Source organism: Chanodichthys erythropterus, chromosome 22 (genome assembly GCF_024489055.1).
Source record: "Chanodichthys erythropterus isolate Z2021 chromosome 22, ASM2448905v1, whole genome shotgun sequence".
Classification (NCBI taxonomy): Eukaryota; Metazoa; Chordata; class Actinopteri; order Cypriniformes; family Xenocyprididae; genus Chanodichthys; species Chanodichthys erythropterus.
The window spans coordinates 12572368-12716546 of record NC_090242.1 but is presented as its reverse complement, the minus strand read 5'-3'; the positions used below and the strand labels follow the sequence as shown (position 1 = coordinate 12716546).

Sequence of the window (144179 nt, the reverse complement as noted above, 5' to 3'; positions counted from 1 at the left end):
GCTGATGTCAAATTCTAAAACTAATTAAAATTAGTTAGTTAGCACCAAAACTGTATTGATACACTCTAAAAAATGCTGGGTTAAAAACAAACCAAGTTGGGTTGAAAATAGACAAACCCAGCAGTTGAGTTAAATGTTTGCCCAACCTGCTGGGTAGTTTTACTGAACTCAACTATTGTTTAAAAATTACATTATTGCTTACTTAAAATGAACCCAAAATATATTGAAAATTAACATTTATTAATATGTTTAATAAATGAACATTTTAATTTCATTTTAGATTAATTTTAAGTCAGCCATATAGTCATTTTCAAACAATAGTTGGGTTAAATAAAACTACCCAGCAGGTTGGGTTAAAACAACCCAATCACTGGGTTTGTCCATTTTCAACCCAACTTGGATTGTTTTTAACCCAGCATTTTTCAGAGTGTAAATGTTTATCAACTAAAAGTTAAATGTAATCTTTAGCTAATAAATATAAAGATGAATATCTTTTTTTATTCAGCACAGTTATTATTAACTAAAACTGAAACCATTAAAAATCCTCTTTTTTACTTGAAATAAGTCATAGTAAAATGATAACTGAAATGAAATAAAATATTAAACAAATATAATATTAAATATTAATTTCAGATAGTTGCCAAGGAAACATTTCTCATATTATTTTAACTAAAATTATAAAATTTAGCATTTAACATTTTTTGGTTTATTTTTGTATTTATGTAGATTTTGCTAAAAATGTTAGTACATTTTTATATATTTTAGCTGGATATAATGCAACATTGACCCACAGACCTCAAACAAGTTTGATTTTTGGCCCTCTGTAGTAAAATGTTTGGATACCTCTGATTTAAAATGGTTGGTTTGGTTATTAGCCGTGAAAATAATAAACAACTTATTGTCATTTTAACATCATTGTAGCAAATTTTGGATAAGTACACAATTATGATGTTCATTTTATGTTGAACATAAACACACATATTAATGATTCTGTCTCAGCCTTCAACGTCTAAAACTTGTTTGTCATGGACATATGGATAAGAATTTCTCACTCCCTGCTTCCTCCAGCACAGCCGCAGGATGTGACATCATTGGTTGTGATGACAAAAAAGAACTATCTTTTAAAGGGAGCAAGAGATGACAAACAGTAAGATGTTAGCAGAGGTATTGAGCTGTGTGTGTATGTGTGTGTCCTTGCCGAGGGTGAAGGTTATTGGGTCTTCAGGGAAGCAGCCGTGTGAAAAAAGGTGGTATGAGGTCTTTCATGTCAAATGACCAATTAATGGAGCTGAAGTGGCCCTTAAGTGTGTCATGTTTGCACACACCCTCTCTCAAACACACATACACTCTCAAACATCCACACACTGGCTGAAAAGACCCATTTTACGGCTCTCTAACACATCAGCCACTCACACACCTGTTCCCATGTACACTCGCTCACAGACACATAAGCGCAGACACACACTGCTGCTGGCACTAAACCAGAAGCTCTCACGTTAATTGTGTCCTGACTTTCACTCCGACTCTCTCAGGTGCAGTATTGAACCCTCACACACATATACACACAAACATGTGAAAAGAAAAATGTTTTTTTTTTTTTTTTCATTTTAATTTTGCACTTTCAAAAGGACCCAGCTGTGCTCTCCCGCTCTCCCCCGTTTCTCGATTTTCTTTCTTTCCTTGCAAAGATTCCATGTTTACTGGGTTTAGTACACATTCTAAAAGTAATATTGCAAAACTGTACTCTGATTGGACTTCTATTATTTTTATTTATTTATTTATTTATTTTGTTAAATTTGCTTATTCTTATTATATAATAATATCTGTGAAGGCACTGAGAAAGCAAGTTTTTATTATTTATATTTATTTTTTATTTGTATATTTACATTTCGGGAAAATGAATGATTAATATAGGGTATTTTTTTTATATTTTATGGTTTTATTTTATATACTTGATTATTTTTTTGTCCGTTTATTAATTAATTTATTGAAGGTGCACTGCATGAAATAGTTTGGTTTTAATTTTAGGAATATAATATCATTTGCTAATTTTTTAGTCAATGAAAAGTATTTGGACGGCTAAAAATGAAATATTGCATTAGATAACAAAACATCAAACCAAGAGCGATTTATTGAAAAGAAGGAGAGTATAGGCACACTTTTCAAGCAAAACAGAAATTAATATCAATTAGGGCTGTCAAAATAACGCGTTAATTTCGATTAATTAATCTGAAAAAATTCGGATTAATCAAAACTTATCAAAACTCAGATTAATCCATTCCGTATTGACCTTTGAACCTGGAGCCTTTCTCGTGCGCGCGAGCTCTTTCAAAGTAAGCACCGTCTTTGCACTCTCTCTACCTCACACATAATAATCTTAATCAACTTACACAATGCTAAAAGTTTGTAAGACCGAATTCCATGTTTCATGAGGCGCATTCGGAGAATGTTTTTCCTGAATAACCGCTGTTTGTGAATAGTGCTCAAAAGAACGTCACCTCATCTTCTCTGACAGGCGCCCTTCACGTGCAGCTGACATAAACCACACTTTCAGAAAACAAAAAGAAAATCCTATCCAGTGGTGAAGTGTTTTCTGTGTTGACAAATCTTTTGCGATATCCTAATAACAGTCGCGATTCGCACGCAACGCATCAACGTCCGCTAATGTCCGATTCGCGACCTAATGACTCATTTGAACAGATTCATTTTAATGAATCATGACAACAACTGATGATCTGTCAACACGGTCTATAATGAATCATTTATTCGAACAACTCTGAAATGAGAACACAAGTGTGCTTACCCCATTTAGCAAGAGTGGTTAGTAAAATTAGCCTTAATAATCCACAATATTTTCAGGTTATTTAAATGACAATGTGTAAATTAGGCCTACCTATAAAATCAGTTTAGACTGGAGTGAGGTGAAACCAGAACAAAGCAAGTTGTTGTTAGCTAGGTGCATTCAATTGTATATGGTAGAAAATTATATTATTAGTTAATATAACTTCTAAATGCTACTTTTTAATACTTTTCAGGTTTAGCAAAAAAGCATATTCTCTTACAAAGCTATAAAATCACTCTTTTTTTTTTTTTGCAAAGAGGGCAAGAAAGAATTACAGTGAGAGTGTTGGGTACTTTATTGTCAGTATCAGGCTCACAGATTACATGGGTAGGGCACTTTTTACTGTTTGTGTGGATGACCATGTCTGTCACCACCGAAGACCATTTTTGACCCAAGAAAAACCCTGCATTGATTTCATATTGAAATATGTAATACTTTCACAGCAAAAATTATGTATGCGATAAATTTAGATTAATTGATCACAGAGTATGTAATTAATTAGATTAAAATTTTTAATCGATTGACAGCCCTAATATCAATATACAGTCAAACCAAAATTTATTCAGACACCTTGAACATTTCATTCATTATTACAGTTTATTCACTATAGTTAAAAAAAATGCTAATACAAGATCTCAGAGTAGAACTGTGTCCAAAAAAAAAAAAAAAACATCTTAATTATGTCAGATAATACTTAAGCAAAACATGGTCAGGTCAAAGTTTCTGAATAATTTTTGGTCCCAAATTTTTATAAATTTTACCGGTAGTCCACTGTATGAAGAATTTTTGGGTATAATATGACACAGTTTACTTTATTTTGCTGTCCTCACTTACATAAATGAACTATAGTGTCCTGCACCCATAGGAAAAATATATCGAAAATATCAAAAATGTCTGAATAATTTTTGGTTTGACTATATATATATATATATATATATATATATATATATGTGTGTGTGTGTGTGTGTGTGTGTTAGACGAATAACAGAGAAACTAATATCTACAGGTTTAAATAATTTGTATTTATTCATTTGAAACAATACAGTTAAGCACACTCATATCAAATGTTATTAACACAAACATGTTACATGAAAGAGAACTTGACCAATCAGACACTCCACTATACAAAAATGAACCAATCAGAAACATGCTGAGATATCATAATCAGCTTGGCCTAAGCTTGAGAGGGGCGTATTGAGATGTCCTTTCTTAACAGTCACACACACTCTCTCACACACTCACACATTAGAACGCACAGAGACATAAATGCACATCTAATAGTTATTTATGCCGATTTATTCTCTCAGCTTCACAGGATCAACAGTGTTAGTGTTAAGGCAGAATTGCAAATCCTAATTTACCTCCCCTTTTCTCAGCATGTGCACACACACTTAGACGCGCTTTTTAAACATACACACAATCTTCTGGTGTTAGTGTGTGGGTTTGAGCATGCCATCTGCAATGACTGATGAGTACTTGTACAGGCATTAAGAGCTCTGTTCTGAAACCTAGTGAGCTGCCTTGCTGTCTATGAACTGTAATGCATATGTAGGCAGCTGTCTTCTAAGGTAGTGTCCTAATCATGACTAATAATCTACAAAGACAGCATCAGCATCAACGTGGCATAAAATATGACAGTTTTGACTCACAATAGAGTTTAGTGTTCTAGTGTTAGTAGTTATTATACAATGATGTACTCAAATCGGCAAATTATTTTAAATAATTTACATGCCATTTGAAAAGTTGGGGGTCAGAAAGATTTTGTAATGTTTTTGAGCACAAGATGTCTCTTATGCTCACCAAAGCTCGATCAAAAATATATTAAAACTAATTTTGTGAAACAATACAATAACTGTTTTCTATTTGAATATATTCTGAAATGTATTCCTGTGCAAAGCTGAATTTTCAGCATCATTTGCTGCTCAAGGAACATTTCTGAATATTATCAATGATGAAAACAGTTGTGCTGCGTAATATTTTTGTGAAAACCGTGATACATAAAAGTATTAATTTCTTTCCCAGCAGTGTCACATGAAATCATTCTAACATGCTGATTTGCCACTCAAGAAATATTTCTTAATATTTTCAGTCTTGAAATCAGTTGTGCTGCTTATTGTTGAAACCTTGATACATTTTTCCCCCTCACAATTCTTTGATGAATAGAAAGTTCAAAAGAATCTTTTTTGCACATTATAAATGTCTTTACTGTAACTTTAGGATCAGTTTAATGCAACCTTGTGAATAACTGCATTAACTTCTTTAAAAAATAAAAAGCAAACTTACTGCCCCCAACCTTTTGAACTGTATAGTGTACATAATTTCTATTTTTCTATGATTGTATAATTTTTTATTTAATGTCTATGTTGAGCAATTTAATTCATCCTTGCTGAATAATTTAAATATCTTACAGACTCCTAAACGGTATTATATATAAAATACCATTTGTGGTCTGCAAGATTTTTAAATATTATGTATGTACATTATGTATATATCTGTAAATATTCAGTTACACTTTTCAGTACTAGATGAAATGCAAGTCTTGTCTCATCCACCAACTTGGATTCATTTTTATTTTTTTTCTCTGCGTGATTGACTTCAGGTGAGGTTTTGGCCAAACAAACATTCAAAATCTTAGTCTACATTTGGTAAGAAATGTTTATGATGCTGTCCAAGTAGGCAGCTCATAGGTTATATGACAGAGCTCTTATGTGTGTGCAGGAAATGCTTTGTTGACTGGAGCCTTCCCTCTCTTTCTCGCTTTCAATCTTAAAAAGGGAATGTTAATGAAGGTTATTTAGCTCGTTTACTGGCTCCTCTTGAGGAAATCATTAGATTTCACCTGCTTTCTGTTTCATTAGTGCTTTACTTCATTTTGTATTTCTTGAAATATTTCTTTTGACATGACGGTCATGCTGTCGCTCCCTGTCTGGGTGGTTCTTGGCTGTGACTATGCCTCACTTTGTCTTTTGATTCCTGTTTTTTTTTTAAAGAAGAAGTGCTTCTCAATGTGTGTGTGTGTAAAGAGAGGGAAGGCACAATCTGTTGCTTTTTTAAATAGTGTGCTGCAAGAATGATGTATTTTTAAGCCATAACCTGGAATCGAGTTAGCATTTAAGCTTGTCCTGATTGTTTAAATGGGTTTTTGATTAAATGCCTGAAATAAAGTCTGTAGTGAACACAAGCTCAAGATATGTTCACGTTTTATTCTAAAATATAAAATCCATCAATAATACCCCTTTGAGATTTTGGTACACTCTAAAAAATGCTGGGTTAAAAACTACCCAAGTTGGGTTGAAAATGGACAAACCCAGCGGTTGGGTTAAATGTTTGCCCAACATGCTGGGCAGTTTTATTTAAACCACCTATTGTTTAAAAATTACTATTATGGCTGGCTTAAAATGAACCCAAAATAGTTGGGAAATTAAACACCAGATGCAATTAGAGGCAACAATAATACACTCTAAAAAATGCTGGGTTAAAAACAACCCAAGTTGGGTTGAAAATGGACAAACCCAGCAATTGGGTTGTTTTAACCCAGCGGTAGGGTTAAATGTTTGCCCAACCTGCTGGGTAGTTTTATTTAACTCAACTATTGTTTAAAAATTACTGCATTGCTTAATTAAAATTAACCCAAAGTATGTTGGAAATGAACATTTATTAATGTTCAATGAATAATTATTAAACAATAAACATTTATTAAATTTCTTATTAATACATTTATATTAATAAACTATTAAATGTATATTAATAAAATATTAAAGCTTATTAATAAACATTCACCTTTTGTCTATTATTGTTGTCTCTAATTCCATCTGGTTTTTAATTTCCCAACTATTTTGGGTTCATTTTAAGCTAGCCATATAGCAATTTTTAAATAATAGTTGGTTTAAGTAAAACTACCCAGCAGGTTGGGCAAACATTTAACCCTACTGCTGGGTTAAAACAACCCAATCGCTGGGTTTGTCCATTTTCAACCCAACTTGGGTTGTTTTTAACCCAGCATTTTTTAGTGTAGTCAAAAGGTGATCAATTATTAATAAGCAATTTAATAAATGTTTATTGTTTAATAATTATTCATTGAACATTAATAAATGTTCATTTCCAACATACTTTGGGTTAATTTTAATTAAGCAATACAGTAATTTTTAAACAATAGTTGAGTTAAATAAAACTACCCAGTAGGTTGAGCAAACATTTAACCCAACTGCTGGGTTAAAACAACCCAATCGCTGGGTTTGTCCATTTTCAACCCAACTTGGGTTGTTTTTAACCCAGCATTTTTTAGAGTGAAACACTTTACTTAAGATCTTTATATACAATGCATTATAAATGCATTAATTATGCCTTGTAATCCACCTTATAATGCATTGTGTGGTCTCAAGAACAAAGTTATGATATATTAAAAAACTTATTTCAGACAACCAATTTCAGATGTAACAAGGAATCTGCAAATATTATAATAGATTTTAAATGATTAGTTCACTTTAAAATGAAAATTAGCCCAAGCTTTATTCACCCTCAAGCCATCCTAGGTGTATATGACTTTCTTCTTTCTGATAAACACAATCTGATTTATATTAATAAATATCCTGACGCATCCAAGCTTTATAATGGCAGTGAATGGGACCAGCGAGTATGAAGCTCAAGAAAGTGCTTACATCCATTATAAATATACTTTAAAGGAACACTCCACTTTTTTTGAAAATAGGCTCATTTTCCAACTCCCCTAGAGTTAGACAGTTGAGTTTTACCGTTTTCGAATCCATTCAGCCGATCTCCGGTTCTGGCAGTACCACTTTTAGCATAGCTTAGCATAGTTCATTGAATCTGATTAGACCGTTAGCATCGCGCTTAAAAATGACCAACGAGTTTTGATATTTTTCCTATTTAAAACTTGACTCTTCTGTAGTTAAATCGTGTACTAAGATCAACGGAAAATAAAAAGTTGTGATTTTCTAGGCTGATATGGCTAGGAACTATACTCTCATTCAGGTGTAATAATCAAGGATCTTTGCTGCCGTTCCATGGCTGCAGCAGTGCAATGATATTACGCAGCGCCTGTGAGCCCCTGCTTGCACAGGGAACGTGCCTTGCAACCATGGAGATGTTTGTGAGAGACGCTGTGTAATATCATTGCGCCTGCTGCAGCCATGATACAGCAGCAAAGTTCCTTGATTATTACGCCAGAATGAGAGTATAGTTCCTAGCCATATCAGCCTAGAAAATCGCAACTTTTCATTTTCTGTCGGTCTTAGTACACAATTTAACTACAGAAGAGTCAAGTTTTAAATAGGAAAAATATCAAAACTCTTTGGTCATTTTTAAGCGCGATGCTAACGGTCTAATCAGATTCAATGAACTATGCTAAGCTATGCTAAAAGTGGTACCGCCAGAACCGGAGATCGGCTGAATGGATTCGAAAACGGTAAAACTCAACTGTCTAACTCTAGGGGAGTTGGAAAATGAGCCTATTTTCAAAAAAAGTGGAGTGTTCCTTTAATAAAGGCCTTCTGAAGTGAAGCGATGCATTTGTGTGAGAAAAATATCCATAATTATGTTACAAAGTAAAATATCTAGCTTCCGCCAGACCGCCTTAGATATTCAACTTAAGCTGAATTTAAATTTTAAGTTGAATGCGGAAGGTGTAGGACGTAGCATAAGCATTTTGAACTTTGAACTGTCTTTATAAGTTGAATACGGAAGGCGGTCAGGTGGAAGCTAGATATTTTACTTCATAACTTGTTAAATATCGATATTTTTCGTACACAAATGCATCGCTTTGCTTCAGAAGGCCTTTATTAACCTCTCTGGAGCCATGTGGAGTACATTTATAATGGATGGATGCACTTTCCTGAGCTTCATACTCGTTGGTTCACGTTCACTGACATTATAAAGCTTGGATGTGTCAGGATATTTATTCATATATCTCAGATTGTGTTCATCAGAAAGAAGAAAGTCATATACACTTAAGATTGCTTGAGGGCGAGTAAAGCTTGGGGAAATTTTCATTTTAAAGTGAACTAATCCTTAAACTTTGGTTACAATTATTTATAAAAAAAAAGATCTAATGCATTATAACATGTATTATGAATACCTCTATAATGCATTATACAGAAAGGCTTTAAGTAAAGTGTTATGGAGATTAAAAAAAAAAAAAAAAGCTTTTAAAAAAGAAAAGGCGATTGCTCACAAATGGCTAAATCTGAGGTTGTCGGGAACATTAAACATCATCAGCCGAATAGGAAAACTCAGCTTTCACAGCCTTATTGTTTATAATCGCGCTGTTGCAATCTATTCTAACTCAAAGTTTCCCTGAAAGAGTTGTCAGAAGCTTGGTGTGATGTTAAAGTCATGCATCCATTGTGTAGTTCATTTAGCTTTTTACTTCTAGCAATTGTATATAGGCTTGTTTGTTTCTGAAGAGACTATCTTGAACAAAGAGTGTAAGAATCGCTACCTTTTGTCAGTTGAAGAGCTTATTGTGTCTAATAATCCAAAGGCCAATGGGAAAATCCTAATGAGTTTTTGTTGAGGGAACCAGAGTGATGTTAACTTCAGAGTTGTCTTACAAAAATATGTCATTCCTGCAGCGCTTTATACACTCTTAAAAAAAAAGGTTCCATTTTTTTTTTTTTTTTTGCAGCAATGCCATAGAATGCCATTTTTGGTTCCCCAAAGAACCTTTCAGTGAACAGTTCTTAAAGGGATAGTTCACCCAAAAATGAAAATTTGATGTTTATCTGCTTACCCCCAGTGCATCCAAGATGTAGGTGACTTTGTTTTTTGTTTCTTCAGTAGAATGAATGATGATTTTTAACTCCAACTGTTGCAGTCTGTCAGCTGTATAATGGGTGTCAATGGCAACACAATCTATAAGAGTCAAAAAAACATGCACAGACATGCACCTGCGGCTCTTGACGACACATTGATGTCCTAAGACACAAAATGATCAGTTTGTGCGAGAAACCGAACAGTATTTATATAATTTTTTTACCTCTAAAACACCACTATGTCCAACTGAGTTGCGCATCCAGTTAGCGAGGTGTGAACGCGTTCTGACAATGGAAATGATGTCTCGCACTCATTGAAGTATAAGCGCGAGAGATCACTTCCGTCATCAGAACGCGTTTTCAGACCTTACCAACCGGATGCTCAACTCAGTTGGACATAGTGGTGTTTTAGAGGTAAAAATGATATAAATACTGTTCGGTTTCTCACACAAACTGATCGTGCATGTTTTTTTTACTCTTATAGATGGAGTTCCCATTGACACGCATTATACGACTGACAGACTGCAACGGTTGGAGTTAAAAATCATAATTTGTGTTCTACTGAAGAAACAAAGTTAGATGCCCTGGGGGTAAGCAGATAAACATCAAATTTTCATTTTTGGGTGAACTATCCCTTTAAAACAACAATGATTTTCTTAGTGTAACATTTAAAAAATCTCTTATTTTCCACTACAAAGATTTTTTTGTATAACAGAAAGGTTCCATGGGTGTTCTTCATGGAACCATCAATGGCAATAAAGAACCTTTATTTTTAAGACACAGTCATTAAAACTGACATCTCCCCTCTTCCTCTTTCAGAAACACAGTGGCATGGTGATGAGGTTTTCTCTGTGCGAGAGATGACTGCTGCAAAACACGTAGTCGATAACAGCGTCAGTTGCGAAGGAATCAGGCTGTTGTGTGCGAATGCGCGTTTGTGTCAGATGCAGGTTCTCTTGGCATGCAGCATTTCTATGAGGAGGTTGTTGCACGGCACCTCTCCGCTCAGGTGTTTGTAGCACAGGTAGTCTTCGGCTTGCGCGCTCAGCGCTCTGAGCTCGGGAAGGCGCAGCAGAATCTGGCTAAACCTGTCCGGGAATTGCGGATACGCATACAGTGTGTACTCCAACAGCGCGGCGTTCACCTGCTCGTACACGCTCTCGACGTAAGGCTGGTTTTCCAACAGTTTCACATCTGCAGAAGAACCGATAGAGTCTCATTAAAGACGGCATGAGTGGAAAATGGGTTTTCAAGCACTTTCTGAACGCACACAAATACAAACACATGCACACGCACACGGATACACACAGCTCTCAGGCACTCTTATTATGAAAAGCAGCTTTTGTTGCCGTTAAATTGCTCTCACTTAAGGGAACGTGAACAATAAAGGAGCATTTTCTCCCGAAGCTGAGAAAGAGAGGGGCACGGCGGCACGGACCAATATGAGGTCAATCCATTAAACTTCTTTTGAGCCAGAGTCTCGCTATAGATGGCGTGTGTGCGTCTGCGAGTGGATACGGGGTCCGGCTCCCTGCCTTTGTAAACAGGAGCGATTCAGAAGGCTTTCATTTTAATTAAGCCCATTACCCAGTTACCGCACGGCCTGCGCCACACAAAACACGCTGCCACTCACGGTGAAGCAGGGACAAATAGCCTGATACACGTCACGTGCGTCCTCGTTAGCGTGGATCAAAATCAATGCAATATTCATCTTTTGAGAAGTTAATTAGCCTCGGTCAAACCCCAGCGGGGGAAACATAGATACGCTCAATAAGACGCGGAGGACGGGGTGACGGTGCCACCGCGGTGGCTATGAAAATATCTTTTATATTAAACTATTAAAACATCAGCAGCAGCGCTGAACGGAGGAAGAGAGACAGAAAGAAATACAATCTGCCACCTCTTCCTCATTAATACGAAGTCATTTTGGCCTCTGGAATTAGTTAAGAACTAAAACTCATTCAAACACTTGAGCGGAACTTATTAAGGAGAACGTTATTAAAACAAAAATTAAAAGATATCCAACCAAATGTCAACTGATATATGCACATAACTAGAAGATACTGTTGCATCAGCCAATCACGTTAGTGGAATTCATACATTTAAATAGTCTTTTAAGACCAAATCTCAGTCGATTTGACACTAGGTTAATAAAAAGTCTTGAATTAAAAGTCAAATCATGGAAAAAGATTTTTTTTTACATCTTTTGCAATTCTAATAAAAAGCTGCTCAACAGACATACTCTTTTTTTTTACGATGCAAGTCTAACGCCACAACGATTTATGGAAACTAAGCAGCAAAAATCATCCCAGTTATGATGTCACAACCATGAGCACATTAATACACTACTGTTCAAAAGTTTGGGGGTTCTTTTTAAGACATCGATATATTTATTCAGCAAGGATGCATTAAATTGATCAAAAGTGACAGTAAAGACATTTATAATGTTATAAGATTTCTATATCTAATAAATGCTGTTATTTTGAACTTTGTATATTATTCAAAGAATCCTGAAAAAACTATCACAGTTACGCATCACAACTGTTTTCAAAAACTGATAATAATAAGAAATGTTCCTTGAGCATCAAATCAGCATATTAGAATGATTTCTGAAGGATCATGTGACACTGAAGACTGGAGTAATGATGCTGAAAATTCAGCTTTGATGACAGGAATAAATTACATTTTAAAATATATTATTATATTATTTTAAAATGTAGGGTACAACGGGGCTAAAGGCGCCTTTGATTTTATTTTCCTCTAAACCACTAGATGGCACAAAAACTTGCCGCAGCACTTTCCTAAATATCCGCTTTTCAAAATGCACATGCAAATTTGTCTGATCCTTGACGCGATCGCGGGCAGCAGCGCAAAGTTGATTCTGAGGTATTTTGAGCTAATATTTGATATTTTTAAAAATGTTGTTGATTAAAGTAGCAAATAAGAATCCATGGAAATAATGTTTGTATTTCTTAATGATTTTCAGTTTTGTTTAAGGTAATTCAAGCAACAGTTTTTCATTAACGGAAGAATGTGTAAAAGTATGGTATTTGGGGTAAAAAGCGCCACTGATGTTGGGGCAAAAGGCACAATAATTAACATGATAATGAATAGCTGACTGACTTTTACATTTGTTGACATGACATGGTTAGATTCACATAGCAAATATCAAATTGGGTATCCATCTTAGAGATAACAGCCATATTTATAATGAAACAATCATATTTCAAAATATATTAATCATATCATAATAAAATATAATGTATTGTTACTACTGTAAATCTATATTAAATAGGCTATTATGGGATCTCCTTCAATGCTTTCAGAATCGTTACTTTTTAAAATAAATTTGTTTTCTGTATTTCTGTATTTTTAAAATATTAAAATATATCACATTTTAATGACAGCATATTTACTGAAAAAAGAAATGAATTCTTTTATTTATCAAAATAAACAGAAAATAGTACAAACTTTGCTAAAGTTATTCTTTTGAACAAGTATTAACCTAGTCATTATTAAAAACATTTTATTTTAGTTAAAGTATGTGCGTAAATACACTCTAAAAAATGCTGGGTTAAAAACAACCCAAGTTGGGTTGAAAATGGACAAACCCAGCGATTGGGTTGTTTTAACCCAACTGTTGGGTTAAATGTTTGCCCAACCTGCTGAGTAGTTTATTTAACCCAACTATTGTTTGAAAATGACTATATGGCTGACTTAAAATGAATCTAAAATGAAATTAAAATGTTCATTTATTAAACATATTAATAAATGTTAATTTTCAAGATATTTTGGGTTCATTTTAAGTAAGCAATACTGTAATTTTTAAACAATAGTTGAGTTCAGTAAAACTACCCAGCAGGTTGGGCAAACATTTAACCCAACTGCTGGATTAAAACAACCCAATCGCTGGGTTTGTCCATTTTCAACCCAACTTGGGTTGTTTTTAAGCCAGCATTTTTTTAGAGTGTACTGTGCGCCTTTTACCCCATGCTGGGGGGGGGGGGTACATTTATAAGATTTATAAGATTTTTAAACAAAATTAACCACATTTTTTTTTCCCCACACAAAATATGTTGCTCCATCAGTGTCCAGTACAAACATACATAATTTTCCTGCAATCATATACTTTGAGAGTAGTTAAAAGCACAATGTTTCTTAAGGTGTGCCTTTAGTCCCGTTGTACCCTAATATTTTACAATATTACTGTTTTTACTGTATTACTAATCAAATAAATGCAGCATTAGTGAGCATAAATGACTACTTTCAAAAACATATATATATAAAAAAATCCACAAACTTTTGAACAGTATTTTATATGACTCCCCACGCACACATAGCAGTTCAGCAGTTTACATGCAAAGACGTCAGCCAATCACATCAAAGCTAACTGTAATAGCATGTGCTGTCTCACCAGGGTTAAAGAGGATGAGGTATTTAAGACAGGCAGTTTCTCTGCGGTCCAGCTGAAGCTCTTGTAGACGATGCACCAGCTCCTGACCTCTCTGTATCATCCCACTCAGAGTGACCCCTGCCTGGGCCAGCAAAGACGCGAGCTCAACCTGCCCCACACACGCACACAAACGTGCTAAACATCAATTGACTGGATGCAAGGCATATATGTGCATATGTCTATTATGAGTGTGTGCATGTGTGTTACCTCCTGTCCTGTAATGAGAAGCACACTGTCCTCTTTCCCATGATGCAACTGTCTGGCGATGTAATCCAGCACAAGAAGCTCACTCCAGCAATTATGCAGCAACTTCATCTGATCTCCCACCTGTGGAGCAGAGAGAAGGCGAATAAATGGAAAATGGACACAAAATTAACAAATATTTGTGTATGCATTTACATTAGAGATTTTTATTGGTTTATAAATTATTATTAAGTGAAATATAATTGTTCAAAGCTTCATAGCCTCTGCTTCACAGCTCAGAAAACTTAAAGGATTAGTTCACTTTAGAATTAAAATTTACTCACTCCAATGTCATCCAAGATGTTCATGTCTTTCTTTAGTCAGTCAAAAAGAAATGAAGGTTTTTGATGAAAATATTCCAGGATTTTTCTCCATATAGTGGACTTCAAAGGAGCCCAAATGTCAAAATTAAAGTTTACAATGATCCCAGATGAGAAATAAGGGTCTTATCTAGAGAAACCATGGCTCATTTTCTAAAAAAAAAATAAATAAATGTATATATACGTTTTAACCATAAATGCTCATCTTGAACTAGCTCTCTTCTTCTCTATTAGAATTCCTGCAGAGTAGATCTGGGATCTTGACTGGGATCATGTAGAATGTTTTGAAGCTGCACTGAAACTGTAATCTTGACCTTCAACCATTTGGTGCCCATTGAAGTCCACTATAAGGAGAATAATCCTGGAATGTTTGCATCAAAAACTTTAATTTCTTTTCGACTGACTAAAGAAAGACATGAACATCTTGGATGACATGGGGGTGAGTAAATTATCAGGAAAATTTAATTTGAAAGTGAACTAATCCTTTAATGGAGTTATATTTATTGATATGTATTATTATTTAATATTTTTATAATAATATTTACATTCGTTTATATTTATATATCACTTATATTTCATTTAATAAGAACATTATTTGTTTATCTCATATCTATAAATTCCTTAGATAAAAATAAAATAAATACACAAATGAGACAAAGATTTAATAATAATTAAAAAAAAAATAGAGCTGAATAAATATTAAAGGAAAAATATTTTTTGCAACTGATATATTATTATGAAATCTCTCCCCCCCCCCCCCTCCCTCTACTTTTCATACTTTTATATTGAGAAAGTTAAAATACATATTTAATACACACACATACTTGTATATGTGGTTTACGGGGACAGTAAAAACTGTATATTCTATGCCTCTACCCCTAAACGTACCCATCCCAGAAAACTGTCTGCATTTTTTGAATTAAAAAAAAACACCATTTAGTATGTTTTTAAGCCATTTGGTTACGAGGGCACAGGAAGTTGTTTACGTTGTAATACCAAAGTTCCTTTAAGACAAGTCATTTCACTCAGCGGCCATCTTTGAAACGCCTCTCGGGCATTCAAGTGCAGCTCCTATCTCCTTGAATGGGGAAACATCAAATTCTCCAAAGCTGTTTGCCAAGCTTTCGATTAAATTTCATATTTGAAATCACCAATGAAATCTTGTAAATTTTGTTTCTAAACGCTCAAATCATGACAAAAAAAATTATTTTTCAGGCTGAATCAAGCTAATGCGCATGCGCAGTCCTAAATGTGCATCTTTTGTGCCTTATTTCAGAGGCACGCGTCTGACTGTTTCTATAGAAACCGGTGATTCTAACGGCCGCTGAAGTGACGCGATGACTTTACCAGTCAGCGATTGGCTCTTATTTAGAATGCAGGATTTATTCCGCCATATTGCGCGTTACACTTTCTCCCATTCAAAACAATACGAGTGACGCGTCTTGTGTTATTCTATAGTCTTTGTTAATACCCATGTCATTCTACACATTTGTGTCCTCATGAACCATGTATACAAGAACACACACACACACAATATGTGCATAAGTGCAATATAATATAAGTATATTCGTATGTGGTGCAATACAATGTGAATATGTCATTGTACCTTCACGCATACATATTCAGAAACTTAAAAGGGAGCCTCACCCACACAAAATTTCCAGAGAGCTGCAAGTTTTTCACCGCCAACACAATAGCATTCAGTTACTTTATAAAAATGAAACAGAATGGATTGAACCATCATTCAGCTTAGCAGAGCCGAGAATGTGATTCAGTGTTCATTCAAATATCCGCAGTAGCTGGCCACTATTGTGCTTATTCACAGTCCAGTTTAGCAGGTGCAATTGAATTGAAAATAGGCAGTTATGTGGATGATATAATTCAACAGAGACAATTTTCAGCTCACTGTTGCATACGAGATTCGTGACCCCACAGGAGCCCCTCGGGGCGGCACATTTAATTGCAGCAAAAACGCACTCTGCATTTTTTTAAAGCACATAGAATTGGACGCTAGATCCATCGCTCCCTTTATGCCACACTCCTGTTGCCATGACGAGAGATTGTACAGCACATTCGGCACACAGTGAAGGAAGCTGGATTCTTGCATGTGCGTTTTTGTCTATCTATTGCACAGTGTACCTGCATATCAGACAGACAAAAACACACACGCAAGAGCTTTCTATGCAAATGGAGGACAGCAATGAATGCCGAGGTGAATGTTATTAAACACTATTTCACTGTACAGTAAAGAAATCATTTCAAATCTAAGGAATAGTACAATTTCTGTATCAGCTGATTAAAAAAAAAATCTAAAAGAGGTATCATATGTAGTTGAAATTACATGACATGAGGGTGAAATGCATAGTTCCCCCAGACCAGAGCCATTTATGATTTTGTGGGGGATATTCAATAAAAATAAACTATAGAATTCAAATTTTCTCATTTTATTCTATTACTTGAGTGAGTAGGATGAGTAAATTAGGGCTAAATCATTTTTAAATACCATAAAAAACCCATTCTCTCCCAACTCGTGAATCATATCGTGTTACGAGAGATGACTCTCTGAGGCTTATGCTAAATAGCAGGATAACTAAACTAGATGGATATTAATTCATCATTTTTTAAATTAAACCTAAAGGAGAGAGGGCTCTAACTCTGATGCTTCCACTATCAACATCTACGGTATAGGTATAGGCCTAAGATGTGCTTTTGACTCTTTGTATGCACTTATTCATTTTAAATTTTAAATGTAAAAGATATGATACAACTGTATGAAATATAGAGTATAGCCTAGATACACTATATTGTCAAAAGTATTGGGACACCCCTCCAAATCATTGAATTCAGGTGGTCCAATCACTTCCATGGCCATAGGTGTATAAAATCAAGCAGCTAGGCATGCAGACTACTTCTTCAAACATTTGTGAAAGAATGGGTCGCTCTCAGGAGCGCAGAGAGTTCAAGCATGGTACCGTGATAGGTTGCCACCTGTGTAATAATGCCATTCATGAAATTTCCTCACTATTAAATATTAATGTAAAGCACGCCGCCACTGGACTCTAGAGCAGTGGAGACGTGTTCTCTGGAGTGACGAATCATGCTTCTCTGTCTGCCAATCCGATGGACGAGTCTGGGTTTGGCGGTTGCCAGGAGAACGATACTTGCCTGATTGCATTGTGCCTTGTGTAAAGTTTGGTGGAGGGGGATTATGGTGTGTTACTGTTTTTCAGGGGTTGGGCTTGACCCCTTAGTTCCAGTGGAAGGAACTCTTAATGCTTCAGCATACCAAGACATTTTGGACAATTTCATGCTCTCAACTTTGAGGGAACAGTTTGGGGATGGCCCCTTCCTGTTACAACATGACTGCTCACCAGTGCACAAAGAAAGGTCCATAAAGACATGGATGAAAGAGTTTGGTGTGGGAAACTTGACTGGCCTGCACAGAGTCCTGACCTCAACCTGATAGAACACCTTTAGGATGAATTAGAGCGGAGACTGTGAGCCAGGCCTTCTCACTGCCTGACCTCACAAATGCGCTTCTAGAAGAATGGTCAAAAATTCCCATAAACACACTCCTAAAACTTGTGGAAAGCCTTCCCAGAAGAGTTGAAGCTGTTATAGCTGCAAGGGGTGGGCCAACTCCATATTAAACCCTACGGATTAAGAATGGGACGTCATTAAAGTTCATGTGCACGTAAAGGCAGGCGCCCCAAAACTTTGTGAAGTTCCTAAACGTAATTTAGGGAGGAGCGAGCCCATCTAATTTTCCAATCAACAGCCAGAGTATATAAGCAGTTGCTTACCTCTCTTCAGTCTCAGCTGTTTCAGCATCACTCCACCTCCCCAAACTCCACCTTCATTTCAGGTACCTTGCCCTATGTAATCACATCCTATTTATTCACTGGGGGGTGTATCAGAGCTCGAGTTGAAGATGCTTCATCGAGCCCCTCCTCAGTGGACAGCGAGCCAAATTAGTTAACCTAATACCCTAAAGATTATATGGGCAAACGAACTCGTTAATGGCAATATAGTGTATATAGCCACCACAGACATTTAGAGGGACATTTAAAGTCTCCCCAAAAACTAGAAATGTCCAAATTGCCCCTCAATATTTGATATTCTTGATACTGCTCTGCACTCCATTATACCCACAGCTCTGATATTTGTATGACAAAAAGTTTTAAAAGTTTTTAGGTTGCTCTGTCTAACAGCGCTCGTCAATGTTAAAATGAGTGAGATGGCCAGTCAAATCAAAGAAGGCAGGTCTTACTGTTTACAGAAGATGAAGTAAGTAGCAGCTAAACATTAATATTTAATGTTTTACATGAGGAATGCTGAACGACCGACAGTAATATCCAGAGATACAAGCAACTCAATACATGTAATTTCATGTAACTCATAACTGAATTTGCAAGAAACGTTTTGCGTTTTCGACATACCAGTAAGAGTGAACGTGCATATTTTAAAACAAAATATTATTTGCAAATAGTTTCAATTGATTACTTCACAACTGCAGTAGAACTTATTTGACTTATTTTTCCCTTAATCCTTTTAATACTTAATAATTATTTAATTCCTTTAAACTTGAAATACAAGATATTTTCATTTTTAAGCTATCCTTTTTCAAGATCTTGTCATTTGCATACAAATAAATGGAGAAAAAGCAAGTAATGCTAGCTTATTGAAGTGAAGTAGGCTAAAGTTAGTGAATGTTATGACTATAGTTAGAATACAGCGGCTGAAGCACTTTTGAAGCCATTTAATACTTGAAAAGAAAAAGCTTTCTGTATTCCAAGCAGCCTTCATGAATAAACAAAAAAAATCACTTATATTTGACTTGAAATGAAAATATTTTGCAATGCTAGCTAAAGAATCAAATCAATGACAGTATGATTAACAGCAAAGTGTCCACGATTAAAGTAGGAATAAGTTCAGAAATAACATTCAGTCACATTACAACTGCTAAAGTAAAACTAGACAACCAGAAATCTCAAAACAAAGCAGTGAGACATTATAATGATCAATATCATTCCCTTTAAAACTATGCATTTTGAATGCAAATAAATTTATGAATAAATAGAATTGCTATAAAAATTATACAGACAGACAGATAGACAGATAGATAGATAGATAGATAGATAGATAGATAGATAGATAGATAGATAGATAGATAAACATTAATAGTTACACATTTAAAAATCACGTTTAATTCATTGAGCGTTGATTGGCATTCAGTTTTTTGTTTGTTTGTTTTCTTTTTAATTGCATTTTGTGTAAAAATTTGGTCTTTTCTCTAAAGTATTAAAGTGATTGACAAAGAAAAATAGGTTAAAAAAATGATCAAATTGACGAAAAAGAAAATGAAAAACAGACTTCCCTTTTAAATACTGGACTTGCAACTTACTACCATTAGCGTACTAGCATTTTTCAGTTTTGTCCTCGGCGGCATCACCATAAGTGCTGTGTGAGGCCGCTTTTGGAGAGTGTCAAATGCCCTTGGCACCCTAGTGTGGGCTATTATATGGGACAGAGAAAAAGCTTTGCTCTGAAAAGATTATGAGTAAAACAAGACCCTTGTCCATTTCTCAGCAATAGCTGTTGACTCTGAAATCACACACAGACACATACACATTCACGTCCACACTTGAACACAACAACACTTCCCTGTCAGCGCTTTATATATTTTGTAACCCTCATTTATCAGCGATAATACCTGCCCGCTGCCCCAGACTTCCACAACACATCTTTTATTCTTGTAGCTTTTTCTCTCTCCGTTGTATCTTTGTGGAAAAAACCCGCCTCTTTTTGTGTTTTAGGAATTTGGGATTTTGACCTAGGAGGACACAAATATCCAGCGGTGTGAATGAGGAAGTAAAAATCACACCAAAGAGGACAGAAGCTAAATTCAGAATGCAGTTTACTGCTTACTGCTGTATAGTGTTTATAATATTTCAAGTTACGTTTTGCAACCCTTTTCTGTAATGTGTTGTATTTCCAAATGAAAAAAGATTTTTTTTCCCTCATCTATTACTGATTTTATTCTGAAAACTGGGTTTTACATACCAGAATAAGAGAATGTGGGTTTGCTAAAAACAATATCTAAACAGCTATTTGACTATAGTATAAAAGGATACATGCATTAAGAAAATGAATATGCTCAAATTTCATTTCTACTTGGAGCTGTTCACATCCTCGGACTCGGAATGATGTGTTTCTATGGCAACCCTATCAATGCTTAAATTAATCTGTTGTGTTCAAATGGTTCAGCAGTTACATACAAGCCAGAACTCTCAGAAAATTCCCAGTTTACAAGTTGTAATTACGAGTTCTATGAGTTTGAACGCTTTTAGTCAGAATCAGTCAGAATCTCGTAATTGTTGTAATTACCACACCATGTCGTAATTACTAGGATCATGTGACACTGAAGACTGGAGTAATGATGCTGAAAATTCAGCTTAACCATCATAGAAATAAATTATAGTTTAAAACATATTCAAAGAGAAAACAGTCATTTTTAATTTTGTATAATGTTTCACAGTAAATGCAGCATAATAAAAAATCTTTTCAAAAACAAACTATTTTAAAGACCCCAAACTTTTTTCAAAATGTAAGTCATCAGTGTATTGCGGGCATGCAAAGAAAATGTTATATTGCAAATTGCAATATTGCAATATAGAGTGCATGGCTGTAGACTGAGATGCACACAAACCATCCAAAACATCTTTCAAACTGTCACAAACACACACACACACTGAATGAGGACTGCATATATTTGTCTTCAGAGGGTAAATAAACTAACAGTTCACATCCGGCGTGTGTGTGGGTGTGATATGTGTGTATGAAACACACCTGTCCAGTGTGAGGTGGAAACAATCCATCAGCACAGACAGAGGAAGTGATGATGGTATTAGTACTGTAGTGTCCTGTCTCATTGTGTTTAGAGTCAGTGTCATATCACTTACAGAAATTACCATGGTATTATATCTTACATATATATTGTACTTAAGGCCTATATCAAAGTACTATGATATTACAAACGGACACCATGACAGAACCACCACAGCAGTGTTATTTTAGTAGCATTGATTTACTATTAAATTTGCTTTTGTGTTGTATGGTGTCCTTGAGTGATATGAAAGGCACCTATAAATACAAGTTATTATTATTATTAAAGACAATTATATATGTAGTGTTTTTAGTTAATGATAATAACCCTGCACCACAGTACTTTAAAAAAAAAAAGGGAATTAATATTAATTCTGAAATAATGATGCCTCTTTACAACAGCCAAAAATACACCAACAGACTAAAAGATGGAATATTTTGTCCACTGAAAACTGTATTTTGCCTAAAAACGACAGGCAAGAACACTGACAAACAAATATTAAAAGACAATAATTCAATCCTGTTATTTATACTCTGAGCTAGAAACATCATCTCCAGAGTTGGCAGACTAAATCAAATGGACATTTACTGCATTTCTAATAGAGTGGTGCAGGGATGACGTCAAAACCCGGAAGACCTTCGAGATTTTCCTATAGAGTTTTCCTATAATAGTGCTTTTCAATTTATGAGTAAAATAAGGTGTGATAAACATAACCTGACAATACTTGAATGTTTTGTTCTACAATGTAAACTGCACACACTCTTAAAATGAATGTTTGGTCTTTTCATTGGCTACTTTGGAGATTAAAGAGTTATGAAACCCCCCTGTTTTACCCTGGTCGGGTAAAACTACCGTTTTACACTGCGTTCCAAATCATTATGCAAGTGACATATCAGTAAGATTTCAGTAGAATAAACATTTACATTTTAGTTTTTCTAAGAAAATGTGTGTTTGTTTATTTATTCATGTCTTTTTAGATAACTGGTATCAATCTCAGACAAAATAATTTGCCAGGTCTATGGAAACCCTACTTAGAGGTTGTTCCACATTATTAAGCAAGTCACAGTTCTCGTGCAATATGGGGAGGAAGAAAGATCTTTTTGAAGATGAACAGCATGAAATGGTGCAATGATGTGCAAAAGGCATGAAAACAACAAATATTTTGTGAAAACTGAATGGAGATTATCGAATTATCATAAGATTTGTGAGTGATTTAGAGTACAGCAGAACTCGGTCAGATAAAAGTTTATTAATGAAAGTTCCTGTCAAAAAAATGAATTGTATTAAAAGGGCAGCTATAAAAAAGCCAGTGTTGAGCAGCAAACAGTTATTTGAAGCTGCTGGTGTCTCTGGAGTCTCAAGAAGCTCTCCATGCAGGCTGGCAGTTGTGCGTAAAGATGCATTTTAGCCACCACTAACCAAACCTCACAAAGAGAAACAGTGGGTGTTAATAATGAATAGGGATATCCAGATCCGATCAGACTCGATCGGAATCGGACGTTACCTCCCGATCAGGACTCGGATATATATTAGAGGTGCAACGGTTAAAAAAAAATCGAACCGTACGGTTCTCCACTTACGGTTCGGTACGCACTTGCGCCGCGGTCCATCTCGAATGACGACGCATCTATTGGTTAATATGGTTTGTTTAAAATAGCAACGTGGAAAACAGACAGACAGAGTTCAAATAATGTATGTTTCAGTCGATGGATGCGCAAAACGTTACAACAACGATAATCAGAAAGCGTGGACAAAACAGTCACTCTTTGTAAACTGTTCACTGCGAGTGCCGTATGCTCTCATGTCAAGTCATTTACGCCGTCATCACCCGGGTGTTGATACAGGTGAGACCTGAACAGAACACGTTTCTATCTGTGTTTAAACTAACTAATTTAAGCCTTGCTGATTTAAATCAGGAACAAGAGACGAAAGAGAACTCGCACGCGCTGTGAGAAGATTTGTGTGCGCTCATCCGAAGCGCGCACACGCTTATTTCAGTCAGCACGCAAATACTGACTTCTCTTTCAAGTCTTGCACTTCAGCGGGCAAATTCATACAAAAATTATGTCAACATGCCCGTCTTAGCGAGTATCCTAGCAAACATAGTCGGTTATGTCTTAAGTGAGCGTATATTAGTCGAGAAAGACAGCGCATGTGTAACAGTATATGTACTGAATCGTCCATGTCTTATAAGGAAAAAAACTATTCCTGCTGCCTGTTTTAAATCAAACAACAAATAACAAAGAAATCACTCACTGCTCTTGATTGAATAGTTTTTGTAACTTCAATAATGATTAATATTTATTTATTTTATTCAGTAAAGATAATATGCAGTGATATTTTATATTTGATTACTTTATCCATTTTCTGTATGTAAAAACGACTGTTAGATACCTGAAAAACCTGAAAAGCACTGTTCCTGGATCCTGGATCTGTTTTTCATTATAGAAGTATCGGATCGGGACTCGGTATCGGTAGATACTCAAACTCAAATGACTCGGACTCGAGGGCAAAAAAACGTGTTCGGGACATAATATATGGGCACGGAGAAAAATGACAACAAATGTAAAAGAATATTTAAAAGGGCAAATAATAGGCTACTTTGATTACATTTATGAGCACTGCAGTCTTATGATAAACAACACGTAGTTTAACACAGAAAAAATAAAAACATAGTTTATTTTTTGTCCATTCTTCTTTGAATTTTCGATCTAAATCAGTCTTTTGTGTATCAGAATAATCATGCCATCGTGTTCAGACACCACTGTATCAGTGTTCAGTTTGCACATATAATTTATTTGAAGAACTTCTTGATGAAATATGTGTGCATACACCATGCTGGTTCATGTTTGGTGCAGGAGAATATGTGAACTATGTCTATAAAAACTTTAAAAACAGATACTTTATTTTGTATATGAGCTATGATCCACGTGGCTAGTGTTGTTAAACTCATCGCGGAGCTCCACGCTGAAACCGATCATATGCGCGCTCCGCGTGTATATCATAACAATTGTATTTTTGATCGCGGGCAAAATATAAAAATCACTCATGTGCTGCTGTGCTGGGGGAAATATACACACGGCTCGCATGTTCGAACATTTGTGCTGGTAGATTACAGCAAAACAATCCACATGCACCCAAATTTCTGCTCTGGTCGAGTCGTAGGAAAACGCATTTTTGTTTTGTAGCACTGAAACGAGCACCAACGATATGTCTAAGTGATGCTTCCTCATGCATAGTACCGCAGTTATAATCTTATACATACTACAGCGCAGTGATTGGATTGAATGAGCTTTTTGTAATGAATAAATACAGAAACGGTTGACGTCAACATGTTCGACCAGCCCATACTGGAGCCAACCAACACTCCGGATCTTGCCGCTAGTAAACGAGGACGTCAGATTTTGTGGCGTTGCGCCGACTTTGCTTTTCAAACTGGAAGACAGAAATTGCTCTGAAAAATGCAAAAATAACTAATTTCAATTTCAAATTAGTGTTTTCAATGATGTGCAGCTTATACATATCTCTAAAAATGTGTTCTGTGGTTTCATGACCCTTTAAAAAACACATTGATGTCACATTTTATGTTCTTCAGATCAGAGTATTGATTTCTAAAGAACTACGAAATAAAAAAGTCTGTAAAAAGATTTTCTTATGACATCGGAATAAAAAAATACTGTTTCTTGAATCTTTATTTTTAGGATTGAATAATAATCACATGAGTAAAACTATTTTCTGGAGGAATCTGATGAATTAAAATGAGAGAGACTTTGAATAAGAAAAACCTTCACATGCGTAGGCCAGACTGAATACACGGACACATTCACATTCTCCCCTTATCTGGAGTGGAATGCTGTTGCTAACCCCCACACACATAGCACACACACACACACACACATTGGGTTTCCATGTTTTATGGGGACTTTCCACAGACATTTTATCTACGTTTTTAAATTTACAAAAAAATAAAATAAAAAATCACTTAGTATGATTTATTAGCCATTTTCCTCACGGGGACCAAACAATGTCCTCCACAAGAACAAGACTTTGGACATTACCATTTTTGTGCTGGACATTTTGTCCCTATAACATAGGGTTTATCAGGACCACCCGAGGGACTAGAAATCATTGAAAATTGAAAAATGTAATGTAAAAAATCCAATCCTCTCTGATACAGACACTAACAGTTGTTTAAATCAAATTCAGAAGCATTGCGTTTCTTATTTTTGTCTTGATTTTTCATAGAAACTCAAAACTTTTAATGATTCTATGTTGCTATTTCAATGCAATAGTAGCATGTGTTTCTCTTTGCATTTTTTTTTTACATTTTAATAATAATATTTCAGATTTTACTTTGGCCTTCCTATTGTTTTCCAAGCCTCTGTTTCCTACCTCAATTTTATCTGTGTGTGTGTATATGTGTGTTTTGAGAAGTGTGTGTGTGTGTTTTGAGAAGGTTATGCAATTATGTGTGTGTGTGTGTGTGTGTGTGTGTGTGTGTGTGTGTGTGTGTGTGTGTGTGTGTGTGTGTGTGTGCGTGCGTGCGTGCGTGTGTGTGTGTGTGTGTGTGTGTGTGTGATTTCGCAGAGTATGTCCGTGTTTGTGTGTGAGAGAGAATAATGGCCAGTGTTACTATGTATATTGTGTGTGTGATTGAAATGCTGTACTGTATCATTGTGTGCATGCTGCATTCTCAGCAAGGTTTGGAAACACTACAGAGAGCGACAGGAGCTTAGAATGGACAAAAGAAAGGAGTGTATCCTCTATTTCCTCTAAGACAACAAACACTCTAGAGTTTATTTAAAGAGCTCTTCAGGACCACCAAAAATCAAGTGTTTTATTTAAAGACCCCTCAATGCCATGGGTTATAAAGGACACGATATAGCTGGAGCTCTCAAATTTATGACACGATTATTTTCCAGAAAAGTTAACGAACCTGAAGTGAACCCGAAATATAGCATTTTGGACTATCAATAAATCCACATTCACTGCAGTCAAAAACTTCCACACTCATTGCAATTTAAATATGAAAGAAATGACCCCTCTTCAAGTCAGATTATATTAACAGATTAAAGGCACAATATGTAATTTTTCGCCGCTAGAGGTTGCCTATTAAAAACAAAGACATAGCTTGATGATGCCAAGATTGAGCGCGGAATCATGGGAGATGTTGTCTTCACCTCCCAGCCAGGGGAAGAGAATCCGACGGGACTCGGGTAGAAATCATGTTCATGGATGAGATTATTAACATTACTGTAGAATGATGCAGAGCAGGGCTGAGTGCTGTTGGAGCAGGACAAGGCACTGTAGAGATTCCTAATGAGAGACGAGTGCGACACACGACTCGAGAGCAGCGGAAATTTTTTATTATGCCACAGTCGCCACTTCCGCTTCCTCCGTGGGGTAACGCAGCTCAGTTTTATCTGAGTGTGTTGAAAAACATGTTATAACATTACTCTGAGCGTTCGCTCAGCAGCTGCCACAAGACACTTGTTGCACACTGCAGTATCGATATTAGAATATCATATTAATATAATTAAGAAAACGACATTCAAACAATAAGACTAAACTTGTTGAGCTAAATAACAATGATTCATTTTCTGTCTATAAATGTTGTTCCCCTGTCTAATAAAACATGTAATATATTAAAGCGTCTTTGGTGTTTCCATGGTTTCTACAAAATAAAACTGGAAATCGAGGGTAACGCGGGTATGATGACATTGATAGGTGACGCACGGACACGGTCCGTGTCCTGGTTAAAATGGCTTATTTCTCTGGATTTAAACATTCTTGAAAACATCTGGGATAGTGTAAGTACACAAGTCAGCAAAATATATAACACTGATCAAGTGGTTTTTGGATATTTTAATCCAAAAATCTTACATATTGTGCCTTTAATTAAATAAAAGATTTGTGAAAATACTGCTAAATCGCCAGCAAATCAGTCATGTTAAAGGTTTAATAATTTTGTGATGTCAAATAATTGCTATTAAATGAATTTAGTTCAGTATGCAGTATTCTCAAAAAAATAGATATTTTAATTTCTGTGATATCACAATATTTTATTTTGGTAATACACATAACCTCACTATTGTTCAAAAGTTTGGGATAGTAATTTTTTATTTTTTATTTTAAAGAAATTAATACTTCTATTCAGCAAATATGCATTAAGTTGATCCGAACTGACTGTAAAGACATTTATAATGTTACAAATTTCAAGTTAAAGTGGACTATGTAATATTTTCTGTCCACTAGAGGTCGCTAGAGGCCTATTCAAAACTAAGGCGTAGCTCGATGTCGCCAAGTTTGAGCACGGAATCTTGAGACATGTGGTCTCCAACTCAACGGACGGTGGAAAAGAATTGGGATAGGACTCAGGAAGAAATCATGTTCATGGATGCGATTATTAACGTTACTGTAGTATGAAGCAGAGCAGGACCGAGTGTTGTGGGAGCTGAATGAGGCGCTGGAGCGATTGTGCAACACACGCCTCACGAGCAGCGGGACTTTTATTATGCCACAGTCGCCGGCGCCGCTTCCGCTTTTCTGGTCATGAGTATGAGGTAACGCAGCTCTGTTTATCATATTAGATACATTTGAGTATGTTGAAAATGATGTTATAACGTTACTCTGTATGTTCACTCGGCGGCTGCTGTGAGACACTGTTACACACTGCAGTAAACTAGATCGATTTTAGAATATCATATTAAATGCTGGATGGCTTGTGTTGATAAATGGCATGCAATTAATTTTAAAACGTATTGTATGATGGAGAAAATGCTGTATTACTGTCACTAAAAATAAAGCTGCATCTGATTATGCTATGTTAGCTACTTCACAAAATAGTGTTTTTCTCTGAGGCATGGTAAAGCTTGGTACTCGCAAAAAATCAAGAAAATTAGATTTAAACTATAAGACTAAACGTGTTGAGCTATATAACAACAATTCGTTTTCTGTCTATAAATATATATCAAAACCGTTGTTCCCTTGCCTATTAAAACATGTAAATATTAAAGTGTCTTTGGTGTCTCCATGGTTTCTACAAAATAAATTGTGGGTAACGCGGGTATGATGCAATTGACATCCCAGAGCCTTGGTTAAAACTGTAATTTTCTCATGATTTACAAATAGTTGGAAACATTTGGGATATTGTAAGTACTCAAGTGAACAAAATATATAACACTGGCCTAGTGGTTTTACAGCAAAATTCTTACATATTGCACCTTTAATGCTGTTCTTTCTATTCATCAAAGAATCCTGCAAAAAGTATCACGGTTTCCAGAAAAATATTGTGCAGCACAACTGTTTACACATGATGATAATAATAAATATTTCTTGAGCAGCAAATCAGCACATCAGAATGATTTCTAAAGGATCAAGTGACACTGAAGACTGATGTAGAAAATTCTGCTTTGATTTGATTTTTAAATTAAAAACATTCAAATAGCAAACATTTATTTTAAAATGTAATAATATTTCACTATAATACGGTATAATTCTTGATCAAATAAATCCAGCCTTGGTGGACTTCTTTCAAAAACATTTAAAAAATCTTACAGACCCCAAACATTTGAACACTAGTGTACATAAATGTGCCCACAACATGCACAATAGTGATTATATTTATTCAGTCTTTGCCATCAACAGCAGCTCAAACCATCATTACAATCCAATGTTTCCTGTTAATTATGTCACAAAACCACATACGGCCTTTTTAAAACAAGAACAACCAGAATAATTTCCTCGAATACTTTCCTGTTGATTGAATCACATCAGACATCACTGCCATTATAAATGTGACAGCGAGCCAGAGCAAACACAGCAGGCCATGACTGTTTATCTGGAAACACACACACACACACACACATACACACATTCATCCATGTCAGCATCATCTCATCATGCTGACTGCATCCGCTCTGTTCATGCAAACACTATTGTGGGTGTGTGTAGTGATGAGGTGTGCATTACTTTCAATCCTCTGCAATTCGGTTTCTAATTCAGTTTCGCCTGTGTTCACACTCACCTTGAGCTCCTTAAAGAAGATGCAGCTACGTGCCCATTCCACGATGGAGAAGAGCGTCTGATCGGCCATGTGGCACATCAGGCCGAAGGTGCTGAGTCGTTCCTGTTTGGCTGCGAGGCGTGCGTTCTGTTCCTGATTGGCCGCCGCACTCCGAGAATTCTGTTCCTGCTGCAGGTGGGCCAGGTGAGCGCTTATCTTGCTTTGCACCTGCAGCTCATCTTGCTCACAGCGAACAAACTCCAGAATCAACGGCGGTACCGTCAAGCCCGGCAGGGCCACAGCTGGGCTGGTCGACACTCGCGTCTGGTCGATGTACGTGTAGCCTGGAACCGATTCTGGGGAGCTGGTGCTGGTGTAGTGCTCTGAGCTCGCGTAGTGGTCGGGATACTCAGACTTGATGGCACGGCTGGGTAGGTTTGGATACGGGTACTGTGCTGGCAGAGGGGTGTGGGCCGGGATGGGGACAGATAAGCTCAAGGAACTGGATGCGTACAGGCTGCGTTCATAATCGGTAGGGGCCACCGGGGTGCCGATGTTCGGGTGGGTGTTTTTTTGAGCTGGAACCGAGAGAGCAGTGCTGAAGCTGTAGTCAGACTGCGGTGATGACAGCAAAGGGGGCGTGGCTTCCATCTTTACGCCACTCGCCCGGATGAGAGCTTTCTTCTGCTGCTTTAACGCCCGGTCTCGTTTGTACATGGGGCCGAATTTATTGCGCCCTCCTCGCATCCTGTCAGCACGGACAGCTGTGAGCACAAATTGAACTTCATAATTAATGTTCGTTTATATTACAATATTCATTTTTAATAAAAGTATTGATGTTATAAATAAAAATTAATATAAGTAAAAAAATATATAAGTAAAAGCTTTATATAAAAACAATATAATAACATAAATACAGTAAGAAACATGCTCTGTATTAAATTTATGTGTAATAATTTATAAAAATATTAAATAAATTATATATATATATATATACACTCTAAAAAATGCTGGGTTGTTTCAACCCAAGTTTGGGTCAAAAATGGACAAACCCAACCATTAAGTTAAATTTTTAAATGCATTTTTTAACCCAACGGTTGGGTTTGTCCATATTTGACCCAAATTTGTGTTAAAACAACCCAGAGTGTATCATTTGTTGATTTGAAGTTTTTCAGATCAGTGTACTGGTTTCTGCTGCTGGTTAAAGTAACTAGTTGTTTTCTAATAAATACATAATTAAATAAAATAGTAGTAATAATAATGTATTTGATGAACTTTACAATATTTTTCTATGACATAAAAATGTAAAACCGTGTTTAATTCTAATTGGAAGTGAAGGATCAGGTTCTACAATGTTTCTTCTTGTCCGTTTCTATAAAATTCATCCTTCTATTAACTCACGAACTAGTTAAAAATATCTCTATAGCCTGACTGATTAAAATAGAGCCGTGCTTAAATTAATACTTAACCTTGATCCAGTAGCAACGCGCGCGCAGCCGGCAACGCAAAGGTGCCTGCAGATAACAGCGACCTTGCAAGAAACACTGCAATTTCTTTGTTTTTTTTTTTTTTTTTTTTTCTTTTTCTTTTTTTTTTTTCACACTGTTGATTTTTTGTGTGTCTTTTTTCTAATTCTACATCTGAAAACTAATCAACCGGCTGCGATGCAATTTAAATTCTAATTCGCTTTTTTAAATCAGACCTTTTTTCAGATCGTTTTTTTAGTAATTTTTTTGTATAAGGAAATATGTGGATCTTGTCACATGTGGGTTTATAATACATACATTTTAATAATAAATAAGATAATAAAAAATAATAAGAAGATAGTACGCAATTTAATAAAAACAAACAGCTCTAAGAATAAAAAATATGGATGAACAATATTTTACGAAAATATTTACAAATGTAATCATTTAAATAACTATTATTTGACCTCGAAATATCCTTTCTGAATTTCAGATGCAGTTCATAAAGAAATGAATTAGAGATTAAACAGGCTGTTCCGCTCACCTTCCAGCCGCATCCCGACGTTCAGACATTTCTGGAAGCGGCAGAACGGACACCGTTTTCTCTGGGTTTTATCAATCTTACAGTCTTGACTCTCTGCACATGTGTACCGTTTGTTATTCTGTACGGTCCTCTTAAAGAAACCCTTTAAAATGAAGGGGGGGGGGATACTGTTACGATTCGTCAAAGGTAAAGAAAAAAAACAACAACAACAATAAATAATATCTTTTTAAAAAAATGCAATTCCTATATATAAATTGCCATGGTAGCTGGAACTAATGATTCATTTGTTCGCAGTGACGGAAACATCGAAAAAATAATCTAGACCTATCAACAACAACTAAATTTATCATTTGATACAATGTAAAAAAAAAATACAACTGCATTCTAATTCATAAAAATACTTTCCTAATGCGGCCAGGTTGATTCTATCATATGAATTTAGTAAATACAAATGCAGTATATTAGACTAAATATTTAGCTTAAACAAATGATTCTTACTTGAATAAAACAAATGTCAGCACATTTTTAGGTTACCTGAAACATTTTACAGTAGGTTTAAACTGTCTGTTTAGGCCAATTTAATACCTTGCAGCTCTCGCAGGTTAATAAACCATAATGATAGCCAGAAACTTTATCGCCACACACCGGACACAACTCTTCCAGGTCCGTATCATAACTGTAGTCCATCCCGCCCCGCCGAGCGCCTGCGCACACACACACACACGCACACACACATAAACACACACTGCTAAAATAGAGGTTCTTCAGTGGTTCAGCAAAGAACCTTCTTCTCATCAAAAACGTTGTGGTTTTTGTAAATTAAACATGTTCTATCAGTTAGTTGCATTGGTTCTAATTGTAATGTTAAGTGTGAAGGGATAGGAATGGCATAATAAGGCCTTGAAATGATTGCATTCAACAAGCCTATATCTAATACCCGATTTAGTCAAACAAAAAGCAGGCATTTAATTTCCTTTCATTCTAAGTGCATTTTAAGATTTCATTATAGTTGTCATTTGTGGTGCTTCAAACTGATTTTTAACAGTAAATGATTATAGAATCACACCACATTAAATAAGAGAAAATATTACATCGGTATCGTTTAATACCTAAATTTAATTCAATAATAATAATAATAATAATAAAGCCATGTGCCTCTTTGCATTATTTCGTTACATATCAACATATTAGCCGCTACAGGTGTCATAAACATGATTATGCGATCAAAAAAAATATCAGTTTACCAATAAAATAATCAATCTTTCAAGCTGTTTGGCTGGAATGCAAACGGGTCCAAATCAACGAAACGAAAGCATGTGATGTAGAAGTGAAAGAACTCTTACCTGTCAGTGACTCTCTGCTCCTCTGCGGTGCTTCAGTGCTGCTGATCTCTGCGCGAGGAATTTAATCACTAGAGCCGCGACACCCGCGCGATCCTGCCGGTTCACTTTGTGCGTGTTTCCCGGGTAAAAAACCTGTGTGATGTCTGCGAGGACGGCGCGAGGGCAGCAGCTCTTTATTAGTGTTTGGCCTCGTGCGTTCACACAGTAGACGTGCCCTCATATTCACGCACACGCGCGCGCACGCACACACATACAAAAAGGAGTAAATGAGCGACAGGAAGAAGCGCCTATCTGCAACAGGTACTGAGGATGGGGAGGAGACATGAAAACATTTTAGTTCAGATAAACTCTCTGAATAATTTCTGATAATGAAGTTAACTCTGAGCCTATATGAAGCCATGGCTAGAAGAGGTTCCTCAAAGAACTGTTCTTAAAAGAACCATTTTATTAGTGTGAAGAACGTTTTAAAAATCTAAAGAAGGCCTAATTGATAGGTTCCATGGATGGTAAAGGTTCTTCGTGCCAGTAAAGAACTATTATTATTAAGAGTGAAAGATCAATATCCACGTGACATTTAAATTGAATATCTACTAGCATACCAATGACAGACTGTGATTTGATATGCTGTCATGCTTTTTAGTTCAACTCTTAAAATCAAAAGTTGTCCATTATTAATTTCCTTTGATTTACATGACCCGAAATCGTTGCAGACTTGCAATAAATAAACAAATAAACCTATATTTTCTGATGAACCATGTGTATTGTTTTTGTTGTTATTGCTGTACATCATAACAGTTGATTAAAATGCTACTGACATTTTTACTATTTACATTTTTTTTTTTTTTTCTGGGACATATTCATCACAGTCATATTCGACTAATAAATCCCAATAAATGTTTCCTTCTCAGGAACGATCCACAGACGATCTCTTATAATTACCATTTGATTTAAACAATAAAATATGAATAGCTACAAATAAAACGAAAAAAGAGAGATACCCATTTCAAAGACGGTAATTATTATGACGTAAGGATATAGGCCTACCTTTTTATTTAACAATTAAAACATTTCGATTTAAATTTTCTTATGAAATAATAAAATAGTAGTAGAGAATGCCTCTTATTTCTCGATATTTTATCTAGCCTACATATCTATTTAATAATCAAAAGAGAAAATTGTGTGCCTTGAATCAAATGGCTATCTGTGTACACAGACCGCTATTTATTTGAATGTTTTCACACTGAATCAAACTGTTCTGCACGATTGCTATTAACAGCCTCAATTAATACATATTTTAAGTAGGCTATTTATTTTAATGAAGCAATCGGCACTTGTTTTTCTAACCGCACACACACGAGGAAAAAAAAAAAAAAAAAAAAAAAAAAAGGTGACTCCTGCACACGAGTGTCTCCATATGGCGTGATTCCCATCAGTCATTGTGCTACTTAATCAATAACGAACTCTAAAGACAACGTGCTGAGGTGCTGAAGACATCTCTCTCTCTCATTCTCCATCAAAGACACGCGGAACATGTGTTTGTGCACAATAGCTGACGGCACACTTTAATTTCTCATTAGCATATTAATTAATACACTTCAGGAAACATTTAAGTAACACAGATCAGAGGGTGAGTGCCAGAACAACATACGGACTATAACATAGGGTGAATTCAGGGTGATTGGGACACGTTTTGCCATTGAGATGAGGTCATGTGTCACCATTTGACACAAATAATCACATGAATCTGCATGACTGCCGGACTAATTGTTTCAATTAGGCGCTTTGTTTCCCTGTTCTTGACTTCCTTCTTCTAAAATATACCCCCTCCCCACAGATAAAAAAAAAAATATAACTCAGAATAAATGAAAATCACCATTGTGAAAATTACAACTGTGAATGCTGAAGCTGGTGTATCCTTTCATTTATAAATGAATAAATAAATAGCAAATTAAACAAGTAGGCTATTAGAATAAAATATTATATTTGTTGATCATTTAATTTATATTGTATAGGCTATATTATAAATTTTTTATTTGATAAATTATTTATTAAAGCATACAATTATTACAATTTTATTTATTTATATTTATATTATCGGCATGCATCACTGTTATCATACATCCAAACATTTGGTAGGTTTAAACATCATTATTGTGTTTGGCACATTATTATAATTCGGTATATTAGCCACACCCAAACACTGGATACACAGAAGCAAAAATGCTTTGGCATAGTTTACTTCACTATAGCGTTTAGTGCACAAGAATTTAATTTTAAAAATCTTATTTTTTGTTATAACATAATATAACATTAAACTATCAATATTATCATACTGGGCATTTATCATCACAAAAAGGATCTATTTAAGACACCACCTCCTATAAAGCAGTGACAGTCTAAGAAATATTAATAAAAAGCCTAAAAGAACGGTTATTGTCATGCACGACACATGGTTCCCATTCACTGATGTGATGGATGTTCACCTCAGACAGATATTTTTATATACAGTATAGTCTGTCCATCAAAATATTGTAAAGAAAAAAATAAATAAAAAAAAGAGAGAGAGAGACTTTGTGTGCCCCAACAAAAGAACTCTGGCAAGGTCGAAACCCCGAACGTCCAATGGAGTTGTCACTTCTAGCTCAAATAAGATCCGAACATCGCACCTGATTTTATTTTTAAAAGAGGGGAGAAAGAAAGAAAGGGAATAAAGAGAGATTCAAAAGAGTCTTTGTAGTCTTTGACCTTCGTAACCTTTACACCGACTATAGTTGAATTAAAATGATATTCCAGGATAAAAGATGAATAGATGAAGAAAAGAAAAAGAAGAAGAAATAAGAAGAAAATAGTCCCTAAAAAGTATTTGCTTTCATACTGGCCACACTTAAATGCACTTTGTGAGATTAGGTATAGAAATTATTCCTATACTTGTATTTATGTGTCTATATAGTCAACACTCTTGTGTGTTTGTGTTGTAGTGTACGAGGGTGTGTACAGGTTTAACCTCCATTGTGCATGGGGACCAAATGTCCCCACAAGGATAATAAAACCTGAGATTACCTACATTTGGGGAAACGGATTAATAAACATACTAAATGATGCTTATTTGAAAATGGGGGACAGAATATACAGTTTGTACAGAATAAAAATCATGTCTATAGAAAGTCTCCATGAACACAGCACAAACTGTGTGTGTGTGTGTGTGTGTGTGTGTGTGTGACCATGGTGGTCTCTAATCTTATCTGTCCTTCACCCGCAACAAACTCTCTCTACACCACACTTCTGAAGATTGCTTCTCAAATACACACAATTACACATGTCAAGTGTGTTAAGTATGTAGGTCTATAACAGCAGGATCTTGTCACTCCATCATGTATGTGTCACATAAATTGAAAGCATGTAGCTTTCTTTTTATGCTCACAGAATGGTAAACTGGCCTTTGTTTAAGTTAAAGCTGAAAACATTCAGAACCTTTAAAAATTACTCGGTTTTGTTGATGTAAGGTTAATTCACACACTGTAATTTGAATAAAGCTCATTTAGAGATTTACACACACAAAGTTTTGATGTTAACGACAGTAGTTTTAATCAAGAGTCTGTGATTTTTTTTTGTACGGGATCCATGGAGGGTTTGAAATTTAAAATACATATTCAGAGTGTCTATTCACACCAAGTGTAAATAGCCCGCCTTGTTGGCAGAAGCTATTCACACTAACTCCATCCACCACTCCATAAAGTGTAAGTTAATATGGGATTGGGAATAAAGTGTTTTCGGGTATAGGGGAGGTATTGTCAAGTACAAGTAATGTCCCAATAAAGAGCAGCATCCATTTATAATTTTAATAAATATAATCATATGAACTGAATATGTTGTCATTATTGTATACTGTTTTATAATATACTCAAATATACTGTGGTGCAAATAGTATTTGCCACTGTTTGTAATAAGATTAAATAGCATTTAACAACTATTTACACAAAATATTGCTATTTTCACTTAGTGTAAATGGCTGCTGCCATATAAATTATATATATAATATATTATATATATATATAAATATATATAGGCTATATATATATATTTATATATATAAATATAAAAAACGATAGATAGATGATAGATAGATAGATAGATAGATAGATAGATAGATAGATAGATAGATAGATAGATAGATAGATAGATAGATAGATAGATAGATAGATAGATAGATAGATAGATAGATAGATAGATACTGTAGAGATGTGGTAACGTGAGTGTGTGAGTGTGTGAGTGTGGCATTAGGCCAATCGGCCCTGAGATCTGTGCTGCAATGACGTAAAATGTTTCACCTCAAGACCCTCAAAACCTTGAGTCTGTTACACAGATTATTTCAAATGTTCTAATTCATGTACAAACACACACACACACACACACACACACACACACACACACACACACACACACACACACACACACACACACACACACACACACACACACACACACACACACACTCAGCCATATAACTAACTATGACCACTGTCCTTAAGCCACGTGTGCCTATGTCAGAATCAGGAGTGTTTAATGTGTGAAGGTCTCTGTGTGTTTTAGTTTCTTATCTGAGTCATCAGGAGTATTTTGAACGTTCAGCTCAGATAAGATTACTCATGTCAGAGTGAAAGTTGCAGATGACCTGACCAAAATCGTGAGTGAAAAAGAGAGATTTGTACATTTTACAAGAGATGTGTAAGTAATAGCCAATGAGATCCTGTACAGAAAACTAAGGCAACAATTCTATGTGTAGTAAAAATCACTGCAACTCATGGACAGATTGGCCTATTGCCACAAAAAAAGGGGTGGGGGGGGGGGGGGTGCGCAATATGATTCAATAAATAGTTTTATTATTAATTAGAGGAAGAATTTTTCATTTTGATAAGATATATATTTCAACTGCCCATGCAGCTAAAGGAATATAATCTTTTTTTCTGTTGAAATCAACAACATAGTGTATTAAATATGAGCTCTGTCAGGATCACTATCGTCAAAGATTATTGACATAGCATACAGTTTGGATTGGTGGTATGGTTCTGTTCATGGCAATAACTCCCTATGCATCCATGCAGCCTAGCATGGATAAGAGCAGGAAGAGGAGATTCCATTAAATGTATTGCCATTAATGTAATGTCCAATAATTGAATGTATACACAAGAAATCAGTCTGATTCAAAGGGGAATCAGAAGGCCAAATCATGACTGAGGAGGAGCTGGGGATGGAGGAGGGTAATTAGCTCCTGAGCAACACAATAGCTGCTGATTACTGAATGGACAATGCTGTGATAGGCGTCATATTCCTATAGGTAGACGTAGATCAGCCGAGAGTCAGCTGATGTGATTTCATATTAAACTCTTATTTAACTCCATTTAGCTCATAACTCTTATTTAACTCTATTTAGGCTCATAGTGTACTTGTAGCTTCTATTATTTTAATAATACCGGACATGAAAAACAGTAATCATGGAAACACCCATTGTTCAGGAAAAAGGCGGATAATATGACATAATGCCACTAAAAAAAATAAGTTGCAGGAAGTGAGCAGTGACTGTAGAGGAAACAATCAGTTGGTAAAGTCATTTCTAAAGCATATCAGTGACTTTTATATTCAATGTTGGAAGAACTGTAGCATTTTCATTCATAAATTAGTAAGTAGTATATATTAATCAAACAACAGGCAATTGAAAACAATAAAAGAGATGCACTCAGTCTTGGCTAGATAACTGTATATTTTATAATCTAAAATTGAACGTTTTAACACAACACAAAAGAAACTGAACTATCTGAAACTGCTTTAATTTTACAGATGTGCTTCTCAACCAAACATGTGACTTTGAAACAACTGATAAACAAAATGCTTTTAATATTTGTCCTTGTACCTGTCAATGTCGTCGTTACTGCTGTGAGCGAGCGGCTCTCACAAACCGCGGGAACACGACCTGAGGCGTTGTTTTCTTTCACTGCTCCAGTTTGTGAAAACGCGAATTTGCACGCATGCGCAAGTGAAGTCAAATTCAAAAGAAGCAACACGGCCAATGCAGGGATCGATCGACCAGTGAATTTGAACATTTTGCATTTGCACGATGAAAGAAACACACAATGTATGTTTGTTCCTTGAAAATTTGATTTTTGTTAAAAAGTGATGGCATGCCCCTTTTTTGGAGGGTCGGGTTGTATTAATAGGTGTGTAGCTACATGAGAGATTAAGCTATGAGAGATATTTTTTTAAACTAGCCTGTCTTCTGAGCACAATATTTGTAACTGCACAATTACAGGGACTCAATCTGTCAATCACATTTTCCTTAAAGGGATAGTTCACCCAAAAATGAAAATGTAATATTTATCTGCTCACCCCCAGGGCATCCAAGATGTAGGTGACTTTGTTTCTTCAGTAGAAACATAAATGATGATTTTTAACTCCAACCGTTGCCGTCTGTCAGTCGTATAATGCGTGTCAATGGGAACTCCATCTATAAGAGTAAAAAAAACATGCACAGACAAATCCAAATTAAACCCTGCGGCTCGCAAACGAGCCGATCAAACGATCCGTTTGTGCGAGAAACCGAACAGTATTTATATCATTTTTACCTCTAAAACACCACTATGTCCAACTGCGTTCAGCATCCGGTTAGTGAGGTCAAAAAACGTGCTGTGGAGGGCAGTTGGATATAGTGGTGTTTTAGAGGTAAAAATTTATTTAACCCTTAAATGCATGACTGTTTCGCCAATCATTCGAGTACATATTTATATTCGAGTCTTTATCGACCCGGATCAATATCTAACACGGAAGGATCTCTACCAGTCACGATAATATAAAAGTCCTCTGATATTAGAGTAACAATTACAGAAAAATAAAATAAAGCATATTTTGTTACCTTTTGGAGCTTGAAAGGGCTCCGTTTGAGCAGATGTTTAATGCCATCGTCATTGTCCTTGTCAGAGCTCATTTCCCCGTAAATTCAGCAAATAATGGGCTATTTTTATGTTTGAGGTCACAGATATGAGCCCATTCGCGATCTCAAACGTATTCTCAAAACTATATAATTTTCAACATCTTCAAAATCAATATTTTGATCGCTAACAGCTTCACCAGATCAATCCAGTAACAGTTACAGTCATATTTGATTGCATTTAAATTTGAATTTCATGTTTTTCTTATTATTTCGTTTTCTGTCTGAATGAGTCGTCACTTCAGCATTGTGTATCAGACATTGCCACCTTGTGGAATAAAGGTGAATTGCACTTATTCCGTAATCTAAGATTCAATTATTGTTGTGCAGAAAAAAATATATGTACACTCATACACACCTCGGGTCGTTTGCGACCCTATACAATTTTTACAAAAAATGAATACAAAAATAGGCATTATTTTATAATTTTATGATTTTTTCTTGTTATATTCTTTATAACGAATTGATTGAGAAATACCAATAAGGTTGATGTCTAACTTTAAAAAATGAACGAGGAGGAGGGTAGTGAATGACGTCCCGGGGCACTAAAGACCCGAGGTATGCATTTAAGGGTTAAATACTGTTCGGTTTCTTGCACAAATCGATCGTTTCGTGTCTTAGGACATCAATGTGTCTTCACGAGCCGCAGGGTTTAATTTGGATTTGTCTGTGCGTGTTTTTTTTATAGATGGAGTTCCCATTGACACGCATTATATGACTGACAGATGGCAACGGTTGGAGTTAAAAATCATCATTTGTGTTCTACTGAAGAAACAAAGTCACCTACATCTTGGATGCCCTGGGGGTGAGCAGATAAATATCAAAATTTCATTTCTGGGTGAACTATTCCTTTTAAGGCTTTTTGAGCATTTTATTGATAGGCTATTTGTTATAGCCTACAGATGAGCTAGTAATTTCCTGATAGGCTATTCATAATGTAGCCTATATTTTAAAAGATATAAAGCTGCATCTAGGCTATATAGTTGAGGAGAGGGGTAAGAGATGTTTGTTTGTGTGTTTTTATAAGAATTAGTCACCAAAGAATATGAGAGGATGGATATGTTTTCTTTTTAAGAATGGAGTGGGAGAATCAGACTAAGGAAGAGAAGTAGAAAAGGCTGTGCTAAAAACAGTCACGATTTCTGTAGGCTAGCTACTCCCCGCAGGAAGGGGCGGAGCCTGACACAGGAAACAGGATCTTCGCTTAGAACTTCCATAACTCTATTATGATGATTCAGGATATCTGACTCTCTAAGTTTGCTAAATATGTTGTATTGTTCGGTTTATCCAAACTACTCCATCATAACAGATTTTGATGGAGAAAAGGAGAGAGGGAGAAAGAGAGGGAGGAAAGAAAACTGAAGAGTGAACAAGGTCATGGGCATCTATATTAGTTCAAGTGGACACTCAAAAATTGTGCTCACAAGTCAAAAAGAGACAAAGACATGCTTCTATATTCAGCACTTAAAGGCAACTCTGCAAGTTTTGACAGCTGAGATTTATACAGTTTACACATTAATAACGTTTTTCTCTCTCTCAATGGCCAAAGTCTTCCTGTAATTTTCCTTAGGCTTCATTCTCAATTCATGAAGAGAATATGGACAAATAAATCAGACCTAGTTCTAAGGAACTACACAGAGTTATCAAAGGCCAGTCAGTTTGTGCATTTTGATCAGTCGGAGTGCTATCCAGTTGGGTATTTAGCCTCCTAGCCTTCACTTCTGTGATAATGCTAATGGAATGGAACTGTGTCCACTTTTAAGTCTTGGTTCTGGGAATATTTTACCCATTCATTTTTCCCATAGTTTTTTTTTTTTTTTTTAAGTCTTTGTTTAAGCCTCAAAACAAACCAGCAGCTACAAGGTGAATCACATTACAAACATTGATTTGAAGCAAAAAGTATTTGAAAATCTGACAAAAAGACAAAGGTACAAAACTGTATACATAACGGTTTTAATGAGGCATTGTGAAAAACTATTTATTGCAAAATATGCATAAGGAGTACTTTTGGCACGGTTTGCTTTTTGTTGCAGAATCATGTTTAATGTAGTTTTTCACTTTGAATTCTTCTGTTAAATGTGATTATTTTCAGTTGAAATAATGCTAGCCAATTGTTTCAACAAAAGCACATACCAGTGGTTAACAACTTCTTAGCTCACAGTAGGTCTGTTTTTAAAGGTGCCCTCGAATGAAAAATTGAATTTATATTGGCATAGTCAAATAACAAGAGTTCAGTACATGGAAATGACATACAGTGAGTCTCAAACTCCATTGTTTCCTCCTTCTTATATAAATCTCATTTGTTAAAAAGACCTCCTAGGAACAGGCGAATCTCAACATAACACCGACTGTTACGTAACAGTCAGGGTGTACGCCCCAATATTTGCATATGCCAGCCCATGTTCCCAACATTATGAAAGGCATTAGACAAGGGCAGCCAGTAACATTTGGATCTGCACAGGTGAATCAACAGACTAGGTAAGCAAGGACAATAGCAAAAAATGGCAGATGGAGCAATAATAACTGACATGATCCATGATATCATGATATTTTTAGTGATATTTGTAAATTGTCTTTCTAAATGTTTCGTTAGCATGTTGCTAATGTACTGTTAAATGTGGTTAAAGTTACCATCGTTTCTTACTGTATTCACGGAGACAAGAGCCGTCGCTATTTTCATTATTAAACACTTGCAGTCTGTATAATTCATAAACACAACTTCATTCTTTATAAATCTCTCCAACAGCGTGTAATGTTAGCTTTAGCCACGGAGCACAGCCTCAAACTCATTCAGAATCAAATGTAAACAATATAACAGTATACAATACTCACATAATCCAACGCATGCATGCTGCTTGCATGATGAACACTTTGTAAAGATCTATTTGAGGGTTATATTAGCGGTGTAAACTTTGTTTATGCACTGTTCAAAGCAAGCGTGAGCTCCGTGGGCATGGAGCACGAGAATTAAAGGGCCAGTAGCCCTGAATCGGCTCATTTATAATTATGCCCCAAAATAGGCAGTTTAAAAAAATGAATTAAAAAAAACCTATGGGGTATTTTGAGCTGAAACTTCACAGACACATTCAGGGGACACCTTAGACTTATATTACATCTTTTTTTAAAAAAAGTTCTAGGGCACCTTTAAAGGTTTGTCAATAAAAATCAATTCCCCTATTGAGAACATGAATGGAATTTTACTTCTGTAACCAACTGTTGCACTCTATAGCAGTCAGCAAAAACTTCTTTTGAATAATAACGGTATGTGACAATATGTATTTGAATTTTACTGAATGGTAAATTTTAGTTTGGGATTTGGGGAAGGTGATGAGCAACAAATGCTGAGTTTTTACATTTTGATCTTTGCTGATAATTACTGTACAGAAATACAGGCTAAGGTTCCTTCCTGTATCCTGTATATGTCCAACATCATGACTAGAATATGAAATAGGCATGCTAGCTTGTTACTAGCCTGTTAATATCCATAATGCAGACTAACCAAAGCAGTTGATCCTTCACTACTCTTAAAGGGTTAGTTCCCTTTCAGTCGGTCACGTTCGACGTACGTCAGTAGTGACCGACGAATTGGGATATCGCTTAGAGAGCCCTATCATCTTCGTGTAAACTAAAACAAGCCAATGGAATTGGCGTGCGATATTTGCATAATGCGCACCGCCCCCGACAGGTGTATATAAATAGGAAGCAGATGCAATCGCACTCTGTCTTTCGCTTCGGAGCCATTCACTGGTGTCCTGTTTAGAAGACTCCTTTCTTTGTGTGTTTTTTTGTTCTAAAACACTGCCTCAGAAGAGGATCTGCAGCAAGCTTCGGTGCTGGTGAAGAGGGCACGTTCAGCGAGGTCGCGAGTGTCCGAGGAGCTACAATCAAGCCGGTCCCTCCAGCCGATATGAAGTCGGGGTTCTACAGCCCCTACTTCATTGTACCGTAAAAGGGCGGTGGGCTACGGCCAATCCTGGACCGTCCCCAGGATTGGTTTGCAGCAATAGACCTGAAGGACGCGTACATTCATGTCTCGATTCTGCCTCGACACAGACCCTTCCTAGGTCGGTCTGCGTTCGAGGGTCGGGCATGTCAGTACAAAGTCCTACCCGACATGGTTGTAGCTCCCACCCGGTTGGGTCTTCAGGTCAACTGGGACAAGAGCAAACTCGCCCCCGGGTAGAGGATCTCTTGTCTCGGTCTCGAGCTAGACTCGGTCGCACGGACTGCGCGTCTCACCGAGGTGCGCGTCCAGTCGGTGTTGAACTGCCTGAGCTCGCTCAAGTGCAGGACAGCGGCTCCACTGAAAGATTTTCAGAGGCTCCTGGGGCATATGGCATCTGCAGCCGCGGTAACGCCGCTCGGATTGCTTCATATGAGACCGCTTCAACACTAGCTCCGCGGCCGGGTCCCGAGATGGGCGTGGCAGTGCGGCACGCTCCATGTCCCCGTGACACAGAGCTGCCGTCGCACCCTTGTCCGGTGGTTGGACCCTTCGTTCCTGTGGGCCGGAGTACCCCTCGAACGAGTGTCCAGGCACGCTGTGGTCTCCACAGATGTCTCTGCCACGGGATGGGGGGCCACGTACAACGGGCATGCAGTGACAGGTCTTTGGACGGGGCCTCAACTGCATTGGCATACCAATTGCTTCGAGTTGCTAGCGGTTTGTCTTGCGCTGGCCCGCTTCAAGAAGCTGTTGTCAGGCAAGCACGTTCTAGTCCGCTCACAAAGCACTGCGGCCGTTGCGTACACCAACCGTCAAGGTGGTCTACGCTTCCGTCGCATGTCGCAACTCGCCCGCCATCTCTTGTTGTGGAGTCAGAAGGATCTGAGGTCCCTTCGGGCCACTCGTGTCTCAGGTGTGCTCAACCGTGCAGCCGACGAGCTGTCACTTGTGGGCATCTACTTGCGGGCGAGTGGCGGCTCCACCCCCAGGCGGTCCAGCTGATTTGGCAGCGTTTCGGCGAGGCCCAGGTAGTCCTGTTTGCCTCCCCGGAAACTGCCCTCTGCCATTGGTTTTATTCCCTGACCGGCGGCACGCTTGGCACGGATGCCCTGGCACACAGCTGGCCCCCGGGTCTGCGCAAATATGCGTTTCCCCCAGTGAGCCTTCTCGCACAACTCATGTGCAAGGTCAGGGAGGACGGGGAGCAGGTTCTGTTAGTGGCTCCGTACTGGCCCACTCGGACCTGGTTCTCAGACCTCATTCTCCTCGCGACAGCACCTCCCTGGCCGATTCCTCTGAGGAAGGACCCCCTGACTCAGAGACGGGGCACCCTGTGGCACCCGCGTCCCGATCTATGGAACCTCCACGTGTGGTCCCTGGACGGGATGCGGAGGTTCTGAGTGATCTCCCGCAAGCGGTCGTAGACACCATCACTTCCGCTAGAGCTCCTTCCACTAGGAGTCTCTACGCGTTGAAGTGGAACCTGTTCGTCGAATGGTGCGCCTCTCGCCGAGAGGACCCCCGGTCATGTTCGGTCGGATCCGTGCTTTCCTTTCTGCAAGATGGGTTGGAGCGAAGGCTGTCTCCCTCCACCCTCAAGGTGTATGTTGCCGCTATTGCCGCACATCACCATGCAGTTGAGGGTAAGTCCCTGGGGAAACACGATCTGATCGTCAGATTCCTGAGGGGGGCCAGGAGACTCAATCCTCCTTGCCCTTCCTCCGTACCCTCTTGGGATTTGACCCTGGTTCTCACAGCTCTCCGGGGTCATCCCTTTGAACCTTTGCAATCAGTCGACCTGAAACTAATGTCTCTTAAGACGGTTCTTCTGGTTGCATTGGCTTCCCTGAAGAGGGTAGGGGATCTGCATGCATTTTCGGTCGACGAAACGTGCCTAGAATTCGGGCCCGGTGATTCTCACGTCATCCTGAGACCCTGGCCTGGATACGTGCCTAAGGTTCCTACCACTCCCTTCAGAGACCAGGTAGTGAACCTGCAAGCGCTGCCCTCGGAGGAGGCAGACCCAGCCCTAGCTTTGCTCTGTCCCGTCCGCGCTCTGCGCGTTTACGTGGACAGAACGCGAAGCTTCAGGACCTCAGATCAGCTCTTCATCTGTTACGGAGGCCAGCAGAAGGGAAAGGCTGTCTCCAAGCAGAGGATGGCCCACTGGATAGTGGATGCCATCGCCTTGGCGTACGAATCCCAGGGCGTGCCTTGCCCGCTCGGGTTGAGAGCCCACTCCACCAGAGGGGTGGCCTCTTCCTGGGCGCTGGCTCATGGCGCCTCGCTGACAGATATCTGTAGAGCTGCGGGCTGGGCGACACCAAACACGTTCGCTAGGTTTTATAGCCTACGTGTCCGGTATCCTCACGTTTACTCGCATCCACTAGTCGGTAGACGTGTTGTACCCACTCTAAGTGTCGGCTTGCAATGCCATTCCCGCCACTGGCCGGATACGTGCATACTTTCACTCCAGTCGTGTTCCCCGCTTGGCGAACCCTGTTGAGTTCCTCCGCCTCCCCCTTCGGCTCGGACATTGCGGAGTGTCTGATGCCAGGCCTACATCCGTCGCTGACGCTGTCTGTTGGCTGGGGCCCATATGCCGTGACCCCTCTACGTGAGCGGTCCCATATGTGTATTTTCCACGGTTTAAAACTCCCTACGGGCTGAGTCCGTGTCTTTCCCTTAGCAGAGCCAGCTCTGCGGTCACCTGTCAGATGAGTCTCCCCCTACCAGGTGGAGCCATCCCAGGGACTCCATATGCGTACTGCCCCCCGGGCCAGTCCATGTGTGTATTTCCCACGTAAACTCCTCCCCCATTGGGTAGGTAGTGGTCTCCGCAGCGTCCCTTACGGGTTCGTTTCCCCAGTGTGTCTAGTTTACTTAGTGGGTAGTGGTTAGACAGCAGTAGACTCTCTCGGTGTAAGCTCGCCCCCTTCACCGCCAGCCGGTGCTATGGGCGGCTGAGCTTGTGCTGGGCACTGGAAGGGGTTTCGTAACTGTGGCACTTTAGTTGGGATCCCAATTCGTCGGTCACTACTGACGTACGTCGAACGTGACCGACTGAAAGGGAACGTCTCGGTTACGTATGTAACCCTCGTTCCCTGAAGGAGGGAACGGAGACGTACGTCCCGTCGCCACAGTTTCTGTACCCTCGCTGTAGTGCGGACACCAGTTGTCTCCTCAGCGAAAAACAGAGTGCGATTGCATCTGCTTCCTATTTATATACACCTGTCGGGGGCGGTGCGCATTATGCAAATATCGCACGCCAATTCCATTGGCTTGTTTTAGTTTACACGAAGATGATAGGTCTCTCTAAGCGATATCCCAATTCGTCGGTCACTACTGACGTACGTCTCCGTTCCCTCCTTCAGGGAACGAGGGTTACATACGTAACCGAGACGTTCACCCAAAAATAAAAATTCTGCTTTACGAATCTTTTGTTTCGAATCAGTGGTTCAGAGCGCCAAAGTCACGTGATTTCAGTAAACAAGGCTTTGTTACCGTCATAAGTGTTTTGAAATTTCAGTGGTTCAGTGTGACTTTGGCAGTTTGATGCACGCTCTGAACCACTGATTCAAAACAAAAGATTTGTAAAGCTTCGAATCTTCATGAATCAGTGTTTTGAAATCGCCCATCACTAGATATTGTTGAATAAGGTCATTATTTTGTTTGGCGCACAAAAAGTATTCTCGTCACTTCATAATATTAAGGTTGGACCACTGTACTCACATGAACTGTTTTAAATATAACTTTAGTACCTTTCTGGCCGTTTGAAAGTGTCAATGCAGGCCTCACTGAACCATCAGATCTCATCAAAAAAATCTTAATGTGTTTCGAAGATGCACGAAGGTCTTATGGGTGAGTAATAAATGAAAGAATCTTCATTTTTGGGTGAACTAAAATGTTGCTGACCACCTTAGTATCCTCTCAGAGAGGATACATATTGTATTTTCCCGCCGTTTTACAAATTTTCAAATAAATCTTAAGAAATGCTGCTGTTATTTCTCAGCTGTGATAAAAAAATTGTCTTGATGCTATTTGGTTGGAGGTGATATTAGAGAGCATTTGATTGGACAAAAATATGCGTAGTGCAGGATGAGTCATCAATAATTTTGATCCGTTTCCTATAAGAGAATGAATGTAAATCATGGGGCTGCACTAAATATGCACACTTGGGGTTTTTGTACTTGACCACTAGACTACTTATATATGATGAATTTTTGTTTTGAAGTGGCCGTGAAAACTGCATGTTTTAAAATGTTTGGTTACTCAGTGGGACACACTTAATCACTGTGTGAATAAATAGCGCTCATAAACTGCTGTCGCGATGGCATTCTCAAGTGAAACAAGTTGAGGCTTGGACCCAGAAACGGCATTCCTTACTTCACGACTTAAAGGTTCTCTAAGCGATCCTGAGCGGAGTAACTTCCTGTTGACGTTCAAAGTGTTGTCAAACAAAACAGAGACTAGCTAGACCCTCCCTCCGCCTCCTCCTCCCCTCCCATCTATGCTTCCTGTCATGAACGCGCACTTAAAATCATTCTTGTCGGTTATTGGCTGGAGCATGTTTATTATGATTCATGGTCCAGGCTGGACCAGTTTGTTTTTGTTGCCGTTTTTGGAGCTTGTGGCGACTACAAAGACCGCATTTTTTTTACAGTGTGTTCAGGGGACAGGCAGCTAGCGGATAGTGAGATGTTTGCTGTATGTGACAAAAAATGTTTTGGCCTAAAAACACATGACATCGCTTAGAGCACCTTTAACAAGCAGATAGGCACGTAGTGTTTCTTTACAAAGTGACATCGCCAACTACTGGCCTGGCATGCATAATACAGTGTTTTTAGTCATTTTTGCAGATCCATTTGAACGGGGATCGTTTTGACAACATTGTTGTCTATATGCGAAAAACACAAAGGAAATACTTTTCCATTTTTAGTACATCAGCATTTTTCAGACTTAGGGCAATTTTGTGCACTTACTTCCTGTTGCATGCACGACACATGCTCTCAAGTGGCCAAGACCGCAAGTGTGGGTATTCGGACAGGCCCCATGTGTTGTGTGTATAGTTAAATTTGTCACCATTTACACTAGCACATAGACAGCCTCAAAGTGAACACATATTGTCTAAAAACAGTCATAGGGTATGTTAGAGTAGATCTGCAAGGCCACAGAAACAGGAAAACACAATATGGAATGTAGAGCACAGTGTAAAAGACCAAACAGAGACACTGATGATAAATCAACACACAGAAATATGTTTATCAGGCCTTCTTTATGAAATGAAAAAAGTACAATGTTATTTTTAATGCTGTAAACATTCAAATTCAGAGAAGAAAAAAAAAAAATGATGCTAATCAGATGAACAATGAATATAAACAGAAAGGCAGACAGCTGAGCGACACAGTCCGTTTGCCGCCTGGTCTTTATATGCCATCAACTACAGAGGCACTTCAAGGCCTCAGATGGTAACAAAATAGAGAGAGAAACATCACACACACAAAGAAAATGATTACCCCCCGCCTTCGCTATCTATCAGAGCGACCCTCGCATGCTATCCGCGAGTGTGCTGCTAATACTCTATCCTCTCATTGTCTGCTGCTGCGGCAAAAAACAGAAATGTAAACTTTCAAAGGAATGGAAGGTTAAAACCACATAAAATTCTTCCAATGTTTCGTAATACTTGGAATGTTCCTCAGCAAAACTCGATGAGGTTTCATCAAACTCAACCCTCATCAGACATAAAGGCCTTCCTGAGAAATGGCTCCTTTATTGACAGTTAAAACACATATAAACATGTTCAAAAATAGGATTAAAAATGATCCAAAAACACTGAAATGAGGAATAACATTTGCAACAAAACTACAACTACGCCAAAATACAAACACATAAACCCTGTTCAAACATTCACACTTCCTTGAAGACACGTGTGAGAGGAAATCACACATGTAACACACACACACACCTGGGCTAAAAAGAGTGTGCTTATTGCATTTCGTTACCCCGGCGACTGGCTCAAACATTACCGGAAGTCTCCATCCAAAAGAAACGATGGTCAACAGCATGAATGTTGTGGCACACTCAACTTTGGTACTCAACAACAGAACTAAACTTGTGAGCTGTGGATGGTCTAAATGTCATGCTAACATTTGAAATCCTGATAGCTCAAAACGTAGCTACCATTTGAATAAGAAACATTGATATTCGACTGAAATGCAGCACTTGGCATCTTCATTATTTCAACATCAACAGGCATATTTTATCAGTGACATCCTGTAACACAAGGACATTTTAATATAATGGCTAGTGGCTGCATAATTCAACAAAGGATTGCAGTGCGTTCATTTGCGGTTCTTCATATTCAATTTGATCATTAACACAATGGTTTTGTTCACTTGATAATTCAGAAATCTTTCCTTCAAAGGCTATGTTCCTGAGGTAATCTTTGCAGGCATCTTAAAATGTAATTTGGTAATTTGCTACATTTGCTACAGTTCGAAATCACACACGAATCTGTTTTACATTCAACTTTGTCATGTAATAAATACATTGGGGGGGAAATAAAAACAGCTAGCTGGAGCCATGGCTTATGTCCCGGAGGCGGAGCTGTTGGCTAGCCAGGGGTTTTGATTGGTTGTGCAGGAGTACAGTACTGCCTTAAACAGCAGTGGGAGCTGCTCCAGGGGAACGGCCATCATCTTACCTGGAACCAACAATTAAATAACTGTAATTAAATGAGTTAATAATGGGTTAGTTCACCCAAAAATGAAAATTCTGTCATTTATTACTCACCCTCATGTTGGTTCACAACCACAAGACCTTTGTTCATCTTCAGAACACAAATTTAGATATTTTTTGATAAAATCCGATGGCTCAGTGAGGCCTGCATTGACAGCAAGATATTTAACACTTTCAGATGTCCAGAAAGCTACTAAAGATGTATTTAAAACAGTTCATGTGACTACAGTGGTTCACCCTCCGAACCAAATATTCGTAAAAGCTTCAAAGCTTCATGAAGCAGTGTTTTGAAATCGCCCATAGAAATTGTTGAATAAAGTTGTTAATTTGTTTTTTTGGTGCACAAAAAGTATTCTCGTCACTTCATAACATTAAGGTTGAATCACTGTTGTCACATGAACTGTTTTAAATATGTCTTTAGTAGCTTTATGGGCATCTGAAAGTGTTAATTATATTGCTGTCAATAAAGGCCTCAATGAGCCATCGGATTTTATCAAAAATATCTTAATTTGTGTTCTGAAGATGAATGAAGGTCTTACGGTTGTGACTGAATTTAAATTTTTGGGTGAACTAACTGTTGCACATTCAAACTGCGTATTCACACAGGATCCAAATTTTCATTATGAAACACATGCACACAATATGTAGATTAATAGGAGATTAATGCATCTCTATGAACAGTGCTGAGTAGGTTTGTCCATTACAGACAAATTACATGATGAATACTGCAGTTAGTAATGTAATCTGTAACATTACATATTTTAGTTTATGTATTCTGACTACTTTTGGATTACTTTTGACCTAATAGCACAATCTTATTGATAACATATTGATATAAAAAATACAAAGAGCAAGAAAACAATATAACAGGGCATTAAACAATAAATTACGCCAGGGTTTCCCAAACAGTTGTTTGTGAAGGAACTACAGGGGGTTAGTGAATTCATAGAAAGCTAATAATTAATTAAATCATAGAAAATAAATACAGAAAAACAGATCAACACATACCAAAAAAGATTAAATATTTTAGTTGTTTACCTGCATGTCATGTGACCATTAATCGACATCAGTGAACCATGAATATGCAAATGTGTTTTTGACTTAATTATTGACTTATTATCAAATATATTAGGTGAAAAGACATTCAGCTGACTAAAATGTTTGGCAATAACTGCATTACATGTAAATATGAATTGACATGAATTTGTGAATTTTAATATGTTTGAAAGGGGAAAGCCTTCAATGTTAAATGACTCACTGAGTGATCATTTGAATAATCAATAAAATGTGTTTATCAGGAGTTGATTAGATATGCAATACTGAGAAATGAAATGAAATCATTTTCCATGAAATTATAGCTACTTGACTAATGCTGGTGTGTGCAATTCCTCAAGTCGGAAGACTTTACGAACATATATAAGTGATAGGCTTTTTTAGAAAGAAAAATTGTAAAGATAAAAAAGATTTGGAGACAATCAATCAATGAATATATAATCATGTAATCAATAAACAGTAGTCTGAAAATGAGAATTTTAAAATTTAATATAATCCAATTACAAGTACTTCATTTTTGGAATCTAATTACATAATACATGCAATCAGTTACTTACGGAAGAGGATTAGGGCCAAGTAATAATAAAAAAATAAAACCATCTCCAGATTAAAGTTGTTAAATTTCGAGAAAAAAGTCGAGATAAAATGTTGAGAATAAAGTCATTAAATTACGAGAAAATGGCGTTAAATTACGAGAACAAATTTGTTAAATTATGAGAAAAATGTTACATTTTGAGAAAAAAGTCGTTAAATTATGAGAACAAATTCGTAATTTAACGAATTTGTTCTTGTCATTTAACGACTTTTTTCCTCATAATTTAATTACTTTTTCTCAACATTTTATCTAGACTTTTTTCTCGAAATTTAACGTGATTTTTCTCGAAATTTAACAACTTTAATCTCGAGATGGTTTTATTTTTTTAATTATTGTTTGGCCCTAATCCTCTTCCGTAGTTACTACCCAGCACTGTCTATGGAATATTTCACACCGAGTCTGAAACATTATGCTGCAAAGATTTGTTGCTGTGGCTTTTTTTTTTTTTTTAGACATTCCCAAGTCTCTAAATGCTTTTATTGCATGGAAATAAGTTGTGTGAACATCTTTATTTTGAACCACTGTTCTAAAGTTTGGTAATATTATTTAATGTTCTTGAAAGAAGTCGCTGATGCTCACCAAGGCTGCATTCATTTGATCAAAAATACAGTAAAACCAATAAAAAATAATATATTTTAATATATGATACTATTTTCAAGAATCTTTGATGAATAGAAAGTTCAGAAGCAGCATATATTTGAAATAAAAATATTTTATAACATTTTAACTGTCATATTTGATAAATTTAATGCATCCTTTCTGAACAAGTATTAAATAAAAAAAATCTTACTGACACCAAACTTTTGAATGGTAGTGTAAAAAAATAATCTTTTTGTGTTCATTTGCTCTCATCTGCAATTTCTCTCCAAACTTGTTATACACACCTGAAGTGTGGCGTATCTCAGAAAGGCAGGTGATGATGTCAGAGAAGCGTTTGGGCCGGTGAGGGTGGAGTTGTTCTGTCAGGTCACGACACACAGACCAGTAACGTTCACTTAACTGTTCCATCATGGGTGTGTTGCACAAACCTGCCACATCTACAACACACACACTCAAATTACTCACATCTGCTGTGTCGAAAAAAGATCTCGGTATGAATCCGGGATAGCTTATGTGTGTGTCTGTTACCTTGATTGAGCAGGGTGATGCTCTTTAAGCAGCTGAACTCCTCATTGCTGATGCTTAGTTGATGAAACTTACGGAAGAGAAAATTTAAGCTTTCCATGACCTCCATAGCATCCTCACCAAATCTGCACACAAACAAGCATATATTCATAAATATCATATTCAATACATATATGACCCGTGCTGGCAAAATTGCTCATTGTCAGTCACCATGAAAACAAAATGGGCAATTTTTGTACCTTTTATGGAATAATGTAGTATCTAGTACAATTGATTTATCCATGCACATCATTATTATTTGTTGAAATTTATGTTATCTTTAATCAAAATAACTTCCTCTCCCTCTTGCAGCATCTCTTCTCTGATGTTTACTGGCGCGAGGGCGGGGCAACCTGTCACTCACATGAGATCGACCAATAGCAAACCACAACCATCCAATCAATTCCCAACGGACAAAAATCAAGTCCTGCCCTACATAGATTCTTGTTCAAAAAGCCATTTCACTGGGATATACGTCACAATCGGGAAGAAAAGAATATCATGCCGACTTTGATGGCCATTATATCTCACCCCTGTAGTGTCAGGTTGGAGGGTGTGTACTGGTGTGTGATGTTGGCTAGTTCTGCCAGTATCTGTCTGCTGTGCACCGTGAGCAAGGAGAGCAGGATGAGCTGATGCCAGGAAGCCCCCAGTAAACGAGTGCAGTCTTTGATGGACAGATCACTGTAGAACGGTAAACGCTTCAGCCAGACAATCTGTCTGAATAACAGCTCATCAGCTATACGGCACAGCAGAGCCAGCAGCTCCGACTGAGTCACGATATACCTGAACAAATGAGAAAGAAAGAAACTTAGAATTAAACAGGCTGCATCTTTCAGCATCTTTAAGACTTTTATATGTAAATGACTCCCTTAAGAGAGCAATGAAAATCCTTTTCCATTATGTTTATGGGAGGGTAATACAGAATTGATATAGCAATAGAACAATGATATTTAAAAATGTTTTATTTATATGCACAAATAAAGGTATAAATATTAAAACGTTTTGATCGGTAAGATTTTTTTTTTAAAAAAAGGAGTCTCTTATGCTCATTAAGGCTCATTAAAAATGTCCAGTCTTCAGTGTCACATGATCCTCCAGAAATCATTCTAATATGCTTATTTGCTGCTCAATAAACATTTCTGATGATTCTCAATGTTGAAAACTGCTGCTTAAAATTTTTGTGGAAACCATGATACATGTTTTTTCCAGGATTGTTTGCTGAATAGAAAGTTCAAAAGGAACAGGATTTATTTGAAATAGATATCTATCTTTAATATCACTTGAATGCATCCGTGCTGAATAAAAGTATTAATTTCTTTCACAACAACAAAAATCTACGAAAAATGTACGATTCTAAAGCATACGATGTCCCACAGGAGCTTCTGGAAATATTTTTGAATGATGATACAAGCAAATCATCTGTGTTTTGAACAATTAATTGAAACAGACAGTTTGAAGGAAAAGATTCACTGAAATTAATCAAACTTTCCAAGCAATAAAAGTGATGCTATTAACCCTTATATAGCAAGTAACATAAAATAACTTTAAATTTATTTTTTATTATTTTTTAAAAACACATTAGGCGACAAACATGGCTCCAAAATTCAAAATGTTTTTGCTTGTTTTTTCCATTTTTTTTTTTGAAAATTATCCATTAAAAAAATAACTAAAAATGTATCAACATTTAGCTCAAGGTCAGCTGCCTTTTCATGACATGCTGCATATTACATTTAGATAAAGATGGTGCCAGAGTTTTTATATTAGGTCTAGGCCATTAGATATGACTGCTAACAGACTTTTGAAAAGCTAAAGGGCAAGTAAGAGTGAAAATTAATCAAAATCCAGTCAAATCCAACTCAAAAATGGTGTAAATCCATTCGAATCCAACACAAAAGTTGCATTTGATATGTAATTCTGTGTATGTGTGTGTGTGTGTGTGTGTGTGTGTGTGTGTCTTACCCCTCCTCTATGACCATGGGTGTAGTGAGAGGAGTGAGGTCTTCAGCAGCGAGTAGCTGGGCCGAAAATGTGTGCATCTTCAGGCTGCTTCCAGTAGGAGGCGGCAAAGGATATTTACACAACAGGAAAGAGTGGGTTAGCTGAGGACTGCTGCATTGATCTCTACAGGACACAGAGTATGTGCTCACATCCACAGAACGGCTGCAGAGAAAAAACAAGACTAAAGTTGTATTTGCCATGAAGCCAAACATGCTATTATCTTCATGAAACAGGAATTTATAGTAAATCAAGCATACTATGTCCAATCTGCCTCAAACTTCACGATTGATAAGTGCCCTGACCTGAAGACATCTACACGCCAATATTTATAGACACAGTGCCACCAGCTGGTGGCAGGAAGTGTGGCAAATACAAATAACTGATGTAGTCCTCCTATATTTATATACTTAAATGCATATTGCCCACCGTACTCGGTTTTCCGAAAGCCACCAGGTGCAAGGGCCCTTAGTCGCTGCTTACAGCTTTAATTCTCTTTGGAATCACATACACAGGGAATCAATGAATTAACAAACTGTCTCAATTTTGCGCATTTCTTTGTCTTGTTTCGATTCTCTGCTGGTGTTTGTTGGTTTGGTCCACGACACAAACATCTCATAATCCAATTTAATCAAAGCCATTTGTCCCTGCACATTAAAAGGGCAGACGCAGGTCAGCGCATCCGTGTGTAAATGCATTAGAACATCTCATTCAGGTCACACCTGGTTGACAGCGCGGAGAAAGATAAGGTCTGACCACCCTCGGAGATACTGTTGCCAGGTGAACTGTGGTTACTGTAGCTGTGGCTCCACGTATCTGATAGTTCAGCTCCTTCTTTAAACTCCTGGCCAGACATAATTCGTTCGATCTCCTCCAGCGAGATCTACAGAGAGAGAAACAGAGAAGAATGCTTGCCATCAGCTAAACAATATCGCTGTGAAATGAAAGATGGAGATCGGTCAATACGAAGCGATCTATTGTGAACAAAGCTGAAATTGTTGAATGTGCTCGTTCTTTATATATTCTCTTTTCCACTGATTTATTTTTGTCACTTTTAATCCGCCAATAAGAAATGAAATCAATAGCGAATGGGGGGCCCCAAACAAGCTCTTGCTTATCTTGTGTCCACCTTGATTATCATCCTCCGTGCCAGGCTGAAAGCGATGAATCCGTCAATTGTGTTTTTAAACAGTAGTGGGATGTAAACTAATATTCAAGTTCGAGAATAAGGGGGAGTCAGCAGCAACGCTAACAAACACTTCAGTGCAGATAACAAGGACACCAAGAAACAAACATACACATATCATTCACATTCTCTATAGATTTATGTGCTGTATACATACTTATAAGAAAGAGAGAGAGAGGAGGAGAGGGTTTCTGCTTATAACAATTGATCTCCATGTGTGGCCTTCAGAATCTCACTGAGCTCTCAGAGGAAACACAAAGCACTTCAGGTTCACTGTGGAGACAGTGGCATAGCGGACGGGCATGCCCCGCGATAACCCCCCTGTGCTGGGTTGCATCAACAGACGATGATCATATGTCGACGATAGCCAGAGATATTGTCAAAAGCACCAAATATTGGCAATTTTAAGAGGATTTGGCATGTTAGTCCTGTTTCATTCTTCTAGTCCATTATTATTACTATTAGGTTAGGCTAATTTTATTATTAAAGGTGCCCTAGAATCAAAAATTGAATTTACCTTGGCATAGTTGAATAACAAGTTCAGTACATGGAAAAGACATACATTGAGTTTCAAACTCCATTGCTCCCTCCTTCTCATAATAAATCTCATTTGTCTAAAAGACCTCCGGAAAACAGATGGCAGATGGAGCAATAATAACTGACATGATCCATGATTACGTGATATTTTTAGTGATATTTGTAAATTGTCTTTCTAAATGTTTCGTTAGCATGTTGCTAATGTACTGTTAAATGTGGTTAAAGTTACCATCGTTTCTTACTGTATTCACGGAGACAAGAGCCATGTTGTTATTTTCATTTTTAAACACTTGCAGTCTGTATAATTCATAAACACAACTTCATTCTTTATAAATCTCTCCAACAGTGTAGCATTAGCCGTTAGCCACGGAGCACCATCAAACTCATTCAGAATCAAATGTAAACATCCAAATAAATACTATACTCACATGACCCGATGCATGTATGCAGCATGCATGACGAACGTTTTGTAAAGATTCATTTGAGGGTTATATTAGCTGTGTGAACTTTGTTTATGCACTTTATAACTGCTCTTGTAGTCAAGAGCTCGGGAGGGCAGGGAGCGTGAGATTTAAAGGGGCCGCAGCCTGAATCGGCGCATAGTTAATGATGCCCCAAAATAGGCAGTTAAAAAAATTAATTAAATAAATCTATGGGGTATTTTGAGCTGACACTTCACAGACACATTCAGGGGACACCTTAGACTTATATTACAAATTATATAAAAGACGTTCTACGGCATCTTTAATTTAATAATATAATAAATTTGCCCTGCAATAATTTCATATCGCATCTGCACTTAACTGATGTGCTGTGAGAAAAAAAAATGATTTAAACTTTTTTTTTAGGTCTAATGTAGGCTACAATGAATTGAATTATAGAATTATATAATATAAAAAGTAATACGCTATATCTACTCCATAAAATTTTGGCAACAGATTACAAGCAATATTATTAATTAAATTCAACAAACAGAAGTCAGAATTAATCAAATTAAATACTTGTCAACCATTTAAAATGAGTAAAATTTAAACAAAAATAATTTACAAAGACGTCAAAGATGAATTAACAACTCTTTATTTTTTATTGCCTACATCGAAGACACCTGATGATAACAAGCAGAATCACTGAATCAAAGAGAAACACAAGAATTAACAGAGGTTGAGGTGGTCACCATTATGGTGATCCGTGTTTCGTTTAGTTGGCCGGTTTGACTCTTTGCTTTTTATGTCAGTTTGTGGGTTTTTGTAATGGTGTTTGCTCATTTTACACATTTTAAGGAATTAATTTGATAAATTCTAACACAATTTTTATATGTTGAATTTAATTAATAATATTGCTTGTAATCGGTTGCTACAATTTTATTGACTAGATAGAGTGTATTACTTTTTACAGTGTAACACTGCAGTCATCAATGAAATTTAACAGCAGCTTTACTTCAAGGAGAACGAACACGAAATAACATAAAATACTATCTTCTCATTTGTTACACTATATGTACAGGCCACAGGAGAAATAATGGAATAAATTATGCCATTCTCAGTGTATTATGTTGAAATTCGTCTATCATCGTCTCTGAGAGAATATGCTCCAATTAAGGTGCAGTGTGTAGATTTTAGTGGCATCCAGTGCTGAGGTTGCAAACTGCAACTAACAGCGCACACCCCTTGCACGTTCTCTGCTTCTAATAAACCAGAATACTGGCTACTACTACCAAACTACTATCACTACTACTACTACTTTGTGCATATTCAACAACAGTGCAAGCCTATAAAAACACAAATGATTTAGAAAAACAAAATAGTGACGAAACGCACTCTGTAGAGTGTTTGTCCGTTTAGGGCTGCTGTAGAAACATTGCGGCGCATAATGGCGACTTGACAACCGCAGTGTATGAGATAGAAATGGTTCATTCTAAGGTAAAAAACATAACGGTTCATTATGTAAGGTCTTTAAGTATGACTGAAAACATAGTTATGTATATTATATTGCATTTCTGTCAATAGATTCTCTTAAATTTTACACATAGCACCTTTAATGCAGTGTCAGACAGCTCTGTCACTTTTTACTTTTACGTTCTGTAGTAAATATTGACTTTTTCACCGGCATAACTCTTGCGAAAAGTTTGCACGTTGCTTCTTGTGGTTCACCATCTTGGTTTAGATTTAGCTAATTTCTGGGGACAAATTTGTACCCTAACGATAGCTATGTAAACACACACACACACACACACACACACACACACACACACACACACACACACACACACACACACACACACACACACACACACACACACACACACACACACACACACACAGAGTTGTCTTACCTGAACAGGTCCAATCATTTTATTCCTCCCTCCTGGCATCCCATCCTCTCTGATTGCTTAAAGAGAGATAAAGAAGATATATGTTAGGAATAGCATACCACCATTTTACAAATACTATTTCTGTAATTTTTAGTAATATATATATATATATATATATATATATATATATATATATATATATATATATATATATATATATCAGTGGCGTTCTGAAATGAGGAGGCAAACAATGACCTCAGTTTTTTTTGTTGTTTTTTTTAATATATTTTTTTTATAAATCAAATGTGAATTAAAAAAGAAACCAAATACAATTCTATTTTGTATTTTTACATTACCAATGTAATTAATATTCTATTTATTAAAACCAAGTCAATCTCATCAAGTTGGTGTTTTAAGCAATTTTACTTTGTTACGAGCCGAAGTCATTTATTCATTCATTTCATTCTGTTGTCCTGTGTGTATCTTGTGTATGTCCTCTCTCGGTGTATGTGCCTGTGCCTGTTTGTGTTACAGATTGGCGGTGACTTGTGATAATCTGTTGGAGGCTGCAATTGGTTCTCCTCTTCACCTGATCCAGATATAAGGACCGCCCCAAACACCACTTCCGCCATCATTGTGCCATTGTGTCTTTGATCGTGTACCTCTTTGCCACTACTTCGTATTGTTTTGTTTAGTCTAGTGTCGTGCCAGAGAGATTGATTGTGAGTGATTATTTGGAGTTTGTGTTTGTGAGTGTGTTTGTATTTTTTTTGGACCTTTAATAATTCCTGTTTACTTGACACACGACTGTTTGACTATGATTCTGGATTCTGATTTTTGCACAAAATTTAATAATAATAAAAAAAATGTAATCACATCAGTGCACTTTAACTGTATGCATTATACAGTATATACTGTGCAGTATGCAGTAAGTAAGTCGTTAGTATTGCAAATCAAACATTGCCAGGAGGAAGTTGGTGGATGGTAGAGCAATGAAGACCAACAGCCCCCTCTGTTGCACACTGGAGGCAAGTACAATCAACAGTGTGTGCCCTAGGCTAAAGTGTACAAATTGTAAATTATGTATATGTGTAAGAGAGTTTTGCCCCAAGTATCAGACAGAGAGGGACAGCATGCTCTGGATCAAGAAATTTGTTATCAGCACCATCTGAGCATCTCTCATGATTATACATGCTGCGGTGCAACCCAGATCTTCAATCTGAATTCTGTGAGGGTTTTTTTTCCTTCAGGTATGGCTAATCAAACCCTGATCTATATCACCTACTTTGCATAGTGGAAAGATCAGATATTGGCCTCTAATGAAGCAGCATCAAAGAACAAACGAGAGGGACAGAGTTGAGAGGTAAATGCATAAACCTTGAACATTTTGTTTTTGTGTTTATACAAAAGATGTTGCATAATTAGGGTGAAATTGTAATTCTGAATGGATATGCGTAAAAAGGAGAGAGGAAAAGAAAAAAGCACAGGGAAAAAAACAAGGGAAAAGAAAAAGATTAAAGGATGTTTATGTAGTTCAATAATAGTTAAGTTTTAAAAATATAAAATCTTATAACATTCATAGTATCAAAGCATTACACAACTAAGAATACTTAATGGTTATTTACTCAGTTTTTCCAATTATTTCATATGTTTTTATTTGGTAACACTTTACATAAGGTGCCATTAGTTAATGCATTGACTAAAATTAGCATTGAGCAACATTAGTAACAGCGTTTATTAATATTTGTTAACATTTGTTAATAAAAATACAATTGTTCATTGTTAGTTAACATTAGCTCAGGTCCATTAAACAATATTAACTGATACAACCGTTTTATTTTAATAAAGTATTATTAGATGTTGACATTAACTAAGATTAATAAATGCTTTTTTATTGCTAGTTCATGTGAACTAATGTGGTTAACTAATGCTGACAAATAGAACCTTATTGTAGTGTAACTTTTTATTTCTATTTTAGATAATGAATGTTTTATTTTTAAATTTAGTTTTCATTTTAATAGTAATAAACAGGTTTCTCACTGCATTTCTTAAGCACAGGTTTGTATGCTCATGCCCATGTATGTAAACATGTTGGATTTAATCAGGACGAAATCTGCTGGTTTAAATCATCATCACCTGCATGTGTTTGTGTGTGTGACCGTGGTCCGCTCACCCTTGCGGTTCATTCCCATCTGAAGGCATTTCTGTAGTCTGCAGTACTGACAGCGGTTGCGTTGCTTGCGGGACATCTGGCAGTTCTTGTCCCTGTTGCAACGGTAGATGCGCTTGTTGCAAATACTGCGTTTGAAGAAGCCCTTACACCCCTCACAGGAAATGATGCCATAGTGCAGTCCGGATGCCCGGTCACCGCAGATCAGACACCAGCGTTCACCCCCGTCCTCTACAGGGAAAGAAAGACATTGTCATAGAATAAAATGTCATTTAATTACACGCAAATTAAAGTGAGAGGCCTCATTTTCTCATTTGTGCTGTCCCCTGTTCTTCATTTTTCCCTATACACTGTTCCCTATTCTTCATTTTTCAATATCCATAGTCCATAGTACTTAGTAATCAGCTATGTATGAAAACAATAAAAGCCAAAAGTGGTATGTCCTCATTTGGATGCCTAGGTGTAGGTAACTGTGTATGTATGAGGTTTTTTCTCTATTTGTGGGGACCAGATATATAGGAAATCATGAACAATCTACCAAATAATATCTTAATTAAATTCTAAACATTTCAAAATAAAATTATAAATACATTAATAGAGAAATAAAATCTAAAATGTAAAACAAATTAAAATAAAATACACAAAAGTAATAAATTATATAATTGCATTTTATTTAAATATATTATTAAAATAATAAAATAAAATCTAAAAAAGTAAAAACAATATATATATAAAATAAATTAAAAATAAAATACATTAAAGTAATAATATAAGTCCATGTTATTTCATTACATTATTAAAATGAAATAAAATATAAAACATTAAATAAAATAAAAAAATGTAATATATATATATATATATATATATATATATATATATATATTACATTTTTATTTTATTTTATTTTAATATATATATATATATATATATATATATATATATATATATATATATATATATATATATATATATATATATTAAAATAAAAATGTATATATATATATAATATATATATATATATATATAAAAAAAATTAATAAAATAAATTATTCAATGTTATTTTAATATATTATGAAAATATAATAAAATAAAATGTAATAATATTTGTGTTTAAAATTAAAATTAAAAATATATTAAATTAATAAAATAATTTAATGTTATTTTAATACATTATTAAAATATAATAAAATAAAATGTAATAAAATAAAATATTTTTGTTGTTTTATTACATTATTGAAATAAAATAATAAATAATTATATTTTTTTACTTTATTCTAATATTTTATTAAAATAATACATTATATTAATAATTATAAATTACATATTAATAATAAAACAAGATAAATGTCATGATGAAATATAAAATATATAAAATTATAAAATGCTGAATTTTACTTTAATTCATTTTTAAAATTAAATTAATACATTTATATTTTAGTCTTATATATATATATATATATATATATATATATATATATATATATATATATAAGCCATTAAAACACATATTGCCTCAGCACTAAGTATCCGTAAAAGGAATATAAATATATGTGCAAATATAATCTGGCAAAAAAAACAACTATTTCACTTGACATTAAGAACAGGAGGAATGATAAGAATGCAGGTATCTCTGTGATGTCTGATAGTAGGTTAATCTGAGTTTATTGAGCTGTTGAAATCTTAAACTTACAAATTTTAAAAAGAAGTTCTAAAAGTTCTTATCTAAATCTCAGAGCAATAGAGAGCAGGATTACGCAAATACATCACCCGGCACACACACGTATGCCAGGAATCTTCTGCAGTCTCACAGTGCGTTTGAAATGACTTACAGCATCATGCGGCGTGACCCAGATTTTACTACAAACCGAAGAGACAGTGAGCTGGGAGGAAGGGGGATGGGAAACATAGAAAGAAAGACAACTGAATGCAATATTTGATGCAATCTATATTTAAACAATATCACACGCTATAACAGCTGGACTGATATTCAAACAAAAGAATATTTAAAATTCCATGCGGAAAAACACACTGAGATGATTATTTAAATGAATCTGTGAAGAACTGATTCACAGAAAAGAATCAGATAACTTGACAGGCATCTTCATTTCTCAAAAATGCTGGTGAACTGTAGAGGGAGCAGGTGAGCGCAGGGGTCACAGAGAGGTCTTCTAAAAGCCTGAAAGTCGTAAATGGTACGGAAAGCACTCAACCTAACCCTGAACTCTAGAGCCATTTTACAACCCTCAGGAAGGTTGTGTGTTGTAAGGGCACAGTATTGTTGAGGATTGGGTCAAACACAGGTCAAACTTTATAGCAAACCGGAACTATGGAACACACATTTTCTTTAAAAAATTGAACTGGGTGACACACACACACACACACACACACACACACACACACACACTCTCACTCTCACTCGCTCTAATGAGCCCAATGTCTAAATAAAAGCAATAAAAGGATTTTAAAAATATATACACCATCATAATCATCATGCATCCAATCTGATCCCATCAAATTCTGACAGAGACACAATAAGGAAGTAACAGGCCACTTGTAAAAAAAGTGGTTGTCAATTGATAGGTCACAACCCAGAAATTGATCTTAGGTCTGTTCAGACTCTGACAGACAGCAGGGCGGAAAAAGAGTGATAAATGCAAATTAGTGTTGTCAAAAGTACTGAATTCGGTACCAAGACGGTACTGAAATTTTAAAAATGTGATGCTTTGAGCGCTGTTGAGCAGATTCGTAAACACCTCTGATTGGCCATTGTGTTCACACATTCATCAGAGTCTGTGATTGGCTACAATTATCAACGCTTCAAAAACATGTTGTAAAAAGACATCAATGGCGCTCTTCACCAAACGCTTACACTGATACACACAGGAACGCTACTGTGTGTTGATCATTGTAGCCAATCACAGACGTATCTGCTGGGTGCGTGAACACAAAGGCCAATCAGAGGTTAAATCGACTTGGTATCGAAGTCCGTACTTTTTACAACACTAATGCAAAATTATTTGTTATTTAAGCAATTTTGCATGCATCTGGATCTGATTTTGCATGCAGATGGGAATTTTAATACATTTTGTGTTTGCTTTTATGGAATTTTTTGTATAGTTAGTTTTTTCATTTTACTGTGTTGGGTGGTTACTTAATGTCAAATGTACAACATTGGTCCTGAAATGATAAAAAAAAAAAAAAAAAGAACAGTTGTGAACACAACATGACAGCTTTACGACAGGAAATTTTGCTTTTTAATTAATGGAGTCAATTGGTAAAAGCATTGACGATCTTTTACGACAATCCTTACTCTGAAACACACATGTATATAATAGGCTGACCTGAAAAATAGAGCTTTTAGCCTGATTTGAACTCAAGAAGCATCTAAAAGTTATTTGGTCCCACTTTATATTAAGTGGCCTTAACTACTATGTACTTACATCAAAAAATTAGTACAATGTACTTATTGGGTTCATATTGAATTGCAAAACACATTTTCAGCTATTAAGGTGGAATACGGGTAAGGTTAGGGAAAGCTTTGGTGGTATGGGTAGGTTTAAGGGTAGGGGTAAGGGTTAAGGGATGGGTCAACAGTGTAATTATAAATGTAATTACAGAAATTAATTACAGATGTAATTACATGCAGGTGTTTTTAAAATATAAGTACAATGTAAAAACATGTATGTACACAATGGGCCTTATAATACACCCGGCGCAATGCGATGCAAGACGCAGCGCAAGTGTGTTTGCTAGTTTGCGTCCGGCGGCGTTTGCGTTTTCCCGTTCAGCGCCACGTCCTTAAATTAGTAAATGCATTTGTGTCAGTTAGTGCGCCCATGGGCGTGCTGGTCTAAAAAAGAGGTGTGTTCAGGCGCATTGCTATTTTAAGGAGCTGAAAATAGACTGCGCCATAGACCAACTCAAACCTGGTCTAAAGTCTAAAGTCAATGGCGCAATATTTTTTTGTTAGAGCGCATTGGTAGAAACTGCGCCTCTAGGCACGTCCACAGTGCGCATTGATTTTGCTTATTACACACAGGGATACGCATCACACAAACATGCCAAATATTAAAAACAAAAGGATTACAGTAAAAGAATATTATTGTGTAGGCTACATAAATATAAATATGTAATGATGAATAGTCATTGCGTGTATTAGAATTAGGCTACCTATTTTCAATTCAGCCTATTACTACTTATAATGATGAACAAAATTGGCTAATTAATTGAACAATCGTGCCAATACACACACAAATATATTAACTGACCCATCGCGCGGAGCTGTTTGAAAGGCTGCATTTGCAAGCAGCTTTAACTTCGCGCACGAGCAGATCGGTTTCTTTGCTTGAAAAGCGTTAAGCTTTTCCGCCAAAAAATTCCCCCATGTAAATAGCAATCCGCCATGGCGCGAGCGCATCTCGCTCTTAAAGGGAATGGGAGATGACACTCTGATTGGTTTATTGAACATAACGCCCATTACTCATTAAGAGAATAAGGACAACCCATTTTCTCACAGAACGTTTCATGCTACTTTGCGTTTAGATCGTTAAAATAGGGCCCAAAAAGTGCATTGTATCAAATGATTAATTTAAATGTAAGTACATAGTAGTTAAGGCAACTTAATATAAAGTGGGTCCAGTTATTTTATTGGTTATCTCACTACCATTTTTAAAAGAAGTAAATTCTTTCCCTGCCAGCATTTTTTCTTTAAATATTGCAGCCAGTTCCAGCATTTTTGAACATTTAATTTTCATGGCCCCGTGAATATTTTGTTTTCTGAATATCTGAACATATAATATATCACAAGAAAGAACAGAGCCTCTGTCACGAATTTGACATTTCATTTGGTAACATTATGCACTTTTGATTTATATGCTGTTTAATGTTTGATGATCGTGTTATTTTACATGTGCAAAAGCAATACTTCTATCGCTTGTCTCTGCTTCTTCGCCCACAGTATGTTAATGTTGAGTTAATACCTTCAGCAAGGATGCATCAAATTGATCAAAAGTGACATTTGTAATGTTATAAATGATCTATTCTATTTCAAATAAAAACTTTCTAATCACTTTTTTTAAACTTTCTATCTATTATCAGTATCAGCAAAAATGTTTATCATTGCATAATGCGTACTGTTTTACAAGCCAATTTAAAACACAGTAGTTCGTACACAGTGCATCCTTCATACAGTATTCAGTATGCTAGAACTCTGAACAAGCCTTTGATTCTGCTGATCAGAAGAAACAGCCATTTCACAGTCAGCGTGTGATGATGATGTTGGCTCATATAGTTCACTTCACAGCACCAGAGGAAACAGCAGGAGCAACAAATCCCTTGATTTCCCAACATCCCTGTGTCATTGTCACTCCATCTCTCTCCATATCCCCGTTCACGTTGTTCTAGATCTGTCAGTGTGTATTACTGCCTCCTACATTCAGAAGCAATGGAAATCAAAAGCCTTCTGTGTCTTGCTATCTTTTTCTAGCACTTTAGCTCATTTATATCACACACTGTGTACACCAAACCACTGAAAAAGTAATGGCTTTAGAGTAAATTGTTAAAATAAAATGGGCTACATCAAAAAGATAAATATCTAATTAAATAAAAATAAATAAATAATCTTGAAACTGGTAAAAGATGAATGTAAAAGCTAAAAAATGACCAGGAGATCAGCTGTTATTTTATGTTATCATGATTTTAAACAGTCTTTAAGTATGTAGACTGAAGGTTCTGAAAATGATGAGGTGGAGGATTAAAAATAGACAAATGGTTGGCTAAACCACAAGCTAACCGATGCACTTTTTACAGCTAAAACAACAAAACACAATATTATTTTTACCCTTGTGAAAAAAAGAAGTCCACTTGAATGTGCACTTATAAAGGTTTTTTTTTTTTTTTTTAAAGTGTACTTTGTTGGTGATAAAAAAATATTGATGAAATAAAAGGCCACTTAAGTGTACTTAAGAGTAGACATGTTTGTGACCGTTTCCCAACGTACTTAAGTAGACTTTTAAAAGTGCCCTTAGTAATAATGTCAAATAAAAGTTTTACTTTAAAGTGCATTATGATTTAGCAATCCCCTTAAATCCACTTAAATGCTTTAAAAATACACTTATTTTAATGTGTTGACTAACATACTAAAGCACATGCAAAGTACTTGAATTTTAACTGTAATCAGTGTTATTTTACATTACATTTAAAGTTCATACATTTTAAATGTACTAAATTGGAACTTCATTATTACAAATGTGTAATTAGTATATTTAAATACACGACAAAAGTATCAAAAGAAACGACATTAAAGCGTATTTCACTTTAACTTAAATGCTTGTCAGTAACCATATTTCAAAGACATTAGAATTATGAAACTACATATAAAGATGTACTTAAGCCTTACTTATGTGGGATAAAAATGCATTAAGTTAAAACTAACAGCATTTAATATGAATTTCAACTATATACATTTTCATTTAAGCCAATGAATTGTAAATAACATGCAATTAAGTGTGCAAAAACATATTCAGTTATCACTTAAGTATATTATTTTAAAGCATATCGTTAGCCTCATAGCATAATTGCCCAGATCATATTTCAAAGGCAGATATCACAATTTGGCCAAAAAAATTACTTAGGCAATTATGCTATGAGGCTAACGATATTATTTCCGTAACTAAGTACTCTTTTATAAAAGTATGCTAAAGTGTACTTCTTTTTTTCACAAGAGAATTAATGCTAAAGATACAGGGGCCATTCACACAGAACACATTTTTCCTTTCCGATGCGCTACTTTTCCATTGTTTTTCTATGTAAACACGTGGACGTGCAAGACCATTGCGCTCGCATCTTGCGTCTTTTGCAGCATCTCGCGCATGACATGGCGTTCTAAAAACGCGGCGCTCAAGTTAAAATCCGTTCAACTTTTAAAAAATGTGTCTAGTCTAGACCTTGCATTTTTTCCCTATTCCACTGCTTTTAAAGCAAAAACGCATTCTGTGTGAACAAGCCCTTACACTACAGAATACATTTGATGTAAATTTCAGACTTAGACTTTACTTATCAGTCCTCTCTCTGATTGAGAGGTAGGAAGGATTTAAACCTGCAGAAGAACCTGGTGTGACCTGATCCAGCATCTAGATCATTGGACTGTGAGCCCCAGTCCTATTATATGGGGTTTTAGATATGCCTGGTTAGTACATATGTTCCTACATAGTGTGTTGACCTAGTTGTGCAAGAAAGTCACCATAGGCAAAGAGGATTGTGGGAAATACACCCCGAGAGAGACAAAAATGTCAATTCAACATAGAAAACAAAACCTGACAAACAAACACACACATTGAAAATGTCAGAGGATGTTTTGTAGGTATTAAACAGGTGTGTGTTTTTGCTCTCAGCTAAAGGCAGAGCGTAACAAACCGCATGCTTTAACCGTACAATAACTACCCGATGGCGAAATGTATCCATCTACCACATCTCCTCTATCCTCTTTGATCATTATATCTTTCATCAATTATTCCCAAGAGTCTCCCGCCCCCCAACATCTCTCTCTTTCTGTTGTCTTTAGTTTGCCTTTCTCTGTCTACGCAAATGAACTCAGAATCAGCCAACCAGAGAGCTCCAATTTAGAGCATCAGGAATCCCAGCCAATCAGAATCCATCACTCAATGCACATGGCCAAATTCGTAGCAGCATATCATTTGGGTCATATATAGTTCAACTGAAATACGCCGAACTCACAGTGAGCTCTGTAGTGACTCATCCAGCAGTGAATGTGCATGTTTGTTTACCATGGTAGCTTCTTTATGAGAGCATGAGAAATGAAAGCAGGCATTCCTCCAGTTATCATTCAACTCTTCAACACGACAGTTATCATTCAATCTCAACATGACAGGAGAGTCAAGGTAACTATATCAAGGTAAGATGGTCTTATTCTTTTTCTTTTCATATATGTGTAGCTTTCTCCATCACTCTCTATATGGTGAGTTGCTCTTTTGTCTGATTCAGCTGCTTCAGCTTTATGCATTGTGACACTGACCCAGTTCTACTTAGATCCATTTTGCATATGCAAATGACTGCAATGCTATTTATAATCTAATTATTATATTAAAAGAAAACCATATATGACACTTTCCTATATAGGTACTGAATGATTATCATATCAATGATTATTATCATATGTACCATGATTTTAAACTTCAAAGTTTGACCATTTTGAATTGTATTCATGTTTCCACAGTATTTCAATGAATACTATGGTACATAATCAAAAAAAGGTGGTAATACCATGGTACTGAATTGTTATCATATCCTTATACCATGGTAAAAGGTTACTTCAAAGAATATCATGGAACATATAAAAACACTGCAATATCACAGTATTTTCATATATACCATGGTATTGATTTAACACTACTTTCATGTATCAAGTTGTTTCAAAGAATACCGTGGTACATAATCAAATAACATACTAATACCACATTATACTTTTATACATACCATGCTACTGAATGATTATCATATCGATGTACCATGATAGATTCTTTTTATTTTTTGCAAATTAAATAAAACCATATTATTTTCAATCTCAGCAAAGCTAACAAAAAAGAATGCTTACCCTCTGTATGCTTTTGCATTTTTAATATGAATGAATACCACTATCGTAGACAATCATACAATAGCAGATGATTGCAACCACACATTTTCTCTCAAAATAATAACATGTGCGTTCTCTCAGCATACAATAGAATTATAATTATATACTAAAAAAAATCAGCATATATTACACAATCTCTCATTATGTTCTAACACTCCCTGTTTGATGCTCTTCCTCGTATTAAATTAACAGAGAAGTAATAATAGTAGCTAAAAAGGTTCAAATGATTTAAAGACCCCACTGTGGTGAATATCAAGTTTTTAATGTTGTTTATATGTCTGTGTGGTGTTTTTAATATGCTTTAAGACAAACCATGTGCAAATTCATCAGTCAACACCAATGCAGAGTATTTTCTCCTTAAAACTGCATTAAACCAAAGACAGTCTCAAAAACATGGCTTCAAAAACTCTCTTTTCCTCTTCTTTTGAATCAGATTCTGGTTCAAACATACATGGCTGAATTAATTAAACCAATATTTCTAATTGTCATTGTGTAGAATTTACTACAGTTGAGCGAGTGGATCAGGAAGTCCGAGTTGGTGTGATTGAGTGGAGGTGGCGCTAATTTGCATAATCATGGATCCAAGTATACTAAATGAAGCAAGGGTGTAGAGTTACATTCCAGAGATTTAAAGACATAAAATAATTTTCAAAGGGAAAAAAAAAAAATTAAAATGTGTCATTTTGATGAGTTTTAAGGGATAAAATTATTGACTGCAGGGGTGAAAGATATGGACCTTTACTGACAATTTTCTCAGCAAATACAATCTTGTTTAACCAAAATGGCAAATCTAGATAGGATTCAGCATATTTAACATTGAGTTATGGCCATGCAAATACACACCTGGTGCATTCTGGGAACATTCAACGCTGTCGGTGAGTTTGGATGCATAAGAAACCATCGACCGTTGGCTGTGCCCTGAGATTACCACATACTACACACGTCAACACTCTCTCCTAGCAAACCGCTTTCCTCATTATTACGGCTGCGATATACATTCATTGATGTCGTTGGGTTTAACATGCGAGCGACTCACTGACCAATGAGTGCAAACTGCAGAAGGAACACTGGAACAACATTTCAGACACTACATTCATGACCTTCAGACCGAAATATATACTGACAGACCTTTGCAGACAAAACAGTGACAAACAGATGAAACATTATCTGAGAAAACAGCAAAAACCTCTCAAATCTTCACTAAATAAGCACAGGATGGAATAAAACGTAAGGTAAGCAGTGCTGCACTTTTGGTTTTTATTAAACAGCTCTGAATGGAAACAACACTGAGCTGAATAATGACACTATTATCTTCTGTTTAATCTTCTTTACAGCTGAATCTGTTTCAACATTAACACTGTTATGTTTTTTTTTATTAATGTGAAGCTGCTTTGAAACAATCTGTATTGTATAAAGTGTTATATAAATAAATGTGTTTTGACTTGACTAGAATACTTGATTCTGATTGGTTAACCGCAGCATTCAGCAGTCAAAAATTTTAATACAACACTAAATTGTATAATTGTTGTGTAAAATTACAACATTAAAAATATTACATTCAATATAATATTAAATATTATAATACTGTAAAAAAAAAAAAAAAATCCCAATCACCAAAATGCTTTTAACCAATCAGGGCCTTACAATTCCTGCTTGTTTACATATTGTGTTTGATTGCTGACCTAACTTTGACTCCACAGCCACAGGGAGTGAAGGTGATGTCACCAGTGTGTGTGTGTGTGTGTGTGTGTGTGTGTGTGTGTGTGTTCTTCTGACGCTTTACAGCTTAATTGGTTTCTCACATAAATCAACTGCTTTCTCTAACAGTGTTCGACCCTGAGTTGTGCAGCTTTACAACAGCATGTATCACAGAAAGACTTGTTGGCAACGTAGGTTCAGAAGCTCCTGAACTAATTCTGACCCCTACAATGTGAACTTTCACCACAGCTTTGGAGAACTATTCTGTCTGAAAGTATGGAGCCCCGGACATGACATGCAGAAAAAAAAAAAACAATAGTAGGCCAAATCGTGCACACGATTTACTAATTCGTTCCCTCGATTTACTAAAACTTGTGCACAATTTACTATTTCTTTCCCCCGAATTTCATGCACATGATTTATAAATCGATGGAACAAAATACGGAGCCCCGCACGTGACCTGCAAGAAAATATTTTTACTAATTCGTTCCCTCCATTTACTAAACTGTGCACACGATTTACTATTTCATTCCCTTTATTTACTAAAACGTGTGATTTATAAATCGATGGAATGAAATAGTAAATTGTGCGCACAATTTAGTAAATCGAAAGAACAAATTAGTATTTTTTTTCCTACCATGTCATGTGCAGGGCTCCGTATGAAAGTGTTTGAGACACAAAGCACAGAAATGATTGTGCAATATAGCCAGTAGGTGGCAGCATGGAGATCATTCGGCGTTTCCTTACCTGTGTCATCCTGGAGGGAGTTCTCTTCATAAAAACCTGCAGATGAGGGAAAGAGTGAGAAAATATGAGGGGAAGAGAAAATAGGACATTACAAAAATTATATTTATACAGCAGAATTGCAAACTTTCTTTAAAAAGAGATTGTATTTATAGAATATGTTAGTGAGCTAAATGGCAGTCATTACTAAATTTGACTGATAAACCCTGGGTATACTTCGTTCTTTTACACATAGTCGAACACACAGCCTTGCAAAGTATACTTAACTCGTACGCGTACACAAGCATTCGACGCATGCACAGTTTTGAGCAATTTCTCGCCACAAGTTACAACCCATGTAAATATATTTGTAATCTTTCATGCTAGAGTTGGACAAATGAGGGTACTTTCTAACCTCTTCACACAATCTCTCATAGGCCTCCATTGTCACTGTAGCTTGCATGCGTTCCAGTCTGTTCTGTTTATGCAGGTTTTCTTTGACTACCTTATGAATCGGTGCCCACAGGGCACAGTGGCCACCTTGTGGATAAAATAATAACTGCAAAAAAAAAATTAATATCTGCATGCAAGCATCACATGCATTGTATGCTGACCCATGCGTATGCGTGAAAAATGAAGTAAACTTTCAGCTTTATATAAATTAGTGGTTTCTTATTTTATTTGTTGTATTCGGTGTTAGTTTAGTATCATTTCAGTATTTATTAATATTTTGAATTAGATTTTATTTTTAGATTTTTAATTTAAAGCTGCAGTCTGTGATTTTTGGCCCTCTAGCGGTTAATAAACAGAACTGCACGCATCTTGTGGAAGAACATTGTAGCCGGAGCTACTTTTCTCTGTGTATGTCTATGGCGAGTCACGCACCCACACAGCAGGAGACTCCTAGGCGGATCCGCATTCAAGTCGCCAAACCCGCGTGACTGTCACATTCATTTTTGGCGCCGCCAAGAGGATCAGCTCCGCCTCCGGGCAGCGCCGTAAATTCTACTGTCAATCAGCGGATCCTGAGCGGACCCATGTTGGATCCGCGGACGCGCCTTTACTGTAACGGTTGTATCAATTTGCGGGTCCCAAATGGACCCGCTGCGGAGGTAAGGTTTTAATCGTGGATGTGGAGCGGATGCAGCGCGGAGCCAGGGCGGGTCCGTGATCCGCCTTCATTGCGGATCCGTCAATGCGCGCAAGTGGACGCCAATACGGGTCCTTTCGCGAATACGTTCTGAAAGCCGTGATACCTCCGCGGGCGATCCGCCGCGGAGTCCTTTTGCTGTGTGGGCAGTTACTGTGATACTCTACGGCGGGTCCTACCAGTCCTCCGGTCTGAAATAGTCAGAATATAAACACTTATTATAAGTGTACCATAATGATTCAGGGTAAGACAAAAACACGGGTTGGAAAATGGATTCATGCTGTATATTCTCATTATATAATTTTTGTCAATTTTGAACACAAAAAAAGTTGCGGACAGCAGCTTTAAGAAAGACTATGTTTAATTTTTTTCAGTCCTCCACAATGGGTTCTGCCACATCTGTAACGTTGACCAATGGGAGCACAAAAGCTCTTCCACATACAGCTTTCAAACATGGAGAAATGAAAGCGAGACAATGTTATTGGTGCTGCTAGGAGAAATTATGCAAATGGAGGAAAGGTTTATGGAGATACGTACGCTGGCGAACCTTAGCGAAGGCGCTTCAGCAACCCGTTGAGAACTGGAATTAGCATTAAGATAGCACGCCGCTTCATTAGCTATTGTTTATGCTATTGTTTCCGGAAGCCAGTCGCTAGTTCCGCCTACTCAATGACGTCATGCATGCCGTTAAAGACGACAAGCGATGACTGGTCGGGACCAGTGTTGGGGGTAACACATTGAGTTACTTAATCAGATTACTTTTTTCAAGTAACTAGTAAAGTAATGCATTACGTTTTCAATTTACAACAAAATATCCAAGTTACTTTTTCAAATAAGTAACACAAGTTACTTTGTTTTCACATTTATTGACTGACAGTCCCCATGTTGAGAGAAATTAAGTGCAGAGGTTTTGTGTACGCTGTGTAAGGATGATATTGTAATTCTAGACTAAATGTGAACATGCATTTACTCATCTCACTTGCACAAAAACTTTCAGTATTCCTCAAAATGAATAAAAACAGTGAAACGCAATCTCAGAATTTTATGCAAACCTGTAATAATTAAATATATTAAATTATACAAATATACTTGTATGTATGTATTTAATCTCCTTTTATTAACCAATGTCTTTGCTGCTGACATTCAATGAACCAATTCAGCCATAGTAATAAGCAAAAATGACTTTAGATTAGATTTAGAAATAAGAGTGAAATAAGACATTCCTTCTGCTGTATCCTATTCTTCTTTAATCCAGAATAGCAGCACAGCTGAAAGGTTTGTTTGAGCTGCGCCCTCTACTGTACAGGTGTAGATATGCATTTCCTTCAGCTTTCCTGAAGCTTATTTATTTCACTTTTGTTGTGAAAGGGCCTTTACATTAGCCAAACTTTTATTGTTGTTATTAAAAACAAACAAGCAAGCCTTTCCCAGATGAGAAAAAGTAATGCAAAAGTAATGTAACGCATTACTTTTCATAAAAAGTAACTAAGTAATGCAATTAGTTACTTTTTTAGGGAGTAATGCAATATTGTGATGCATTACTCTTAAATTAATTAACACTAGTCAGGACATTTCTTGTCCATGACAAGAATTTAGAAGTCAAAATATGCATCGTAAAAAAAATATTGTGTAGTCTGAACCCGGCATAAAGGGTAAACTGACTTTATCACTTTTAAAGTGATACGATTAAATAATGACAGAATTTTCATTAAACTATCGTGTTTGCAGGAATTTCGTCCATTATCATCATCTTTTTCAAGCTGTAATGAATGTTAAAATGTTCTTATGATGGACACACTTAAACATTGGTTCATCTTACCACACAGAACATCAAGACAGCTTTAAAACAAAGCCTCTTCTCATTCCTAAAACAACACTTTCTCTATCTATCTTTCTCTCACACACACACACACACACACACACACACACACACACACACACACACACACACACACACACACACACACACACACACACACACACACACACACACACCCATCTGCCCAGTCCTCTCACTTCTGTCCCTCAGGGCATGACCTCTGTGGCCTCTACAGAAACCGCCACGTGTGTGTGTGTATGAGTGTGATATCTTTGGCTCGCTGGCAGCTGCAGATTTTTGATCTGCCACACGCAGGGCATCTCATACACACTCCAGCAATCCACGGCATATGGTGGACCAGAACACACACGCACTCCACCAACCACAGGCTCCTTGAAGATAATCTAATATCCATGATGGCTGTAGGCCGTTGGTATTGAGCTACAGTAGCAAATAAGGCACCGTCTGCCTTCTGTGCCACACACATTTTCTCACTCCATCGGGTCAATAAGCTACAGTATTTAGATACTAGGCCATGTTAAACAGGTTAAGGTATTCAGGGTTGGTTCTTCTGTTCATAGTGCAACTAATACTGGTTCACCAAAACGTTTTTTTTCAGTTATTTATACACATGCAGTGGCTCCAAAAAGCACTTGGATACTTCAGCCATAATTAAAAATGTCTGAATGTCATTGCATCTGAGAGCAAGTCGTAATTTGCAAGTCGCATTTGCATGTTCCACTAAAGTTTGACAACTAGAAATTATACATTATAATATTAATATCAGTATATATATTGTTTTATTATTAAAAGCTTTTTGTGAAATGTTTTTATTCAAAATAATAAATCAAAATGTAATATAAGAAATAAAAATATTTGGTACTTGGCTCAATCATTTAAATTTAATGCAATTAAATTAATATATTTTGTGTAACTTTAAAATTTGCAAATACATTTTGTGTCACTAAATACATTTTGAGAAAATTACATTTTATTGACATGATTTTAATGATGGAAAATAAAGATTTTTTATAAATAATAAATGTACTGATATTAATATCAATAAATATACGTTTATAACAAATGATAGCAACTGAAAATATTTGAATAAATAATAATACTGAAATTAATATCAATAAATGTGTATTTTATATAAAATATAAAAGAAAATTTCATGATAGCAAATGAAAATGTTTTTATGAAAGTAATATTAATATGAATTAACATTTATTTTATTCACAATTTGAATGACAATTTAATTATAGCAAATGTTTTATAACAAATAAAAATATCCATATCATCAATAAACGTATTGTACATACAATTTAAACGACAATTCTATGATAGCAAATGGAAATATTTTTATAATTGCTAATAAATATATGAATATTAATATCAATAAATGTCTTATTTACAATTTAATTGTGAAATTAATGATAGCAAAGGACACTTTTTTATTAGTAATAAGTAGATATACTGATATTAATATCAATAAAGGTTTTTATATACATATAATTTGTATGTCTTTAACTAAGCGGATGCAGATTGTCTCAAAAAACAAATACTGGCTCAATTGACCAGGCTGATAAATCACTACCAATTTACATCAAAAATTAAAGTTCAGGAGAAGCAATTGAAAAGGCTGTAAGTTAAGAACTGCACTGTACCATCTGTATGCATATAGGACAAATGCGTGCACGCACACGCACACACGCACAATGGGTTTCCATGTTTAATGGGGACTTTCCATAGACATGATTTTTATACTGTACAAAGTGTATATTGTGTCCCCTAACCCTCCCCATCACAGAAAACTTTCTGTACTTTTACATTTCCAAAAAAAAAACATGACTTAGTATGATGTATAAGTTGTTTTCCTCATGGGGACTAAATTGCAGACAAGGGCAAGGATTACAGATATTGCCATCTTTGTGGGGACATTTTGTCTCCATAACGTAGGGTTTACAAGGACCACACACACACGCACACATACACAGTCACAGACAGGCAGCAATATACAGGTATAGAGACATATGCACACAAACACACACACATACCAACACCCCACCCCCAGCCTTCAGAAGAAAAGGATGAGGCTGCCCAGATGTCTTCTGTTCCACTTGGCTGATGGAAAGAAAGAGGGATCAGGAGGGGAGGTGTACAGATGTAGTAGTGAAATGTAACCTGAATATCCATTTATTTTCCATTTTCCAGGGCTTCATCATTCAGATCCAAGGACATGAGATCCCAGCCAACCCCCTGCGCCTCTGCTCATCACAATGTGTGTGTGCGCATGGCTATGTGTGGTAATCAACACCCAAAAATATTTAGGCCTGAATTTAAGATTTGTATTTGAATTGCATATAAAAACTTTTTAACAAACATTTTAACATAAACATAATGTGATGCATATTTGACAATCATACATATGAAAAGGGTAAGATTTATGCACTCAAAAAATCTTGGTTTATTATTGGCTCTTTACATCTATTTTATTTAAACAATCATATTTTCAAAATGCATTTATTCAAAATGTTTATAAGCAGCATAAATCTGTTCATTGCAAAAAACAATTACATTTATTCAGGAAACAGGCAGTATTTAGTTCAAATGTATTAGATTGAAACAAATTGGATTTATTGATGATAAATATATAAACTTAGTTACTGTGTATTCAAAACACATTCAGTTTACTTGCGCTATAACAGAAATCGTATCTGTTTTGCACCGTTTCATTTATGTATAACTTAAAAATATGCATTATACATTAAGTTTATAAGTTTGTTTATGTTAAAACAGTGTAATTCAAATGGATGGAAAATGTATACGCAATTCAAATTTAGGCCTAAATTTTTTTTATGAGGAAAATAGTATAATAATTTTACTATTCCGTTTTTAAATGCCTGTAATTAAAGAAATTCAGCTGTTCACTACTATTGCTTAAGGGTTGGCCTCGAATTTTCAACAAAACCTTAACATTGAAATCCTGACCCGAGACATATCTAGATACCAAAATATAAGTTGCATTGGATTTCCTACTTAGCGTAAAGGTTAAATGATTAGTTTACTTTAAAATGAAAATTAGCCCAAGCTTTACTTTACCTCAAGCCATCCTATGTGTATATGACTTTCTTCTTTCTGATGAACACAATCGGAGTTATATTAATAAATATCCTGACGCCTCCGAACTTTATAATGAACAGGACCGGGACCAATGAGTATGAAGCTCAAGAAAGTGCATCCATCCATTATAAACATACTCCACATGGCCCCAAGGGGTTAAAAAAGGCCATCTGAAGTGAAGCGACGCATTTGTGTAAAAAAAATTATCCATATTTATAAAGTAAAATATCTAGCTTCCACCAGACCGCCTTCCTTATTCAACTTTCAAAGAAAGTTCAAAACGCTTATGCTACATCCTACGCCTTCCGTATTCAAATAACGGAAAAAGTGAAACTGATGCGACGTCATCCTTTAAGAAGTGCCTGGACTTTGGCGTAAGTCCATCTGTCGCTCTTTTCCATGTTCGTAAAGTAAATATATAGTCTATAAACTGTGTGTTTACACAGCTTTTTAAAAATGCGGGAGGCCGGTGATTCACATGTGTTTGGCCCATCAACATACACTGGTAGTTTCTATTAATCTGGGTTAGACCTTTCTCTGAAGGTGCTAGTTTAGTTCCCTCAGAAGGCATTCCTAGAACTAAATTCATTCCCAGTTCCAAAAAGCCAAAAAGCGTGCACTTCCGTCAATAGTTATATTCAAGCACCAAATGAGAGTAAAAAACGGTGTTGGCTACTATATGAAACACTGTCAATCGCCAGTTGGCCGGTAATATTTTAATAAATTCTAACAATACAAAATTGTGAGAACATGAACGTAAACAAACATGAATGATGTTCAGGACAATTGACAGGCCAGTGCTGCATCGTCACGAAAGTTTAATTCTATCCAATTTAAATATTCAATCTCAAGAAACGTGAAAGGGAACTCAATTCTTTACCCGCACGCTGTAAACATCCATTTTCTGTGTGCAAACATCCGACGCCTGCGCCCAGATATTCGCATCTCAGACAGTGTGTGAATGCTGAATTATGCTATCTTTCACTTCTTCTTGTGCATGAACAGACATATTCAAACAAAATTATGTCAAAATGCCAGTATCCTCGTAAACATAGTCAGTTATGTCTTAACTGAACATAAAGAGTTGAGAAAGAAAACGCATGTGTAACATTATATTGGATCCATGCATTAGCTCTTAAAGCAGCCTAACATGCTGCTGTCTGTATTTTCAATGTTAATCAAACAATAAAACATAAATTTCTCTTGAGTGAATAACTTTAATAAGGACTAATCTATGTTTCATGGCTGGTAAAAAATATGAATGGCTGGTAAATTTTCTTAAATCATCAGCCATTGGCAGGTGTGGCAAAAAAGTTAAGTTTTAGGCACTAGTTATATACTTACATGAACTATGAAAAGGTTCGTCTGGTGCGAAAGCCCCTAAAAAATAAGTTCTGGGCTCTTTTGACTTGGCCCAGAAACTTCTCACACATCGATGGTTCCATGAAGAACCTTTAACATCCATGGAAGCTTTCCAATGAAAAAAAGGTTCTTTAAAGTGGAAAAAGGTTCATTAGATTTTAAAATGTTCTTAAAAAAAAAAAAAAAAAAAACATGGTTCTTTTAAAAAAAGGTTCTTTAAGAACCCAAAATGGTTCTTCTATGGCATCTCTGTGAAAATCCCCTTTTGGAAGTGAAGAACATCATGATAGTGACATTTGTACAGGCGCAACTACTCACATTTCCTTCACAACACGTAAAAATGTATTTAAAAGATAAACAGAATATAGTTAATAGATAAAATAATCATTTTAATTTCTGCATTTAATTGCTTATTACTGGTGTTTTAAAAGAGTTTCAAAATTCAAAATTCCAACTAGATGAGAAGGATCTTTTTAAGATGTTACGTTATCTATATATAAAAAAAAAAATTCTACCTGAAATGTATAGAAAACAGATACAACACCATTAAAATGCAATAAAGTCTTTCTGTTTTAAAAACGCACATAATATTGTAAAATGAACTTTAAAAAAAAGCTCTCATGGGGCTGAATGAATCTACCTGTTCGACTTGTCCGTCAAAGTTTCTATGGCAACAAGGGGGTCAAAACAAGAGGTCATGGAATGACTAGTGCTAGGGGGGTTTTATGATCCCTGTGTGGGTGGGTGGACAGGAAGTTTATCTTCTATGTGTTTATGATGTGTGTTTGTGTGTTTGTTTATTTGTGGGGGAAGGGCTACCAACCTTAAAGACTAAATCTCAAATCAAACACACACACACACACACACACACACACAAATTTCTTTCTGAGGACACTGCATAGACTTCCACTGATTTTATATCAGGTCAATTATATTTTCTATCACCTAAACTTACCATCACAGAAACTTGCAAAACACAAGATTTTTCTTTTGACTGATTTATAAGCTTTTTTAACTAGTGAGGACCAGTCAAATGCCCTCACTAGTGCGTTGTGAAAAATATTTCACAATGTAAGTGAGGACATTTACTCCTCACAAGTATAGTCAAAACAAGTACACACACACACACTTTTAATTTACTATGATTTATAAGCAGTTTTCCTCATGGGGACCAAGAATATTACTGCTATTACTATCCTTGTGTGGGACATTTTGTCCCCAAACACAGTGAATAAATACCTGAACCACACACAAACACACAAACTCTCCTTCACCTAATTGTGCCATTTTTTGCTTTATAAAAGCTTGATTTCTAGAAATCACTAAAATTAATTATTCCTAACTCTGTAGTGAAAAATGTTGCATATAATACACATCCATGTTGGCTTCTCCTTCGTCTCTTTTTCCGCTCTGTAAGGTCAGTGAGAGGAGAAAGGTCACTCAGAAGTGAAAGGTCAAGGCTGTTGACTATACAGTTGTACTCTGGTATGTGCAGTGACCAATCCAGTGTTGCTATAGCAATGCTGATCATCTAGACTTAATATAAGTGTTGAATTGAGGAGTTTCAGTTTGCTAAGAATTGAAACAGCATCGTGTTTAAGTTTGTATGTGTTTGTGTTGTTCACAGTTGCGGTGTGTGCGCAACTACGCATCTCTGTGCCAAACAGATGCTGGAAATGCAGCTGTAAAATCTGGGAAGTCCTGGCAACCTTTGTGTGTGCTAAAAACAAGCTGGTCATCTTAGAGTGTATGTGTGTTTCCTTCTTGGAAAATTAACAAAATTGGACTGAAGGGTTTTCTCTCTTCAAAAAAAAAAAAAAAAAAAAAAAGTACAAATACAAATATTATAAAAAAGACTGACACTATGCATGGATGATAGTATGCAAATTACACCAATTTGTGTACTTATGCACTATTCTATGACATATTGAAGTATTAATAGTGTGAGTAGTGTGTTCACACTGAAAATTCCACATAGAAAAAAAAAGGTTTGGAATGTTGGACGCTCAACTGCCGTAGCTTTAATGACGTAGTTAGGGGGGGACTATCAAACTGCAATGTTGAATGACAAAATAACCACATACAATTCATATACTATATGAATGAATACATAGGGCATAAGTACATACTGTATAGTGAATCATTTGGGACGCAACTAAAAAAATTAACCTTATTATTAAACCGTATTATCCCTTTCATTACTTGAAAGGTTTGGGATTTCTAAAAAGAAGCATAATATTACACTTCATTACAATATTAGTGATAAAGAATGGCTTAAAAGTCAGTTTTTGATTTCAAATTCTCTTGCTTAGGGGAACAAATGCTCACATAAAGAAACAAATTATCAAAGACAAAACATTGTAGTATTTGAGTTTGACGAAATATTTAAAAATAAAAAATCCAATATAAAGCCATCCTTCATCAGCTGAACGAATTTACACTTTATACTGTACAAAGTCACCCATAAATGTGTTTCATGTGGTAACATCTAAATTAACTGATTTTTAAAAAGTCAGAAAATATTATTTAATATGACTGAATCAAGCTGACTGACTCAAAACAGACTTAACACAAATATCTCATGGTGCAAAAAAAAAAAAAAATGTAAATGTAAATATAGTGACACATTATTCATAAATAATTTGAACTGAACTAATGCCAACATCAATCATTCATTCCATTCAGACAGTAAATGTTAAATCATGCTCTTATTACCAGTTAATCTGATACAGCTTTATTCAGAGGGTCAGAACAGACGCTCATGATTAATTACATAGCAGGAAAAAGAAAAAAAATAATCCACTTTCTGCACTAACCACTTTTTTTTAACATATAACCAGGACCTTAATTATAAGGGAACACAAACCCTTGAATAAAAATATATCAGTAATAGACTGACTGTTTATTATTAAATGGTTATATTTGGTGCCCTCAATCCTGAGAATGCAGTGGCATCCTTGGACTGTAAACTGCAATATCTTTTCAATGATATTAGGACCACCAATTATCAAAATGACCATGTGGGCTTTAGTAGTAAATAGTAGCCTAAATACAGCATATTCTACTTTCACAATGTTTCTATATATATATATATGTTTTCCTACACTGTTTTCAGAAACACCACTGATTAAAAATGTTACAGCTGGTTGTTTGTTGTCATTGACGTGTTTTTGTGGCGCTCGAGGGTGATTCGCTCAAGTTCAAAAGTTCATCTTTTACGATTCCTCGCGGACGTGCATATAAAAAACATTCCTCAGCAGCGCTTTAAAAGACCTCACTGTCCCCAAACTCCAGCTCTATACGTCCATTCATCACATTACACACACATTTTACTCCATAGGCTACAAGGGTAAAACTACAGATTGCATTAACATTGCTGAATGCAGTAAAATACACTAGTTATTTATACGAAACCTTTGAAAGTTAATTAGAGAGACAAAAGCCTATATACTTTGCCTGAATTTTGACCTCATAAATTAAATATAAGATTCGGAACACCTTAAATGTCTTCTGAGACTGAATAACTGTGCACGAGCATCAGAAACTCACCGCTGCTGCTCAGTAATTTGTCCCGTTTGGAGAAGTCAAATCCGTTGGGTCGGTTCTCCACCTCCATCCTCCTGTAGATGAACTGAGCGAGCGTGTCTCTCTGCGGTCCGCCTGCACTCTGAGCTCTGACCTCTGAGAGCCCTCTGCTCTCCGCGCGATCATGTCAAGCGCTCATGTCAGCGAGAAAACACCTTGCTCGGGTCACGTGACGACACGCCCCCGTGTCGCCATCTGGGATTTGCAGTTCAAGTGGATAGATAGATAGATAGATAGATAGATAGATAGATAGATAGATAGATAGATAGATAGATAGATAGATAGATAGATAGATAGATAGATAGATAGATAGATAGATAGATAGGAGCTCTCTCAAATGTTTAAAAGTGCATGTTTATAGTATTCTAAAAACGTTTTGTCACAGACTCACAGATGGTTTATGCTATAGATATGCCTTTTTGGTTTATAATAAACAAGGACAGCGATTACGAAATCTAGAGTAAGGTTTTTAGACATTCTGAACACTAATAGTAATAAAGTTTATAAGGGAAGGACAGAAAACAGTCAATCCAACGGCGCTTCTCACTCAAAAGTTTGACTGTCCTCTGCTGCCGCCCAGTGGTCATTTACATCAATACATCTGTCATTGAGGTTTTGAAGAATGTCTGACATCAAACCAAAAGGACCAGAATAAATAAAAGCATCACAATTGGGAAGTTTCACATTCATAAATTGAAATGGTCTGACTCCAAACTACATTTTTCTCCTTTAAAATGATTTCAAACTTTATTGTAAGGTTTTAAAGGGTTAGTTCACAAAATGAAAATAATGTCATTAATTACTCACCCTCATGTCGTTCCACACCCGTAAGACCGTAAGAACACAAATTAAAATATTTTTTGTTGAAATCCAATGGCTCCGTGAGGCCTTCATAGGGAGCATTGACACGTCCTCTCTCAAGATCTATTAATGTACTAAAAACATATTTAAATCAGTTCATGTGAGTACAGTGGTTCAATATTAATATTATAAAGCGACGAGAATATTTTTGGTGCACCCAAAAATAAATAAATAGCGACTTGTATAGTGATGGCCGATTTCAAAACACTACTTCAGGAAGCATTGCAGCGTGAATCTTTTGTGTCGAATCCATGGTCGAATCATGATTCAGATCGCGTGTCAAACTGCCAACGGCTGAAATCACGTGACTTTGGCTCTCCGAACCAATAATTCGACACAAAAGATTCTTAACGCTCCGAAGCTTCCTGAAGCAGTGTTTTGTTTTTTTGGTGCACAAAAAAAAAATATTCTTATTGCTTTAAAATATTAATATTGAACCACTGTACTCACATGAACCGATTTAAATATGTTTTTAGTACATTAATGGATCTTGAGAGAGGAAATTACATTGCTGGCTATGAAGGCCTCACTGAGCCATCGGATTTCAACAAAAATATTTTAATTTGTGTTCTGAAGATGAATGAAGGTCTTACGGGTGTGGAACGGCATGAGAGTGAGTAATAAATGACATTATTTTCATTTTTGGGTGAACTAACCCTTTAATTGTGAGCAAGTATGATGTTGCAAAAAGTGCCCTTTTCCTCTTGTTTCTTGATTATGTTATGTTAAATTATGTTATGGTATGTTATGTCATGTTATATTATGTAGGCTATATTCAGTATAAATATTAAGATTCAATGCCGTTAAATCGTAGGCTGAACTATGAAAAACTTTTTACAATTATTAAACATTTTTAAACTATATTTATCTATATAAAGAATTAACTTTGTTTTTATTAATCCTAAAACAAATGTCGACTACTTTTTTATTTGTATTTATTATTTTTTCCCCCTTTAAATTTGAACTGGTTATCAAGAAAACGGCAGTGAAGAAACGTAATGTGTCGAGGTAAATATTAATTGTGGATAACATATATATATATATATATATATATATATATATATATATATATATATATATATATATATATATATATATATATATATGAAACACGACATGATGAGATGTGTTGGAAATCTTCATGACTGAAACTGACAAAAATGACAGAATTCCCGTGATGCAAGTGTGCTATCCAAATTGTTGGATATTAGGCCTATTGTGGTAGATCTATTATTAAAGTAGAAAAATAAAATTAAATGAGTATGAAAATTGTGCTTTGAGAAAGTTTGTCTAAAAGTTCTCAATTTAGACCTTTGAAAATGCATCCACATATATCGGATAATAAGAATAGCCTAATGTGTATGATATTTGCATGCTTTGAGCTATGACATATTTTGAAGTATGTTTTATTTTTATTTATTTATTTTTAATCATAATTTACATTCTAATATTATTAACATGCAAATAATTTGAGTTTAAAAAAAAAAAAAAACATATTCATGTGCTATTTTGGGCGTCCAGTAGATGGAGGCGTTGAGAGAGAAGGAGAGAGAGAGAGAGGGATGATGATGATGATGATGGATCTGTAGTCCTGTAGTCGCATCAGCGCACATCTCACACATTCAGAGCTTCATAGACCGGCGAGATGTGGAAGATTGTGGAGCTCGTGGCTTGTTTACTTATGATGTCCAGTCATGTATCATCTCAGAACAAGGTAAGAAAGAGTACAAGCTTAAGAATGAGTTTTGACTTTTATGTGCATTTATTGAAAAGCTTGTTTAGATATTATTGCAGAACTGTTTTTCCAGAATACTATACTAAATATCACTATAAGCATGCTTTACTTATTCTAAAACATTTAATCCTTTTATGCATGAACTGTCAAAATTTGGAATTTTTGTTTACTCAGTTGCATTCAAAAACTATTCATTATATAATGTCATTTTATAAATATCAGTTTTATTAAGTGTTAAAAATTACTTTTATCAGTTGGGAGTGTAATGGCTTGTTTTTGCAGTGAAGATAAAAGCAGATATATTTGATCATGTTCAGTTCAGTGGGATTTGGTTTTTATAGTTAAAATGATTATTCGCACGGGTGGGCGCTTTGAAAGTGCTGGGATTAAACTCTTCAGCAGGGCACTGCGCACAGCTCAAGCACCGCTGGCACGAGTTCAAAGGTCTTGAGTTCATGATTAGAAAAATATCATAACACAGTCTAAAATCACAGGTGCTCAGTCCTGCTCCTGAACTTTTCTGCTGTGTTGTTCTAACTATAATCTAATACACATGCACAGAAGAATATCTGATTGTTCAGAGGTCTTTCAATTCATTACACATTAGATTTATTGTTCAAATTAAAAGAGGTGTCATTTGGAGTTCTTTAGTTCACCGCAGTTCTATCAGGAACTTACAGAATGGAATTCTGAGTTTTTGCAAGAAGACAGTATCAGTGGTTCCTCAGTATCAGTACTGTTTTGTCTGTCATGTTAAAATAGTATAAAAAAGCCTCTCCAAAATCAGGCATCAAACTGTTCTAATAATACTTTTGTGAGTTGACTGGTATAAAAAAAAATTTTTGAATGGGAAAACATAAGCCCTGATTTAAATTTTCTTCCAAAATTGACCTCAAAAATGCTAATATTGACTCTAATCTTTTATTGTTTGCAATTCATTTAGTATCAACTTTGTGTCTGATGCTTCTACTGAAATTTCTATGATTTTATGGGGCAATTAAACTGTGTATATAGCCTGATAATTTGCTCTTGGAAGAATCTGATGAGAAATGTGAGTCCATATTGAGATCTCTGATATTTTGTCTTGGCAAATCTAAATGCACTTTGAGACATTGAGATCTTCTAGAGGAGGATTATGAGCATTCAGCATATGATGCTGTCTACACTCCTAAATCAAAACTCAATTTTTCTATGCCATTGAAGATCTATTTTTGGTTCCCCAGAGAACCTTTTTGTAAACAGTACTTAAAAGAACCTACATTTTAATAATCTATGAACCTTTTACCATTTTTAAGCCCAAAGTATACTTCACTTTTTACGCATATGCTAGAGTACAGTCATCAGAAGAGTTCGAACATATTGTACGCGCACCACTGAATTTTTGTAACCGCGCATACTTGTACGCACAGGTCGCATTTGCGCATTTAATTTTTTTGCAGTAATTAGTTTATCCACACGGTGACAACTGTGCCCTGGAGGCGTCGATTCACAAGGTAGTCAAAGAAAACCTGCATAAACAGAACAGACCGGAACACATGCAAGCTACAGGGACAGTGGAGGCCTACATAGACGAGAGATTGTGTGAAGAGGTTAGAAAGTACCCTCATTTGTACAAATCTAGCATGAAAGAATACAAATATATTTACATGGGTTGTAACTCGTGGTAAAAGATTGCTCAAAACCTCATATGCGTCGGACGCCTGTGTACATACATGAGTCAAGTGAAGTATTCTTTGCAAGGCCGTGCGTTCGACTGAGCGTATGTGTTAAAAAAACAAGTATACCCAGGTCTTAAAGAACCTTTTGTCCATTGGGAAGGTTCTGTGGATGTTAAAGGTTCTATATGGAATCATTGATACCAATATAGAACCTTTAAATACTTTGAATGTTGCAATCCTATCAGATTTATGATAGCAACCTGATTCGTAACAAAGCACTGTTCGCCAGAGGAGAACTGCCTCCCCGACTAAGCCTGGTTTCTCCCAAGGTTTTTTTTTCTCCATTTTAACACCTATTTGCCACTTGTTTGCCACCTGATGTCACCTGTTGGAGTTTGGGTTCTTTGCCGCTGTCGCCTTTGGCTTGCTTAGTTGGGGACACTTGACATTTGACTTGACATTTGATATTCAACAGTATTCTTGACATTTATTCAACAGTGCTTTGATATGCCTGTATTAACACTATTCTTGAAGAGCTGCTGTGCAGCCAAAATTATGTACCAGTTATCAATGTAAAGCTGCTTTGATACAATCTGCATTGTAAAAAGCGCTATATAAATAAAGGTGAATTAACTTGACTTGACTTTATTTTTAAGAGTGAGAAAAATGTTTCATATATATTTTTTCTTATTTTCAGATAAACCATAAGACTTTGAGTCCCAGGTGTGTTTGATTTAGTTGATCTGAACTCACAAAGGTAGATCTCCAGTGGCAAACCAGAGCATCCTAAATCATGCGTTTGAGTAACATACAATATGGAAAGAGTGCAGAGACATCTGAAAAAAAAGAAAAGAAAAAAAAAAAATCAAGCAAGCTGCAAGACAGCTGCTTTCTAATCCATCATATAGTTTCCAGTATCCTTCCATTATAATCTCCACTTTTTTTTTTGGTCACATCTTCAACATTTTGCACCCCAAAAGTTCACATGGCACCTAACGAGAAGTGTTTACCACTTCATTTGAAGCTTTCTTTAAGCCCTCCAGCTGTGGCGGACAGATGAAAGGCTGATGTGTGCACGCGAAGGTCACTTCGGCTAATACGGTTGATTTACTACAAATAAAACCGCACATGAGAGAACGACACTGAGACGTCATGACGCATCAAGAGCTGCACTTATCACAGCTCACGGCTCACTGGAGAGAAGGACAGGGCCCCAAACCTCACTTTTGTAGGACTATTTTCTTGTTTTAATCATTGCATTAAATTTTCGCTGAGCATTACAGAAAGGGAAAAAAAAAACGTTTTTTTCCCATGCAAAGCTCGGTGGCATGATGCTAATTTGATGAGAAATGATTTGTCCTTGCACATCTTTTAAAAAAATAAAAAAATAAAAATCATAATCTGTAATCAAAATAACTTCCCCTCCCTCCTGCAGCATCTACAATCTACTTATCTACTGCATCTCTTCTCTGATGGCGTGTTTACTGGCGTGAGGGCGGGGCAACCTGTCACTCACATGAGATCCACCAATAGCAAACCGCAACCATCCAACCAATTCCCCACCGTCAAAATCAAATCCCGCTCTTTTATTCTTTATTTATTCTTGTTCAAGAAGCCGTTTCACTCAGATATACGTCGCAATACTCAAATTGTTCGCCCTCGAACTCAAATCGTTCGCCCTCAAACTTGAAAATCAGTTGCCCTCAAAATTTTCTGCCTTTTTGAGTTTCAGAGTGAACAAAATCAAGCCCCGCCCTACATTTTTTATTGTTTAAAATGCCATTTCACTCAGATATACGTCACAATAGGGAAGAAAAGACTATCACAACTTTTGTTTCATGCTGACTTTAACAAATGCCACTTAAAAGTGGGTCAGTCCAATTTAAAACTCTCAAGGGGTGATAGAGGAGGGGTAGGAACAAGAAGAGAAAGACTGTGTGAGGCTTCTGTTTTTGTTTTTTCCTGGCAGTAGTTCTGGCAAAGATTGATATCTAGCTAAATTACTAATTATCTCAGTTGAAAGTGGAAGGACAGAAAGTCAGTTCGGTCCCTCACATGGGATTACAGAGGTTTTGACCTATAAGGAGGATTACTCATGTCCTTCCACATTTATCTGCCCTCTCCTCGTGAAGTTTACATTTCAGAGTTCTCACAGTTGTTAAGTCAGCTGCTGTGTGAATCAGAGTTTGTGCATTTATCTTTTTAAGTACTGTATTTGTGCCACACGGGGTTTGAAGCACAGTCTGTTTGGCTCCGCTGATCAGCGTTGATCATCATTCTGCACCTGTGCTTTTTGGTTACAGTCAGAGCTGATACTGGGCAACAAAAAGAGATGGAACTGTAAGATTCAGCATGGACAGACTAGACAAAGTTTTTTGGGTCTGTAAGAACAAAATTAATATTTTTATTCAGCATGGACACATTAAATCAATCAAAAGTTATAGTAAAGACATTTTTTCAACGTTACAAACCATTCTATTTCCAAAAAATGCTGTTCTTTTGAACTTTCAATTAAAGAATCCTGAAAAATGTATCATGGTTTCCATTAAGCAGCCATTATTAAGCAGCTTTGATAATAATAAGAAATGTTTCTTAAACAGCAATTCAGCATATTACAATAACTTCTGAAGGATCAAGTGACACTGAAGACTGGAGTAATGATGCTGAGAATTCAGCTTTGATTACAGAAATGAATTACATTTTAAAATACATTCAAATAAAAATGGTTATTTTAAATTGTAATATTTCACAATATTACTGTTCTTACTGTATTTTTGATTCAATTAATGCAGCTTTGGTGAGCATAAGATACGTCTTTCAAAACTCCCAAATGTTTGAATAATATAGTGTACATGGCAAAAAAAAAAAAAAAAGGCAGTTTATGCTTAAAACAAGTAGAAAATCTGTAAGTGGGAAAAAAATGTATACAGTACAAAATCTTCCTAAGATGATTGTCTTAAATAAAAGACAATATCTAGTTATCTAGATACAGGTGAATATATCAGGAACAGGAATAGTTTACTCAAAAAACTTAATATTTAACCACCATAATTTCGCCCCGAATATGCTGTGCATATGTGACATATTTTTAAAAATTGCAGAGGACTTTAATTGGGTCTGTTCCTCACTCAAAGCTATCATGTGACTTTGGAAGACTTTGAAAATAAAGCATGAGTCATACTTTTATCATACTTTTATTTTGCTGTCAGCATGGTTATGTGGTGCAAATAACAATATTGCTACAGTACACAGCAGTTCTATTTGTTTAACTCAATATAGCTATTAATTCCTTGGGATTTGTCCTGCTGCCAGCATCTCAGTGGAAGAAATGCATCCCTGCTGTGGAAATTAGAGTGGATTCACTTATTTTAGCACAACACAGCTGACACTTGCCCTCTGTTTGTTTGGAGACTTCGGTTGCTGTCCTAAACATGCCAAATAATAGCTGGGAAAGGGTGACCGTACATCCACAGTGACATGACATTGGCAAACTGATTATACTGTAAATAAATCGCCATGTATGTCAATGAACTGATCCCTCAGAAAGATACAAACGCATATAGAAGTGTGGGGCAATAGAATACAAACATGTTTGAACAGATAGTTAGCTCATAAATCACATACCAGTCACCCACATACCCTTCACATAAACATTATCAGACACGCGGATCAAGCAATATGATCTTTCTCATGCTTTAAATTACCAAAGTTGGCAGGATTTGATGATTTGTGTTTCCATTTGTTTTTTGAGATGGTCTCAGAATTTCTGAAGAGGATATAAGTAATCCAAGATGTTAAACCTTCACACACACACACACACATGCACACGCACACACACACACACACACACACACACACACACACACACACACACACACACACACACACACACACACACACACACACACACACACACACACACACACACACACACACACACACACACTTATACCTGCAAGTATTTGACTAAATGCATTTATGCTTCCTTTGCATAGTGTCTAAACTGATCTGAATAAGGACACACTCTGTACGATGCGGTTTTCTGTTCTCAGAGGTCAAAGGTTACTCATTTGAAACCATCTGCTTGCTTTCCACTCAGTCCATTGACATCACAGCCAAGAAGACAGATGAACCCTTAATATAGTGTGTATTCTACAGCTCATGTGACTGATTTGCTCATGTTAACATTGACTAGTTGATTTGGGACTGGTCTGTTGAAGTTAAGTGGTAGAGAAAAGATTCAATGTTTTTGGATTTGTCTTTTATATGATTAACAGCAAAAGTAAATTTGCCAAATGACTTGATACTAATTACATTTTAGTAATTGAGTAATGATGGACACGTGAAGCTAGGAAGGGTCGTAGGTCATTGTGGGACATGTGGCTTAATTCTGTCGTGTGGCACTGGTGACCTTTTGACCTCAAACTTTCATATCTGATGTCAGGAAGGCAGCTCGGGTTTAAAGCACTGATCAATAAACTCAAGTCTCAGGCTGGCTTGAGATTGACCTTTATTCAAATAAAGACATTTTGATGTTGCATGTCTCTAAAGAGAGCTAAAGTGAACATAGTTTTGCAAAGTGACAGAAATGAGGTCATTGGGTCACAGCGCACAATGTAATTTCCTTCACTTTGTATCCATTTCCTTTTTTAGATCTTTGGGGAGGAACAAGTCCGCATGACATCAGAGGGATCCGACTGCCGCTGTAAGTGCATCATGCGGCCTTTGACCCGGGACGCATGCGCTCGCTTGCGGACAGGAAGTGTACGCGTGGAAGATTTTTACACGGTGGAAACGGTGAGTTCCGGAGCCGACTGTAAATGCTCCTGCACGGCTCCGCCCTCCTCTCTCAACCCCTGCGAGAATGAATGGAAGATGGAAAAACTCAAGAAACAGGCACCAGAGCTGCTCAAGGTAGACCTGATTCACTGTTTACTTTTAAAACACATCCCTTAAAATATATCCCATATCCAGAGTTTTTGCATGATAACCACAGTATAAGTTCTTTCATGCCTAATTTTTTTTCCCAATAATTTGCATATGGTATAAGCATGAAATATACTGTATATTAGATATGAAAACAAGTTTTTATTAGTAATTTTGCTTAGTAAATTTATTTTATTTTATTTTGTGTTTAGATATTTTACTGAAAAAACAAAAAAAAACTGATTAAAGTCACCATGAAATGAAAATGGTTGATTCTTATTTTTTTATGAAATTATTATAGCATTTACTATAAATGATGCATCCATACAAATCATAAAAAAAAAAGAAAAAAAAAAGATGTTCCCTCATAATCTGTAATCAAAAGAACTTCCAGTGTCTTCTCTTCCCTGATGACATGTTTACTGGCGCAAGAGCGGGGCAACCTGTCATTCACATAAGATCACCAACAGCAAACCACAACCATCCAATCGTTCATCATCAAACTTGAAAAATCATTCGCCCTCAAACTCGAAAATTGTTTGCTCTTAAACTCAAATTGTTTGCCCTCAAACTCAAATTGTTTGCCCTCAAACTCAAATTGTTCGGCCTCAAACTTGAAAATCGTTCCCCCTCAAACTCAAATTGTTCGGCCTCAAACTCAAATCGTTCGCCCTCAAACTTGAAAATCGTTCGCCCTCAAACTCAAATTGTTCGCCCTCAAACTCAAATTGTTCGGCCTCAAACTCATCGTTCGCCTCAGACTCAAATCATTCGCCCTCAAACTTGAAAATCGTTAGTCCTCAAACTCAAATTGTTCGGCCTTAAACTTGAATATCGTTTGCCTTCAAACTCAAATCGTTCGCCCTCAAACTTGAAAATCGTTCGCCCCCCTAAAAATCTAATTGTTCGGCCCCAAACTTGAAAATCGTTCACCCTCAAACTCAAATCGTTCGCCCTCAAACTTGAAAATCGTTGGCCCTCAAACTCAAACCGTTCGGCCTCAAACTCAAATTGTTCAGCCTCAAACTCAAATCGTTCACCCTCAAACTCAAATTGTTCGCCCTCAAATTCGAATATTGTTCGCCCTCAAACTTGAAAATCGTTCACCCTCAAACTCAAATTGTTCAGCCTCAAACTCAAATTGTTCGCCCTCAAAATGTTCCGCCTTTTCGAGTTTGAGAGTGAACAAAATCAAGCCCCGCCCTACATTTTTTTTTTGTTTAAAAAGCCATTTCACTCAAATATATGTCACAATAGGGAAGAAAAGACTATCACAACTTCCTTTCATACCGACAAAAATACTTTGTAAAGACTTTGTAAAAAAAACTGTTTATTATTTAAAAAAACTATTTTAAAATGGAAAAAAGTAATAAATAGTAGCCTTTTACAAACTGCAACTATAAATATATAAATGCCACAGTTGTAATAAAAATGTATATGATGATTTAGCCCCTACTACATTTACCCACAAACATACAGTTACTACAGTTAGATTTGAGTAAAAATATGGAAAATATTTCTAAGGATAGCCTAAAATTTTACTTATAAATAAAATTTTACAGATCCAGGCAATAAATTATCACTTGACTCATTTAAACATTATATTATTGGTCTATTAACCAAATTCAGCATTAATGATGCTCAGTCTATAACCTGTTTGCACTCAAATATATGAGCCCAACTTTGTATTTTAACAATGTGCTAATGTGTTTAGATGTTACTGATATGCTACTAAAACACAACTGTGACATAACTTTAAAAGAAGTAGGAAAGGAGTGCTCTTTTTGAGGTTAACGGCACACTGACTCACTTGAGAATGTTGAACAGCAGAATTCTGGGCATGTATGCGGCGCACGTGTTCGCAAGTGTGCTTTTATAGCACCTGTCCTCTTTCCTCCGCACCATTCCTGTCTGCTTCACTCTTTCCATCTTTTCTTCTCCTTTGTCCATCTGTCTGAGCATTTCAGTTCATATCTCCACATTACACACACACAGAGCCACATGACAATCCTGTTGAACAGTCCAGGGTTCTGTATTACTACAGCCAAGCCCGGCGGCAGGACACACGACTTGGGGGGGCTTTTATATTCCTCAGAGGGGCTAGTGACCACAATGAAATCGCGCTTTGGGGTGTATGGTGGGACCCCCTCAGTTGAAATCGTGTTCTGGGGGAGGGGAGGGCCTTGAGATCATTGCAAGCCCCCTCAAACCCCCTGCCTTACAACAGGCCTGACTACATCTCTGGTAAAGTCTGCAAAATCATTCAGCAACCTTTAGTCAGTAGTTAAACACAATAGTTTTAATATTTCTACCTTAAACATTTGCTGATCTAGCGCTCCAAACATGTGGCTCTGTTTTAACCTCGCTGCAGTTTCTTCATATCTGTTGATGCTGCATGGAGCTGTAAATCACCACGACAGTCAAGCTGTTACACGACTGAACTTTCTGCAGCACGCGTCAACAATAAGCATATGAGGAATTCACTCTCATGAAGAAAAAAATACTCCAGTCTGTTTTTTTCCCTCCAAGGTTTTTTTTTTTTTTTTTTTAATGGAAGTTTTATGTTTCCCAAATGAATAAAAAAATGAAAAAGGTAATTGTGACTTTAATCTCTCAATTTTTTTTATTCTTGCAATTGTGAATATAAAGGCAGAATTGTGAGATATAAACAATTGCAAGAAAAAAGTTAGAATTGCAAGTATATATCTCTTTTTTTGTAAAATTACAATAGAAAAAGTTAGAATTCTGAGAAAAAGTCACAATTGTGTTAAATATATTGCAATTTTAAACTTGCAATTGTGAGTTATAAAGTCCAAATTGCAATATATAAACTTTGCAACTCTGCGTGTTAAAAAGTCCAATATAAACGTACAATTATGATTTTTTTTCTCGAAATTGCGAGTTTATATCCTGTAATTCTGACTTTATAAATCACAATTGCAAGTTTATATCTTACAATTCTGACATTATAACTAGCAATTGCGAGTTTATATCACAATTCTGAGAAAAAAAAGTTACAATTACCTTTTTTTTTTTTTTTTTTCCTGGTGGAAACAAGCTTTCATCAGTTTTGGCCAGCGCACCAGCATGGTTTTTCCTGTGAGGCTTGTTGAGCGAAGTAACAATATGTTAATCATTATTGACAATGAATGATGTGACAAACTGTCAAACATTACTGCAGATTGAAAAAAATGAAACCCAAAGCAGCTGCTTTGTGAACCTCCAAAAGTAATTTTTCACTCATGTTTCATTTTTTAAAAAGCCCTAATTCTTTGTGTGCAGTTGCAGTCCATGGTGGACCTTCTGGAAGGAACTCTCTTCAGTATGGACCTTCTTAAAGTTCACTCATACATCAACAAGGTGGTGTCTCAGATGAACAACCTGGAGGAGGTGAGTGTGATTACACTGGCCGTGTGTGTGTGAACATACACATGTGAACATTAATGAGCCATGGCTGGGTTTAACTGGACATTCTGTGGGTACCCACAATGCTCTGGCTAAAGTTATTAACCATTATACAGCTCCGCTTTGGCTTGAGGGATGGGAAAGTAATGTGTTTGTGAGAAAGAGTGGGACAGAGAGAGGAAATGACCAAAGGGTGAAAACCACAGTCATGTAATAGTCACACTTATGTACTCTGTTTTTATTTCCAATTAAATTTTGCTCATTATTGGGTAAAGCTGGGCTAGAAATTGGCACCGCAATAAATTTACTGCATGTACACTGCGGGTCATTATCAAATACCTTACTTATATAGTCTGAGACCACTATGAAAATGCTTCTATTTTGCATTTTTCTAATTTAATTATAGTTTTAATCTAATTACACAGTGCCGTTCAAAATGTTGGGGTCAGTACGATTTTTTGTTTTTGAAAGAAATTTTATCCAGCAAGGATGCATTAAAGGTGCCCTAGAATTAAAAATTGAATTTATCTTGGCATAGTTGAATAACAAGAGTTCAGTACATGGAAATGACATACAGTGAGTCTCAAACACCGTTGTTGTTTCTTCCTTCTTATATAAATCTCATTTGTTTAAAAGACCTCAGAAGAACAGGCAAATCTCAACATAACACCGACTGATACATAACAGTTGGGGTCATTAATATGTACGCCCCCAATATTTGCATATGCCAGCTCATGTTCAAGGCATTAGAAAAGGGCAGCCAGTATTAATGTCTGGATCTGTGCACAGCTGAATCATCAGACTAGGTAAGCAAGCAAGAACAATATGGCAGATGGAGCGTTAATAGCTGACATGATCCATGATATCATGATATTTTTAGTGATATTTGTAAATTGTCTTTCTAAATGTTTCGTTAGCATGTTGCTATTGTACTGTTAAATGTGGTTAAAGTTACCATCGTTTATTACTGTATTCACGGACAAGACTGTCGTTATTTTCATTTTTTAAACACTTGCAGTCTGTGTAATGCATAAACACAACTTCATTCTTTATAAATCTCTCCAACAGTGTGTAATTAGCTTTAGCCATGGAGCACTATCAAACTCATTCAGAATCAAATGTAAAAATCCAAATAAATACCATACTTATGCGATCAGACATGTTGCATGACGAACACTTTGTAAAGATCCATTTTGAGGGTTATATTAGCTGTGTGAACTTTGTTTATGCTGGTTAAGGCAAGCACGAGCTCTGGGGGAGGGGAGCACAAGATTTAAAGGGGCCGCAGCCTGAATCGGCGCATATATAATTATGGCTCAAAATAGGCAGTTAAAAAAAATGAATAAAAAAAATCTATGAGGTATTTTGAGCTGAAACTTAACAGACACATTCAGGGGACACCGTCTTTTAAAAAGACGTTCTACGGCACCTTTAAATTGATCCAAAAGTCAAAGTGAAGACATTCAACAACATTCATAATGTTATGAAAGATTTCTATTATTTCAAAAAGGCACTTTTCTTTAATTCATCAAATAATTTTTAAACCGTATCAGTTTCTACAAAAATATTAAGCAGCACAACATTGAGAATAATAAGTAATGTTTCTTTAGGAGCAAATCAGCTTATTAGAATGATTTTAAAGGATCATGTGACACTGAAGTCTGGTAAGTAAATTATGAGTAAATTATGTTTTAAAATATATTAAAATTTTATAATATTACTATTTTTACTGTATTTTTGATCAGATAAATGCAGCCTTGGTGTGCAGAAGAGAATACAGGACTATATTAAGTAAAAATGTTTAATTGAAAGACAAGTTTATGCACATGTATTTATGTACAGTTATATGCAGAAGTGTAGTAGTATGATGTAAAGTTGTGTACTGTACCTCACCCAGATGATAAAGATGAACATCTCTCGGGAGAATGACTTTGTGAGAGACAGTGTGGCAACTCTGACCAATCAGCTACGGCAGTACGAGAACCATTCTGACATCATGATGAGCATAAAGAAGGAGCTGTCCAGTCTGGGCCTTCAGCTGCTGCAGAAAGACTCCTCCTCCTCAGGCCCTAAAAGCAAAGCACAGGTAAGGTCATGACCTGACTTTGATGATTTGACTTAATTTATGTTCAGATTGGAATACTGAATACTATGGTATTTATTCATTTAATTTTCTTTGAAGGGGTCAATTTTTAACTTTCTTTAGTGTGTAATGTTGCTGTTTGAGCATGAAAATGGTCTGCAAAGTTACAAAGCTCAAAGTCAGTCCAAAGGGAGTTATTCTCTATATCAGTGCGCACTGTTTCTGAACTCCCTGGAACGCCTCCATTGTAGTCTTGAGTTTCTTCTAAGAAGGAACACGTCACAATATTCCTCATTTAAGTGATTCCTGCCCAAGGCATACACAAAAAAGGAGGCGAGGTCTGGTTGAGTTATATAGTAGTGTGTTGAAACTCGCTGTTATGGTACGGGGCGTGACATTTTCTAAACACACACAAAGTTGTTGACCAATCACAACACACTGGTCCGGCTGACCAATCAGAGCACATTGCTCTTTTCGGAAGGAGGGTCAGAACCAGAACGTTACTGACAGACTGGGAAGAGAGGTGCTGCAATAATGTAAAATTTGTGAAAAATATTGTGTTATTGAATATTAAAGCATGAAAACCTATTATTCTAGTAGACTCCAAAAACAAAATCAAGACTTTGAAAAGGGCATAATAGGCCCCTTTTAATAGTGTGCTGCATTATATCACATGATCATTTAATTCAGCGAGTGGCATCCAGTTCTTCTCTGATATAAGATTGGTTTATTTTGCGTTTTTAATTCCATTTTGGCTGTCCAAATCAAATAATGAGTCAAGAATGAGATGTTAAAAACTGCAGTTGATATCTCTTCCACTTCATTTGTCATACTGGAAATGGAAAATACAGGAGTCTGCTCTAGTAGAATACAGAAAATATGCATAACCCTAACTGGGTGCATTTGTAATATGAGACATATCTATATAACTGCATAGAGTATATGTAAGTGTTAATGTAGTTTTTAGGATGACATCTCTAACATCTGTTGAGTTAGACATGTGTTATGTTTGTAGGACACACTGGGGACAAATATTAAAGATGCTTCAAAGTTTCCAGCAAAGAAACCAGAAAAAGGGAAACCTCCACCAAAGCCAGTGAAGGAAAAGCCGCCTAAGCCAAAGAAAGAGACCACAAAACCAAACAAACCCAGTAAACCAGAGCAAACAGAACTGCCCAATAAAACCAAACCATCACAAAACCAGCCAGGACTCATCCGGGGAATCACATATTACAAAGCCACCAAAACCGACGGGACGGGCAACCAAAACAGAGGTAAGACACACATTATTTACACATTATCTTAGCCTCTAAAGCATTGTTATTGAATAAAAGACATTACTCTCTTTATAAACATTTTTGCCTTTAGAGATTTTGTTGTAATAAGGGATGAGTTAGCTAAATTCTGGGGAGTAACTCCACCAATTTTGCTTGCAAATTTACAGCTAGATCACACCCAGCAACACATATTCAATATCCAGGCCAATTCACACTGCAGACCCCAACAGACAGTGTGTTAGTCCCATCAGCGTCTGTTGGCATTGACCGGCTCTTGTTTTCACCAAATTAACATGTTAAATCAGCATTTTGTGTCGGGTCTTGGAATGTTTGAGAAGTGACGTACTGTTATCTGGTGATTGTCAGAATTGGTCGCTATCTGTCAGTGCAGAGTGAATTGGCCTTTATAGAGACAATGTTGTTTCCTTTGTGTTCCCCGAAGAAGCACAGCTGCTCGTATCCATGCCAGTCCAGACACACACACACTCACTCACTCTTAGATATTAGCAGACACTTTCATAACTTAAGACACATGTGCACACATTCTTACACATAGTCAATCATTTTAGACACATTTCATCTGTTGAAAGGATGGAACTGTTTTCTGATAGTATGAAAAAAACTTAGATATGGTATCCAGAATAAAATGCAGAATGCATCGTCTGTGTCACATTACCGACACTAAAACAGAGACAAGAAATTGAAGTTCTCTTTCTGCAGGAAAATCTCCCAGATGCACTGATGATAAACAAACACACACACACATACACGCACATTTTTGGGGATAATTCACCCAAAAATGAAAATTTGATGTTTATCTGCTTACCCCCAGGACATCCAAGATGTAGGTGACTTTGTTTCTTCAGTAGAACACAAATGATGATTTTTAACTCCAACCGTTGCCGTCTGTCAGTCGTATAATGCGTGTCAATGGTAACTCCATCTATAAGAGTCAAAAAAACATGCACAGACAAATCCAAATTAAACCCTGCGGCTCGTGACGACACATTGATGTCCTAAGACACGAAACGATCGGTTTGTGCGAGAAACCGAACAGTATTTACATCATTTTTTACCTCAAAGACATATTACACAAGATCACTTCCAGCATCAGAGCGTATTTTCAGACTTCACACACCAGATGCTCAAGGCAGTTGGACATAGTGGTGTATTAGAGGTAAAAAATTATATAAATACTGTTCGGTTTCTCGCACAAACCGATCGTTTCGTGTCTTAGGACATCAATGTGTCGTCACGAGCCGCAGGGTTCAATTTGGATTTGTCTGTGCATGTTTTTTTGACTATTATAGATGGAGTTCCCATTGACACGCATTATACGACTGACAGACGGCAACGGTTGGAGTTAAAAATCATCATTTGTGTTCTACTGAAGAAACAAAGTTGCCTACCTGTACATCTTGGATGCCCTGGGGGTAAGCATGTAAACATCAAATTTTCATTTTTGGGTGAATTATCCCTTTAATTACTACTAATGCTAATTCTAACCCTGAAATAAAACATAGCATTTTTACAGTTAAAAGAAAGTATTTTCTTTTTTTATGAAGCTGACAACCAAAACAAATTCTTCTGCATCTACATTGGCAAATAAAGTTATTTTGATATGATTTTCCAATTGAGGATGTTCCAGATGTCCTCAAAGAAAGGTTTTGTCAGATTGCTCTCTCCTTTGGGGATATTTTTGGGCTCCAAACTATAGCCAAGTATATGCACACACTGTACTCTCACATAATGAACATCTTACAGTGAGATTCAATCTCAGTATCTTGGAACTAGATGATCCAGCACTCAAGTTAACAGGATACTTTTGTAGGATGCCAGCCAGAGAGTGTCTTTAGAGCCTGAAATGACAGCCAACATACACTAATGAATCAGTTTCGGTTTCTGACGTGACATTCATATCAGCATTAGGGTTTCTACAAAAAAACAGCCAAATGTCTCCAATTCAACAGTGTTTCCATTCATGCGGGCTTTCAGCCTCACTTCCTGTTTAAGCTTTAGATGTGTGCCCGACAGTCTCCATGGTTACCGCCGTTTGCTTGACAGTCTGTGTGATGGCTGATTTTTTTTCTTTGAATTATACAAGAAGGATTCTGAAAGCACCACAATCAATGGCGGCTTTAGTGACATGTAATCTGGTCTGATCTAATCTTGTGTTATCCATAGGCATAACCTAATTGCTGCTTCCCAAATTGGATCCTGACTATTTCAGTGCACATTAAATACAATCAAACGGAATCTGATTAAGGCATAAATTACTTTAACTGAAAGGACCTAAGATGGACACACTTTCGAAAAGTTTAGTCTGTGTACTAGCACTTTGGAAACGTCTCATATTGCAGTTTTGGTTTACAGATAAAAACCCAAAATTAAGTTTTAAAACTCTGATGTCTTGAGATAATAATAAAAAATGTTGTAAAGAGAAACTGTGCCAGTGTGCCAATATCAAAACTGTATTTTATACATTTTATTCTGTGTACCATTTAAAGTTGGATGTTGGATATTCAACAGATATTCAAGATTAGGGGTATAAAATGTCAAATTAAGAATGGCGATTACAACCCTGGAGATTTTGGAAGACGCTGTATAAGGAAACACGACAATGCAAGCATTCATTTTGAAGGTGTATGATTATCAACAGAGGATCATTTACAGTTTTAATGCACACTTTTCTCTGCAGATGGTGAACTTTGAACTTTGACTTTGACACAATAATGCATTTTATTTGCTTAATGTTGAAAATCAGGGTACACCTTTCATGTTGTGGGTATATAAACACAGATCAGGCATAACATTATGAGCACTGACAGGTGAAGTGAATAACACTGATGATCTCTTCATCACGGCACCTGTTAGTGGTTGGGATATACTAGGCAACAAGTGAACATTTTGTCCTCAAAATTGATGTGTTAGAAGCAGTAAAAATGGGCAAGCGTAAGGATTTGAGTGAGTTTGACAAGGGAAAATTTTGTTGGCTAGACGACTGGGTCAGAGCATCTCCAAATCCACAGCTCTTGTGGGGTGTTCCCGGTCTGCAGTGGTCAGAATCTATCAAAAGTGGTCCAAGGAAGGAACAGTGGTGAACCGGTGACAGGATCATGGGCGGCAAAGGCTCATTGATGCACGTGGGGAGCAAAGGCTGGCCTGTGTGGTCTGATCCAACAGATGAGCTACTGTGGCCCAAATTGCTTGAGAAGATAATGCTGGCTCTGATAGAAAGGTGTCAGAATACACAGTGCATCTCAGTTTGTTGCGTATGGGGCTGCATAGCCGCAAACTAGTCAGGGTGCCCACTGTCCACAGCCGAAAGCTCCAACAGTGGGCACGTGAACATCAGAACTGGACGAAAGATCACGTGGAAGAAAGAATAGAGCATGGTGCTAGCAATTCCCATGGAACGCATTAAATAAGTTTACCTTGAATTAAATGAATGTTATGTGGATAAAATTGTTTACCAAATGTATAAATGTACTATCTTTAGATCCTAGATCACTTCTAATTTCCAAAACCAATGCTTTCTGTCCACTAAATGTTTATTGTCCGCTGAAATTTTGTGGAATTGCATATTTTCAGTGATTTATCTGTTAAAAGAAATGATCTCTGTCCCTCAGAAGCCTTGTTTTTGTTCAAGTCTAATTGAATCTGGCATCTCCATTGACTAAGGACTATTTAACTTTGTTAGCGTGTCTTGGCATTTGGACTGGATTTGTTTGACTGGTTTAAGATAATGTATAACAGAGCTGTGATGCAGATTCAGTATGATCTGTCCTGACAGGAATGCAAAGTCAATACAAAAGCCGGCGGACCGTGCGTAAGTCAAGTAAAAATGTTCTAATAAACATAAATTACTTTAATAAATACGATATTTATTTTCGTCGTCCCACCATGTGATCTAATGTACAGTAATCAAATCCATTTTCTCATTAAATATAGCCTGCCACCCTAGCAGGTGCACCACTACAGTAAATGTATGGTGAGACGGAGCGTGTTATATGCTCAACGTGACAGCGGTTACGAACCAGGTGTATTCATATTCCCGGAGAGATGTATGCAAGCAATTTTGTCCTGGAAGTGTTGAGTAATTGGTGTAGAAACAAGTTTGAAACTCAAACTGACATGTCAACAAAGTCTTATTGGCATGACGGTTAAAGAAGTACAATGTTTCCAGAGACTTTATGTACCCACACCAGAGCAGGTGTAGGAAATAAAATGAGTCTGTATTTGGCTAGAATCTGCTCTTGTGTAGTATTTCTAAATCTGTCGATTCATATATTGTTTTTAACATTTCAGTATTATAATGTGGCTTGTGTTTTGTATTAATTTGACCAAATATGGATTGATTTGATCTATTTGATTATTTGCATTGTGTTTAGTCTTGAATTCACAGTTCATTTTCTAAACAACAATTTTTAGGTTTCTGGACAAATTTAACAAGTTGATTTGAATTTAATTTCAGTCAAAGCTTTATTATATGCATACATGTAAAGATGTTGCCATCTTCTAAACTACACTGCTAAATAGAAAATATTATATTTATTTTATCTCGCTTTTAATCACTTGCATACCAGTGCAACATAAGGTTGTTGACCTTGGTTTAGAGAGTGTGCAGTGCATTTATGGAAGTGTGACGTGAGGTGATTTTAATCTCTTGCTCTGTTTCTGTTCTATTTCTATCAGGTGATGAGAGAACTGATGAAACAGACACATTGCTTGAGGTAGAAGTAGAAGAAGAGCAAAGTACCATAGCTCCCATCACCTTAGCAACAGAGACTTCCCCAGCAACCGTAGCCACAACAACATCAACCACTCCTCCCACAACAACAACAACCCAGAGGACAACAACAACTAGCAGAACAATATACAGAGAGGAACGACCGGCCCCAACGATTGCACTAGTGCTGGACAACACCGGCAATAACTCATACTTCGCAGGTACAGTATATATTTACAATAAAACTCTTGTAAAACTATTGTAAAAGTTTGTACAAAAGCAGCACCAAGAAAATGACCCTAAACTAAAATCTATTGGTTTAAAAACAGCATAAACTGAAATAAAATAATGCAAATGAAATGTAAAAAAACTAAGCTAAACTTAAAACTGTGCCTTAAAGTTGCCCAAGAATGCTTTTTCACAAGATGTAAAATAAGTCTAAGGTGTCTCCTGAATGTGTCTGTGAAGTTTCAGCTCAAAATACCCCATAGATTTTTTTTAAATTAATTTTTTTTAACTGCCTATTTTGGGGCATCATTAACTATACACTGATTTTGGCAGCGCCGCCCCTTTAAATGGCGTGCTCTCGACTATATTACAGCGCATTTACAAAGTTCACACAGCTAATATAACCCTCAAATGGATCTTTACAAGATGTTCGTCATGCATGCTGTATGCATGCTTCGAATTATGTGAGTAAAGTATTTATTTTGATGTTTACGTTTGATTCTGTATGAGTTTGAGGCTATGCTCTGTGGCTAACGGCTAATGCTACACTGTTGGAGAGATTTATAAAGAATGAAGTTGTGTTTATGCATTATACAGACTGCAAGTGTTTAAAAATGAAAATAGCGACGGCTCTCTTGTCTCCGTGAATACAGTAAGAACCACATTTAACAGTACATTAGCAACATGCTAATGAAACATTTAGAAAGACAATTTACAAATATCACTAAAAATATCATGCTATCATGGATCATTTCAGTTATTATTGCTCCATCTGCCATTTTTCACTGTTGTTCTTGCTGGCTTACCTTGTCTGTGCTCAGATCCAGACGTTAATACTGCCTTTCCTTGTGTAATGCCTTGAACATGGGCAGGCATATATGCAAATATTGGGGTCATACATATTAATGATCCCGACTGTTGCGTAACAGTCTGTGTTATGTTGAGATCCGCGTGTTTTCCGGAAGTCTTTTAAACAAATGAGATTTATATAAGAAGGAGGAAGCAATGGGGTTTGAAACTCAATGTATGTCTTTTCCATGTACTGAACTATTGTTATTTAACTATGCCAATATAAATAAAAAATTTTGATTCTAGGGCACCTTTAATTTTTTTCAACCAAGTTAAATGGTTGAATCCTGGTGCATGTGTGTTGTTGAGCTGAATTAGATTTTTCTTTTTTTCTTTTTTTTTTTTTGGCAGTTAAGGAGCACAGCTGTGAAGGGACGCTGGCGTCAGTCGATCTGCCGGTGAAACAGCACAGTTATGGCAGGAACGAGGGCGCGTGGATGAAGGATCCCGCCGCCAAGGACTCCAAAATCTACGTCACCAACTATTACTACGGCAACAACCTTGTAGAGTTCCGGAACTTAGACAACTTTAAACAGGGTGTGTAGAATAATTCTGCTCTTTAGAGACATACAAATTAATGATTCATTCAGTGCAGCTTTCTAGACAGATATTTGAGACAATACCCGGGTGGGTAGTGTGTGTTTTGAGTTAAAAGCTCTTCATTTTTATGAAACAAAGGCAGGGATTTTCTTTGGAAAATGTTGGGATTTCTAAATAATTGTAAATGTGAATGGTGTTGATGTTTGTGCTTTTGAACAAGCCAGTTTGTGTCTGGGTGTGTGCCTGGGTGTGTTGCTGAGTGAATGTGTGTGTGTGTGAAAGAGATTGGAAGATGTTTGTGTGCCTGGTATTAATAGACTTCTAAAACATTTCCTGTTAAGACAGAGCCAGGGGAGTCATACACTGAATTTTTTCAGCCAGCATCAGTGGAAATCTTGGCTGGCATCACAAGATATGTGAGATAACTAAAGGGGAATAACACTTTAACTGCTTTAAGTTTGGTTGCAGTTGTGCTTATTACGATTGTTATATACAGAACCTGATTAAAAAAACTGATATCAGATTTATAAATTATGAAATCATTTATAATTCTTTTATACATGCATAAAAAATAACAGTTCTGTCATGACATCTCTGAGAGTGTTTAGCATGGTGATGTTGATATGTTTGGTCTTGGCGGAATAGACATGCGACACTGTTATTTCTGCAGAGCAAGTATGGCAAGTATGGTACAGGACTTGCTACTGCCAATACACACACGACATACTGCTGCTGTACAATATAACGTACATGAATTACCTGTAGCAGATCTATGCAGGTGGAGCTGGGGAAGGTGGAGGGTTTCAGAATGCACGCTGCAACTGCTACTGCAAATGCTGACCCAAGTATTTGAATGTTTGGCATGCAAGCTCATTGGCTACTGATACAGCAGAAACCAATCAGCTGTGCCCTATAGAGAATGATGTGATTGCAAGCAGATTTCATCCAGTGCCATCTAGAGTTTCATGACAGAACTTTTTTTTAAAATTCAAAACTAAGATTGGCTAGTTTTTTTTTTTTTAATTCATGAATTCTAGACAAATGCCTTTTCTTTTTCTTTTCTTTTTTTTTTATCTACAATCAGCTTTTCAAAAAATGTATTTAATAAATTTAAGTTGCATTTAAAATCCATTTGCCTCATAAAATCCCTCGGTTTGAATGGGTTTGTTGTTTTAAAGGTGTTAGTTCACCCAAAAATATATGCACCCCATAATTTACTCACCCTCAAGCCATCCTAGGTGTATATGACCTTCTTCTTTCAGACAAACACAGTCAGAGTTATATTAAAAATGTCCTGGCTCGTTCAAGCTTTATAATGGGAGAGATTGGAGGATGATTTTTTGAAGTCCAAAAAGGTACATCCATCGATCATAAACTGTACTCCACATGGCTCCGGGTGTTAATAAAGACCTTCTGAAGTAAATCGATGCATTTGTGTAAGACAAATATCCTTATTTAAAACTTTATAAAGTAAAATAACGAGCTTCTAGTGCGACACATTCGATGTACGTCCAAAACTCCATGACGTTCTATGCTATGTCCTATGTTACATATAGTATGTCATGTCATTGTGTACTACATCACGTTTTAAATAAGGATATTTGTCATACACAAATGCATCGATTCACTTCAGAAGGCCTTTATTATCCCCCGGAGATGCGTGGAGTACGTTTATGATGGATGGATGGATGGATGGATGGATGGATGGATGGATGGATGGATGGATGGATGGATGGATGGATGGATGGATGGATGGATGGATGGATGGATGGATGGATTGATGGATGGATTGATGGATGCACTTTTTTGGACTTCAAAAACTCATCCTCCAATCTTTCCCATTATAAAGCTTGAACGAGCCAGGACATTTTTAATATAACTCTGACTGTGTTTGGCTGAAAGAAGGAAGTCATATATACCTAGGATGGCTTGAGGGTGAGTAAATTATGGGGTAATTTACATTTTTGGGTGAACTAATCCTTTAAGGTTTAGGGTTTAATTTTCACAGGCAAAATCTATTTATTTCAATTGGAATCTATGCGATTTTGCTTGAGGGGAAATCATTTTCGCAACAAGTTCAAATTGGCCACATGGATTTGCCACTGTGACCAACAGAAAGTTGCTTGGTTTGAAAGTGACTTAACTGAGCTTTATGACTACACTAAAGACAATGAGCAATTGACCTTTTTTGCCATGAAATTTCACTTTTGTGACCTTTACTCCAAAAGTATAGCAACTCTTTACCCACTTTCCTCTCTTTTTTCCTGCAGGCCGTTGGAGTAACTTGTACAAGCTCCCTTATAACTGGATTGGAACCGGTCATGTTGTGTACAGAGGAGGGTTTTACTATAATCGTGCCTTCACGAAGAACATCATCAAATACGATCTTAAGCAACGGTACGTAGCCGCCTGGGCTCAGCTCCACGACGTCGTTTATGAAGACACCACACCTTGGAAGTGGAAAGGTCACTCTGATATCGACTTCGCTGTGGATGAGAACGGACTTTGGGTCATTTACCCATCTGTTGATGATGACTACGGACAGGCTGAGGTCATTGTAGTCAGTAAACTAGATCCCAATGACCTGTCGGTCAAAAAGGAGACCACGTGGAGGACGAGACTGAGACGAAATTCATTCGGGAACTGCTTCATAATATGTGGCGTCCTGTACGCAGTGGACATTTACAATCAGAGGGAAGGGGAGGTTTCGTACGCGTACGACACGCTCACAGGGGCAGAGGCGTCTCCGCGTTTACCTTTCATTAACGAATACGGGTTCACCACACAAGTCGATTACAACCCTAAAGAGAAGATTCTGTACGCTTGGGACAATGGACACCAGCTCACCTACAACATCAACTTTGTTGAGCAGGAAAAGAAATAAAATCAGACTTTATCAATGCCGTCTACTCTACGCTCCAACGAAGCAAAAGCCACTTCCTGTGTATCTGATCACAACTGCCTCATTGGTTCCAATGATAAACGCCCTCATGGAACAGTTCATCACGTCCTCCTGAACTTTAATAGACATTTGTTTGAGATTATATAAGGACAAAGGGATTACATAACCGTTTAGTAGTTCTAGAATTCACTGACAGTTCTAGAATCCTGACAAATGGAATCTAAAGAATCTTTCACATGATTTACATTAACATTTCAAATGCACTGCACTCAATGGAGCGAGCGTAGTGTTGAGAATTGTATCTTTGACCCATTTTGAAGTGCAACAAATGGTTACCATACAATTACACAAAGCTTAACATTAACCAACTTCAACTTTGATCCCACAAGCCACTGACTGACTTTTCAAAGTATGATTTTTGGACAATTTGCATGACGGTTTTGTTTTTTTTGCTACTTAGCAACCCTGAAAAAAAAGAACTTTGCAGGTAAAAGTCCTTAAAGGGTTAATTCCCCCCCAAAATGACAGTTTTGTCATTAAGTACTTACCAAAAATATCTTAATTTGTGTTCTGAAGAAGAACGAAGGTCTTACAGGTTTGGGACAACATGAGGGTGAGTACTTAAAGACAGAAATTTCATTTTTGGGTGAACTAACCCTTTAAGGCAGGAACACATCAAGCCGATGCCGACGAACTAGTGGTGACGAAAGCAAACTGCGGGGTTGGCTCACGCCGGCAGCGTATGTGTCCAAAGTTGGCCTGACACACCAAACTGACGCTCGAAGTAGCACGTCCGTTCTGCGCCTGCGTAAGATGAAATGCCTTTCTGAACCAGCAGGTGGCAGTAACTGAACAGCCAATCAGAATGATCGGATGGCCCGATGGACCAACGAGCTCCAATGCTGATTCAACATGTCGAATCGGCCGAAAAAAAGCCGACAAGGACCAACTTTAGCCGACGGTGTGGAACACAGTGAGAAAACTTAGTCGGCCGATGAACAAAAACTGAAGTCTTAATGCGATTCATGTGAAAGGTTCTAAAGAGTTTTCAATTACAGCCTGTAGAGCGTTGAATTTTATATATATATATCTATATATATATATCTATTAAAAAACGTTTACATAATTTACACTGTCCTAACCAGTCATGCTGCAATAAAGTGCCAAACAATAACATGTATGCATACATTAAAATTTAATAATTGAAAATGTTTAATTTTTAATGAATACAAGTATAATAATTTAAGTAATAAAATGTAAGTAATGCAAGTTTTTAATTACTCGTTTTTAAACATGATAACTAGGAAAAAATGCAAAAAAATTAATCTTTTTTCATGGATTGTATCTTTAATACTAATGTATTTTGTCTTGTCACTCACAAATTTCTACCTGTTTTTAGCATAAATAAGTTAAAAACAAGTGAAAGTAAAATCTGCCAGTGCAGTGAGACAAAACACATTTATGTTTAGAATATAATGTTACTTCCCAAGTAAAATGATCTTATTTAAAGGATTTTTAGATATTTTTACAGGTAAATTAAAAGCGTTTATTAAGAATATACGATTTCGAGCAGCAGACGATGCCTACCATGGCATCTTATTGGTCAAAAATCCTGCTCACATAATTTTGTTTACACTGTGGACAAATGTCTCGCATCGCTCCTGGTTAGGACACGTGTAAACCGTTAAGGTAAGAGTTTCGTGACATGCTCCTCTTTACTATAAATTAAGCTTAGATGTCATGTCAACTATACCAACAACATAACGCAACAACCAATCTTTCATGTAGCTATAATGATATTTTATAAACATAACAAGCATTCAAGACACACCTGCAGAAATGTTGGTGTCTGTTTTCACATCAAGAATGTGCCAGAAAATTGTCTTCCAGTGCTTCGGCCAATATAGCCTCAGTGGACTAGTAAAGCATGACATCATATTGGAGAAAGAATGCTTTGTGTGCTAATGAGAGCATATGATTATGTTTGAGAGTCTCTCTAATGACTATAGAATGTTTATAACAAACAGACAGGTTGTGTGAGGAAAGCCTGTGTGATGCATGGGTACGGATACACATGTCATGTATAAACAGTTTAACAGTGTTTAGAATGTTGTTGTTGTGGTTTAAAGTGGTTTCTCGTCCTTGTGGTCACTGTAAATAGCAGAATATTTTGTTTTGATTGAGTTTTAGAAACAGTCTTCCCAAGTGGAAGAGATTGACTCTGTCAATGCAGCATGTCTGATTTTAATAAACTCTAATTGGATTTTGTTAAATGTTCAGTTGGTGTTGTGAAATATATTCCTAAACATATTAAAAAGACTGCTGGGATGGAAGTGGGAGCACTTTCTGGTTTGTGAGAGTGTGTGGGAATGAAGGCCATTAAAATTGAAATTGACCCTATTTGTTTTCTTAATGCATGTTATTGGTCTTATTGTGAATGATTCATCTGGGCATTTTGTTTTTGTTTTGTAATCTTTAATCAAAATGTATCTTGCTCTTCTTGTGATATGACTTATTTGATGCAATGCAATAATCACTTTTCACAATCCAATTGATAGGAAAATATACGGAAGAGGATTAGGGCCAAGCAATAATAAAAAAATAAAACCATCACAAGATTAAAGTTGTTAAATTTCGAGAAAAAAGTCTAAATAAAATGTTGAGAATAAAGTCATTAAATTACGAGAAAAAAGTTGTTAAATGTAGAGAAAAAAGTCGAGATAAAATGTTGAGAAAAAACTTGTTAAATTTCGAGAAAAAAGTGGAGATAAAATGTTGAGAATTAAGTCATTAAATTACGAGAAAAAAGTCGTTAAATTATGAAAACATTCGTAATTTAATGAATTTGTTCTTGTAATTTAACAAATTTTTTCTCATAATTTAATGAGTTTATTCTCAACATTTTATCTTGACTTTTTTCTCGAAATTTAACGTCATTTTTCTCACAATTTTACAAATTTGTGCTCGTAATTTAATGACTTTTTTCTCATAATTTAATGAGTTTATTCTCAACATTTTATCTTGATTTTTTTCTTGAAATTTAACAAAATTTTTTCATAATTTTACGAATTTGTTCTCGTAATTTAACAACTTCTTTCTTGTAATTTAATGACTTTATTCTCAACATTTTATCTTGACTTTTTTTCTCGATATTTAACAACATTTTTCTCATAATTTCACGAATTTGTCCTCGTAATTTAATGACTTTTTTCTCAACATTTTATCTTGACTTTTTTCTCGAAATTTAACGTCATTTTTCTCACAATTTTACAAATTTGTTCTCGTAATTTAATGACTTTTTTCTCGTAATTTAATGACTTTATTCTCAACTTTTTATCTTGATTTTTTTCTTGAAATTTAACATTTTTCTCATAATTTTACGAATTTGTTCTCGTAATTTAACAACTTCTTTCTTGTAATTTAATGACTTTATTCTCAACATTTTATCTTGACTTTTTTTCTCGAAATTTAACGACATTTTTCTCATAATTTTACGAATTTGTTCTCGTAATTTAATGACTTTTTCCTTGAAATTTAACAACATTTTTCTCATAATTTTACGAATTTGTTCTCGTAATTTAACGACTTTTTTCTCGTAATTTAATGACTTTATTCTCAACATTTTATCTTGACTTTTTTCTCGAAATTTAACGACATTTTTCTCATAATTTTACGAATTTGTTCTCGTAATTTGATGACTTTTTTCTCATAATTTAATGACTTTATTCTCAACATTTTATCTCGACTTTTTTCTCGTAATTTAACGAGTTTATTCTCAACATTTTATCACGACTTTTTTCTCGAAATTTAACAACTTTAATCTCGAGATGGTTTTATTTTTCTGTTATTGCTTGGCCCTAATCCTCTTCCGTAAAAATGGGTAAAATGTTGCAACCGATGGATAAAATCAAGTCTCGCAAAATTCTGAATATCAATAAAATATTACAAAATATTTGGTATTCAGAATTTTGCTGAGGAAGGCAATGTAGGCTGTCACATTTTTGAGCTCTGAAAATAAGAAACTGTATTGCATTGTGGGATATGGTGTAAATAGTTCACCATTATACAATCAGTGTTCCCTTTGACTGGGAACTTGGATCTTATTAACTTAATTTACTTCATGGTGCAATAATATTTCCAGACAATGATTTGTTGCACATGATTACATAATCCAAATGTAATTATAAATATAATGTAATGACTTATATTTCATTATTTTTTATTTAAACAATAAAATTACGATATAACTTTTATTAATTCCACAATGCACACTGGGAACCCAAGATCCAGTATACTACTGTGAACATCACACTATTACAGTTAATCTGTAAATATACAAGAGATCACAGTAAAGCAAACACAGATACTCACTGTTATTCTATAGATCAGTGCTGTTACTTTAGTCATTTCCTGAGCCTGTTCACTCTAAACACACGTTGCATTTAGTACAATTCTGCTTTGAAAATTACTGTGAAAGGACTATACTCAATGTTTTGCATTAATGATCTATTTGACTGAATTCAAAGGGTGTGTTTTATCAGCCTTTGTTGCAATGGTTAGTGTTATTGTCAGTGAATAATTGGACAGATAATGTGTTTTTGTTGTTTTTGAGCAGGTTTCGCCCACTGATGGGCGGTTCTGTGTGGTAGTCCAGTGTTTTTGGCAGTAGTCACTGTCTGTAAATCATTCAGATTAATTCAAGAGAAGTTTGTTTTAATAACTGTGGAGTGATGTTATGGAGAATGAAACTGTAAAATTTGTAATCTGCAATTAATCAAACTCACAATGAAGAGAATCAGGCAGCGGATGAGAGACGTGCCTGAAAGCATTTTATGGTTTTGGCTGCAGCTAACAGATAGTTTGAGGATAAGAGAGACACTAGTTTCTCAGAAAATACAGAGAGTAAGAGAATGTTTGAGCATTGCTGTAAATAACATTACAGATAATAGTGTTACCTAAAACTAAAGCCATAAAAAAAAAAACATTATTTGAAATAAAATAAAAATACTTATATAAATTTATAAGTACTTATAAAATAAAAATCGTATTTTATGTCAGCTATAGTTGCCAAGGCCTCATCTTTTCTAAGTTTGCGTTGAAGTATTAAAATAACTAAAACTGTTATGAGTTAGACCATGTATAAACATAGATGAAATAAAAAATACATATTTATTCAACAAAGAGCAAAAACTAGGAGAAACAAGAACGTAGGAAACTAAGGACTTAAATACACAGGGGAGCAATGAATGGAAAACAGAAGAAGTGTAGAACTAATTAACAAGCAAGGAAACAAACCAGGATCAAGAACACAGGCAAACTAGCACAGGGAGAACCAAACTAAGGGGCCATTTACACAACACCGTTTTCAACTAAAAAAGGAAAGATTTTTGTGTTTTAACCATTCATTTACATGTCCTGACAACGGTGTTCTGGTGACCTGAAAACAGGTTTCAAAGTACAAGTTTTTGAAAACGATACCATGCGTATACATGTGTATTACGTATTTAGGCTATAGGCATGCATGTTTGCCTATATACACCCCCCACCCCCCCAAAAAAAAAACAAATTAAAAAATAAAACTTTTATTCTTATATAAACACGACAAAAAAGTTCCCAAAATTTTAAATTAAAATGAAAACATATAAATATAAAAGTGCACTTATTTCCACTTTTGCTAGTTTAAAGGTGCCGAAGAACATGTTTTCAAAAGATGTAATATAAGTCTAAGGTGTCCCCTGAATGTGTCTGTGAAGTTTCAGCTCAAAATACCCCAATTAATTTTTTTAACTGCCTATCATTATAAATGTGCCGATTCAGGGTACGCGTCCCCTTTAAATCTCGTGCTCCACGCCCCAAGAGCTCGCGCTTGCTTTAAACACCATAAACAAAGTTCACACAGCTAATATAACCCTCAAAATGGATCTTTACAAAGTGTTCATCATGCAGCATGTTTAATCGCCTAAGTATGGTATTTATTTGGATTTTTACATTTGATTCTGAATGAGTTTGAGGCTATGCTCTGTGGCTAAAGCTAACATTACACACTATTGGAGAGATTTATAAAGAATGAAGTTGTGTTTATGAATTATACAGACTGCAAGTGTTTAAAAATTAAAATAGCGACGGCTCTTGTCTCCATGAATACAGTAAGAAACAATGGTAACTTTAACCACATGTAACAGTAGATTAGCAACATGCTAACGAAACATTTAGAAAGACAATTTACAAATATCACTAAAAATATCATGATATCATGGATCATGTCAGTTATTATTGCTCCATCTGCCATTTTTCGCTGTTGTTCTTGCTTGCTTACCTAGTCTGATGATTCAGCTGTGCACAGATCCAGACGTTAATACTGGCTGCCCTTGTCTAATGCCTTGAACATGAGCTGGCATATGCAAATATTAGGGGCGTAACAGTCTGTGTTATGTTGAGATTTGCCTGTTCCTCGGAGGTCATTTAAACAAATGAGATTTATATAAGAAGGAGGAAACAATGGAGTTTGAGACTCACTGTATGTCATTTCCATGTACTGAACTCTTGTTATTCAACTATGCCGAGGTAAATTCAATTTTTTAATTCTAGGTCACCTTTAAGGATTAGAAAAATGGTCGGCGTGCCAGTGTATGGTCTAAAAGGGTTGTCCCTATTCTCTTAATAAGTAATGGGTGTGTTTTGGGCATAACGTGCATTAAACCAATCAGAGTCTCATCTCCCATTCCCTTTATTAGCCAGTTGCGTTCGCAACAAGGCGGATTCGCTATTATCAAAGTAGCCATAGCAACTTTTCTCTATTTATGTATATGATGAAACACGCATGGGCGAGTAACAAAAACACTCAATTGCATGCGAAAACCATCCTGTCAGGTCTAAAATATAAACACTTATAACAGGGTTACCATAGTAGTCAAACAGGGTAAGACATAAACAGATTTTGGAAGAAGGATTGTGTATTGACTCATTTAAATTTTCAAGTAATAGATGACACAGTGCAGAAAAACTTGGTCCAACCAGATTAAGGAATTTCATTTCGCGGTGGTCTAGACCTACCAAGCTTGATTCACCAGCTCCAACAGTGTATGTTCTGCTGACACATACATTCAGGCCAAATATGTGTTTGTGCATTTGTTAAGGCCTCAGAGGTTTCAGGGATTAAAAGTGAGCCCCAGATTAGATAGAACAGAGGAAGCTCACTCTCATTATCTAGCATCTCATCCTGTGGTATTTGGGCTGGGGTAGCAGGGGTTATTTAGCTATAGTCCTCCAACTGTGCTTCTACACACAGACACCAAAGTGTCATATGTTATCATTTAATGTCCAAAAGCAACACTCCCTCTGAGGCTTCCTGGGTTAAGTGCTGCAGTCAAAGGCACGTTTGATGAATGAGATTTGTGATTGTTCTTATGGCTCAACCGTATTCATTTCAAAAGTAGGAAAAGGAAAGAGTGTCAGTAGAGCTGCACAATTAATCGTTAAAAGACTGTGATCTTGATTCGAACACCTAAGCAATCTTATTCCTAAAAGACAACGATACGGCTCTGTCTGTTAAACCTTACGATCACAATCAGTAAATCTATGTTGGTGCTGCTGCTGACTCAGAGAAAGCAGTTGTCATGTATAGGTATGAAACAGCTTCATCTTTTCAAGCACACAGTATCATTATTTCAAACTGTTACAATAATTCAAACTATCACAGAAGTACTGGGATAAAAGTTTATAGTTCAGATATAAACACTGATGTCTACGGTAGTGATCAAAAGTAACTTGACGCTTCAGATTAGGATTGTATCAATTACATCATTACACCAGTAGGTGGCGACAAGTAACTTTTAAAAACTGAATCTGAAATCAGTTAATAAGTGCCTACTCTCTTGAGTAGGCACTTATTTCTAAAAAAGTATAGTATGAATGTGTGTAGTATGAATGTAATCCAGACATGCTACATTCGCCATGTTGCCCTTATCACGTGACCTACCAGCATCAGTTACTTTGCTTTATCGCCATTCACAAATCCTCTCCCATGGCCTCATTGGATAGTAAAGTGTCCGTCGTATGCACTCTTCAGAATCTCGCCAGAAAAATGTAGGTCATCCAGGGACTTTTTGTCTGCACTTTTATGAGTACCGTGAATTCGGACATACTTCTTTTGTCACATATATTGTTTTTCGCCTACTATATAGATTTTGGATGCAGCCAAAGTCTTTATGAGTGAGTCATTGAATCATTCAAACTGATTTTTTTTAACTCAAAATTAATTAAATTTTTTTAATATATAATTTCGAGTTTAGAGTCTCACAATTCATTTTTTTTCTCAATAAACTTGCAATTGCAAGTTATAAAGTCAGACTTGAAAGATATAAACATCTGTCATTTTTGTTTAGACAAGAGATCTTGGAAAAAAAGAGTGTTGCGACACTCACATAGACTTCCACTGGAATTGGAGAATGCAGAAGTAATGCGTGTCTTGGGCAAGATTTAAATGATTATCAGGTCAAATAAAGGTATTGTCATTTCTTTTAGTAAAAGCATGGCTTCTAAATTACGCTTATTATTATAGATTGCATTTTATTTACAAAACTCAGGACTATTTGCCTGCTGCAATTAATGTTGCGAATAGCAGGCGGTAAATGGAATGTTATTAAAAAGAGATGTTTTTGTTGATCACGACAGCAAGAAATTAATCAAATGATTGGGAAGTGCATTATAACCAGGCATAAACCCAAACCCACAACGGAGTCATGCACACTTTTGGCATTTTATAGAGCTGATTCAGGTATCTGGCCTGTGGGAAATGTAACATACAAATGTTTGCACCATCTGCATAATTCCTTAGTGAAAATTAGTGTAAATGATGCTGTCAAATTTATCCTTTTAGAATTCCTCCTTCAGTGTGAAAATGTGCACAATCCAAACAAAACACAAGGAAATGAGAAGCTTTAGTTTTAGAGCTGGTCCTGATGTCAGGATATTAACAGTGATTCTCCATGGATTCCCTTAAATGGGAGAATCATCAATATAAGTAAACATTTTGGATTTCCAGGACTTTTCTTTGCTTTCATGGGAATATGAAAGTGACTCTCTTCTTTCTTATGTTTTCTATGGAGCAAATTTTGAAAATCAGCTCTAAATTAAGAAACCTAAGGAGGCAGTGCTCATTGAATTATGTTTAAGCATGGCAGAGAAAGATTTTATTTGGATTTATCCCAGGAAAGAAGTCGGAAGATATTCATGCAATAACAGATTGAATGTATCTGAAGGCTTCAATAAAATAAAATAATAAAATAGCATTTTTATGGAATATTTTTATAAATTATTTATCTATATGATATTTTTTTAATCATGTACCATAATTTTTAATCAAAATAACTTCCCCTCCCTCCTGCAGCAACATTTCTTCTCTGATGATGTGTTTACTGGTGCGAGGGTGTCACTCACACGAGATCCACCAATAGCAAACCACACAACCATCCAATCAATTCCTGATCTACAAAATCAAGTTCCACCCTACATTTTTTCTCATTTGAGAAGCCGTTTCACTTGGATATACATCACAATAGAGAAGAAAAGACTTCTGCTAACAACTTCTGTTTCAGGCCGACTTTAAAAACAAAAGGAGGTTTTCACAGCAATCACAGAAGAACCATTTTTGGTTCCCCAAAGAACCTTGCAGTGAACAGTTCTTAAAAAAGGTGTGAAGAAAACTAAAGAACAGTTTTTCCACTCTGAAGAACCTTGTATGCAATTGAAAGTTTCTATTGGATGTTAAAGGTTCTTTAACCATATGCAAGTAAAGAATCTTTATTTTTAAGAGTGGCTTCAAGTCTCGAGTGGAGAGAATGTGTGTGTATCTTTTTAAGAGGCATCTGAAGGTTTTTTGCTCTCAGCTGACCTTGGCTATTCAGTCAACAGAAAATACTTTTCTGAAAATATCATGTGTCTGTCTGTATCGCAGCTCAAACACTCACACACAGTCCTTCAGAAACAGATAAGAGAGATTCAGAAACAACACAACGGAGTCTTTGATTATTCAACTGGAACTGGAGGCGAGGAAAGATCTGCACATGAAAAAAAAAACCACACACACATGGGTTTTCATGTTTTATGGGGACATTCCATATGTAATGATCTTTATACTGTACAAACTGTATATTCTGGCCTCTAACCTATACCCATCACAGAAAAACACAGTGATTTAAAAGCAGTTTTCCTAATGGGGACAAAAAAAATGTCCCCACAAGGACAAGGATTTTAGATATTTCTATCTTTGTGTGGACATTTTGTCCCTATAACGTAGGGTTTGCCTGAACCACACATAAACATGCCATGATATGGGATTGTTGTGGGTGTCACTACTGTCTCAGGAAGACTTTTTTTATTAATCGACAGTAATAATGAGGATGCCATACTCGCATTAAATATGTGCCACCTTATTAACTATGCAGGGTGAGCGATTAAAGCCAATGATAAGACATCTGGATTTATTAAAAGCAAATACTTATACAATTCACTTGCCTAACAAATACTGAACACAGGAAGCACCTGAAGACAGTGATTCGCCTCTTTTGCTGTAAAATAAATAAATACATTTTATCTACTTTCACCCTTCTTCTTTCTCAATGAGCTTGGTGTGTTGAAATTACAAGGCTTGATGGTTTCTTCATAAGAAATCAATTTAATGAATATTTGCACACAGATCGATGGATCTATGATAGGAAGCACATAACAGATTCAAAGTGAGAGCGGATGGTGTGTGTATGTGTGTTAGATCTTCAGTCGGATTTCATTATTGATGTATAGCAGAGCTTTCTTTGTTTCAATAATCAGATTGTCCTGAAGATAAACGGCCTCTGAGAACTGTGATCTTATTCTTCTCTCCATATGAGCACAACAGGGATTAACTGTGTTTGCTTGCTTGTGAAATCACAATATTTTACTCTGACCTTTCAGATGATATTTTTAATTGCTTAAGATGATGAAAGCATTCAGACACTAAAATAAATAAATAACAATGCATGAATGTCATTAGAAAACAATAAAATATATACATATGATAGCACTAGTAAAGTTTAAGCAATAGCCTAAATAATGACAAAAATATGACTGTCATTTTATGAAAAAACAAAAAAAAAAAATCAAACAACATATTAGATTTAATCTTTAAGATAGCACTAGCAATAAAAGATATATACAAAAAGAGATTAAAATAAATAACAACAAAGCATGAATGGAATTGTATTTTAAAACAAAATATATTAAAAAAATATTTATTAAATATAGCACTAAACTTTAAGCAAAAACAAAAAAATAAAAAAGTATGTATGTCATTATATTAGAAAACATAATGTCAAAGCATTTAATTTAAAAAAAGCACTAGTACTAAAAATATACAATGTACAAATGTACTTTTCAAAATGATGATCAAAAGTAGGCCTATTGTCACACATTCTGTACCCAATAGTCTTGGCCCCGCCTCTTTAATGAAACTAATTTATTAGCCCCTCCCCTCTGTCAATGACACACCACCTTTTCAGACCTCTAGGGAGTCTGGCATCCATTTAATCTATTCATCTCTCACTCAATATATTGAGTCATAAAAATTGAGACTCAATTCACTTGTGTTACACTTCCATACAAACCAGAGTACAGTTCACGAGCTGCATTATCATTATTACTCACTGAAACACCGGTCAGCACCTTCACCCCGGCCATCCATTAGCTGATGAAAAAATGACACCAGTGTATGATGGTATGAAGGGCTCCAAAATCTCAATGAGTGAGATTATCCATGAAATCCCTAGATCCAGTGCAGTGAGTGGCTGTTTGTTTATATATATGGTCCAGGTTTGTTGTGGGATGCTAGACCTCACTGTAAAATGCATAGCAAAGAATTACGATTAAAACCAAACCATAACCACAGGATAGATCAGAAACAGCCAGATGGTAAACCTGGTGGTCCAGCACTAATTAAAATCAGCGTTAACCTTACAATACTGTGCTGTAAAAGAGCCAAACTGTTAATTTGCCTGTAGAAATGCAACTTTGGAGGAAAATAGATTGTATAGGCAGAGCAGTAAATTATATGAAGTGCAGTTTTTATGTTAAAATTGGCCTACTTTCCCCTATCGTTGTGTATTACACTTTAGTGCGTATTTCATCCCATTCTGTTTGCGAGATATAAAGTCAGAATTGTGAGATATAAAGTCAGAATTGTGCGATATAAACTCAAAATTGTGAGTTATAAAGTCAGAATTGTGTGGTATAAAGTCAGAATTGTGTGATATAAACTCAAAATTGTGAGTTATAAAGTCAGAATTGTGTGTTATAAAGTCAGAATTGTGAGTTATAAATTTAGAGTTACAAGATATAAACTCAAAATTGTGAGTTATAAAGTCAGAGTTGCGAGATATAAAGTCACAACTGCATGTTATAAAGTCAGAATTGTGAGTTATAAAGTCAGAGTTGCGAGATATAAAGTCACAACTGCATGTTATAAAGTCAGAATTGCACATTGCTTTCTCACGGCAATTCGTACGCATTCACACAACCTCTCTTGTATGAATTCATATGAATTGCAAGATATAAACTCAAAATCCTTGCAACCCGATCATGGCAATTCGTACATATTTTACAAGGTGGCAAATTCGTAAGAATTCGTATGAATTATCTACCTCTAATTCCGCCCCGTCACTGGGGTTTAGACAAATCATATGAATTCGTACGCGTGAGGTCATATGAATTTGTACGAATTAGCCACCTAGTAAAATACAGATGAATTGCCATGAGATAGTGTTGTACAATTGTGAGTTCATATCTCGCAATTCTGAATTGTGAGTTTATTTCTTGCAATTCTGACTTTATGAATACGCACGAATTACCGTGAGAAAGCAATGCACAATTCTGACTTTATGAATACGCACGAATTACCGTGAGAAAGCAATGCGCAATTCTGACTTTATGAATACGCACAAATTACCGTAAGAAAGCAATGCGCAATTCTGACTTTATGAATACGCACAAATTACCGTGAGAAAGCAATGCGCAATTCTGACTTTATGAATACGCACAAATTACCGTGAGAAAGCAATGCGCAATTCTGACTTTATGAATACGCACAAATTACCGTAAGAAAGCAATGCGCAATTCTGACTTTATGAATACGCACAAATTACCGTGAGAAAGCAATGCGCAATTCTGACTTTATGAATACGCACAAATTACCGTGAGAAAGCAATGCGCAATTCTGACTTTATGAATACGCACAAATTACCGTGAGAAATCAATGCGCAATTCTGACTTTATGAATACGCACAAATTACCGTAAGAAAGCAATGCGCAATTCTGACTTTATGAATACGCACAAATTACCGTGAGAAAGCAATGCGCAATTCTGACTTTATGAATATGCACAAATTACCGTGAGAAATCAATGCGCAATTCTGACTTTATGAATACGCACAAATTACCGTAAGAAAGCAATGCGCAATTCTGATTTTATGAATACGCACAAATTACCGTGAGAAATCAATGCGCAATTCTGACTTTATGAATATGCACAAATTACCGTGAGAAAGCAATTCGCAATTCTGACTTTATGAATACGCACAAATTACCGTGAGAAAGCAATGCGCAATTCTGACTTTATGAATACGCACGAATTACCGTGAGAAATCAATGCGCAATTCTGACTTTATGAATACGCACAAATTACCGTAAGAAAGCAATGCGCAATTCTGACTTTATGAATACGCACAAATTACCGTGAGAAAGCAATGCGCAATTCTGACTTTATGAATACGCACGAATTACTGTGAGAAATCAATGCGCAATTCTGACTTTATGAATACGCACGAATTACTGTGAGAAATCAATGCGCAATTCTGACTTTATGAATACGCACAAATTACCGTGAGAAATCAATGCGCAATTCTGACTTTATGAATACGCACGAATTACCGTGAGAAAGCAATGCGCAATTCTGACTTTATGAATACGCACGAATTACCGTGAGAAAGCAATGCGCAATTCTGACTTTATGAATACGCACGAATTACTGTGAGAAATCAATGCGCAATTCTGACTTTATGAATACGCACGAATTACCGTGAGAAAGCAATGCGCAATTCTGACTTTATGAATACGCACAAATTACAGTGAGAAATCAATGCGCAATTCTGACTTTATGAATACGCACGAATTACCGTGAGAAAGCAATGCGCAATTCTGACTTTATGAATACGCACGAATTACTGTGAGAAATCAATGCGCAATTCTGACTTTATGAATACGCACGAATTACCGTGAGAAAGCAATGCGCAATTCTGACTTTATGAATACGCACGAATTACCGTGAGAAAGCAATGCGCAATTCTGACTTTATGAATACGCACAAATTACCGTGAGAAATCAATGCGCAATTCTGACTTTATGAATATGCACAAATTACTGTGAGAAATCAATGCGCAATTCTGACTTTATGAATACGCACGAATTACCGTGAGAAAGCAATGCGCAATTCTGACTTTATGAATACGCACGAATTACCGTGAGAAAGCAATGCGCAATTCTGACTTTATGAATACGCACGAATTACTGTGAGAAATCAATGCGCAATTCTGACTTTATGAATACGCACGAATTACCATGAGAAAGCAATGCGCAATTCTGACTTTATGAATACGCACAAATTACTGTGAGAAATCAATGCGCAATTCTGACTTTATGAATACGCACAAATTACTGTGAGAAATCAATGCGCAATTCTGACTTTATGAATACGCACAAATTACTGTGAGAAATCAATGCGCAATTCTGACTTTATGAATACGCACAAATTACTGTGAGAAATCAATGCGCAATTCTGACTTTATGAATATGCACAAATTACTGTGAGAAATCAATGCGCAATTCTGACTTTATGAATACGCACAAATTACCGTGAGAAAGCAATGCGCAATTCTGACTTTATAACATGCAGTTGTGACTTTATATCTTGCAGCTCTGACTTTATAACTCGCAATTCTGAGTTTATTTCTCGCAATTTCAACTTTATAACAACTCTGACTTTATAACTCGCAACTCTGACTTTATATCACGCAATTCTGAGAAAAAAGTCAGTGTTGCAAGATAAAAAAGTTGCAATTATACCTTTTTTCTTTTGGTATTCAGTGGTGAAAAAAAGCTTTCATAGATTTTGGATTTCCCAATGAAAAAAAAGTGAGGATGAGGAAGGACTGGGAAAGACAAAAAACTTTTTTTTTTTAATTAATAATGATATAGTAAGTGGGGACCAGTAAGTATATAGACCAATATAGACCAGTAAGTGGGGCTAGAGATGTTGGAGATCCCAACAGTAAGGTTTTAAGTAAAAATTTCATTATTTTCTTTATCAACTAATTTTTTTTTTTTTTTTTGTGAAAGAGAAAAACAACTTCTTCAGAAAATAAGCTCCAAAAACAGACTGCCCGTATTTCAAAGAATGCATTATTAATTAGCATTAGCAAGTGCACAATTTTTCAGCAAAATGCTTCAAGCTAAACAGAAAAGAAAAAATAAATCACCATTGTTATTGACATTTCAGCATGTTTCTGCATTGAAAACAATCTAAACAGCCACTAGTGCCAGCTTGAAACCACACACAACACACAAAAGGAACAAAACTTCAGAAAATATAAAGGCCTCATCTTCACCAATTCATGAGCTGTTCATTAACTGTTTACTGTCTGTTTAATGGGTTTTATTAACTGTTTATTTAATGTTTACTGGGTGCCCAGGGCAACATGCTGCTGGTACTGTCACTTTCTTCACTGTTGTGTCTCTGTGTACTTTCCTTTTGTATTCCTTTCTCCCCCACTGACTTTCCTTTTATCTCTCGATCACATTCCCATGTCCTTCATTTCTCACTCGATATCTCAGTCATTTAATCTTGCTCAGGCCGTGGCTTGTTAAAGGCAATGTGATTAATTAGCTCATGTCACACTCTGTTCTTTGTTACCGGGAACAAAGAGCTCTTTACGTCGTAGATCAATGCATACCCTCTTTCAAACGTCACACATTTATACTCATTCTCTATCTCTCCTTCAAACTGGCTTGGAGCAAATACCAAATGCACAAACATGTAAAATGTCACTGACTTTTAATGCACACTAGCATGCACATTGCTAAAGATCACTGGCTTTGCTTTATGTAGCTGACACACACACAAAAAATGAGTAGGCCTAATAAAATGGCACTTTATATCATAAATCTCTAATCAAAATGTTGGCTTAGCAAGATAAATTGTGTGTTTCTGGACGCTGGTGATTTTCCCTTCTGTTTGCCAGCTGTTGTCCTCAGAGATTGAGGTTGTGCCCTGTAAACACAAAAGAAACACTCCTCAGCTGGCAGACTTGCATAGCAACAAAGGGCTCAAGGCTGACTAATTGACAAATTGTGGACATTTGGTGCATTCAAGTCCTCCTGGGAAGATTGTAGTTATGAGTGGGAAGTTGTGTTTACACTGTCAGGTGCGTTCAAGTCACTTTCATCGGAGCAAGATGGTGGTCTACCTTTTTCTTTCTATACAAAAATACAGCAGTTTTTTTTTAACTCTACTTCTAGAAAATGAAGAACAAAGCATTGATAAAGGCTAGAAGCATCCTTAATGGCAAGTCAGGTTATATAATAAATAATAATTTGTAGCAACATCACTTCATTTCCCTGGGCAGTGAATTAATAATCAGAGAATCGGTCAATCTTTGATAAGAGAGGCAGAACGGCTGCAGGAAAAGCAGCAGAAGTTGGAGTGAGCGGATAAGAGTGAGGAGTTATTTCCGCTGCAGATGATTCCTGTTACTGCATTTCTGCATTGCCTGGAGGCCATCTGCTGCCTTTTACATTCAGAACCCAAAAAGAACCTCTTTATATTTTATCACTTCCTGTTTCACAGGAAATTAACATACTTGATTGTCAACTTGATGGATAATTTCTTTAATTAATACGAAGGGATCATTTAAGATCTTGGACTAAAGACTGAAACACACACACACACAAATACCAGCCATAAAGCTGCTGAACACATGTACCACTAGGCAGACACGCAACTAAAGATTTATCATATTGTTGACCATCTCTTCTGAAGCACAGAGAGTGTTTAGCCAGTGCCATTGACACACTTTCCTCTGCCTCTGCACTCATCCTGAACCATAAGTTTATTTCTGAACAATGTGTTGGATGGTGCCATTTTTGGTTTCAGGTTCAGTTCATAGAGTCCCTATTGAATTCATCCTTCAGACACTTATTTCTTCAATGGAGCAAAGATCAACATTCATTGGACAACAATTGTCTTTGGATGCTGTGCTCAAAAGCACCAATGGTCACTACAATCAATTTAGCTCACAATGCTTTTGAGAAATGCCGTCCTGATTGTTATCATGCGATTTTCAATCAATGTATTTTTTTTCCACCTGAAATCCCAGCTTCTCTTTGTGAGTGTGGTGACTGGCTCTCAGACGGGTGGGGCTTTGTAACCAACATCCAGTAACAATGCAACAGTGATGTAACATGCTGTAATTTAGTGTTATATATTTATATATATACATACAGTATATATTTATTACTACAACAACAACAAAAAATGACCATCAGCCAGCATTGTTGAGCATGTTTATAAATCTAAGGCCTGAACTGAGTCTAAATTTCCTTGATATATTTGTCATAAAACATAACCATAAAAAACACTTTGCTCTGTTTACTTTATAGTCATTTATCCATGAAACACACGCCAGATTTTGGGCCCCGTCTCGGCTTTTGTTTTTGACATGGGTGTGTTTGGCTAGCGTTTGAGCATTATGCATCTGTTTATGTATGTTGGTTTGTAAAGTAATTGGCTGGTCTAAACAACTTTAGATCAATCTATCAATTAGCTAAATCTTTCTGTCAACAAAACTAATTAATTAGTCATGAACCACATACTGATTTAGGAAGGGTAGCAGTCGTATATCACGTCAAACTAAAAGGATTTGTCAATTAGTGTTCCAGCACTCCCAAATCAATTGTACATACATGTCCTGGCCAAAATAAAGACGTTTTATCTGAAAAAATGTGAGATCCTCCATTGTTCAATCGCAACACGTGGGGATTTCCAATGCGGCAAGAGTAGTGAGGGGGATTTCCTTCTCTGAAAGCTGGAGTATTATTACAGGCTTGATGTGTCTCAGCGCACTGGACTGCACATTCATTTCAATAGCAGAAAATTATGTCATCCAGTAAAGATGCGAATATCGCAGAATGCACAATGTTAGAAATATGATTCAAAAAAGAATATAGAAACGAGACATTTATTTTTTATTTGCAATTTATGCACTGCATACAGTTCATTTTTCTATGTTTTTGCCTTCTGTTCACAAAGCTTTTGAAGATGTTCTCCAAGTGGATACATTTGAAAAAGTAATTTTCGTGTTGTAGTGCAGACTGTGAAAACTTAGGTATTCGAAAGCAATGACATGTTTAGTCATGGTTATTCAGTCATGTTTAGTCATGGTTAACTATGGTTATACAGGCATGTGTCTACTGTGTGTGCTATTCATTTCCATAGTGTTGCTAAAGATAAATGTTATTTTGTACGATCTCTTCATATTACGTAAGGAATATTTGATGACGGGCCATTGAATTATTAGAAAATAATGCACATCTGAGGTGGTAATGTGGCCACGACCCGAAGTGAAGCACCTCAGTGTGCATTTTTCAAATAATTCAATGGCCCAGAGTCAATTATTCTGCTTATACTACTGTTACCACACCTCAAGATACTATTCAGTGTCAGGTTTTTGTGTGGACAAATTTCTTGCACATCTCATTACAAGCCTCCATTGCTAATTTCAAAACATCATTTCAGAACTAGCAACAGAGGTCTGAGCCATTGATAGCAGTCTAATGTTATTAACGCAGTTATGAGAGAGAGAGAGAGAGAGAGAGAGAGAGAGAGAGAGAGCATAAACATGTGAATTAGCCTACCTGATTTTCTACATCTGTCAACAGTGTTTTGCAACAGTGTCTCTACACAGCAAAATCCCCAGAGTTAAATCAACTCTGTTCAGAGTACATTTGGTCCCTCTCTAAATAGTGTTAAAATAACACTGTAGCAGAGTTAAAGTTGAGATAATTAAGCAATTCTCTTTTCTTCAGTGATTCTGCTTGTTAACAGCAGGTGTTCATCATTAATGTTCAATCATCACTTAATTAATTGCTTAGTTATCTGATTAACTTTAACTCTGCTTCAGTGTTACTTTAACACTATTTAGAGAGGGGCCATATGTGCTCTGAGCAGAGTTGATTTACTGTGTACTAATAGCGAAACTGTAAGTATATCTATCTCAAGAACCACACAGTCATTACCTTCCTGGTGACAAATGTCATGTAGATTTTAATATTGCTAAACTATTTTACTGATTAATTTGTCAAGAGCAGCATGGACAACAGGCATAAAGTTTTTTTTTTTTTTTACAAAGTGTCTGTAACGAGGTTAGTAGATTTGGGAATAAGGAGGCGGGAACCGGCGAACTTTCAACAAAAGTTTAATTCAAAATAAACAAAGAACAAAACGAAAGTAATGCCGGCAGACCCTCGCGGACGTCTGCCAGCCACACAAACATAATAAAACATAAAATAAATTCCAGGCCTGGTCCTCTCTCGTCCTCCACGGTCGTCGCTCCTCCTTTTATGCTCCCGGAGCTCCACCGTGAGAGACTCAAGGCCGGTGCGCCTCTGTCACCGGCCTCGCGCCGTTCCCTCACGGCTCTCGCCCGCCCTGGTCGCCACAGTGTCATCGCCAACTACTTGTCTGGTATGCGTAATGCAGCGTTTTTAGTCTTTGCGTGGATCCGTGTGAACAGGGATAGTTTTGAAAACGTTGTCATCTGTAGAAAGAAAAACTTTTCCGTTTTTAGTACATCAATGTCCTGTAAATATACCCTAAATAACAGTACAATCCGCTAAAAAGATGTCTATCCCTCACAGGCTCACTTTCATTCCTGTTAAAAATCAAAGATGGCGCTGCTGTGAAATAGGTCTATTGCTGTCCTGGGGCAAAACATGAGGGTAATTGTGTACATGGAATACCGATTGAGTGCTACATGGACAGACCAGTAAATAGTGAGATATTTTCCTAATAAAATGATCATTCCAGATGAATAGCATGGGAAAGTTATTACGTATGGTCTCTCAGGCCCTGTTTACACCTGGTATTAAGATGTGTTTTGGTAGGATCAATAGTAGATGAGAGAGACATGTTCCCGTTTACATCTGATGTTTTAACCCTTAAATGCATACCTTGGGTCTTTGGTGACCCAGGACATCATTTACTACCCTCCTCCTCATTCATTTTTTACAGTTAGAAATCAACCTTCTTGGTATTCCTCAATCAATTTATTATAAAGAATATAACAAGAAAAAAAATCATAAAATTATAAAAGAATGCCTATTTTTGCGTTCGTTTTGTGTAAAAATTGTATAGGGTCGCTAACGACCCGAGGTGTGTATGAGTGTACGTATATTTTTTCTGCACAACAATAATTGAATCTTAGATGATGGAAAAGGTGCAATTCACCTTTATTCCACAAGGTGGCAATGTCTGATACACAATGCTGAAGTGACGACTCATTCAGACAGAAAACGAAATAATAAAACAAACATGAAATGGCTCAGCGATTTACTGCAGAACAAGTACTGAAAGCCATCAAATATGACTTTAACTGTTACTGCATGGATCTGGTGAAGCTGTTAGCAATCAAAATATTGATTTTGAAGATGTTGAAAATTATATAGTTTTGAGAATACATTTGAAATAGGCTCATATTCGTGACCTCAAACATAAAACTAGCCCATTATTTGCTGAATTTACTGGGAAATGAGCTCTGACGAGGACAGGGATGATGGCATAAAACATCTGCTCAAACGGAGCCCTTTCAAGCTCCAAAAGGTAACAAAATATGCTTTATTTTTTTCTTCTGTAATTGTTACTCTAATATCAGATGAGTTTTATATTATCACGACAGGTAGAGATCCTTCCCTGTTACATATTTATCCGGGTTGATAAAGACCCGAATATGTAAGAATGATTGGCAAAACAGTCATACATTTAAGGGTTAATTTGTCTTTTTTGTCCATTTTCAACCACTTCAGTCCCCTTCGAGGGAGGGTCTATGTATGGGTGGCTTCAGATATTTTGATCTAATGGACAAAATAAGCTTGCACAATTTACAAAATTGTGGAGGGCAAAATATGGAGGGCATCAGCTTTCGTTTCTGCTCTGACAGCCGCAAAACCGTGTGTTAGAAATCAGGAATGGTGAGAGAACATTGTGCTCGGTACATTTTTCATCTTCAAACCAAACTTGGGTCGTCAGCCAACAAAGTTTAAATCTCATCTAAGTAGGTGGAGAGTAGGTGAATTTTTGAGCTGTTTGAACACATTCAACCACATGAGCGTTTACAGTACGAAAGCAATCCGGTCGAATACATTGCCGACTTCCTCTGGAAGTGGTTGAAAGTTGACAAGGTCAAAACCTTTTACACCCTGTTTACACCTGTATTTAGCGTCGGCCACTTGTGATCCAAGCAACCAAACGTATCTTAATAGTTTAGGCAACCTACTAACTAGTCAGTTTTGACCAATAGACACATGACCAGCTGCTTTCTTTGTGTGTGTGTGTGTGTGTATGTGTGTGTGTGAGTTTGTTTATATTACATTGTAATACCGGTCCCCACAATGTAAATTAATTAATAAAAATACTAAATGATGTTTTTGTGAGAAAATAAAGGTTTCCTGTGATGGTTAGGTTTAGGGTTAGGGGTAGGGTAGGGGGATAGAAAGTACGGTTTGTACAGTATAAAATGCATTGCGGCCTATGGAAAGTCCCCACAATTCACAAAAACAAACATGTGTGTGTGTGTGTGAAGATGGGGGGAATCAGGTGATGATGGTCATTAACTCATAAACCTGCTGATTCTGAAGTCACAGGTCATTCACCTGATGCCCTCCAGACAGACAGCATGCTGGGAAAGCATAAGCATGTAAATCAGCCGAGGTAACCAAGCACAAACATCAGTCTGACATATGCTTCACCCACACACGCACATACTGTAGTGTTTGCTCAGTAAATTTTAACTGGCACTTGAGTACTTTAAAGAGTGTGGAACATATTTTCTGGTTTTCTGCAAGGCCATCAACTTTGTGTAAGATCAAAGTGTATGCATTTATGAACAAGTGAGAGAGGGTACTACTGTACAAACCACAAAAGACAACCATGCTCTTATCTAAAGTGACTTAAAGTGCATTTATGACAGGGTTAGTCCTCCTGGTGCAGACTGAGGTTAAGTGCCTTGCTCCAGCCACACAAACCAGATGCTTGTCAGGGTCCGCTGTAGAAAACACCTGCGGTCGAGAGCTCTGCATTACAGAATACGTGCATTAGTTGTCATGAATGCAGATAATAAAATGCAATCAACCATATAATCATGCATATAACATCAAGACTTACACAGAGTCACTCTTACTTGTAATGTTGGCTGCTTTGAAATGATATGAATTGTGAAAAGCGCTATACAAATAAATGTGAATTGAATTGAATAACATTAATATAATTCATTGTTTTATGAAGTTCATTTTGTTTAAAAATCATATTTAGATTTTTTGATTATGGTGTTTCTCCATGCAAAAACAATAATAATAGTGATGCTTGCCTTAGCAACACATATTAAAGCTGTTTATGAATCGTATTTTTGGTCTCTGAGAGTATCACTGACCTTTGCATGGTTTATTAGAATAATGCAGAAATAGCAGTCCAAAAAACTGTGAATAAACTGGTTCATGGGACACGACTGACATTCCACCCCCACCATGTTACTCTCCCACTCATTCTTCCAGTGTATTCAACTCAAATTTTCCAGCCTTCAAAGGGATAGAAAGGTCAGAGATATTCTCCCAGACACACACACACACACAGAGTGAGAGACGGAGCGCGTGTCAATCCCATTAACCTACAGACTTGACTCTTAACCCTGGATTACTGAGGAATGTTCTTCATGCATACACACAACTCAACAGTTACAGAAAATCTAATCAAATGTTTCAACAATCTTTTATGAAAATGGTTTAGCAGAAGAAGAAGAAAAAATGGACTCACATCTGTGGTCTGTACTGTGGAAAATGTTTCTGAAGGAAACAATTGCACCCAAGAGTCATGGAATATAAACAAAATCATTAAATGGTTGTCATGGCATTCAACTGTAAATGCTGGAAGTTTCAGGCCTTGCTGGCAAACTGTCATAACAGTTACGCCCACTAGGATGTGCTGTGGTTGGGACAGGCTTTTGGATGACGGGCCATGTTTCCTGCAGGTGCAAGATTTATTATTTCCATACAGCAATGGATGAAAATCATTACAGGGATTTGGTAAGTGACTTAATACTGTTCAGCTTATTATAAATGTGTGAACAGAATGAGGCTATTGGCAGAGCTGTGCCAAGCCTGCACTCCTAAAGGCGAAGTATGTGTGTCATTTCTGCATTTTAGTGGCAAGTTGAATTGTGTATAAACAAATGTAACCTACTTCTTTTTAATCTACAAACTAAAGCATCAAAAGTAGGTAGGCCTATAAGTCTAAAAAAATGATCCCCATTCATATGAATCCATGAAAATGACTAAAAACGCTGTTTTCTGCTGGCAGGCCATTAGATGACAATGAAACTCTAGACTGAGGCTGCGTCCAAAAACCTAGGTAGCTGTCTTGCTGCCTCGCTATCTTATAAGAGAATGACTTGTACAGCAGCGTTTGTGCATGAAGGTACCTCACGAAATTGATTTCGGACAGACTTCTGAGGCAGCGTAACAGTTTAATGATCTACAGCAATATAGCGCGAGCTTTGGTGAGAACTAAACAAATATTTAATTACTACAGTAGTAATTTCTCGATAGAAATGATATCAAAATTGAAATATGTTGATCAAAATCGTACATTTATACACAAACTGAGCAGCAAACGCAACTTTCGGACGCCATCTTTATTTTCTAGCTCAACTGTCACAGAATGGAAAGCACAGGATTGTGGGATATCAAAGGCAGCTAAGGATACATCTATGCTTCCTTCAAAAATCGATCTGAGGAAGGTATCTCATGAGAGAGGAAGTAAAGCTAACATTGGATTCGGACGTGCCTTGATGCCTTACTACCTTGAAATGTGTCCTCGGAAGGCAGCATTTTCCAGTTTTCGGACGCAGACAGAATGTGTAATGCACATGCATTATGACATCATTTTCACAGTTTCGCGTTTTTAAAAACTTGCACTTTGAAACCTGTTTTCAGAAGTTTGCATTTTCAGGCCACCTAAACGCCATTGTAGTAAAAATGAACATCCAAATCGCATAAACCGTTTTCCGTTTTTAGTTGAAAATGGTGACGTGAAAACAGCCCCTTAGCCTACCAACAATTCTTGACTTACTGCTGCCAGTGTTGCCAACTGACCCTTCGCAAAGACCCGCCCCCCCCTTAGTTACTGTTGCTTTGTCCAACAAGCCGTGGCGCTGTCACGCCACACACAGTGAAAAATATATCGCGGAGCAAAGAGGACACTGACGACACGTCGACAGACAAGACAAAGCAGGTTACTTATGATATTAAACAAAGTTCCAGCTTAATTTTTTAAGAAATTCGAACAATAAAAACCATTTTGTGGCTCTTTAATGTGTCGTGACAGATTACTGTAGCGCCTCAGCTGAAGTGGCTCGTGAACCAATCATCTCTTCCTACTAGTTCATTTATAGCATCAAAGAAACATGAATGAACATGAGAAGGAATGTTGTTTCAAACACAGAAAGATGTAAATACACACCATTTTTCAAGTTCAAGTCCACCGAGGTTAATCTTCTAACTCCTGACTGCTTTGTCGGACAAAATGGTGGATTTGGCGTTATAATTGGTTAGATCGCTTGTCAATCAAACTCCTGGCGAAGGGTCATTTGCTACTAGTCGCTAAATGTCACTAGATGACGTCATACTGGCGAGTCCAATGATTTATATTAGAAATATAGATCAATAGGCGAGTCTCGAATTCTAGATAAGGTTTGCTAGATTTGTCGCTAGGCTTTTGAAAAAGGTTTCAAAAAGAGCGTGGAAGTCGCTAAATCTAGCAACAAAATCGCTAAATTGTCAACACTGACTGCTGGACTCAGAACAGTATGAATCATTGAAGGCGATTTGAGAACAGGTTCAGCCATTTCATTCAAAAGAATTGGTTCAAAAGAATGATTTGTTCATGAATCGGACATTGCGTAGGAGTGGGTATGGATTTAGTCACATCAAAACAAAGAAGAACAGTATGTTTTTCTGAAGTCAACTGGTGAAAAGTTCCCAAAATATAATTACTCGGATAAAGTGAATATACTTTATATGTGTCGTTCCATGTCAACCCAACCAGAGGGTCCCTGGCTCAAATTTTTGATTTTGTAATATTTTTTCTGTAGAAAGACAAACATAAATTTTCTCTTGAGATTTGGAGTCAAATTGGAGGGGTGTACAATTGACTTTAGAAAGATGGCAGCATTGTTATTTAACTTTTACACAGAGATTGGAAGGTCTATTAGTAAAATCTGTTGACTTTAGCAATCTTTTTTCATTATATGCCAACGGTGACCATTCAAAAATGGGGAAAAAAGCTCTTTTAAGTTTGCATGCCTGTTACTCAAGAAGTATTAAAGATATTTTAATATCCTGTTAGATTCTGGTTCTTAACAAACTTTCCTTTTGGTATCATTTTAAAGGCCCTCAATGGCTCAATCCCAGAGATTTTGAGATCTTAATGCGGCACCATGAGTAAATTGGCAAACTGAACAAATTTTCAGTGGTAAAAAAACAAATGTGGGTCACTTTGCATACAGCTTATACTTTTTTAATTTAAACAGGAATATCTGAAGAACAAATAATGTTGAAACTATAATCTTGTGTTTTTCTATCAACTCATTTGCATAGAACATGCCTGTCTGAGTGTCATAAATATCCCTTTTCCAAAGTTTGCATGCCTGTAACTCTAAAAGTTTTCAATATACCTTAATATCCTTCTAGATTCTCATTCTTAATAAACTTTCCTTTTGAAATTCTAATTTTCAAGGCCCTGTATAGTTCAGTCCCATAGATATGGAGATCTCAAATTGTTGAATTTTACCCATATTCAGTGATTGAAAACCAAATGTGATTCACTTTGCACACAGCTGATACATTTGAAGAAGAATGTCTGAAGAATAAATAATGTTCAAACTAGAAATGATTCCCAAGTTTGGTTGATTTGACACGGAATGACCCACGTGACTTTAAAGAAATATATTGAGCACAGTGCTTGGGACTGTGCACATTCTTGTGCTGTCTTCAGCAATGCAGAGTTGTCATGATGTAATTTTCTTTGGTGTTCTTGGTGGAGATTCAACACTCAAGAGGGTAATGTTACTTGCGCTACATACCCTAGAATGCTGACCAGAACAGAGACTTTAATGTCAACAAACCTTCCAATGAATCTAACACAACACTTTGTGATGCTCAGTAAATGGCTGACAGCGTAACACAGCTCCGCAACAAACACACACTTATACAAGCAGCACTGATGACATTTGGCAGTCAAAATGCATGTCTGCTGAACTGCTGAAGTGGCTCTGATAAGCTTAAAATGAAAACAGTTAGTGCTTTCCACCATTGCCGGTTTTATATTAACCAGGCTCACTGAGGCTATTGCGGTTTATTTTTCCATTGTAGTGCTGAGAATGTTTTATATTTCAAATACATTTAACTTCATTTTCCATTGAGCATCACACTTTCTTTACCAATTCCCCATTTCACCATCCAGACAGACATGTTTTGAAAGAAAAAAATACATGTGTTGTGTATATGTGGTTTGGCACATTGGGAGATGTTTATTGAATGAGATCATTATAATTAATGTCAGTATCAAGAACCGATCACCTCCCTCCTTTTTTACTCATCCACACGCTCTTAATGGAGCTCTATCTCTAATTAGAGCTGGTGTGTTGTTTATGCGCCACTAGTGGAACCAAACAGAACTGGGGGGAAAAGGAAATGATTGTTAAACAAACATGAATAACCTAATTAATAATAACCTAAACATAACATTCACTCCAGACAAATATGTAGTTTTTCATCCAATCTGCATGTTATATATGGAGTACAAAAAAAATTAAAGGTGCCATCGAATTGAAAAATGAATTTACCTTGGCAGAGTTGAATAACATGGAAATGACATACAGTGAGTCTCAAACTCCATTGTTTCCTCCTTCTTATATAAATCTCATTTGTTTAAAAGACCTCCGAAGAAAAGGCGAATCTCAACATAACACCGACTGTTACGTAACAGTCGGGGTGTACGCCCCCAATATTTGCATATGCCAGCCCATGATCCCAACATTATGAAAGGCATTAGACAAGCGCAGCCAGTAACGTCTGTAACTGCACAGGTGAATCAACACACTAGGTAAGCAAGCAAGAACAATAGCGAAAAATGGCAGATGGAGCAATAATAACTGACATGATCCATGATTACATGATATTTTTAGTGATATTTGTGAATTGTCTTTCTAAATGTTTCGTTAGCATGTTGCTAATGTACTGCTAAATGTGGTTAAAGTTACCATCGTTTCTTACTGTATTCACGGAGACAAGAGCCGTCGCTATTTTCATTTTTAAACACTTGCAGTCTGTATAATTCATAAACACAACTTCATTCTTTATAAATCTCTCCAACAGTGTAGCATTAGCCGTTAGCCACGGAACACTAACAAAGTCATTCAGAATCAATGTAAACATCAAAATAAACACTGTACTTACGCGATTAGACATGCTGCATGACGAACACTTTTAAATTGCTGTGTGAACTTTGTTTATGCACTGTTAAAGGCAAGCGCGAGCTCCGTGGGCAGGGAGCGTTAGCATTTAAAGGGGCAGCAGCCTAAATCGGCTCATATTTAATGATGCCCCAAAGTAGGCAGTTAAAAAAATTAATCAAAAAAAAATATATGGGGTATTTTGAGCTGAAACTTCACAGACACATTCAGGGGACACCTTAGACTTATATTACATCTTTTAAAAAGACATTCTACGGCACCTTTTAAAAAAGGTGAAGTGTGTCATTTATACATCACAAGTGGAATTGCAAAAGCAGCCTAATGATTTATATACCAAGCAAGTTTCCCAAACCTGTCACTGTTTTTCATGATTTTTACTTTAATATGTGTTTTTTTTTATTCATTTTTATATGTGTATTTATATTTAAGTAGTAATAAATTTTAAAACATTCATTTAATATTTTAAAGTTTAAAAAAAGCTAAAACAAAAACCTGGGGTCTGTAAGATTTTTTTTAATGTAACGTTTTTGAAAGAAGTCTCTTATGGTCACCGTTTATTTGTGTATAAATAGAGTAAAACTTAGAGTAATATTTTAAAATATTATTACAATTTAAAATAACTATGGTTTATTTGAATATATTTTAAAATGTAATTTATTTCTGTGATCAAAGCTGAATTTTCAGCATTACTCCAGTCTTCAGTGTCACATGATCTTTCAGAAATCATTCTAATATGCTGATTTGCTGCTCAAGAAACATTCCTTATTTTTTTCAATGTTGAAAACAACTGTGCTGCTTAATATTTTTGTGGAGACCATGATGATTTTTTTTTTTTAGGATTCTTTGATAAATGGAAAGTTCAAAACAACAGTATTTATTTGAAATGGAAAATAGTTTAAATGTATTTACTGTCACTGCAGTTTCCTGAGCATGATCTGAGATAGTGTCTATTTTGAGAACTAAAGGTTTAGGAAATTGAACCAGGCAGAATCCTGTGATTCCAGTGGAAATCGCAGGAAGAGGTCATTATGATGTCATAAAGAATGGCCCAGAAGGAGCAGAAATTGACTCTGATTGGTTCTGTGAGTGCTGGCAGGTTGATAGGTTAATAGGCAGCAAATACTAGCTTGTTTTCTAAAGGATTGTTTTAACTCTGACCTTGGCAGCTAATAATGCCGGTGAAATGTTCTGCCTAGGGCGGAATCTAAATTGGAGTTATAGGAAAGAAAATTCTGGAGACATAAAGGTTGGATAGAATTACTGCCAACTGCATGACAGGAAACAATTTAGCAAAGATAATGTTTCCAGATTGTGAGACTAAGACATCTAATTTAAGACAACATAAACAGTAGACTTTTGAGATTTGTAAATGTAATGTCTTGTTTATCTGGACAAACATTTGTGTGCTTATTACTTTAAAGCCTTTGCATTAAATAACATTTTGTTCCCAACAGACTCAGTAAACGCCAACCACACTCATAGCTGTGTCTTTAAAGTTAATGAATTAAGCCACAGATCAGGTCAGTGATTGGCTTTATGCTTGTAATCAAACACACACAGCCCTGGAGACATCCATGCATGTGTGTGTTCATGCTCTCCCACACAAGCACACACGTCACTTCATCACTGTGAGTTCCATGTGTTAGAGGAGACTGAATGTCTGAGCAACATCAGAAGGAGTGAATGTAGAAATGCCAGGATGCATGCGCTTCCTGTCCATCTGTGTGTCACTTGTGCTGCTGTTAGGTTTACAACAAAGGCATTCTGAATGATATTATACAGCGTTATACAGGTTAGAGTTAGATTTGGCTGTTTACTTTGAATTGGCATTGCAAAAAGGATGTACGTGTACATTATTACAAAACAAACTATATATTCTCACACATTCACACTGCAAGTCTAACAAGTCAAAATATAATTACACAAATTCCAGGATCAATTTGGTTTCAGGAGTGAAGAAATGGAACTTTATGACAAAGTAAAAGTATTTTAAAAGGCATTATCAAAACAGACAACACTGTAATATGCATTACATAAAATAGACATGATTAATTTGCCTAGCGACTTTTTTTTTAATAATTGAACTAAATTAGCATGTTAAACTGTCAGCACTAATATTAATGTTTCACAAAGTAAACTCTATATAGCCATCCATAATTAATAATTCGATGGATTACCTTGCCAATATAGGCCTACCGCACAAAAATAAAGCGTCAGGATCAGTGCTGCGTTCAGAAAGATCTTCCTTAAACACTTTTTTTTATTTTAAAGCATTTAAAACCCAAGAGTTAAACTAACAAAAATGTCTTCAAGCTCAAATCACACCTGCTTCTAGTTCCAGCTAAATTAATATTACACAATAACGATAAACACAAGAGTGCAGACAGTCAGTCAGTATATTTTGTGGAAGTCACGTTGGTCGATGGATTTATACGGACATCTAGTGGCGAGGATGCAGCGTTGTAAAAAGGCAAAACTTTTCACTTACAAATACCAAACGTGCTATTTACGGTCAGTGTTGATTCATTTATTCTGAGAAAAAGTGTCACTATTGTTTTATTTTACATTAATGACACGTTAAAAAAAAAAATAAATAAATCAAAGGTGGCAAGAAGCCATCATTTTAATAATACTAAACTTATTTCTAAAAATATGTTACAATTTAGAAGTAAATTTTTCTTACATGGGGTAAAGAGGATTAAGTAAGTGTTAAAAGCAAACGCACAACATTGTTCTTAAAGGGATAGTTCACCCAAAAAATTAAATTCTGTCATCATTTACGCACCCAAGTTGTTCCAAACCTGTATGAGTTTCTTTCTTCTGTTGAAGACAAAAGAAGATATTTTAAAGAATATGGATAACCAAACAGTTGATGACTTCCATATATATATAAAATATATTATTTTATGTTCAGCAGAATAAATAAATTCATACAGGTTTTGAACAACTTGAAGGTGAATAAATTATGACAGAATTTTCATTTTTGGGTGAAATATCCCTTTAATGGAGGCATCTTCCCCCATCTCTCTCTACCCCCCCCCCCAAAAAAAAAAAAAACAATTGGTGCTTATACTTAAGTTCATTACTATTGTGACATCGTTTCCAACTCATCTCTGATACACTTTGTAAAACACCAGAAATCTCCAATTAACATTACACAACGAACACTGACGATTAATCTACTTCTGGAAGTTAATTTGTTGCTTAGAATGTGATGGAACAAAAAGCTACTGAACAGTGTTTAGTGTTTATATAAACAGTACAGCAGGATGGAAAACAGATGGGAGTCTAAAAAAAAACATCACAAGTGGATGTACAGTAAATGATTTGAATGTGTTCTTCATAGGAGTTCTGCTGAAGCTGAATCTGCAAGATTTCAATAAAGCCTAAAATATAAAATAAATCATTTATTTTACATATTTAAAAGTCTGGGGGTGTGGGTGTGGGTTTGGGTTAGTTTATAGTCTTTAGCTGTATGTCCCCATTTAGATATCGCATTAAAAGTGTGTGTGTGTGTGTGTGTTGTATATCAGCATTCTACATTCTACGTCCTGTGAATGGAATGTTACTATTCAGTCTCCAAATAAAACATTTATCACTCTGGACAGATTGTGATTGAATGTGTGTATCTTTTTTCAGATCAAGGTTGTGAGAAAACAAGCACATGAACCAAGATAATAACACTATCCTTTCAGAGTTGCCAGATGTTATATATATATTTCAATCATTACAACTCTCGGAAGATGCATGTTAATGTGTATGACTATGTTAATGTATTTGGCCTTGGTAGAATAGATCTGCTACGCTACTGCTGTAGATTATTGCATCAAATTTGAAATGAGTTCATTTTGAAATGAGTTCATTTTAAACATTTGTTATGTTAGCTATGTTCTATTGTGAATAAAATATTGGCTCATCCGGCCTTTTTCCATAAAAAGAAAGAATTGAAAGAGAATTGCCCATTTTGATTTCATGCCAACTTTAAATTTGTACACAGCAAAATCCCCAGAGTTAAATGAACTCTTCTCAGATTACATATGGTCCCTCTCTATACAGTGTTAAAGTAGCACTGAAGCAGAGTTAAAGTTAATGAGATAATTAAGTGATTAAATAAGTTATGATTGAGCATTAGTGATGAACACCTGCTGTTAACAAGCAAAATCACTGAAGAGAAACACAATAACTACAAATTACTTCCAGCCACAGACATTAAATAAAGACATTAAATCGCTCAAGATCTGATTAAACAACTCCACAAACAGCATATTATCTCATTAACTTTTTCAGATTGTGATTAAAAGTGTGTATCTTTTTTCAGATCAAGGTTGTGAGAAAACAAGCACATGAACCAAGATAATAACACTATCTTTTCAGAGTTGCCAGATGTTATATATATATATATATATATATATATATATATATATATATATATATATATATATATATATATATTATTATTATTATTTTTTTTTTTTTTTTAATCTTGACAACTCTTGAAAGATTCATGGTAATGGGTAACAATGTTAATGTATTTGGTCTTGGTCAGGGGCGGTTTCTTCATTAGGGCAATAGGGCGGCGCACCACCAAAGTGAGAAAGGGACGGATTTTTCAATCACATTCAAAGACAGAGTTATGCTAGCTGTCACTGCTAGGCTGTTTGTTCTGCCTCTGGATATAGTCCAATCAGCGTCGAGTCACGCTCTGTGGAGTACCGCCTCTTTTTGGGCATTTCAGTCTGGCGGAGATTTGCCCCGACTTCCATTCAAATGACTTTTTTTTTTCGAACTGCAGGCAATCTCTTTGGGTTCCGGTGTTACAATATATTCGGTTTCTGAAATATTCTGTTCCACTGGGTGGCGCTTACACGAATATTCATGATATCCTGCTATTGTGGGCGTGTCCTTGAGACAAAATATTAGTACACGCTCCTCAAATTGCAGCTGTTTAATAGATTATTTCGAAAAGGTAATAAAATATACAATGTTAGTCAATAGTTCACATGTTCGAAACAATGCATAGTTTGTGTAATATGATAAATCGTCTAAGCTATTTTGCCTGATTGAGTAGAAAGGTCTCTTTAGTGTCCTAAGTTATTGTAACTGAACTTGATTGACCTATAGGTGCATGTGCAGTTGAAAAACATGACAAACATTGTTAAAAAGCTTTATAAAGATCTGTAAAGCTTATTTGGATTGTACAAAATTATCTTTAAAAATTCTGAAAATGACTTTTTTTTTTTTTTTTTTTAGATTTTTTCATTTTTTTCTTAAACAAAAAATCCAGTTGTAGCCTTTATAAATAATCATTACATTAAATATTATAACAAGCACATAAGTAATTACTCTATGAATGTAAATCAAACTGAAATTCAAAACAATGTGTGAAATGAAGCAATGCAAAATGTGAGCTTCTGAGGTAAATATTTAAACAGGGCCTTGACACTCAGGAACAGCCTTCATGCATGTCCAGATCACAAACTGCCAAGACTTCAGCTCTCACATCCAATCTGAAACAGACAGCGACTTTCAAGATGATGAGTATAATGTGGAATCACAAAAGCAAAACAAGACCATATTATGACATTGTTGATAATAACAAGTAGGCTATAACGTCATCTTGTAAAGTAGCTGTCTATTTTTTCTGTGCATTTGTGCTGCATTACCTTATAGAAATAAATTATATTATTATCAGAATTATTTTATTTGACTGCTTTTGAAATTGTTTTAAATTAGGCTACATAAGGTTGTTTGAGTATGTGTTATGTTTGACAAATTTCAGGGTTTTGTGCTGCAATATCCTGCCTTGTTAAACTTTAAATAAAACGAAACTAAACTATAATTTCCTATCATAATTATAATATTTTAAACAAAAATAACATTCTTTAAGTAGCTGCTGGCATGAAGACTGTCATCAAAACAAAGCTCCAAAGATTTATATTTCAAAAGAATATTTTATTAACATTTCGAAATAATCTATTAAACAGCTGCAATTTGAGGAGCGTGCACTAATATTTTCAGTTCCATTCGCTTGCGCGTTGTCTCAAGGACACGCCCACAATAGCAGGATATCATGAATATTCGCGTAAGCGCCACCCAGTGGAACAGAATATTTCAGAAACCGAATATATTGTAACACCGGGAGGGCTCGCACTAACGTGTTTTCGTCATCATACGTAACCTTAACTTGTGCAGCGATTGGTGGAAACAAACATACCTCTATTAATATTTTTTTTAAGCTGAAGTGACATTTAATAATTTCCTCAGTGCATAATTTACATTTCACAGACATATTCTCCATCTATAAAAGTTAGAAAGTCGAGAATATTTCCATTTTGCAGTCAGGCGTGGACGAGCCTTCAGCAAGCACAAACTTCCGTGAACGAGCGCCGCCGCGTGCCGAACAGACGGAGTTCAATCTGAGTAAAATACATTTTGCTCATAATATTTGTTGAAAATTTGTTTTTGTTGGCGAACATAATTATGTCATATGTAGAATTTCGAACCTACAACTAAGTGTATTTGTACGATAGCAGTAACTGTGTAAAGTGACTATTCTAGGGTAATCAAAATAATAATTATTATTAGTCTGTTCTTTTGTTTTTATTTATTTTCATCTTTAGTGTATTTAATATCTGCTTCAAGATTGTAAAGGTACAATTTTAGAATGTAGCCTAGGCCTAATGTGATTTGACCCCTTTTTTGCACATAATTTGTAGCATTTACTGCAGTTACATTCATGTTTGTTTTATAGCCTTCAATATGAACATTGTTTCTAGGAAAATATTGGGCAGGATCTTAAATAATTTTTTTTTTTTTATTAAATATATATATTTTTTTTGATCTCAGCCCTATGGCATGCTGAATTTTCTATGTTTTAGATAGATACATTATTATATCACTTGTTAAATGGATATTTAACAATTAGCCTATTCATTCCTGAATTTCTAAATTGTTTTTTTGTTTTTTTTAACCCCCCCCCCCCCCCCCCTCATATTTTTTGCACCAGCCGCCAGTGGTCTTGGTAGAGATAATTAAGTGATTAATTAAGTTATGATTGAGCATTAGTGATGAACACCTGCTGTTAACAAGAATCACTGAGAGAAATACAATAACTACAAATCAGTACTTCCAGCCACAGCCTTAGATGAAGTCAACTGAAGATAAAAGACATTAAATCTCTCAAGATCTGATTAAAAAACTCCACAAACAGCATATTATCTCATTAACTTTAACTCTGCTTCAGTGTTATTTTAACTGTATGTAGAGAGGGACCATATGTTTTCTGAGCAGAGTTGATTTAACTCTGGGGATTTTGCTGTGTAGTGAGATAAATTAATCTCTGTAAATTGAGTCACATTTGAAATCTCGATGTTAAAAAGAGGCCAGAATGACCAGATTTCACCAGATGTAAAACCTCCACCTCTCAGCATTTCTGCTAGTCCACAAACA

The 144179-nt window shown here is 36.2% G+C and overlaps 3 protein-coding genes across 3 annotated transcripts; 1 reads left to right on the top strand and 2 right to left on the bottom strand.

The window, feature by feature from the left end:
• Positions 1-10209: 10209 nt before the first annotated feature.
• nr5a1b (nuclear receptor subfamily 5, group A, member 1b) lies at positions 10210-32956 on the bottom strand. The gene is made up of 7 exons (XM_067375153.1): positions 32873-32956; positions 32115-32233; positions 31530-31671; positions 29541-30283; positions 14273-14392; positions 14027-14174; positions 10210-10806 (listed from the first exon to the last, which is right to left on the bottom strand). The coding sequence occupies exons 2-7, from the start codon at positions 32214-32216 to the stop codon at positions 10553-10555; spliced, it is 1509 nt and encodes a 502-aa protein (XP_067231254.1). The 5' UTR covers positions 32217-32233; positions 32873-32956; the 3' UTR covers positions 10210-10552.
• Positions 32957-49073: 16117 nt separating this feature from the next.
• On the bottom strand, positions 49074-83726 carry nr6a1b (nuclear receptor subfamily 6, group A, member 1b). Its single transcript, XM_067375154.1, has 10 exons — positions 83624-83726; positions 72645-72680; positions 61553-61780; positions 59401-59456; positions 56068-56228; positions 55310-55510; positions 53879-54133; positions 53312-53433; positions 53068-53220; positions 49074-50500 (listed from the first exon to the last, which is right to left on the bottom strand). The coding sequence occupies exons 1-10, from the start codon at positions 83688-83690 to the stop codon at positions 50385-50387; spliced, it is 1395 nt and encodes a 464-aa protein (XP_067231255.1). The 5' UTR covers positions 83691-83726; the 3' UTR covers positions 49074-50384.
• Positions 83727-86163: 2437 nt separating this feature from the next.
• On the top strand, positions 86164-109910 carry LOC137012764 (olfactomedin-like protein 2A). The gene is made up of 8 exons (XM_067376198.1): positions 86164-86234; positions 92567-92827; positions 96122-96229; positions 98142-98330; positions 99343-99601; positions 104300-104554; positions 105762-105947; positions 108221-109910. The coding sequence occupies exons 1-8, from the start codon at positions 86166-86168 to the stop codon at positions 108832-108834; spliced, it is 1941 nt and encodes a 646-aa protein (XP_067232299.1). The 5' UTR covers positions 86164-86165; the 3' UTR covers positions 108835-109910.
• The last annotated feature ends 34269 nt before the right edge of the window (positions 109911-144179 follow it).

Coding starts and splice junctions, on each gene's coding strand:
- LOC137012764 (XM_067376198.1), top strand. CDS start 86,166: ATGTGGAAGATTGTGGAGCTCGTGGCTTGTTTACTTATGATGTCCAGT. Junction 92,828..96,121: donor AGGCACCAGAGCTGCTCAAG/GTAGACCTGATT, acceptor CTTTGTGTGCAG/TTGCAGTCCATGGTGGACCT. Junction 98,331..99,342: donor GCCCTAAAAGCAAAGCACAG/GTAAGGTCATGA, acceptor TTATGTTTGTAG/GACACACTGGGGACAAATAT.
- nr5a1b (XM_067375153.1), bottom strand. CDS start 32,216: ATGGACTACAGTTATGATACGGACCTGGAAGAGTTGTGTCCGGTGTGT. Junction 31,672..32,114: donor TAACCTGCGAGAGCTGCAAG/GTATTAAATTGG, acceptor TTCATTTTAAAG/GGTTTCTTTAAGAGGACCGT. Junction 14,175..14,272: donor TTCTCATTACAGGACAGGAG/GTAACACACATG, acceptor TGTGTGGGGCAG/GTTGAGCTCGCGTCTTTGCT.
- nr6a1b (XM_067375154.1), bottom strand. CDS start 83,690: ATGGAGGTGGAGAACCGACCCAACGGATTTGACTTCTCCAAACGGGAC. Junction 59,457..61,552: donor GATGGGAATGAACCGCAAGG/GTGAGCGGACCA, acceptor TCTCTCTTTAAG/CAATCAGAGAGGATGGGATG. Junction 55,511..56,067: donor TTCTCCGCGCTGTCAACCAG/GTGTGACCTGAA, acceptor TTTTCTCTGCAG/CCGTTCTGTGGATGTGAGCA.